We start from the raw sequence: 112705 nt of genomic DNA on the forward strand, positions 1-112705 counted from the left end.
GATGCTTTTTTCACACAAGTTCCACACATGATAACAAGGAATTTATTCAGTGGAATTTTTTTTTTTTTCTTTTTACCACCAGTAGCCTAAGTGAACTTAAACTGTAATAAAATACGCAATAAACACCAGACTTTATCCAGTTGTTGCTGAACATGGTGTTAAAAAATATTTTTTTCATCATTTTCTCATCCCAAGTTCTTGATGTTGGATGAGTGGAAAAAAACAGCACTTAGAAATAAATATCACTACACAGATACTTAGAAAGTGTTTTAGAGCTTTTGTTCACATCATATAATCTAATGACAGGAAAATGTTTCTTTTGTTGAATCTGATTTAAAGGGTTTTTATATTCTTTTCCCTCTCATGTCCACAACATTGAAGTGTCTGACACTCATTAAATAAACATTTCAGTCAAACTGATGCATGCTCTGTTGCATATCACCAGCAGGTCTTTTATTACTGAAATGGAAAACATTTTATGAAAAACTAAGTGTCTCCATGGACCATTATTAGCTTGTCGGGCTGCTGTCAGGCTGAATCAGGAGGTGCAGCTTATCATGCACTGCAGAGAAACTTTCTGCAGTGTGTGACTCAACCATGCAAATATCACAGCCATCATAAGCAAACCTTCCTGCTCTAAAAAAAGATGCCACGTTTCTATTTTTAAAAGTCCTTGGTGTGAAGGATAATGTTTTGAGAAATCTGTCAAAAGTTGTGTGTGTGCACTGTCCATTATAACTATTAAATGTTAACCTTGTTCTTTCGCTGTCTCCCATGGGGGATGTGTGTGGTGCAAGTGTGTTAACTGAATTTTCATAATTTGATTTCTGTCTTTGTAATTTAACCAGATTAACCCTGAAATTCATGAAGGGTCAAAAGCGGTGCAAACAATCAGTTATGTTTGTATTTTGATCCCCTCCATGACTGCTTGGTGCTGCAATTAAGAAGAAGAAAATGCATTTGCAAAGTAAAATAAGATTAGCTGTCTCTTGTGAGGCTGAGCTCTTTTGGTTAATGGGCTTCTCACACCTCCCATGAAGCTGCCACGCCTCGAAGCATGCACACGGCAAAATATTTAACAATACGACTAATGATACCCCTGCTGTATATGACATCATACCATATAACACACTGTATTATCTTATAGGTTTTGGAGACATTATAATGGCAATTTTGTATCTTCCATCCCATTAATGCCTGTGCATTTTACATTACAGGCCATTTTCCAGAGGAAACCAGAAGATTGTAGATTGATTTCCTATCGAGTCAGCCATTATTATCCACTCGTTTCAGTGCACTATTAAATTCAGCTCTGGGAGAATTGAAACTTATCTATGACAAGTAATCCATCACAGCCTGCCGTCTCTAATTTGGTAAGTTTCAGCTTTGCCTTATGCAGATTCTTATGAAAACTCTTTTTGGTGTGTTTAAAGGCGTACAGACATCTGATGTTTGACATGTTGGTTGTTTATCGTTACATAATTTAAGAATCACTCATCATTCAGTGAATTTCTAGTTTATAATCACTTCACAGACAAACACAGACTCTCTGATTTGTGTCCATACCTTTTAATACATAGACATCAAATGCTTCATAGAAGGTAAACATAAATATAAAAATGTAAAAATATGAGCATATGTTACTTACAACTCTTCACTTTTATTTCCTTAAAGTCTCTGCTTATAATGTTAATGAGCTCTATTTTCTTTCTCATGGAGGGAAATTTGCAATCCCATTGCATTTTGTTGTGCATGGCAGAGATAGAGGTGAGGGGTAATGCAATTACTCACTGATGTCAACCCCGTTTTCATGTTAGAGTGTCTGTATGGATTAATAATGAGAAGGACTGCCTATCTCTATCTCTAATTAGACAACCTCTTTAAAGCTCCGTCCCTGTGTGGTGCTGCTTTTCTGCAGAAACAAGTCACATTTCATTCATCTTCCCACAACTGTGGCAACAGCCATGATGACAACAAACCATTAATCTGGTGTGAGACGTGGATGGCATAGTGACCTCTTCACATCCGCAAAAACACCTGTATGTGCCTCTGCTTGGGTAGTGTCATATTGACTTGAATACCAAAAGAAACACTTGGTCTGGATTTGTTCTTCCATTCAGGGGTTTTGGTGAAAGCACTGTAAACTAAATGTGTACATCCAAATCTTATAAATCATCCCTGCTACAGGTTACAATATCTTCATTTTTATTCTACTGAGAAGAAAAACACATGAAGATTATATTAAAATGTTTTATTTTCATTGCAGTTCGCTCATTTTTGAAATATTTTGGTTTTTTTCTACTGCAACTTTATGGAGGTGGAATACAAAACCACCAAAATCACTTTAACCCATGTATTTGAATGTGGAAAAAAAGTTAAACTATGAAAATATGACTTCTCAGACTCTCCATTGTAGGCATATTTTAGATTCTGCAGAATTAATTTCCATATCTGGTCTGACCCACACCCAAGTTTGCTTTTAATGAAATGTACAATACCAGGCACTCCAGGTGTGTTCATTTTCATTTTTCGCTTCCAGGTTCTTTTGTGTGTTTAACTGTGTGAAACTGGTTTGTTTACAGTCTGTGTGATCTCTTGGCTCAGGTTTCTTGAGCCCGCCGTACTGATATTGTTGCATCCTTCTACTACTATGTTTGAGAGTAAAATGTTATTGTAACCTTTTAAGAATCACAACCAACCACAAAAATATGACCCAGGTTGTAACAAAGCCCAATCTTCTTAAATGTCATGTTACATTAACACCAATAAAAGATCTCCAGGGTGGTATCTCTGCTCTCAGGGATGGTCAGAATCCCTACGCCCCCAGGGCCTTCCGGCTCTTCTCTCACTCCAAACAAGGCGTCCTTGCGAACACAGTCCACATTCCTTGACAAGGGTGAAAGTTCAATTCCCCAGCCTTTCCTGAATCCTGACAGCCGGTACCGTCTCTAATTCAGAGAGAGACCTCTATTTCCAGAGGCCTCAGAGCAACAAAGACGTGTTTGTGTGCAAGTCCATCAAGTTTCCTGAGTAATGAATCACCATCCACCGCTTTTGCATTTATCATTTCATCACTTGTGATAAGTCCACTACAAAAACAACACATCATATCAAACTGAACACTTTTCACCCTGCAGTTAACCCCTGAGCCTGTTGAAAACACTATATTTAATTTTTCATTTCACATTTCTTTGTATCACACTTTGTTGAGATGATCTGACAGTATCTCTGTTGCAAAACCAATTAATTAAAGATCTAAATCACTCTTAACTAGATCCCTGATGCTGCCTGACAAAATATCAGCAAGCCTGATTTCACATCTAATAAGGAAATGTTTGAGGTGACACGTTCATCTTTTACTTGCTCATTTACATTTTATGACTTTATAAAAAAAAAAAAGTGTAACTTCTCAGACCTTTTAGTCGTGCAAAGCATTGGAGAATTAAAGGGCTGAGCTCAGCCTCTGCATTTTGATTCTCTGACAGAGAGACCAATTAAAAGTCACTGGTGTTGTCGAGGGCTGCAGGGCAGAGACAAGACTGACGCCCTCTGCAGAAAACAGCCCAGTCAGGTAGATGTGAACCATCAACTGCTGAAGCACAGTCACTCCCATACAATCTGTGCTGAGCATTTTGTGGTCTGCAGATTAAACTGAAGCTGTTGTTTTCTCTTTCCATCTCACCTACCTCTCATACTTCTTCAGTTCCATTTATCCATCCTTTATAGTAAATATTTTCAACAAATTTGTTCTGACTTGTTTACACTCTATAATATGTAGAGTCAGAGTGAGAACAAAACACATTGTTGTAGTGAAATCAATCGCGAGAGAACCTGTTTTTCCTGCTCCAAAAAATGAAAGTTGAACCCTGTTTTTCAAAGCACAACATGTCTTGCAGCGTATCTAGTAACACTAAACAGTGTAATTACTAGCTGTAGTTCACATGGCGTGCAAATGTACCCTTTCCAACGCAAATATGTAAGTCTGTAATGACTACATTGTGCTTGTGGGAAACAAAGAATAAAAGACTCATAATATTGTAGTGAAATTAGAAGTTTTCAGCTTTTTGCCTAAATAAAAACTGTAAAGCTGAACACTTCTAGTTAAGGTCCTGCTTTTAAAAATCCCTATGTGAAAGTATCATATCTTTATCGCTCTGAAAATAAAATATACATTAGAGTGCAAACCTCTTCTTAATAAACTAAATATACTAATGGAGTATTCATACTGATGCAAACATATGTGAACCATTTATTTTGAACTAGCTACTTTATTATTCACTGTCCAGCCAAAAAAATAGTATTTAATTGGATCACCTTTAGCATTGATTACAGGACACATTTGCTGTGGCATCATTTATCTCATACAATGTGTATTGTAATGTCACAATAAATGTCACAACATTTATATCTGTCGATACTTGCTTTAATTTTTGGCCAAGATCTTGCATTGATAATTGGAGAGTAAGACTGCTGCATAAAGTCTTATCCAGCAGTCCTGAGGATTTTCAATGAGGTTCAGGTCTGGACTCTGTGGAGGCCAATATATGTATGAAAATGATGTTTCAAGCTCCCTGAACCACTCTTTCACAATATTAGGCTGATGGATCCAGGTTCTAATTTATTATGTATAGTGTTTGTATTTGTATTTGTGCTGTTCTTTTTTACTCATGTTTGCTGTGGTACTCTATTGTTATTGTTTGCATGTCATGCTGCTGCTACACTGTAATTTCCCAGATTTCCCTTGATTCTATCTATCTATCTATCTATCTATCTATCTATCTATCTATCTATCTATCTATCTATCTATCTATCTATCTATCTATCTATCTATCTATCTATCTATCTATCTATCTATCTATCTATCTATCTATCTATCTATCTATCTATCTATCTATCTATTGTCATCTTGGAAAACGCCCGTGTCATAAGTAAAGGAAAAAAATCTAGTAATGTTTAACCCTTGTCATTTGGTACATTCAGGTAGTCAGCTGACCTCATTTTAGAATAGAATAGAATAGAATAGAATAGAATAGAATAGAATAGAATAGAATAGAATAGATCTTTATTGTCATTGTTACAGGAGTAATGAAAATCTGTTTAGCAGCTCTGTTCCTGTTTAGCAGTAAACACTTAAAGTGCAACAGACTGTACTTGTATATGGGGCGGCTGTGGCTCAGGAGGTAGAGCAGGTCATCCAATAACCGTCCTAGTAACCTGTCCTAGTCATGTGCCGTTATATCCTTGGGCAAGACACTTCACCCACTTCGTCTCCAGTGTCACTCACACTGGTGTACGAATGCTCATGAATGTTTGGGAGGGGCTGTTTGGCACGAATTGGCAGCCATGCTTCCTTCTGCCCCAGTGCAGCTGTGGTTACAAATGTACTTCACCATCACAAGAGTGTGAATGTGAGAGTGAATGAATAATGATGAATAGCGTAAAGCGCTTTGGGTGCCTTGGAAAGTGCTACAGAAATTTAATCCATTATCATAAATAAATAAATTCTACTAAAATACCACTAAAGAAATAGTACGGTTTGAGTTGGTACAGTATGCAATTTTTTGTGTTTCCATTGTAAAAGGTGCCCAAACAACCAACCTGTTCTGTGCCATTTCTTTATCTAGACCAGCATCACCTAAAACAGTCTGGTGATTGGCTGACAGAAAAACATCACTCCTTGCTGATCAATTGTTGTTAGTTGTGTTGAGTTTGTTATTCAGTTCAATTGCATTTGTAGATCCCTATATCACAACAGGGTTTCCTCACAGGGCTTTACAGAATTGGCTGGATATGAAAACAAACAACAGTCAAATAAACAGCAGATGAAGGAAATGGATTAATGTCCCGGGCATCCACCGTCCCTAGACCCTCCTTCTTGGCAAGGAAAAACTCCAAAAACCCAGTTGGAAAAGAGAAACCTTGGGGAGAACCATAGTGAAGGAGAGATCCAGTCCCATAGATGGACGGGCTATAGATGCACCAGGACTGATGGATGTGCATTTGCAGATGTAGTTATCGTTACATCGGTATGGCATTTGGCCTAAACCCTGCCTACCAAGTGAAGGTGCAGCTGGAAGTGGAAATGCTCTCGTGGCCAGGCTCTACCATTCCAAACTGTGCTGTACTGTACCCGAACGGTACCACTTGATGGAAACACATTAATAAAGTTGCTGATCCTAGATCTGACCAACTGAATCAACCCCAGATCATAACACTGCCCCCACAGGCTTGTACTGTTGGCAAAAGGCATGATGGGTAATTACTTCACCCTTTCTTCTTACCTTGATGCACCCATCATTCTGTTGCAGGGTCAATCTGAACTCATCTGACCATGTGACCTTTGTCCAGTCTTTATACTCTTTATCAAACTGATGGTTGTTTAAGAAATGACAAGCTCCTCTCTGCATCAGTTATGGTTAAAGAAATGAAATGTATTAATCACTTGCTTTTTCTTAAATTTTTTTTGACAGCGTATCTACACATATGACATATCTCCCTGGAAAAGCAGCAAAACATCAAATCAGGTAGACAATGTAAAAGTTTAACCTTTTACTTGAAAATTGATGACAAGAAACAGTAATTCAATGCTTTCAAACTGTTTGTGTCCATTAACTAATCAATTAATCATTGTAGCTTGACTGAAATGTAACTAAAGTATCAGATACGTATAATATTAAGTATTAAGCCTGAAAATAACATGAACATTTAAATATCTTAGAATTGTACCAAAATGTATTTAGTTTACAGTATGTGTGACAGTCATAATATACTTTGAATTCACACCAGTTTTAGACTCAAATAGATGTAAAACTGGTGTAAAATAAAAACACATATGGTCTTATGATGGGCATTTTCTTTAGAACCATTATAGCATATCAGACTGGCACAAGCAAAAGTGTCAAGGATTAGATAAATAATATGTCTGCCTGTAGAAAATATTTATGCTGCAATAATTGGGCTGTAATTTAAAGCAGCAATGAATTCTTGTTTATTGTAGCGGCGCGGTACTTTTTTCATTTTGAAGGACGAGCACTAAAATATCCATCATATCCCATTAAAGTGTATCACAGCTCTAGTGAATCATTTGAATGTAACATCAGCTGGCCTGCCTTCGGTCTGTTATCCAAAGCAGTCAGACAAGTAAACAACAAAACAGAGGCAGGAATGCAAGGTGCAGTCTTTAATGTATGTACAGTGTTCTGTGTTTTGCACTTTAAGGGTCATTTTATTTACCTTTTCCAAAAACTGTTTTCAAATATGCTGCTTTCTTTCAGAATATTATATTGCATTTCAGCATGTTTTTTCCACATAAAAACAGCTTGATCAAAAGTGTATATTTACCGAGTGACTTTCAGGGAAGAATCAACACATAAAAAAAGCCATAATAGTGGACTGTGAATTACAGACAGTGTTGTGCCATCCCCAATTCAAATGGTAATCGGCCGAATGGAAGCTTTCTACATTTGTTTAGAACAGAGAGTGAATGAAGTTCAGCTCCAGTCCAGTCATGCATTTACTGGACATGATACAAAGCTGAAAAATCAATACAAGTAAAAAAAAAAAAATGAAATGATTTCCCACTGTTTTAGTATGAGCATATGCAAATCCCGCTAACATTTCCATATTAAATCCATTTCTACTGCATATTTAACTAACCGAATACATTTAATGAAAACACACACCGCTCTTGCAGCTGATTCTACAAGTAGACACTGAAAAATAGTAGCAAAACAATTGAGACAGGAGCCACTCCCTCACCTTAAACAGCTCTCAGCAAAACGCAGGAGATAAGGTTTGCTAAAAATGAGAGAAAACATGTCTGAAAGGGTATAAATCTTTAATCAAACGGTGGTGATGTGCCTTGCCTCCAGCACTCACTGTGCCAAGCTGGAGAGCAGATGCTGAGATCTCAGATCTTGCTTCCCCCAAACAGGATAAATCCCCTTCTCCAGTACGAATGTGTCATGGGAGCGGCTCTCTGTGCACTGAAGCTGCTGCGTTATGGGTTCCCTCCTCAGAAACTCCCACGGGGACCCTGTACTATTTCAGCATTTTAAAAAGGGTTATGGAACAGGAGGAAGTGAAGCACATACTTAATCATTTTGCCTCCAGTTAAATATCTAAAACCGTCCCCGTATAAACATGCAAAAGTGAGATTGTTTATTAAGTTTGCAGCAGTTAGAGCATGAGATGAATAAGGAAATGACATCAAAAGTTTGTGCTGAATGATGAAATGTGAATACATTTTCACTGAGTCAAGTTTCATGTACAAATAGAAAACTGTATATCACGCTCAGCTGGTATTTAAAACTCACTTTTCACACATTTCAGTCTTCTGCATCTGAGTAGAAGTGTTTATTGATTACTTCCTGAAGTGCTTGTCTTTACATTACGGGTATCTTCACAGTGTACAGATGTTACGATAATTGTCGTTTGCTGACCATACATTACAGCCAGAGTAAAAAGAGGAAGTGATTATTTATGAATGAAACAATTAATGGGAGCAAGTGATGGATGTTTCAGCAAGATGTAGTGCATTAGCTTTGTTGACAGTGGTTTCACTCAACATCGCTGGAAAAGTGCTACTGTATGTACCATCACATTCATGTGAAGTGTACAGCAATTTATTTGTAATGGAAAACATTTTAGCAAAGATATGATTTTACTTACATTGTGGACATCTCTCATAGCTGTAAAGCACACACAAAAAAGATGAAAACCTTACAGATGCTTTCCGGATGCCATTCGAGGATCTGTCACGACTTGGAATATTTGTGAATAATTTGCCACAATCAAATGTAAACACAAACAGTACATCATGTCATAAGTTCCATCAGTGATGTGAAGGATAATTTCAAAGCAGGTACGTTCTACTCAATGTTTGCTTTTCCAAAATCGTAAGCACATGCATGAGGAGCAGGCACGTACATATAATAAAGATGAAAAGGAAAAACAGCAAACAAAGGCCGTTGGAGTCCTCTAATTATACAAACATGCATATGAATGTGCAAGCAGGCACTATAAGCACATACAAAGGGGAGCAGGAGTCATAAACACATAACAACAAAGAGAAGTTGCATCAGCATCAGTGTCCATAATTAGTTGAGAATTCGTGCCTGATGTCTGTAACTAGACAAAACAATATGAAAAAAGGAGACAATCAGATAAAAAGGAGACAGACGCTCGAGGAGTGAGAGATGGAGTCAATGAATGTTTGCACCCTTAAGTGAGAAATCACTCTTTCACACTTCATCAGAGAGAAAAATGAGAGAATATTTTAAAGAAATGCTGATGAAGACAGGAGAGACAAATGAAGAGCTTAAAAGGCAATTCATCATTCTGCTACAGCAAAGGTGGGATCAAACATTTTAATATATGACAGTTATATAGTGTGTTACTGCCGGACAAGGAAACAACATCATCCTTTTCTCAGTCTATTGATGAAAACAGCGATACACTATAAATTAAGAGGTGTTGTGTCTGGGTGAAAGCTTGTTAAAATGAGATTGATTGTGAATTCTTAACTGAGCTCAAACTTGACCTGACTGCGTCCTTTCCCTGAGCAAAGTTAACTTTAAGGTCCTGCAAAGTTTAAAACCAAGAACAGTTACACAAAGAATTATTTTAACAGTGCAATACTTCGGAAAATGATCCACTTTGCCTGTGCTGCAGCCCCAAAATGTACGACCCATTTTCATTTTTGCAATTTATGCACACAGTTCAAAAACACCCTTCAGCTGAAAAACTGTGTCCCTCTCAGGTTCTCATAGCAGATGTGATACTAGGTTTATGCAGAGGATTAAACTACTGATAAACTTCATCAGGTCATTAGTAACACAAACGCATGGGACTTTTTCAAGCTCCATGTGAACACTTTGTCCTAAAAATGAGCCGACTAAATATCTGTGTCTGTGTCACATCCCTTGTCTCAATTCAAGGCTTATCATTGACAATCTAAATGAGAGAAAAAATAATCCTTGAGGGATGAAAACCCTGTACGTAGAGACTGTATAAAAAGATAAACATGGTGAGAACACTTCAGATGTGATCCTAAAATGTGTCGACCCCCCCCGGTGGCTGGCTGTAGTGCATGTCATAAAACCCGCCCACATCATTGTAATTCAGTCCGACTTTTGCCAAATAAGAACTCGTCCAGTTGGCACAGTGGTGCAGTGTGTGGCTCCGTGGCCTCACAGCTAAAAGGTCCTGGCTTTGAATCCAGTGCCAGCCTTTCTGTTTGGAGTTTCCATGGTCTCCGTGTGTCTGGGTTGTTTTTGGGTACTCCGGCTTTGTCCTACTGTCCAAAGACATTGACTGATTAAAGAGGACCTAAAACAACACTATTACTGTGCTTTACTTTCTTTGTACCTTCAGCAGTAAAGGCACTACAATTAAACCTGTTGTTCACTTTGATTTATCAGAAAACTGGATTGTATTTTTCCATTTGGCCGCCATTTTGAAACAAGCTAACTGATGACATCGCTCCATTGGTTCATCTCAGCTGTTAGCTTGTTCACCAGTCGGAGATTACTGTATTTTTGATGACTGTTATTTGATTGTTTTGGCAATATTTGTGTATTTTTGGGCTGTGTATGTTACTAATATTTAACTTTAATTGTAATTGTAATTCTATGTTTATATAAATATTTATATAAAGGGTATGCACATGATGTCACCGCTAGTGGAAGTCACCGCGGTTCCGCCCACTGAGTGGCAGAAAGAGGGAGATTGGTGACAGCGTTAGCTTCATTACTGTCTAAAGTGAAGAACAATATTTAATAAAACATGGGGAAGAGCTGTTGTGCGACTGATTGTATGAACAGGTTTGAAAAGCAGTCGGAGCTATCGTTTTACAGGCACTGAAAGACAAAGAAAAGAGAAGTAGACGGATCCAGGAAACCAAACCTAGATTTATGGATCCCGTTTCATGTCAGGTAACATTAATTTATGCTGTACTTTTGGGTAAAATCAGACCTTAAATGATGTATTGTTTTGGCTAACTTTACTTCTCAGTAAAACTCTTGGTTTCATGATCAGATCTTTCATGGTTTTTGTATTCATTTTGTAATTCTGAACCTTGTGCTCCTATATAATTGGTAAACTAACTTAAACTGAGGCTAATCCAGTTTTTCAAATACGGGGGTACTGGAGAATAAAGCTACGACAGCGTATTAGGTTCACATAAGAAAATAAAAACGTTTGTCACTACAAGTATAGTCATAAAATATCAATATAAAACCTGTTTTATGATAAAGTCGAATACAAAAAGAATCACAATGTTATTAGAATAAAGTCGTAGTTATAAAAAAAAAAAAAACCTCATAATTTAACAAAAATGTCAGTCATTTATGAGATTAAAGTCGTCATATTCCAACAATAAAGCCATAATATGACAAGAATAAAGTCGTACCCTGCTGGTCCACAGCAGTAGTATCTGTGTTGTATAAAGTACATGATATGAACTTAGACGTAAATCTCCTCAGTACCAGTAGATCATGCATATATTCACTGGGGTCAGTACATGGTCTACTGTAAATGGACTTTGGATCAGTTGGTTCTCTGCCTAGTTTTAGCCCCTGGTCATCAGTAATGATGAAACCATGTATATTTGTTTCAGGTAAAAATAGCGATGTTCTCCTACACCCTGGATGTCCGGATACGCGATTTCTGTCCACATGTCAATGTCCGTGGACCACTTGTTCTTTGGTAGCTCGTACGGATCCATGTCCAGTCCAGTTGTCCTTAATTTAATTTTCATATTTCACATACTCCGTCATGTTGAGCAGGTTGGTTTTTGCCACTCAGTCTGACTTAGAGGGGCGTGGCCTGGGGGGGAAGTGACATATGTGCAAACCCTCTATACTACTACTACTAATGATAATATGCATAGAATTTTCTTATTTCTCTTTATATAACTTTACGTATGTTTTTTTTTCTTTATATATCTTTTTTATATATCATTTTTCATTCGTTTGTAGTTTTTTACCTCTGCCAAGGAGGTTATGTTTTGTCGGCGTTGGTTTGTTTGTCTGTCTGTTTGTGCGCAGGATAACTCAAAAAAGTTATGGACGGATTTGGATGAAAATTTCAGGAAATGTTGATACTGGCACAAGGAACAAATGGTTACATTTTGGTGGTGATCAGGGGGGTGGGGGGGCCACGGGGGCCCACTGATCTGTCTTGGCGGAGGCCTGCGCTCTCCGAGTGCTTCTAGCTCTATCTGTCTTTTTCTCTGTATTTGCTTGCTGTATGTTGCTGCTGTTAATTGTGAAAGTCTTATCTTATCTTATCTTATCTTATCTTATCTTATCTTATCTTATCTTATCATCAGATAATATAGATGAAGTTGAGGTACAAAAAAAGGTACCAAACATGGGTGTGATAAACATTTTTTTATGTGGTATATAAGGGCAAAATAAGGAGTACTGAAAACAGCTAAAATAAGATCAGACTCCTAATGGTTAAAAATAGCTGATAACCTCATAAACAGAAGATTAAACACACAATGCTACTTCTAAAGTCTTACAAAAATTAATGGTTATTTCAGTTTTTAAGTAGGAGAAAGGGACTCTACATGGCTAATTAGCATAAGCTGGTATAAATATTAAGCTAATTTGCATAAAACTGCAATTTTTATGACCTGAACATACATTATAAAATGGCTATAGTCAGCAGCATTGTAGAGGTGTGTAACTACATATTTACCAATGAAACACAGTGAACAGTTACTTTTGCTAAGCACATGAATAAAGGGAATATACCACAACATTCCTGTAGATGTTGAAGGATTTGTCAATGTCATTTGTTCTGCTTCCTGCTTTTTTTTTTTTTTTTTTTTTACATTCACATAAACAACCTAATAACAGTAATGTGATCAAACAGCATCCAGTCCCCTTAGATCAGGGGTGTCAAACTAATTTTAGTTCAGAGGCCACATTCAGCCTAATATGATATAAAGTGGGCTGGACCGTAAAATAATATAAATAATAGGATAAGAACTTTTGAGTGAAAAAAATAAAATCTGTGATGAAAATGTTTACATCTACGAACTGTACTCAAACATAACATGAACAAATATGAACAACCTGAACATTCTTAAGTAAAATAAGTGCAATATTAACAATATTACTCCTTAGTTTATTATTTATCCATATGCATCACAACTTACAGATCGCAGTGGATCTAAAAATATGCAAAACATTAAATAACAGACAGAATATTATTAAAATTCCACATACCTCTCTTAAGAGATTTCAGGTCATTCACATTTTTTAAATAAAAGGCTAGTCTGTAAATGTAAACATTTGTGTAATTTTACTTTTTTTTTACAGCAAAGAGAAAAATTTACAGTTTTCATTATTTGTAAGTTATTATGGTAGTATTTTCCTGGTCTGATCATTTTTAGATTGAACTGACCTAAAATGCTTTTAACATCCTTGATTGTTAATATCTTCAGTGTGACTTTTGCATTTCAGGGGCCAGATTGAACCCTTTGGCGGGCTGGATTTGGCCCCTGGGCCGCATGTTTGACACCTGTGCCTTAGATAATTTGAACCTGATCTGCTCTGACCTGTCACATTAACTGCAATTATATTTAATGTAGTATCATTGCAATATAATTATTATGGTATATAATAGGAGTTGTGACCTACAGCTATTTCACTACTCATGTGTTTACTTCAGTACCTCCTACTGGTGAACAAACTAAAGCCACTTTTACACAAAGATCCTGAAAAAAACATGAGATAGTGATCCCACCTTTCTCCCTCCATTGACCGATTTCCACAGCCAAGCCAAAGGAGTAACAGAGGTGAGACAGGCTGGACTTTTACACAGCAGATCCTGAATTCCTGAATCAAAAGGGCGATGACGCAGCGCAGTGTATATAGTGTGACGTATAACTTCTGCATCTGAAACATAGAGCATAGCGGAGCATAGTGATGTTGCTAACCTCTCCAGAGTCTTTCACCATTCCACAGATGTTAGCATGGATGGAGTCCTCCGCCCTAAGTGACAACATCTTGCGGATCTCGGCGACTCCCCGCGTCTCCCCAGTTGGACATCTTTCTGGTCTTGTTGATATGTTTGTTTACTGTACACAGCCCACACTAATATTTAAATCCCACCGGTGTGGGGTCGCACATGCAATACGTCATCAAAATGTCACACCTTGTTTGTGGAACAAGAGGTGTTCCTTTTACATAGTGTTCCAGAATCATGATTCCACCTTTACCACGGCTCTGTTACTACCTCAAGAGGTGTTACAAAGTCATGATAAAGATGGGACCAAATGACTCCACCATTTCGTTTACACAGATGTCATTCTGGAATAAAAGTGAAATATTCCTGTAACAGAAATACTGTGTAAAAGGGGCTTATGAGATGAACCAACCCAGACTCATTAGCCAGCTTGTTTTCAAGATGGCTACACCCTGATGGTGTCACAGTGAAAAATAAATCCACTTTAATGATAAATCCAAATGAATTATATGTTTTATTGCAGTGCCATAGTAATATAATGCAATGGTACAGTAATATCATGCAGTGTTTCAGGTCCATTTTAATAGGTTAATTGATCACTGTACTTTGAGAAGAAATCATTGTTGTTCTCTGTATGACAACCATGCGATGAACATGTCCAGGGTTTACCCCGCCTCCACCCGATGGCAGCTGGGATGGGCTTCACTCTGTCTGCAACCCCTCTGAGGATTAAGGGGCTACGGGAAATGAATGTGAGAAAAAGTTATTTGACGTTAGAAAAGCCATAATGGCAAATCACTGTTCTGTCTCCCATGCAGCCAGGAACCAATCAGTCGGAACAGCGTATGTGGTGTCTTCATGTCTCTGCATCTGTATAAACTGAAGTCCAATAAGGAATGTGGTAGCTCTCATAAACACAGAATTTTTGCTTTGTTTTTGTAACTGTAGAATGGTGTTGGGCATCATCATCATTATATAAAATCTGTAGGGCACATAAAAGGTGCCGGTTATAATAGTCATGTATTTAGAGTGACTGTTCAGAGTGGAAAACACAGATAAACTAAAGAATCGCCACAATTAACCAGTAATGTACTAACCAGCATTCTGGACTATTCTAGATATTGATATGATTGGCAACACTTTACCCTTGAAGACCTAAACAGTCACTAGACACCAATAGTATTTACTGATCTAAAATGTTTAATAACTTCTAAACCACTAATCCTATCAATGCATTTAAATAATTCAAGTAAAATACAGTGTCTCAGCTTTTCCTTGTCACCAGATGTGACCCATTTGGATGTTCAGAGCTCCGTATTGAACGTAGAAACACTGTTTTCTTCTGCAATGTTGATTCACCAATAAAACAATAGTTTGATAAATGACAGTGGGTGGAGACACTTGTTTTTATGTTCAGTTAATGGTATATTTTGCTGGAGAAAGTCGCTATTTCAGTTTTCTCTATTTTGACATAATAATCTATGAATTTACTCTGAGCTTTTATGAACATCCACTTAATGAATAAATTACGTATAGGAAAATACTTAATCTCCACTAAAATATGCAGATAATAAAATTATAGTAAATGTTGATAAATCAGTTAAGAATGATTAGATATCACAAAAGTAGCTTGAATACACAGACATATTTCATGTAATATCTTAATGTTTTTATTCAATTCTTGTGTATTTTATCTAGCCTATAACCTATAACAAATCCAGTCAAGTGAATCAGCAGCCCCATGTACACTGTTGCTTATAAAGATGGAATCATATATTTTTAGCTCTTCTCATGAAATGATCGATTCAATGTGTTTCATTTTTGATAGATAAAGCGTAACTGGAACTCAGTATGTAATCAACGAATATGATCAAGGTGATAAATGATGTGCATAAACAGGAACGAAACGAGGAATGTGTCTGAAAAAAAAAAAAAAATCCAACTTTAAGCAACTGATTGATTGATTTGATTTGTGGTAGGTACTGATTGTGCTGTTGTGTATCTACAGGTTTAACTTCTTAGTCACTCTGATAAATTTTACACTTTTTACCCTGAGTATAAAATCATCCTGAACAATGGGAAACTCCTCTTTTACACTATATGCATGTATTCACTCCATTCTTGAAGGTATATTGACATGTTATGTGGAACAGTGGAAAGACACTATTTTTAAACCATAGCATATAAACTACATTTTAAGGTGATTACTATACATAACTACATGTGAAATTTAATTTGCAGAGACCATGAAGATCTCTGCCTTCTCTGTTCAGTTCTGGTTTCGTACCACTGGCAGCTGAAATAATCAGTTATAAAGGCATTCCTGAAGAACTGCATTTATGTAGTGTTTGCGGTCTCGGTGTTGTTGAAAATGAATTTCTTTTTTCATTCCTATTGTATTTGCACAGTGACTTGAGAAATTATGTGTTTGAAAATATTTACTAGTTGTGCAGAGACTTTTGTTGTGTCCAGATTCATTGACAATCCCAGGCAGCTGAGGCAGAGGATAAAAACAGCTTAACAACATATTTCTGTTACTAAAAGTGAATGTTATGAAATGTATTTATTTGGAATTTGAGGAATTGTCATGTTGCCTTCAAGGCATCTTACATGTCTATATCAGCAAATCCATCAGTAAATCGATATATAATTGTTGAGCTCTAACTGCAAGACATGTAATAATAGAGGATCAAATCACTGAGACAAAGATGACTGAATGGAGGAGTATTAAACTGTTTGGCTCTTTAGCTTACAAATCAATACAAAGATGTTAACAGTTTAAGTACTTATGAGGAAAATCAGACAGTATTCATTCCAACAGGAGCCTGACAAAAGTCCTGGATTTACAATAACAGTACAAGTATATATACAGGGTGGGGAAGCAAAATTTACAATATTCTGAGGCAGGGATTAAAAGACAGTGTATGACCAATTAGTTTATTGAAAGTCATGAGAATTTATTTGCCACAAGAAAATGTACATAATAGAAAATGTTTTTATTCTATGTGTCCTCCTTCTTTCTCAATAACTGCCTTCACACGCTTCCTGAAACTTGCGCAAGTGTTCCTCAAATATTCGGGTGACAACTTCTCCCATTCTTCTTTAATAGTATCTTCCAGACTTTCTCCTAATAGTTTTGCTCATAGTCATTCTCTTCTTTACATTATAAACAGTCTTTATGGACACTCCAACTATTTTTTAAATCTCCTTTGGTGTGACGAGTGCATTCAGCAAATCACACACGCTTTGACGTTTGCTTTCCTGATTACTCATATGGACAAAAGTCTCTGAAAAGGCATGGATAACAGTGTTAGGTATGATTATGACATCAATATATGTTTGGTTTCAAAACAATTGACGTAGTGCCTGCTGAGAAAAAAACAACTAAATGTTCATTGTAAATTTTACTTCCCCACCCTGTAGATTCTTTTTGTCACAGTGGGGGGAAAGAGAGGACTCAAATGCGCAGTACTGAAGGGAAAAAAAACAAGTTTATTAAACACAAAAGAAAACAAAACGACGAAAAATACAGAACCAGGGTCAGAGTCCGTAAAGAAAGACGGATAAAGAAAAACACACAAAACCTGGGTCAGAGTCCGAAGAGGAGATGAACAAGTGTCCGGGTTATGGAGCAGAGTGAAGAGGAATGGACCAGCGCTGCATGGCTGCAAACCAAAGCCTTAAATAGGCTGGAAGGAAATTTGCTGCAGCCACGCAGCGCCAGCAGGTGAGTCTGATAATTATAAAATGAGGAGATGATGAGAGGGAGGAGCCGAGGGCCACACAGACACAGATCATGACAGAGGGAGGAGCTGAGAGTCACACCGGCACAGATCATGACACTTTTTACAATGATCTGTTTCTGACAAAGAAGAAAACCATATTCACTCTCCTATTGAAGACATGACTGCAATATGCTTGGCTCTAAATCCATTACCATACCTTTGATATTTTGAAATGAGTCCTTGCCATTAATAGTGTATTATTTATTATTTTTTGTGATGAATGCCACTTTTAATTGCTGATGCACCTGATTTTTCCTCCGGGTTCTTTGGTTCTACCTCAAAACTTAATTCATTATTTCGATTATGTAGTTTGTAGCAACATGGAAATTGGCAGCTCACCAAGTTCTACAAACAGACACACTGTGAAATATTGAACATTAATGCAGTATATGACAGCAGTGTTGTTATCGTGGGTTTTGTTTGAGTAATACATTGTCTCACCTTGAACATTCATCTCATCATCAGTTTGAGCGTGCATGTACAATTGTGGAGAAAGTGATTTGTCCACCCTTGTTTTCTTCAGTTTCTTGTTCCTTTTAATGCCTGGTACAACTAAAGGTAATTTGTTGGACAAATATAATGAGAACAACAAAAATTGCTCATAGGAGTTTAATCTAAGAGCTGATATCTAACTATTTCCATGGTTTTGTTGATAATAACAAAAATAACTTAAGTTCTTTCATCAATAGCTATGGCATTGTACTGCCAAAAACAGTGCTTTTAGGCATTCCATGTTTTCTTTTTTGTCTGTTTCAGTCACATGATACACACAGGAGTTAGTACTGGATTGCATAACCATTGTTTTTGATGACTTTTGATGGTCTAATAATTTTTTCCGTCACCTTGGACTTGTTTCTTTTGTGAAATTTGTCACAGAATAACTAGTAAAATGCACCTCCAACACAGTTTTTCAGTGTACAAACACAAAGTAATATTACAGTTTATAAAATATAATAATGACCAAAGGTTCAGTATCTGTGTTAAGATTATGATTATATTGTGGTGGAAACTGTCTTGGTTGTTTACATTCATGATAACATCCTTTAGAGCTCATTTCTATGTAATAATGTCTATTTGTGAACAGTGGCAGCTGTGTGCAACACGTTCTACCATTAGCTTACAAATGGATGGTTAATGCCAGGGAATGACAGGCTCCCAGCACTCCCATGTATTTATGGATACAAAAATGAGTATTTTTCCTCTCTTTCCCTCTTTTGTTTCCTGTCCATATGATCTTTGTTTTGCAAATTATCTGTGGAGTTAAATTATGGAATGACATAAATATACATTTAAAGATGTGCAATTCGTGAATGGTTTTCAAAACATTGGTTTGTAAAAATATTTTTGAGGGGTACCATCAAGAATGATTTTTGATGTATTGATTAGTTTGCCTAAAACTGATTTGATTTGAATGTAGGCGAGGCGTATACAAGCATTTAGCTTCTGCCTATGCCTATTCAGTCTCAACAGAATTCAGTCAGTTGACTTTAAATCAACCTCATTGATTGTATGTTCTGTATTATGGAAGATGACTGAATAAATTTAAACCTTAATCCTTAAACATAATGAACACAAAAATGACTTTAAACCTCAGAAAAACCACTGATCTCGTGGACTTTAAATTATAAATACTATGGATCTTCAGACAATTCTGAACATAACAGACAGAGGTGTTGGTTTGTCATGAACTTGTACAGCAGCAAGTTAAGTCACAAACTTACCGGTAAGTTACCCTGAATGCGTTGGTTCAGACTGTGTGTATTCTTAAAATTTTGCTATAACAGCAGTATGTGTCTGTCTCCCAAATGTGTCCATGCTGATCACTGCAGGTTAGGAGTAGGAGGTGACTGCAGTATTTTCTAATTTCTTTGTTTTTCACTGTCTATTGATCAGTTTCATGATGACGTAGGACGTATGCTGCTCGCGCACCTTGGAGGCAGAAAGCACACTGAGTTCATAGCAAAACACTGACTGTAATTGTGAATAATGACGTCGTCTTACTGTGCCGTGGGTTGTCAGAACAGAAAGAACACACAGAAGGATTTAAACTTCCACAGAATTCCTGCTGGCAAACATCCCTTCCAGAAAAATCAGCGAAAGTTACGGTTGCAGGCATTAAGACGCGAGAACTGATCTGAGGAGGAACTTCAGAATGCTGGTGTGTGCAGTGCACACTGCAGATCTGGAAGTACTGGACATCTACCATACAGAGGTCGAGTTAACCGGAAATATTCCGCCATTGGCAGATTTTTTTTAAATGACGGAAACTTCTGAAGGCCGTCTGTCATTTTGACAGATTAAAATACTGAGGGTAATCGTTGTTTAGCTAACTTTAGCCAAAATTAGATGCTACTTTGCTAGCGCAAACTGTGAAAACAGCCGAGTCTCCTTAGTTCTTTTAAAAGCCCAGTAACCTGGATGGCATTGATAAACATGGTGAAAAAAGAGGGACTGATGTAGTGAAGGATGACAGACAAGCAAGTTATACGCCAGTTCTGATGGCATTTGGTGTGCTATATGTACACATATGTAAATATATATGTACACATTTATATGTACACCTTTCATGTGTTATGGCACGTCAGTTTGTGTCCAGATCTGTGGTTCACAGAACCTGAACCTTAACCCTCAGTGCATTATATTTGACACTGCGGGAACATACACAAGGAAAGCTTATAATGTCTACAGATAACACACCAATTAAAAGTGGCGTATAGAATTATGCCAGTTGTGATATTGGTTTATCAGCCAGCAGCAACTACAGCTGCTGCATCATTGAAATGTTTTTGAACATTAAAAACTACTAAATATATCTCATTATAATTAAAAAATAAAAATTTGAAATGATGGATAATAATATGTTATGATGGAATTTTTACAACTATAAAAATGTCTAGTGCAACCTCTGCTGCCCACTCATCTGTGACAGTCTGCTTTTCTACTATGGGACAGCCTTTCCGATGCGGTTAAGTCAAATTATTATGAAAGAGAAGATGGGATCGGCTCTTGGGCAGAAACAGTTAATGGACAGTTTTAGAGCTAACATATTCCCTCGTTCACGAGTTCCGGGGGAGAGCCTGGAGGTGTATGTGAGCCGGCTGGTAGCTGGAACTGGTGTTTTTGCCTCCGAGGTGCGCGCGCATCACTGTTGTTAGTAAACATTGAAACTCATCTATAAGTGAACACAAAATCTTAACTTTGGAAGGCATTAAAAGCTTAAATTTGAATGACCTTAAACGATTGAAATATCTAAAAAGCCATCATTATATTATATAAATCACAGAATAGAGCAATAAAAAGGTGATTTAGGTAATTTTCCTTACAGACAAACAAGCTTAGCCTATTTCAATGTCAATATCACAGTATTGTTAAAGAACAAATAACATAAATAGCAGATGCTTCTCTTTATGCTTCATGTTTCACTCTTGAATGTTTCTGCCTGTCTTTCTCCACTGTGTTTGTTGCAAAAACTGCAGTTTCCGCATATTGGGATCAATAATTATCTTATCTTATCTTATCTTATCTTATCTTATCTTATCTTATCTTATCTTATCTTATCTTATCCTTTCTTATCTTTTTCACAGAAGAAGCCACATTCCTTGTTTATCATTATCAGATGTGATCGTGGTTAAACTGATGGAAATTGTGTATTGTGATTCCATTGAACGTACAAGCCACATCCTTCTCATTATGTAAATATTAAAGTTAAAAATGAATTTTTAAAAAAAGAGTGGGATTCAATTAATCTTATATTTGTTGTGCTCAGAGCAACCGTCTGCATGTTTCATGAACATTATGAAATGAAACCATGTTTTGGAGGCAGAAAAAGGCCAATATTGTCAGGACAACAGTTCAAAACCCAATGGGAAATGTCACATTGACACATCCATTTGTTATATAGATATATTAGATTAAATGTCTTTGTCCAGAATGATAATAAAAGCACATAGTTATAGTGAGAGAAAGCAAAACCTTTATATAAACTCGATAAAACACAGACTATGTTTTCATAAATCAGAGAGATTTGTTCACTAAGTTTTCAAGCATTACATTAAAAAAATTATAGTATAGCCTGCAATAAAACTAATAAAACTGGTGCGTCTGGTCCTTGGCTGCACTTTACCAACACAAAATATAGTAGATCAGACACATGAGCAGTGTTTTACAGAACAATCACACCACCTAACATTTAAATAATAATAATAACTCTGTCATCATGATCTTCTTAGCATTCATTAACAGTCTTACTTCATGAAAATGCAGCTCTCCTGGATTTTCCTGAGGCACGGGGCTCTTCTCTTCACTTAGGGGATTTATAAAAACCTTAAGTGCAGTCTTTGTCATCCCTTTACATCCCCAGAGTTTTCTCACTCATCCATTGTAGCTTAAACCATTGACCTATGCAAACATCAAATGAAGTCTGCTTTACGGATGATTTTGTGCTATTACTGTATATTGTGTATACCAGATCAGCCCAGGCAGTGTGACTGTGAGAGCACATGTGACTATAAGCTAATAACACACATTCACAGCCCTAAAATATCTCAGTATGTTCAGCGTTTACTTGTGAATGTTGGAGTCAGAGATCTGAAGCATTAGGATATGGGCTCGTTCATTGTGCCCCCAGCCCAGCCCAGCCCAGCCACCCCCACTCCACCCACTGAGCCCTCTGCCTGCAGTTGTCTCTTTCTGGATGTCTGGCTTCTTCTATGAATTATGAACCATGATCCTCACCGGCTCCCTGGTGGCCACAGATGGATTGGGGGAAAGCTGCCCAGCTCAGCCAGCAATGTCAAAGGGTGTTTGTATTGTATGAGAGGATGCAGTTGTTTGTGTAAGTGCTGTGTGTCCCATTACCCTTTGCACACTAAAAAGGCATTAGGTTAAAAGAAAGGCTAAATGAGACAAATTCCACCAGTGAACAGGTGTGATTTCTTTTTGCAGTTAACCAGCAATAAGAGTTGTGAGGATTTTTTTTAAATAAGGCTTTAGATGGTTCGAGATATGGTACAGGCATAAACAAGTGGTGCCAGGCACAAGCCCCGCCCCTCACATGTATTGTAGCTTATTTTGGCATCGATCCAGCTGATATCATCATATATGTGTGTGCTGATGTCAGCATAGACAATTATAAGTAAATGGAGGATTTTTTTTTTTTAATTCATAAAAAATTTAACTTTGACCTATTTTTCCCAAAATGTGATCATATCTATTCAAGGTCACTGGCAATCTATAAACCCAATTTGGTATGACAGTGTTTTTTCAATCTTGGGGTCAGGACCCTATGTAGGGTCGCCAGGAATTAAAATGGGGGCACCTGAAATGTCTAGTAATTGATAAAAAAAATAAAAAAAAAAATAAACTACTAATAAAAAAATATATGGTGAGTTGATAGAGACAATTCCAATACATAAAGGACAGGACAAACTCTGAAGCTGAAACTGAAGCACTGTGGTACTGTCTATCTTTCAAATGTTCATTGAGGTTGGTTTCAGATACTGCAACTCTTTCATAATTCGCAGTTTGAGTTATTGTTTTTTCAGTATTAATTGTCAGCCTTGTAAATCCAAGCTGGACTGACTGTACATATCCTGACTAAGGAAAATAAAATTCTCACTTTGTGCAGTAATCTCAACCTGGCTTTTCTGCCTCCATCCATGATAATATATAGTATATAGAGTAAATGTTGTCTAAAATTAATGTTTATTTGCAACATAGTACAGCAAACTATTACATGATCAAAAACAAATGGTTGCCAGAGATTTGTGATGTTAAGTGGAAACCACTGTGATATGAATTCAACTAATAGTTTTGCTGCTAAAGTGTTAACAAACAAGAAACAAACAACCAAAAACAATACCCTTTTCCTCCCCTTCTCAGGGGTGGGGTAAAAATGGGCAAATAAATGTTGTATATCTGGTTTCGGATAACAGTATAACTTTTCAAGGTTCACACCAGGTCGATTCTTAAAGACATGACCCATGTGAGACTCATCATCCACTCAGAAACAAAAAGTCAGCTATGGTATGGTCCTTGAAAAGGTAATTGCTAATTCGTTGATTGCATTCAGGACTAAAACCTTTTTGAGATGTTCCAGACTGGTTTTCTAAGAGGCTTCTGTGAAAGCACTGAACAGCCTTCCTTTAACAATTGACAGAGGAAAAACATCTGTTTTGATCCTTCTAGACCTTAATGCATCTTTGACACCGCTGATCAAGTAATTCTCTGACAGACTCAAACACAGTATCTTTAAAGCGCTTTTTTCAGATGGTGCAGGAGATTGTAGAGGCTCTCTGCAGGGTTTCTCTTTTGGTTTTTATATATTGCATTGTACTTGGGTCACTTGACTCTAAGACATAACCTCTCTTTAAATCTTCACACACAAAACTGCTGTATCTTTTGATCCAAACATGATCAAAACCATTGCACTCCCACTACTGTCTTCATGACCTTCACAGCTGAATATCATGGAGGTTTTGGAACTTAATAAAAACAAATGTAAACTCTTCATCTTTCTTATCACCACAATGTCAAATAGCTTTCTGTGAAGTCATGCTTCAGTAACATTTCTGACAGCTTTCTTGGCTTGTTAAACATTTATGCAATCATGTCAGTTCCAACTACGGGAAATAAACATCAAAGTGAAGCAATCTAATGCATCATGAAACTGTTTTTACTTTTACATAAACCATCAGTATCATTATCAGCTCTTTGCAATGTTGTCCATATATCACATACATCTAATATTTATGACTGTAACTATAGAAATACTGTACATCACCTTGTGCATCATTGGCATTGTTTGTTTGCACATACTGATTACTCATAAACCGCTTGAGTTTTTCTTCATGTTATATTATTGACCTGTTGAGTGCAAATTAAGTGCTGCTGGGCACAAACAAACCTTGCCCCTTGCACATATTTCAATTTTAAACATTTTAAAAATTCATAAATTTTTTTTTACTTTGACCTACTGTTCCCAAAATGTGATGAGATCTATTCTGGGTCACTGGCAATCTATAAAGTCAATCTGGTATGAATTCAACCAATACTTGTGCTGCTACAGACATGTGAATTTTCATCCATTACAAGTAAATGGGGGGAAAAAAAAGATTAAAAAAGTTCATAAAAAATTTAAACTTTGACCTACTTTTCCCAAAAGGTAATGGCATCTATTTTAGGTTACTGGAAATCTATAAACCAAATTTGGTATGAATTCAACCAATAGTTTTGATGCTTCAGACATTTGAATTTTCGCCAATTCTAAGTAAATGGAAAAAAAAAAAAAAAAGATTTAAAAAATTCATAAATTTTTTTTACTTTTACCTACTTTTCCATAAATGTAATGAGATCTATTCTGGGTCACTGGCAATCTATCAACCAAATTTGGTATGAATTCAACCTATAACTTTGCTGCTAGAGTGTTAACAATGAAACAAACACCCAAATAAACAAACAAACAAACAAACAAACAAACAAACAAACAAACCAAAAACAGTACCCCTATATACACTCCCCTTCTGGGGGTGGGGTAATTAAGAGCATAGTGTGTAATTTCTGCCTCTAAGTGCCTCTTAATCACAACAATCACAAAAGAAGTTGTTTGATGATGTCATGAAATACTGTGGGATCATGGGAGTTGTGGTTTTCAATTACACATTCTCACTTCTAACTCCTCACATGCTCATACTTGGACATGGCTTCACATTTTGATGTGTAGGGTAAAAAAAGCTGCAGCATAATATTTGAAAGCATTGGGTGGGTGTCATTTGCCACAGACATTTAGGCAATGCCATGATAACACTTTGGTTTAAGCATAAAAACATCTTAGTTATGGTTAGAAAAAGGATTAGGCTTAGAAAAAAATGTTTAGGGGGGATTGCAAAAATAAGACAGACAAAAACAGAGATGCAAAAATAAATATATAAATCCTGTTCTTCCTGTGTCAAGTCCACTAGCTTCACTGTTGCACTGTTTTTGCTGAGTTGACAACATCACCTGGCCTATGTCTTCAGTTTCCAGTGTCTAAGGACTTACATTGACTTCTATCAGGTACCTTGTACATTGAAGATTGATGATAGGGATACCCAAGGTTGAACGCAGAGGCTGACAAGCTACTGACCGAGTTGCAGAATGTGACGATTTGGGAGTAAGACCATGCACTTTTCACCATCATATCTAATCAAATCTATCTGATGTGACTCAAGCATACATCCTGTTTACAGTGCAAGTGATGTATAAAATTCATGTTTTAATTAGTTAATGATACGACACCACTGAAAGGCAACCATTTGGAACTAACTTATACACTGATTAACAAGCTCTGAATTTTTTTAAACAACTAAGATAATCTAAATAACCAAAATATACACTGACTGGCCCAAACAAAGTCACATGCAAAATGTTTCATTGAGGCCTTTTGCTTTGATTACACTACACATTAACATTCAGTCGTGCTATACAATGCAAATGAAATGTCACAATAGATGCTATATTTATTCACATCCATAGCAGCATCAATTTTGTACTGATGATGTGATGTGAGAGTTTGCGTAAAGTTCTCTCTAGTACATCCCAGTGATTCTCCATGGAGTTCAGGTCTGGTAGCCGATCCATGTGTGAAAATACTCCCTGAACTACTCTTTCACAGATTGAACCTGATGAATTCTGACACCATCATCCTGGAATATATCTGTGTTATCAGCAAAGAAAAAAACCACTGATGTTCAGAACTGGTCATTCAATGTATTCAGGTTCATTTTGTCGACACATGATGTTAAACCTAGATCTGACCGACTGAAACAACCTCAGATCTTAACACTGCCACCACAGGCACTAGGCATGATGGGCAATCACTTCACCCGCTTCCCTTTTTACTCTGATGTGCTCATCACTCTGAAACGTTAAAGGTTCATTCACTTTATTACCGATCCTACACACACACACACCACCTAACATTCGTATTTACTCTGGATGTCAAAAAGGTAAGGAAAATGAACAGAGAGATTAATACACAACCTTCTATCTGACAGGTGGAAGTGCAATAATGACTGATGGAAGTGTTAACCACTAAAACCCAAAATTAGATTTACCACAACCTTTTCCTATTGCTCCATGGTCCAGTGTTTATATTCTCTAGTTAATTGATGGTTGTTTATGAAATGAGAAGCTACTCACAGCATCAGTTAGTTAAATAAGTTGTTCTAGGTTAAACATATGACTAATTATTACCACTACAAATCATCCAGTGGAAGGCTCATATTATTTGCTAAACTAAATCCAGGTGGGATTTTAGGCATGCCTGTGTATATAATACAAAACCAGTTGCTGAAGTTGATTTTCTAATATGGAAATTTTATGAATTAATGCTTTGAATTGTGTCATGAGGTCCTCACATTGTGCATTTTCAATCGTCCTAATATCTGAGCTGAATAGCAAATCATGCTTTTATCTTGAATGTCATAAAGACACCTACCAACTTTCCCTCCAGGTGTTTTTTTGATATTAATGTGTACCATTTTATTTATTATTAATTAAGTGACTGCTTTGCCTATAGTGTACTGTCTGTTTGTTTTATGTCTGTCTTCAAATATCAAATCTAATACATCGTCCTGCTTCAGTCCAGCTTCTTCTGAAGGTACATTTCAGTTTTTTAAGGACTATGTGTACAAATGTATGACACAGATGATAAATCAGAAGTGAGGACATTTGTCTTATCTTCTCTCTGACATATTTTTTCAGCGCAGGGCTGCACCCTTTAGAGAAACAAAGCAGCTGAAGAGAGCTCTCAGACATCACAGTGAAGCTGCCACACAATAATAAATAAAAAGATGATACTATACACAACTCAGTGTGTACAGAAGTGGAGATAATATATCAGTCTAAAACCACTGCCTTGCCTCCCTGAAACAATGCCCTTTACAGGGCTTCTTTGCAGAGTGCCTCCTCTGCTGTACATTATTGATGGGGCTTAAATTGAATGTGCCTTTGTTCCTCTATCGATGGACACAAGGAGTGTGTCTCCACTACATAGGAAGTGGTAGGGAGTGGTGGGGGAAGGGAGTGGGTTGGGTGACTCACCCCTGTCCCATCATGCAGCAGGCAATTCATCCATCACATTAAGAGGTGCTGCATCAATCATTAACAAGTACCCCCTGTTGAAAGGATGATGGACAGCTTGACAAATAAGTTAAGATGAAGTGGGACAAGGTGATGCTGGCCTTTTTCACTTTTTCGGGCAATTTATTCAAGGCACAACAATAGAATATCTAAATGCAGGCAATGAAATGATCCTGAATAGAAACTGGCATAATTCTAAGAGGAAGAAAATAATGGATAATGGGTTCTTCCTCTGAGAGCTTTAAACTCAGCTAACTGAACACAGACTGAATTTGCTTTCAGAGCTACAGAAGTGCTCAGGCACAGATGACACTTAATACTTTACTCTTGGGTGGCCAAGTCTTCATAGAGAGATTTTTACCCAGGTATATGGGATGCAAACTCTGATAATCTTGAAGTCCTGAAAACCCCTTTGAGAGGATTTTAACTGCAGGTATATAGGACGTCTTGAGCCACTCAACCAGAATAGGATTATTCTCCCCTTTGGAGGGATTTGACATTCTAGCTGCCTTTACTCAGACTAAAGATGTTTCCAAAACCTCAGTAAACATACTGAAGACCTGCCCCCACTTGCTCTTGTACCTGGTGTGTTATCTAACCAGGTGCTGAAACTTAAATGAGATTATATTTATAGTTGCACTAGTTCAGTCAATGGGATATTTTATTAGAGTATCCCATTGTTAACATCACTTAACTAATTTACTCTTGACTATTATTACTATTATGGTTTACTGTGATTAATGTTATAAACCTCTTTTTTACCAGTTGGTCTTTAAACAAAAATATATATCAAACAGAGCTGCGAAAATGGAATCACTTGCTGAACAACACAATAGCAGTATCAATAACAGGTTTAAACATTAATGGATCAGGCAGGTGATATTGTGTATTTTTGTTATTGTCAAATAATCCCTAGGAGTGCTCACTGGTAGTGTGTGGCACTACGCCAGTCGGTTCCCATTGAAAATGTAAAGGTCACAAATACTTTCAGTTTAAAAACAGCCTATGTCATTGTCATGAAACTGCTGGGTTCTGCAGCTTTTAGCAAACAGATATAAATAGTGTAAATGGGGCAAATGAATTATGTTCCAGTACTACTTGGCAGCATTGCACAAGGAAGAACTGTATTTGTACTGGGAAGAATGTATATGTATTGACTTGAAATGAACTGGAATATATAAGTAATGAAGGACTAGGTTAGCCAGTGTGACTGTGTGACTCGTGTTTTTCAAGTAGGTTTTCAAGCAACTGTGCATTTATTTTGCATTTTGCAGAAAAAAAGCTTTAGTTGCATGGATGCCTGCCAATGGATTAATTAATTTCGTATTCCAGATTATAATTTTTGATAAACTTAATATACATACAGACTGCCACCAGGGATTTCTTTATGCACCTTTTGTAATTTATTTGTATTGATTTTCCATGAATGAGTGCAGTTATTTCTCATGTAACATATCATAGTGTGTTTTCATGGTATAAGATTTGTCCCACCTAATTTTGTTGTTGCTATTTAACTGAGCAGAACAGAAAAATAAGATGATTGGCCTCAAGTTTTCTCTCTTTCCTTTTTTTTTCTTCCAGAGTTTGAATCTCCAAGGAAACTGGCTTAATTTTGGAAACTAATGCTAAAAAGAGGCTCAAGCTCACACATCACATACAGTACTGTACAGCATGCCGATCAGGTTGGTCGGCTCTGTTTCTCTGCTTGTCTTACATTTCCCGGTGATCAGTGTTTGGAAATAATCTTCTCTTGTAAGAAATGTACGGTCAAGTGGATCACAAGCTAGTAAAGTGTGTTGTATTTGTGCCACATCATCCCCTTAAGGATCAGCAGTGTTGGTGTCCTACATTTACCCTTGTCCGCTGACACTCTCATCACTCCACATACAATGGCTGCACTTAAGCTGTGCCAACATTTGGGCATGGATTGTGTTGATAATGCGTAAACATCTCATCCATTCACTGTAATTCTCATTAGATCAGAAGGTTTGGGGCTATTTTCCGCAAGTATGTGTGTAGTACTGGCGCTGTAACAGGTCTGGTTTGATTAGTTTGTGGTAAAATTTAGAAGAGAAGGAATAATTTGAGGTGTTGTTCCATTTAGGTTTAGAAGTCTTGCCATTATCGCCATGACAACTACATCATTACCACTTGCTTGTTTTATTAACTGTAAGAAATGCTGATAAAGTGACAGTTTTTACTTCACAAAGAAAAGCAAATGTGTTTCCCTCTTTACAGTCTTCACACTAAAAGTTAGCAATTTAACCACACTCTTAAATTATGTTGTTCAACTCTAATTTAGATAATAATGCTCTGTTTCTGTTTGCTTTGTGTGTCATTTTCAACATAGTTATTGACATGATTATCACTAAAAGCTGCAGGAGCCAAAACTGGGGTGAAAAAGGCCAGAATTTGGAAATATACATCTCCTTTATACAATTCTATTCTCTCAGTCCAAATCACATCATAAATGTACAATAAATATTCTGTACGGTCTGACCAAGCAGTAACACATGGGCACATTTCGTGTTCAACAGCCTCTGTCATCTAAGCAGATTAACTTATATGCATTTACTATACATATTTGAGTAGGTATTCATAAGCCCTTTAACATTATGTATAACAAAATTTGGAGATATAAAACTTTTTGGGCGAAAAATGTCAAATTACTGCTCGGTAACACGTGGACTTGAAACGGACATAAATTTTTTAAGCTTTACGCAAAACATGCAGTTCTTGACAGAAATTGATATCGAATTGATATCAGGTAGGACAAAACCTTTTAGATATTATGTTCAACTATGCTGAAAATAAATGTTGGAGTAAAATATTGAAAAGTCTCTGTTTTATTGACATGAGAATGTGGTAACACGTGGACAGGCTGCCATAGTAACACATGAACGACTTTTTACCATTGTATGCATCAGTCAACCAAAATGTTGACTTATTTTTTAAAACAACAAGCCAGATATAATCACAATGGTTTATTTAATGTATTTAACCAATAAAGACCAAAACAACCACCGGTGACACAAACTATCTACTGATTTAAAATGTTTAATACCTGCTGATCCACTAAACCTATCAATACATGTAAATAATTGGTGTAAAATACAGTTATTCATCTTTTCATGGTAATCAGATATGACCCATTTGGATGTTCAGAGTCTCTGCAGTTACCATGGAAACACCGTCATCTTCTACAACATTGACTCACCAATAAAACCCATGGAGTTGGATCAATGACAGTGGATGGACATACTTATGTTTACTTTCAGTTAATAAAGATTTGCAAAAAAAAAAAAAAAAAGTCACTTTTTTTTGTTTTCTCTGTTTCTGATATAATTAACTTAGAATTTATTTGAGTTTTCATGAACATCTATATGATCTGTGAAGTAATTATAGGAAAATACATGATTTGCACCAAAAAATGCCAAATAAAGAGGATAATATAAAAAAAAAAAATTTGGTGATAAATTAGCTAAGAAAGGTCAAAATAGAGAAAAAAATAATTTGGGAACTGCCTCAAAAGTAGCACTGGGTCTTTATGGGTTAATACTAACACAGTGTTATTTATAACTTGTGGTGGTCCATACTGATATAGGTAAATTATAAATAAAGATTAATTTGTCGGTAATAGTTCACAGATAGTCTTTTTAAATGTGACCAGTGTATGAATTTACAAACTTCTTCATTCAGAATTTTAATTTCTCAAAGTAATTTTGCATGTCTTTTTGTTAATTTAATACAGCCCAGCAGAAGGTTCGGTACTTCTCCTGCACTGTGTGAGTGTTTTAAAAAGGATAAGAAATCCATAAATTAGAGATCTTTAGCTAAAAAATGAGCCCGCTTGATAAATGATATGTGCAAATTTCCTTTTTCATGCTGATGTTCACTTTCATTTGATCAGACCCTGTAGAGTTTCACGCCACTGTGGAAAAGAAAAGTTTCCTAACCTCTGTATTGAGCCATCAAGTATAGGGCAAACCACATCATTAACTCCTTACATGTCTGAAAACACCTGTAATTAGGCAAAGTCTGCATCATGAGGTAGATTTACAGAGGTAGAAATAGAAATGGAGCACAGTCTTAGACATGAATTTTAATACTGGAAGGTAAATACAGTTAGGTCAATACATATTTGGACACAAATTTACGGTAGTTATTTTGCCACTGTACACCACCACAGTGGACTTGAAATGAAACACCCAAGCAGGGACTTTAACTTCACAAAAACATTGCATTGACTGTTCAGAAATTACACCCATTTTAATCAAACATCTCTTGATTTTCAGAGGCTCAGAAGTAATTGCATGGACTGTACGGATCACTAAACATCAAACACTGCAGCTTGAATCATGTGTCTAGAACAGGAGTGTCAAACATATGACCAAAACCAGCCCTCCAAAGGGTTCAATCTGGCCCGTTGGATGAATTTGCAAACTGAAAAAATTACCCAGAAGACATTGACAGTTAAAAGTGTCACTGAGTCTTGACAAGTTGTTTTAAAGTTAAAAGCTGTATTTTTCAGTTCCAGGTGCCTGTTACTAAATGTTTTGTGTATTTTTCTGAAAGTTGTAAAGCACATGAAGGCTATAACTGTGAAACTGAGGCATAATGTAGTTAAAATTTTGCTTATTTTTCTGGAGAAATTTTAGGTTGTTTATGAATGTTCAGGTTATTTTGTGAGAAGATAACATTTTCATACTGTAATTACACTTTTTTTTTGGACTAAAACAAATGTTACTGTTTTACTGACCCACATGAGGTCAAACTAGGCTGCATGTGGCCCCTGAACTAAAATGAGTTTGACATCCTTGGTTTACAGCTTTAAACGTCCTGTTTCCAGATGTAATCAGGCAAATTCTGAATGCCTCTGTTGTGCCACAGTTTGATTTACTGTCCCATGATTTAATTTAATGTAAAAATTACAAGTGCGGTACCTCAAAACAAAGCAGCATTCTGTGCTTTACGCTGCTAATGTAATAGACATGACCATTTGTGTTGACTGAGGATCCTATCAGTAATATACTTGGTATAAAATCACCAAAGATGTTATATGACAGATTATTTTGTCAGTTTGCTCCCCACAGTATTCAAACATGATGAATAACAGAAAGATGATTCATTCTTGTATTCACCAAAAAAGCCAATCAAATACATAGACAAAAGAGTTATTTACAAGGCCATTTCTGAGCCTCTGCATATTATTCAACTAAATGATGATCAGTTAGTCAAAATGGTATCTAAAAGCGTGGATTCTGCAGATGTGAAATTGTCTTAATCTCAGGGTAATTAGAAATTGCTCTTGGCAGTGAAATATTTCTTGGAATCAACTATGTGGGAGTGTAGGCTGGATAGTTATGAAATGTAAGTTGGTCAATCAGAGAATTACATTTGACAGAAAATTATTATAATTGTATAGTCATTTGTTTTAATACATTTGCTGTTATGTTTTATGGAACAGTGCTTGATTAGTCAGATTGTGTTCATTTTAACAATGATGATTCTGTTTCTCTTCTGTGTGAACTTGAGTGTTAATTTGATAAGATGGGGTGTGTTGTCGGGTGTGTTAATTTGTGCGTGTGCAGGAATCCTTACAGTGATGCTAATAGGGGTTCTAATAAAAAAAAATAAAAAAATAAAAAGCTTTTGCCTCCCAGTCTTTTTCTGAACATGAGTGAAGGTTATATTTTACCCTCTGTAAGCTTTCTCCTGAAAATGTTAAGCTATTCCTAAAACACCTGCAGGACGTAGAGAAAAACCTGCTGCTTCCTTTAAAATGACATGAACATGACATTACACTTTGTCCACTGTTTCCCAGCTTCACTGTCTCATTACAAAAGGTTAATGGAACAGCTGGACCTTCCAGCGTGACTTCACCTGCTCAGCAGTCCAGCAGAGTTCCACCTTTGTAAAGTTTTTCTCAATTACCTTCCATGTAGCTCCCCATTTCAGCTTCTTTTTTTCCGCCTGCATTAGCACATCACATCATCCCATTAGCATGACTATGACACTGTTTATTTAAAGTCATCACAAGTATTTTCCTGTTCACACTCCTGCCCCAAATTAAAGTTGGTCCATCAATATTTGCTGATTATTCTGTGGACTAAACCTAATGTATAGCCTACAGACAGATTCATATGCATATTAATTAGAATGAAAATGACAGGCAATTATTCTTTCCACTGAGGATAAAAACGGCCAAAACATTTGGGCCAATAATAATCATTTAAAAAGGAAATTCAGATGATGATGTCGTTCACACAGAGATTTCATATCTCTTTTCAATTATCAATTTAAAAAATGTCATTTTAATGGTATAGTGATACAAATGATGCCTGAATAGATGTATCACAATTTGAGTGGACTTTAAATATGATAAGATACAATAAAACATATACTGTCAGAGGAGCAACATCAGCAGCAATAGAGCAATACAAATCTGCTCTTCGCTCCAGTTCTCCCAGGGCTATTAACATTTTAGAGGGTAAAGCAGCTGGATGCAAAGGTTAATGTCCACACCATTAGAGACCGACAGAGCATGCGTTTATCCCTGTTGGTTTAATTAAATTACAGAGAACTCATAAAAGGCAGATTTATACCCAACATACAGTTACTAATGGAGCACTACCTTGCAGCTCAGCTGATTTATCCCCTCCTGTTTCAAACTGGGTCGTCTCGTCATGGAGTTTGTCGTGGCCTACTTAACAATACAGGAACTGGTAATTAGATCATTTGTCAAACCAGCTGATTGCTTGCTTGTTCATTTTACGGTGTACAGGACAACCTGCTGGGTCACTCTATTGATCTTACCTTCAGATGACCACGTATTATAGATGAAGTCTGAAGGTGTCATCCCATCAATGAGCTGGATACATACCTTCTGAAGACTGTGTTGTTCATTCAGGAGGAGGAATAACACATATCTAATCTAGATTGTTTGACACTGTGCTGTAAAATATGTATTTATTCCCAGGAAGCATGTTTTATGTATGAAGTTCTGTTGTTACAAAATGTATAAAATAATAGCAGTGAGGACAGAGTAAACCTCACTGGAAATTGCCATTAAAAATGGTGATTAGACACCCTCTAGTGGAGGATCATTAGAAAAGCATCACTCATCAAACCTCAACGCCAACTTTCTTTTATGTGCCTCCAAAACAAAGCACATCAAACCTCAAACTGGAGGAAGCTCCTGAAGTATGAATGTGAAATACTGATATTCATATTAAACAGCTCCACTTTTTGTGCAATTTACATTTCTCCAGCTCTAAAACAACAGTGTGTGCCAGTTATACCGAGTGTGATAAATTAATCCTTTTCATTTCCCCTAAAATTATAAACTGAACTGAGGATAACCAGACCCCTCTTGTATTTCAAAAACTGTTTCATGTGGTCAAGGTCTAACAATTGTTCACAGAATGTAATGTATATTGTAGACTGCAGGTGAGTGACTGCTGTTAGAAAACATACCCTCTTGTTTCATATCTTGCAAGCTTTAATAGTCATTATGCATGCATGACATGAAAAAATTGGCACAAATATACACAGCAGTAATCATCCACTTTCTGGAAATATACAAACTTTCTCAGAACAGTTGCCACAGCATTACATTATTACAGCATTTAAAACTATGTAAATTCCCCTGATGTGATGCAGTCTTGAATACATCATTCAATCAAGCAATTTCTGCTCATAAATAACTAAATATACCCGCTCATCCTTGTGGTATCTTTGCATTTTATGAGACTTTTGGTTGCTCATCCCTGTAGTCTGTGTGACCGACAGAATGCAAAGTAATGATAAACCAGTTTGTAGCTATTATTTAATTAATTACACATGCTTTTCTACATATAACATGCAACATATATAATTACAGCAGCATAATCCAACTGAGTCTTCTCGAGTTTACACAAAATAATGTATGCATGTACATTTATAAAGACTATTACAGGATGTGCAGTCCACAGTCTGTGCTGTTCTTGTTCATGATTATTACACAGATGCAGATTTTCTTTATTGAGTGTATGTTTTATAAACAGGGAGTCTGAGTGCTTTAATCAAAGGGCATTTACACACTGACATATGAGACAAAAATACAGTAATTAAAATTTATTGACACATATTTTTGCTCATTTCCCAGCTGTAAATATATAAAACTTTCTTTTTGCTTGCTTTCTATGTTACTTTCTTTGCAGCATAATAGGTAGATTACCTTCACTTTACCTTTAATAACTTGTAATAGACTTTGAAGTATTGGAAACATTAAGGATTTTGATCAATAGTTTGATCTAGTATAGCAGAGCTCTGCATACATTATGTACCTCCACCAGTGAATGTGAATGTCACCCTTTCAAACACATCATGTCATTTAACCTGTGCTGACCCCTACTCATCAACATTATAGTCTGATGCTAGCTTAGCCGCTTCAGTTTTCGATAAAAAGATGCAGCCACCAAACTGGCTGTCACCCCTATGACAATGAGGACAGCCACAGCAATTCCCAGGCCAACAGACGCGCCCTTGCCATCAGACTGGGCACCAGACAGCGCTGTGCACAAAGGAGAGTGACACCAAAATTGGATGTATTATTCCAAAAGACAACACAATGATAACTTGCTGCAGATATATGCATTTTCATTTTGAAGAATCTAATGAGTAAAAACTTGATTGAATGCCTGTTCTCACGTCAATGGAATTAATAAAGACATACTTACCCTCCTCTTTGGATTCAACTACTGTATGAGAGAGAGAGAGAGAGAGAGAGAAGGAGAGAGAGAATATTATTTTCTGACAAAATGCCAAAAATACATCAAGTTGTTTTTCACACTAATGAAAAATCTGCACACATTTCCTTTTTTTTTGTCGATTCATATGATATTGTCTATGATGTGCTGATTCATGTATTACATTATTACATGAATATATCTTTTAAAATGAAGGATATGTTCCCATATTTCAGCTCTTTTCTGATTTGATGAGTAAGCATGACATAATCCTGTAAATAAATACATTATTATTTCAAGTAATGTTTGCTCCTATTTTATTGTGTATGCTCTTCTCTGTCATGCTTCCTTGAACAGATTTCATAAGACATCTTTGGTGCTATATAAATCTACTCTGAACTGTGTGCAGATCTTTCTTCTGACACATGAACTACAATTGGAAGAAAAGACACATGAAGGACATACTGTTCTCTGCTTGGGTTACTATAGGTACTGTGAGCACAGACTCCGCAGTGAGTCTGTCCGGGACAATCAGGGTTTCAGCATTCCTCTTCCTCCTGTTGTTGCATTGCTGAGGATAGAACGAGATGGAAAGACATGAGCTGAGGATCGGACCGGAATGGGAGATGTCTGTTTGAAATGCATGTGGTGCAGTCTTACCTTGAAGGAGCTGCAGGTGCTTTGCTCACAGAGCCTGGTGATGCAGTGCAGATAGTAGGTGGAGATGGTCTGATTCTGCTGCTCAATGAAGCGGAATGCCCGGAAGCTGAAACGAGCCTTTTGGCTATCCCCATTCTCCAACATGGTGGTCATCGGATCTATGGAGCACCTTTCAATAAAAGGCGAACCTCACAAGTGCCCCATTTGCACGTCACACGGATTCATACATGCAGTGTATTAATGATAGAAAAGCAGGGAGGCTAACCCTAGTCTAGGGCTCCCTTTGAATTTAGGCATAGCTGGGATGAGGAAAACCTGCAGACATATTTAAAGTTTTACATTTAAAACCAGGCTGCAGGTATCATTAAACTTCGATAGACTAGAAGAAAGTCACAAGTGGGTTACTTTACAAAAGACTTTTTCCCTGCTCTGTTTGAGGTGTCTTTTTTTCTTTTTACTTACGAGACAAACAGATTAAAGAAGGTGGAGTTGGAGGGCTGCGGGGACACTGAGGCATAGCATCGATCCAGATGAACAAAGTACCTGTGAAGAGAGAGTGAGGTCCCCAGCACCGAGTCAGAGACTCCAGGTCACAGGTGGAATCCTCAAATTTACAGTCTATCAAGATACATGTGGTTGGAGTCTAACATAGATGGAATTGGTCTTTATGATTTGGCCATACACTCAGCTTTTCATGCATTGTGTGCATGTTAATAATGTCAAAGTGTGGTTGTCAAACTGGAAAAAAACAGATATGTTGCTATGATGAATTGGCAAAGGTTCTTACTGCCTTGTCAGATTGGAGGCAAGCACTTGCACATAGACTATCGTTCTCAGTTCGATTCCCAGGGGTGGCATGATCAGCGGTTCAGTGAAATTTTCATCCTAGCAAAGTAAGACAGGATAAGAATTAAGATCAAATATTGTAGATGTTCTTATATAACATCAGTCTTGTAGAGTTCCACTTTCTGTCATCCTAGCGGAAATTGGGTTATGTATGTACTGTATGTATGTATGTCAAAGAGGTGTAAGGTGGCACCTTGTACAGTTTTATACTGAGGGTACTGATGAAGCTCCCATTGTTGTCCTTCAAAGCAATAGAGGAGGATGACCTGTGAGAAAGAAAGAAATAGGATCATATGTGACACATAAATGAAACATTACTCAAATGAACCTTTGTCTCATCCAGGTCAAGAATTTGTGTTAGCATAGTAAAAATCATGACACACTTACACATCCACTTGGGTGTTGTTGATGAGATACTCCAGTGGGTATGCACAGGAATAGTAATACTTGAGTTCTGCATTGTAGGTGATTTTCCCAATAGTTGGGTCAAATGATCGAACCACTCCACTAACATTGACGGTCTGGATATTGGAGAAGTCGGCGAATATTCCCGTCCCTGGCGCACTTGTGGTCTGAAGAATCATTGAGTGGAAACATGATTAATTAAGAAATAGTAAAACATAAATGTTAGCTAGTGTCTCACACAGAAAGGAGCAGTGATGAAACCACAGAGTGAAAGTGCAACAACTCTTTTAACTTTCTCAGAACTGAGGCTGGTGTGATTGCATGTGTCTGTTCAAGCAGAGGCAGACTGGTTCTCTTCATGTCTGTCTGAATTTATCTGTTTTCTATCCAGTAAGCACACTCTTTTTCATCCTCTCTTGGAGCATAGGTTGCCTTTCAGTTTTCTAAATGTGTTTTAACTGTCTGTTTTGTACCATGTGCTACTCACCATGAAGGTACTCCCACAGGCGTTTCCTTCTCTGATTGGGAAACGGAATCTCACCACAGGCGGTGCCACTGAGGTGTCCAGCGTCCCCTGACAGTCGTCATTGTCCCGGACACGGTTCAGGATCAGTAAGCTTTCATTGTATCCAGTGTAAACAACAGGACAGACCTGAATACGCAGCTCAATGGCAGACGTCCCACACACCACTGCAATATCAGTGTATTCTATGGGAGACAAAGACAGGATAAATAGGATAAAATGGGTTAGATCACTTTGACAAATAATGAAGTCATTAATTATTTCAATATTATTATTTAGACTGAGAATTTTTTTATTACATGAAAACACATGTGTATTTGTTTTACTTTAAAAATACAGTTCCACATAAACTCCACAACAACAGTTCATGTAATGTGTTTGTAATTATTCAAATCATGTCAGTTTCAACATTTATTCAATTTGTACCTTGCTCAACATATAAACTAATTAAATTGTGATGATTAAATTTTTAACTAAGATCAAAATATATTTCATAAAATGAAGTAAAATGAATGCAACCCTCTTTGCAAAAAAACTAAAGTGTGTGGTGCAGGTGGTGCTCATTTTACCTGGTCTTCTGGCGTATGCTCTGCAGTCATCTATGGTGAGGGCCTCTCGGCCCACAATACACAAGGAGGTCAGGATGAGGAAGCCGAATAAAGCCATCACACCACTCAGCCCTCTGTGAAAAAGCTGGATCAAACAAACAGATGTCAGTTACAAAAAATCCTGCAAATCCTGAACAATGCAGAAGAAACATCTGTAGGTCCAGTGAAGTAATTAAATCAAAAAGGTCCCAATTCAGATACATAATCCACTGCAGTCAATTAAGACTTGGATGGTGTTTGAGGGATGAGCTGTGGCCTTACCTTCTCTGTCTCTTTGCAGGTTTAGGTCAAGAGAGGATGGGGCTGTTTTATATATGGTGAACATGAGCGCTGAATGGTCACATCACTGCTGTGGGATTGGATGGAAACAGGGTCAGTGCTGCTTTGGTGGGGCTGCTTCAGTTTGGCTGAACAATTCACTTTTTGTGGCTGAGGCACTGTGGCCCTCTCCTGCAGGCAAAAGATGAAACCCAACACAGTCACCTTCAAAGTTACATACTTAAACAATGTCCATACGGCTTTGTGACTTGTTGTGAAACGCAGCCCCTTTGCCTTCCAATATGAAACCTAATAAAGTAAGGAATGTATGGTTCCTATTCAACTGTGACCTTACACACAATAGAGAAAGGAGGGCTTGTTGTTTTCATAGGTGTTTAGTGGTTTAATGTGACCTGGACGACCCTTAATTTTACAAATTAGCACAAAGGATCTTTTATATGATGAGTTTTTATTGAGTAATTGAGTGTCACGTTATTATCGTAAATAAGTAGACAGCTTGTGTGACACGTTTTTTGAATGTCATGTGTATTTTTTTGTTCCAATGTGTGGACATAGTGCTGAATTAATGACCTCCTGTATATTGTCTATGTTTATGAGTCAGTGCAAAAACTCCCACATACACCAAGAATGAGTTAAATTCTGGGTTCAGTTGGATTTTAACTTTGAAAACAACTGAAGGACAGCTAGAAACCTGATCTTGTCAGGTGAGCCACCTGGGAAGGGAAAGCTCTAATTAGGGTCAAGGATGGAAGAGAGGCGTGTCCGTCAATCGTTTGTCAAATGCACGAAACCATACTGTCAAATACAGGGCATGTTATTATTAATGACATGGCATGTGCACTTGAACATGCTAAGACTTCATGTGGTTTCTACCCAAATATATCCACACACATCCCAATATTTTCTTCTGGTCTATAGAAAAAGAAGTTTACTAAAGGTTTGGGCTCAATATTCAATATTCAAGTCAAATCCCAATCTCATTTCCATTTTGTACAGAGAATTTAATCAATTATCACAGAGAGGAGGGTGATAGCATTTGTACCTTTCATTCCAGTTATCAGTGGTCATAGCAGACCCTGAATCCACCAAATAGCTGTTGAAATAAGGGATTAGAGCGATAAAGAGCAGTGAATGCAGCAAAGCTGTGCGGGTCACGTAAACAGCCGCAGAGTCACACACGTGAAATGCAGCTGCTGCCAACAGACATTTATATAGGTCATTGAAAGAAGAAAATCAATATGGCAAAAACTCAAAGATTAATACTGGCAGTTGTCAAATGAGCTCTGGTATTTTGCTCATTTTCTTGGAGATTGGACACCCACAAAACCTTGACATTTGGAGAACTTTCATAGATGACATATGACAAAATTAAGGTAGAGTAAGTAAAGTGTGCTCAGATGAATCATAAGAGAATGACATAAAATTAATCTAAATTACTACATAATCATGACCATTTATTACTTTTGGTGATAAAATATGTTGGTCAATAGAAGAAGCTAATCTCTTGTCACATTTTATAGAAAACTTATTCAGTTACAATCACATTTTGCAGGAAATACTTGTGTATATTGAATTGTATTGATTAAATCATTTTCTGATCTACATATTTGAGCCATTCTTTACAACGTTATTTTGACAAATAACATTTGACAATATCACTTACTTGAAAAAATTACAATATGTGCTCTCCATATCAACAAACCTATAAAAAAATAAGTTAAAGGACATTTAGTTAAATTCATACTTAATAAGTCTTGAATCATTAAATTATTTATTTTAGGAATGCACAGCTTTTAACAATTCTTTTAGACCAGAAATGGTCTGGCACATGGTTTTTATCCCAAAACATATTTACAAACTCAAACATGCAGCAGTGCAATACACATTTTATTTCAAAGTAATGCTGAACTGTTTGTTAAAAATGTATAAAATGCTCATATAAAGCTGAATAATATTAAAAAGAGAAACAAAAACAATAAAAAAAAAATCAGTACGCACATCTTTTTTGACAATGACACATGTGTTTGTTTTACACACATTTTGATTTTTTTTTTTTTTTTACAAACAAAACCAATAATACAACTTGATGTCAAAGCTGAAATATTAAGTACATATGTTAAGTGTGTCATACGGTAAACAGTTTAATTACAAAACAATAGTTGTGAATAGCTAAGAAAAATGAGGTAATGAAGGCAATAAATACAGTGAATAATACAGTATAAACATTTCATAATGTGTGTACACAAATGCACATGTGTGGTGTCAATGTGTTAACATTCTGCACATAATGTCAGCACAAAGATCATTGTTCCACACACATGTAAGGTTATTTAAAGCTGGGGTTCCAAACACCTGAGGATACAACAGCGGGGAGGCGGGACTTCTGCAGAAGGTGGAGCGATAGTAGGAAAAAACCCACGCTGACCCCACCCAGGATGACCACGCCTGAGATTAAAGCACTGGTCACCGGGTTCACCGCCTGGAGGGCATCAGCAGACGCTGAGAAAGAAAGTGTAAACAAAAGCAGAAACATAAAACACACATGTTTTTTTACATGGGATTACACATGACCTGAGTTTGCACTGATTTCCTTTCCAAACAGATGGTTAACCTTTCAGTTTCTGCCATGAGTCATCTATTTCCATGGGTATCTCCTATCTGTCTAACTATCCAAACATGAGGCAAAGTCAGTTTCATAATTTAGTGTATTTTGTAATGTTTTGTATATGAGCTTACCAAGTTGGGAGTTGTTGACAGGAGTTTCATCTGAAAAATATTTCAAAGAATTATTTTTACACTTTACACAATAACTGTATATGACCGTGCTTTGCATGTTATGATGCTTTTCTCTTCATACCACTTCTGGTGATGATTGGTCCTGCTGTGATGATAGCATTCCCAGAAGTTGCTGGTGGAAAATCTAGGCTCTCCTCTCCATCCCTCCTGCGTCGTCTCCCACAGATCTACCAAGACAAGACATCATCGGCTTTTATTCCTCACTGAGGTTAGGAAATACAGAGGAGGGTCACATGCTGGCTTTAAGAACTGTTCTACTTACTGGCATGAGCATGATGCAGTCATCCGCTCTGCACAGCTTGGTGACGCAGTGCAGAAACACAGTGGACATCTTCTGGTGTCTGTGTTTGACAAAACGGAAAACCTCAAAGGAAAAACGTCCCAGCTGACTCTTCCCATTCTCGAAAACCGTTGTCTGTGGGTCTTTGTAGCAGCTGTGGAAAAAGAGCATCGCACACATACAGCATGTACACACACACAGTGAAAATGATGTTTCAAAGTATGTTAAAGTACTAGATGTGAAGAAAATTTCACAGAGGAGAGTCTGAATAGGTAATGGGTCTCTTTTGTGGCTTATCAAGTCCACATCTTGAGGGGGATAAAGCAAGATTACCCAAAGAAAAGGTCATAGCGGAGTTCATCATTAGGATTCCCTGAGGGGGTTGTGTAACAGTAGTCCATCAAGATATTCCACCTGCAAAGAGACAACATTATGAGATGGGATGAAGGATAGAAATCTAACTACACATGGGAAAGCACAGATCTGCCTTTTTCTGCTGTGGACTGGCGCCCTCACTATAATAACATAATGGCATAATGAATGTGAACCTCAGAGCAAAGGACTAAATCTGGAAAAATGAGAGTGGGAGAGATGCTGTGTCAATTAAATAGTGCAGTGAGTAATTGAAAATATTATTTCTAGTTTGCCTGAGTTCTGTGAAAGCAAAGATATCCATTACATGAGAGTAGCAAAATGTGCATATGGTAGCATGTTAAAAAAAAAATATTTTATTAGTACCGTTTATCTAAGTTTGTGGCTTTCACAGCTGCAAATACCCTGGTTTTCAAAGCGAGACCGGCCATTGGGATAGAAAGAGGTTGGCTGTATGTTGAATCCTGTGCAGAAAAGATAAAAATAAGGCTGAAAACAACAACAAATGGACGTAAAATCCTTCCTTAACTCAGATTAATTGATTCTAAATGATTAAAAGATTCACCAACACATCACAAACTATGTTCTGATGCACAAAATAAAAATATAGCTGAAGAGTATCATTCAAAGTTTATGAAGCGATACTCACATTGTACAAGATCATACTCAGTGTGCTCACAAATGTACCGTTGCTGTCCTTGATAGACACTGCAGCAGAGGAGCTGTGAAGAAATGCTTCACATTGTTTTACTGCTATTTATTTATGTTACAGTATGTGGGTGTTGAAAAATGATAAAACCACAGCATGTTTACAGTGTTCTCTAACCTTAAAGTTTAATTTTTCAGCTGACTGAAAGGCAATATATATGAAATTGCATCCGAGTCATTAAAATCTGCTTATACACAATAAATGCTCCTCTGTATAAGACCTGGAACCTACTCAAGCTTTTAACTCAAGCTACATTATGAACATAATCTTATAACGAATTAACCAAATCTTCACAAAGACGCAAAGAAGTAAAATATGTGCATTTTCTGAAAGGTCAAGGTCTCTTGGAGATAATATTGGAATGCAGGAACTTACGATGCAAGCTGTGAGTTATTGACAAGATACTCCAATGGGTAGCTGCAGCTGAATTTATACAGCAAACCAGGTAAGTAGCTGATTATTGTTGGTGGGTCAGGGGTGTCGATGTAGCCTGAGACATTCCCAATTTGCACCACAGACATGTTTCCATAAGCATTGGCCCCATAGGCAGTGGAGACCTGTACAGATAAACATCTCAGCATGTCATGTGCCCCCCCACCCCCCTACCCTGAGTCAATAAACATGATGATGAAGCTGTGTATCGATTATATCAAATCTGTGTTTGTGTGTTCTTTACCACCAGGCTGTTACCACAGGCCTCCAGAGTGCTGAGGCTGATGCTGAACAGGAGCGCAGTGGGGAACGTGTTGTTGTTGATGAAGCCACGACACTGTGCATCACTGTGACGACCGTTCAACGCCAAGTCTGCGTCTGTGTAGCCGGAGTACAGCACAGGACAGAAGTTGATCTTCAACGTGATGGTCTGAACCCCGCAGTACACATTGATATCCCGCTCCCCTGGTAGAAGAAAGAGGTTGAAAAGGTGTGAGAGAGTGACAACAAGACTAGCTGGTGGTTTTCAAGTCTGGTCCATTAAACCCAGAACACTGCTGGTTTATTACCCCACAAGCACTTTACCTGACTTCTGCTGAAAACCCAGCAACTCAGGTTATCAGCAAAAATAAAAACAATATAAACACAAGGATTTGAAAGAGCAAAAAATGGGAGTTAAATATTTGCCTTTAACCCACAAAGACCCAAACAGGAAATGGTGACCAAAATAATCTACTGATCTAAAATGTTTAATAACTTCTGAACCACTATATCTATAAATACATGTAAATAATTGGTGTAAAATACAGTTTGTCATCTTTTCATGGTCATCAGATATGACGCATTTGGACGTTCAGAGGCTTCGTAATGAGTGTGGAAACACCGTCATCTTCTACAACACTGATTCACCAGTAAAACCCATGGAGTGACAGTGGATGGAAACACTTGTTTTATGTTCAGTTAATGAAATACAGTCGCGGAAAAAATTATTACACCACCCTTGTTTTCTTCTGTTTCTTCATTTTAATGCCTGGTACAACTAAAGGTACATTTGTTTGGACAAATATAATGATAACAACAAAAATAGCTCATAAGAGTTTAATTTCAGAGCTGATATCTATCCATTTTCCATGTTTTCTTGATAATAACCAAAATCACTTGAGTTCTTACATCAAAAGCTATGTCATTGTACTGCCAAAAACAGTGCTTTTAGTCATTCCGTGTTTTCTTTTCTGTCTGTTTTAGGCACATCATGCACACAGGAGTTAGTACTTGATTGCATAACCATTGTTTTTAATGACTTTTGATGGTCTAAAATTTGTTTCCACGACTGTTACCGAAAAAGTCACTTTTTCTTCATTTTTTTCAGTTTCTGATATAGTAACTGTCAAATTTAATCTGAGTTTTTATGAACATGATCAGTAAATTAAATATAAGAAAATACTTAATTTTCACAGAAAAAAATGCAAAAGACAGAGGATAAAATTATAATAAATGGTGAAATCACTTGAGAAAAGTTAAATATGAAGAAAATGCAATGAGAAGCCAAAAGAAACCAAACTGCAAACCATTGTTTAATAGCCTTTTCTGAGCCATATTTTTATGGATAATATTTCTGTAGCACAGCTATAGCCAGAAAAGTCTCTAAATCTTTCAATATTTGTTTCTTTGCAGAAAACTTGCCAGAAAATCTAAACTAAAATATACAGTAACAATGGATCTCCTGAGAGAACTGAGAGATAAAATGCTTGAATAAAAGTCTTGCCTTTTTTTTCTCTCACTCTTTTTTTTATACCCAACAGAAATAAATAAATGCTGTTTCAAGGTCTCAGTGATCCATGTTGAGAAATACAAAATCCCTTGGTTATTAATGTAGCTATTTATTCATAATTTGTTAAATTAACAAAATAAGGTTTATGGATTTTAAAAATGTAGTATGTTAAAAATTAAACATTTTAAAACCATGCTCTGCAATACAGAAATAGAAAATAAGCAGAGAAAAATGAAAGGAGTGAGAGAAAGGGCTAAACAAACCCTCATTCTCTGTAGGATATGCAGGAAATATAATGTTTACTCATATTTGACTTCAACGCACACGCACACACACATTCAGTAATAAATAAGACAGCTGCTGTGATTCTATTGCTCAGAATAGAAAAGCAATATTTGCTGAACATACAGGTGTGGGAAGTACACTTGAGAAAATTGTTACTTTGGCAGGCAGAGATATCATCATATGTTCCATATGTAAAAACAGAAAAATGGTACTTGGAGGATTCTCACCGGGAAACCTGCTGTGGAAGTTGGCATCACAGTTGAATCCATTAAACTGTGTGGACACTGAAGCGGCGTTACTCATCAGCAGGAAGATAAAACATGCTCGTGTCATTTCGGCACCTGAGAGAGGTTTGCCCACTGTCATCTTCAGAAGGTCAACATTGCAAATAACCACATTCCTCAGGTACGGCAGGTGTGTTCAAAAAACAGCACTTATCTTTAAAATTAGATGTTCAAAGACAATGCTCCCTTCCTTTGCCTGTTTCCTCGACTACGACTGGCTCTGACCTCTATCAAAGAAGTACAACCTTCTTTCCCCAGGTCCCGTAATCCTTCTTATCCTGCTCCCTCTGCTCTACGTTAACTCAGTTGCTCATGTTGGCCCCAAACCTCTATTACCCAACTCGTTTTAAACTGAGGTCACCCCTCTTTCCAGCTCATTTCATCCCGCTCCCCTCTTCCTACCCCCTCTGTCATTTTTTCCACACCTGTTTACCTGTTTCCTGACTTATCCGGTATAATTGCTTGGAACCCCTCTTACCCCAGTTTGTGACGAGAGAAATGTTCACGTCGTTCTGGCCTAAACTCTTGATATCCAATCAGAACATGAGGCTTACATGTATCTGTTGTGTGTGCACGGATGAAAAAGATAAGAGGGGCTTATTATCCAAACACTAACAAAAAAACGCTGCAGTGCAGAACATGGGAAACTCCATCAGATCTGAATGGCCTGGACAAATCTTTTCACAGCGCCCAGAAACCTGAGCGTACTCGGAGGGTTCCCACTCGTCTCTCTTCAGTCTGATCTCCGTCTGTCAGCCTCCACAAACGGTGGGCCTCAGCAGGGGGGCCCAGCATGGGAATTAAGCTGTCATCGACTGGTGCTGCGGCCCACATTCACATGAACATAAAAGTCAACTCACGGTCTGATGCAGGGCTGTGTGTAGGTAATTGAGATGCACAAGGCATCACTTAGAGTAAAGGTATTCAGTGGTGTATACAGAATGATACATCCAATGTTGTAGAAAGCCAAAATGGGTTGCTTTTTACTCCCCTCTGCCTCGAGATAACCTGCTCACCCCTGTTTTTTTTGTTTTTTTTGCATCACTGGCTGAAGAAGTATTCACATGCTTTTCGTAACTTAAAGTACTATTACTACACTGTGAAAATAATCTGCATTCAAAACCTTGTATCAGCCTCGTAAAACGGTCCCTGTCAGTGCTTTACTACATACGAGATGTTTATGATTCACATTACATGCTGCTTTCATGTATATGTTTTATTTTTCTGCCATAGATTTTTTTGATTGAGCTCATTTTAACTGCTTTATGCCGTAGCGTTGTTTACTCCACAGTGATGTACCATTTCTTGAAAATTGCCTCATTTGTAGAATTGCCATCTTGTGAGAACTATCTCTAAAAAGTCAACATCTCTTGTGCTCAGAATCATAATGTGACAATGCATTTCCAAGAAATCCAACAGGAGTTATAAAAGAGTTTATTTATAACTACAAATTCAAGAACAAGGAGGGAATTTGAATGGAAAAACCTGACCTGTCACCTCATTACACCTGAACTGAAGAGCAAACAAAGTGGTTCCCAACATACATGTATGTGGAGAAAGAGACGCAAACTCCACACACATCTTCTGGGAGTGTCATAAACTTAACTCGTTCTTGGAGAGTGAGCATAACTTAATGAAAGACATTTTGAGATATGTGATATGGGAATGTAAAGTTATGTATCTTGGAAATTTGAATAACTACACTACCAGTCAAAAATTTGGACTCAACTTCTCATTTAAATGGAATGGACCGCAGATGGCCAACAAGTGCTCAGCATCACTGGGAACTCCTTCAAGACTTTTGGAAAACATTGCTGGTGACTACCTCACGAAGCTCATCCAGAGAATGCCAAGTATGTGCAAAGCAGTGATAAAAGCAAAAGGTGGCTATTTTGAAGAATCTAAAATATAAAACATGTTTTGAGTTATGTCACACTTTTTTTAACTACATAATTCTATATGTGTTCAGTCATAGTTTTGATGCCTTCAGTGAGAATCTGCAATGTAAATAGTCATGAAAATAAAGAAAAAAAAAACAGGTGAGTCCAAAGTTTTGACTGACAGTGTTTGTTTCAGAAAAAAGATAGATGTTTAGCCAAAATATTATTGGTCACATGGGAAAAAAAAAACAACAACGAGGAATTGGTGCAAGGCTGAACCACCCACTACAACTCAGTGGCTAGAAATCATAAGAGAAGTCTAGACCATGGGGAAAATAACCCATCGGCTTAGAATAAGAGAAAGCTTCTTTGTGACCAAGTGGCAGAAATGGACACAGTATGACACAGTGAACGATGCTTAAGGTTTGACAGATTCAAATGTGTGTATCTTATTTTGATGATAGATATCAGTAACCATGACTGTTATTTCTTCTGTTTTTGTTTCTTTACTTTACACATCTGTTTTATTTCTCTAACTCTACTATGGAATATATAATTTGAATATGTATCTTTTTGTTAAAATGTGGAAAAACCTCAATAAAAATGTGAGTATTGAAAAAAAGAGTTTATTTAAGTTAAGAAAGAGAATTCTCAGAACTCACAAAGCAACACTTTATTGTTCAGTTCTTGACAAACATTTGAAGTTTTCAAGTGGAGAAAACGAAAAATGGAAATATACCGGAGTAGAAGTGGTAGTGTGAAATGGAAATACATGACTAGAGTGTAATTCCTTCAGATTTTAAATGACTTTTGTACTTGAGTCACAGAGTTATGTTCTATTCCACTGCTTCTTCCTCTGCAAAAATATAAACAGTAATATCTTTTTCACTTTGTTCGGAGGTGGAGTTTTGTGGCCTTTGAACGTTGTTAATATTATTTCTGTTGCTATGTTAAGATTAACCTATAAAGACCCAAACAACCACCAGTGACCGAAACCATCTACTGATCTAAAATTTTTAATACTTGTTGATTCACTAATCTTATCAATACATGTAAATAATTGGTGTAAAATACACTTTATCATCTTTTCATAGTCATCAGATATGATCCATTTGGACTTTCAGAGGCTCCGCAGTTACCGTGGAAACACCGTCATCTTCTACAACTTTGATTCACCTGTAAAAACCCATGGAGTTGGATCAGTGACAGTGGATGAAGATGCTTGTTTCATTCAGTTATAAATATCTTTGCTGAAAAAGTCATTTTTTTCTTCAGTTTTCTCTGTTTGTGCTATAATAACCTTCAACTTTTATCTGAGTTTTAATGAAAATCTACATGATCAGTGAATTAAGTCCAGGAAAATACCTGATATACACTTTAAAAAATGCAAAATACAGAGGATAATATAATAATGGATGGAGATAAATCACTTCAGAAAGGTTAAATAGAGAGAAAAATTAATTTGAGAACTGACACAAAAGTAGCTCTGGGTCTTTATGGGTTAAATAACTCACATATCATTGTATTTTTTGCTCTGTCTGAACTTGAGGTTATATTATTCTGAAAGGCTCAGCACTGAGCTGATATTGAGATTAGACGTTCCATCAGACTTCATGAATTGGTCCCAGTCTGTGGCTGTGGCTCACGAGGTAGAACAGGCTGTCCTAGTAGGTTGGGCGTTTGTGAATGTGATGCATTGTAAAGTCCTTTGAGTATCATCAGTAGGTACAAAAGATTAAGTCTGTTTACCATTTTATCCTTTGTTTCTACAATATAATGTATGCACATGTCACATACAGAGCCGGGCCAAAAACATTTCCATTGTACTTATTTAACTTTGCAACATGCATTTGCCACGGCTTTATTTTGATAAGCATACAAGATGTCACATTTACTTCCATCATTTTTTGAACACATAATATTGCTGATCCTAGACCTGATACACTGAATCAACCCCAGAACATAACACTGCCCCCACAGGCTTGCATTGTTGGCACAAGGCATGATGGGTAATTACTTCATCCTCTCTTCTCACCATGATGCGTCCATCATTCTGAAACAGAGTCAGACTGGACTCATCAGACCATATGATTTATTCCATTGAAACACATGGGGATGGGATTAAATATGTTTTTCGTCTTCCCACTCCTTTTGAGCATAAATTTTGGAATTTTTGAACTTGCCTGTATTCTGTAAATGCTTGAAATAAACAATAAATGATGAGGAATGATGATGAAACACAGTCCAATCTTAATGCTTTCTATCAAACTAATGGTTGTTTATGAAATAAGAAGTTACTCACTGCATCAGTTACAGTTAACCCTCTGGTATCCCACCCAGAGAGGTCCTTCTAACCACCAAAAGCATTTGTTTTTAACTTTTTTTTTTTTTTTTTTTTTTTTACATTGACTGTATTTTAATTTGAGCCATAAACAAAAATTCCAAATACTCAATAACTGGCATGTTTTTAACCCTTTAAATACCATGTTTGTAATGTAAACAAACCATATTTTTTGATGCAAAAAACACACAAAAAACGTTTTTTTTTCAATATACTATATATAAAGTGGACTACTTATTTTTTTAAATTTTTGTGCTGAGTCAAATGTGAAATGCTAAAATGTGTCAATGCACATTTTTTACTCACTTCGGAGAAGGGTGCTAGTGCAGTCATTTTCCATTGTTTACAATGTGCAGATTTTAGTGGCTGGGTCAGAATTTTTAGAAACCGTGCAAAAATGAACAACTTTTGAATACTGACCAAATACAAACTGTGAAAAATAATATGACCTTTTATTACATGTACAAGTGCAAAGTGTGCATAATAGGCTCATACTGGAAGATTAAAATAAGATAAGATAAGATAAGATAAGATAAGATAAGATAAGATAAGATAAGATAAGATAAGATAAGATAAGATAAGATATTCCTTTATTAGTCCCACAAGGGGAAATTCCAAATTTACAGGAGGAAGAGTGGAGCACAACGAAGCACACAAGACCAAAAATAGCATTCAGTCAGCACAACGAACAGATGCACAATAGGAAATACAGAAATGTAACCAACAAATCAAAGAAGTTATGAATACTATTTACAGCTGTTGTACACATGCTGAACATGCCACAGGTTGGATAGGGGACACATATGTACACCTATACACCTATATACACACATCTACATACATAATTATATATATATATATATATATATATATATATATATATATATATATATATATATATATATATATATATATATATATATATATATATATACACACACACACACAGATAGATAGATAGATAGATAGATAGATAGATAGATAGATAGATAGATAGATAGATAGATAGATAGATAGATAGATAGATAGATAGATAGATAGATAGATAGATAGATAGATAGATAGATAGATAGATAGATAGATAGATAGATAGATAGATAGATAGATAGGTAGAGATATAGATATAGATATAGATATAGATATGAATAACTTACATATTGTAATCACTGTAGTATTTACTTATTTGATTAGTTAAATCCAGGTGGGGACTTTTTTTGCCAGGTCTTGTTATGTACACCATACAACAAACCTTTAGCAGTGCATGAAAAACAAGACATTTTCTTTTTGTTTTGGTAGACTTGTACATTTATGAACTAAAAACAGACATGGAACAGTCTGTTTCCCTGAAATTCAGTTCATTATTGTTTTATTTGACTAATGTGGAATACATTTACTAAACAAGCACATCTTTTGGAATATTATACACTCCTATGTGTCTTTCTTTCTCTTGGATTATTGTTCCTTTCTCGCTTATGATACACCTACCTTCATTAAACACATCTAATGTGCGTCATGCTGTTTTGAGTCATCCTGCACTGTGGACTCACGTGTCACATTCAGATCCGGACTGTAGCCATACAGGCTCCTGCTGGGCCCGCACAGCCCTGGGAAACACAGCTGGCTGCAGGTGTTTGCTATTCAGTGCTGCTCACCTGCCGTTCTGATGAGGTAGGGCTGAAATCAAATATGAAGCTCTTAAAAGCGGACAAGTGCCATTCAGAGCAAACAGGATCAAATGGCAACATGCACATGAAATGAATACATATAGTGAACCCATTACCATGTAGCTTATTTTACATATCCCACCCAGTACATGACCTATTTAGCCAATGTAAAGCTATTTGTTCTACTTCTTTACTTGTGTTTCAGTCACATGACTTTCTTTAAAAGTAAGGTTAAACTGGAGTTATGAGCCTGTTAAATTACCAAAGTCTATTGTTTTTTTCACGTATTCCAAACTAACTCTTGTCGCACATTGCCCTGCTCATTGTATTTCATTTGATTTTGTTCACATCTGATTATTTTTTACAGGAAGTTTTTCTTTTCCCTTCATCTGAACACAACCTCAGTGGTCATATCCTGAGCTTTGTAAACGTTTCCTACACAGGTCATTGTGCCCAGAGACTTTAATAGCTCAGGACCAACCGCCTCTCTTAGATCTGCCTGATAGAGCTGTCTCTATCTGATCAAGCTGAAACATCCAGACTCAACAAACAGACATCTGAATCACACAATCTGGGCTGCATCACAAAACCCGTGAGAGTGTGGCTGTAATCTGAAGCTCCAGTTTTAACACCGGCAGGAAAGTGAAACCCTCATCAAAGGCCGTGATGAGATTTAATCCTCACTGGCATTTGTAAAATAGTTCAGATGAAGTCTGGCACAAATATGAAAAGAGAGAAAAATAGACTCTTTCTAATAAGGTGTCGATAAAGCGTTGTCCTTGATGAAGACTGTTTCACAAAAACACTTTGCTTTTCAGGTAAAACCTTGCTAAAAACTGAAAACAAACTACAAAATGAAAATCTGTCTGCAGATGCTTGTCACTGTATCTTTTGTTCAACTCTTTCATGAAAAAGCCCAGGTGTGAGGAAAAAAAAACTGCAACTTTTTATTTACGTCACTGAGTCCTGAAGAACAACATTTCTTTTCAATACCATGACCTTATCAATGATATTATTCAGAGAAGCAGAAGCTATTTGTGTTTTTTAACACCTTGTTTTTCGACATGAATATGTGGTCTTCACTCAAGGAGAAAAAAGTTAAGGATCATCTCTGTTTTTGTTCATAAATGAACAAAAACACTTCAGTCAACATAATGTGTTTGCATTTGGGATAAAAGAACAAGGATAAGATGTTCCACAGCCTGTTTTTAAATTGATAAGATACATTCAACCATATAAAATGCTCGAGGTTGCAAAACTAATGAACGTAATGTGCAACAAAATACTGGCAGTGATTTAAGATACCTTGAAAAATAAATAGAAGGACACAATTTTCATCAAAATATAATTTAATCCCATTTTCTCAGTCCAAAGCTAACATTCTATTTGCATGAAAGATTTTAGGTTGACACCGACTCCTTAAGCATTAAAGTAGACTTTGTGAGGTTATTATAGAGCTGTGCTGCCCCCCTGTGCTCCACATGCTGAAACACACCACAGAAACATGCAGCGTCTGTCCAGACTCTGTTTCTGGATACAGTTGTTTGGTTCAAAGTAGAAATGTAGGCAAAAGCTACATGCGGAGCTAATTCGATTATTAATTATAGCTGTTTGTATTGTTAATTTTACAGAAAGAGGGTGAACTGTAGCATGAAATTCAGTCTATTCACTTGTATTTATGACACTGTAAAATCAATCCCCTTACTTAGTTTTCACTTTCTGGTCTTCTCTTCAATCCAAATCCAAAATGTACAAAACCCCTAGGGTAACATTAGATTTGTTGGGTTGTAAAGTTATAAAGACCACATATTTGCATTTTTTTTCAGTCTCTGTATTAAGATCCAATCTGTATATATGTGAAGTATGTACAGCAGTAAAAACAAAAGTGTCAGGGAAAAACCAGCTTCTATAAACCAAAATGGTAGTATTTAGTGTGACCTCCCTTCACACTTAACATGTCTTTAACCCTTTGGTTCAAAGTAACATTTATTACGTTCATTTTCTGATGTTTTATACCAGGTTGCATTCAACACATGTCAGATGTTTCTAACTGTTCATGCTGCTTCTTGCCATGTGGTCAGGGGTCAAATAAATAGTAAATAGTGACTTTAACCTTTAGAACCCATTTAGTTCAGTTTTCTGTGTCTCTTTTTAGGTTGTGCACATATTTCTTGTATTTTCTTGTTGTGTCTGAAGAAAAGAGAATGAGAAATAAATCTGTATGCTCATTTCAACCCTATATAATATAATAATGACTCATAATATAAAACCGTCTTGCTATGAAATTAAAATCATTTCATACTACCCTGTTTAACTGTAGTAACTTGAAAATAGTGTTATAACATGAATATACCTGTTGTAATGTGAAACATACAATGTAATATGAAAATGTCTTGCTATAAAATGAAAATCATCTTGATTATAATTAGAGTTATAATAAAACCTTATTGATCCCTGCAGGGGAAAATATACTTTTCCCTCACCTCAACAAAAAGAAAGAAAACGAAACAAAAACAGATCCGTCTATCAGTCATTGGACTAAGATGCTGTAGCGACTGATGTTAGTGGGAAAACTTTGATACTGCTATAGTTTAAAAATCAATCAATCATTCAGTCAAATTTTATTCCTATAGCACAAAATCATAACAAAAGTTAGCTCATGCTACTTTACACACAGAACTGGTCGAAATCAGACTCTTGAAAAGACTCTTGAAGATCTTGTTACAGTGTGAAAATCCATTGTTATAACATAAAAAAAAATATCTTACAATGTGAAAAAAATTGTTAGGCTTATGTGAACAGTGAATTGTAATATGAATATATTATACCATCATGTTATGTGTTACTCTTCTGTTTCTCTGTTTCTGTCTTTTCTTCCACACTTCAGTTGCTTATTTTCATAGTCATACATATACATATATGTTTGCCATAAATAATGGAGTCTACATTTTGGACTGAGTTTTTTTAATCACTAATTACATGGATGTAACAGGATGAGGTTGTCCTTTATTCTTTATTTAAGGATCCCCCAAAGTAGAGACTATTCTTCCTGGGGTCCATTCCCATTACCAATACATAAGTATTACAATTTATACATTTACAAAGCACATAGACAGAAAAAATACATAGTTACATTAATTTAGCATTGTTTCATTATTGATTAGAGATTTATTAAGATTTAGGTTTAGGTTGTTGCAGATTTGTACAACATCTATAAATCTCTTGCCCTGTCTTAACCCTGTCACACCTGGTCCATCCATCCATCCATCCATCCATCCATCCATCCATCCATCCATCCATCCATCCATCCATCCATCCATCAGTGCTGGTTTCATCCTCTCACCAGGCCTCTGCATCCCCTGTCACTGACTTTTTCTCCAGCTGGACTGCGGTCAGTTTTGTCACACCTGCTACTCAGAGCATCTCATGGGAACCGAGCGCTGCCGCGACCGATTCCGGGTGTGCGGGGCGGCGGTGCTGAGATCCATCCATCCGCTATGCAAGCAGATCGGTGAGAACAGACCCGCCATTTCCCGCTGTGGGCTTTTCTTTCATTGCGCTTTAAAGCCGAGCGGCGACGGAGCAGGAGGAGGAGGAGGTGAGGAGTAAAAGAGGAGGAGGAGGAGGAGGAGGAGGAGGAGCGGCGGCGGAGCGGCGGCGACGGTAGCGGCAGAAGCGGCGGCGGCGGCGACGACTGGCGGAGCGGCGGAGGCAGCAGGCAGGAGGAAGAAGCAGGGATCCGGGATGAGAGCGAGGCAGACAGCCGGGTCGGATGAGTCAGCGACAGCCAGTGGACCTTACACACACCTGCATCCCTGAAATCTGACCGATCCAGACGAGAACAGAGACTCAATTGAACATTTTTTGATGTGTTGTTGTTGTTGTCAGATTCCGCTTCTCCGTTTTCCGCCCTCCAACGGTCCGCGTCTGCCATAGCCTAGTTCTGATTTTTTAAAATTTCCATCAAGGTGGGGGAAAAAGAGGGGGGGCAAGGTTGCGGGGGAGGTGGATGGTTTATTTTATTTATTTTTTTTAACATCTCCTCTACGAACATACCGAAGCGTAAATTTTTAAAGTCTTTGTTGCATCCAGTGAGCGAAGATGTCGGGGCAGAGCATTACGGACCGGATCACCGCAGCCCAGCACAGTGTAACGGGATCCGCCGTGTCGAAAACAGTATGCAAGGCCACCACGCACGAAGTAATGGGCCCGAAAAAGAAACACTTGGATTGTGAGTATTTAACAACCGGTACATGTGTTAAATCACGGCAGGCTCTCCATAGAAAACACCGCTGAAAGTGTGTGAGTTATGGCGATGATGGAGCTACCAGGCCGCAAAGCCTCAGGACAAGCTACATGCTAACTGCCTATAACTAGCTACCAAACAGATTATACTACAGTAAAAACTAGGACAGGTCTTGGTTAAGAGGCTGTTGAGAATGTAACTGGGTTTTTAGTAATTTTTCATTGCAGTTTTGGTAATAGCTAGCTGTGGTTTTGTTCAGTCCGCAAAGCCTGTGTTAGCTTACCCATTGACTGTTAGCTTCAGTGATTAGCCTACATAGCAACAAATCAGTGCATATACACATTAAAGAGTCTAATGGATATATGATGGTGTTTACACAGACATAGAGGTAGATTAATTAGAGAGAGACAGGCCCAGATTTAACATCCACATCTTTATCCACTGGAAGGCTTGTATTCCAGTTTCTTCTCCCATCATGATGCACCTGCAGCAGCACAAGTGTCTGTTTCATCACAGTCAGAAATATGATCCATGCTCATAGTTGGGGTCATGGGATGCTTCAGACCCAGTGAGGTGACACCATAAGGGCACAAGTCAGTGTAGTTTTGTGGATGAGGTTTGTGATGGTAAGATGATGCTCAAAGGCTTTTATTTCAGGCACCAGGAGGATGGAGCATAGTATCTCCTCCAGTACTTTATGAACAAAGCTGTACAATAACACACTCTGATGCACTCCTATACATTTGGAGTTTTTCTGCATATCGATCTGCGCTTGTAAATGCATGATAACAGTAATGAAAGTGGTTTTATGAAGCTGTGGATCATCATAAGAGTGTAGTAACAGTCTGAGGGGAGGTGCATTCTGTAACTGTATTACATTTCAGGCTCCAGGCCCATTATACCTGTCTGTGTCTGTGGTGAGTTTCCTGTGAATGTTTGGCTTGGCAGTGGAGTTGCAGGTTTGACACCTGTTGTGTGGCTCAGCCTGACTCCCCTGAGGTGAGATGAGTGAAAGTTGGCAGAGTGAGGCCCTCTCTTGGCTCATCCCAGCTCAGCCAGGAGTCCAATGTGACTGATTTGTCGGTCAGCCTGCATGTGGATAGAAAGTAATAACATGCTGTACTTAAAGAAGGCTGATTGGTGGGGTGGAGACAAGCAACAACAGGTCAGTGTTTAGATGGATCATGTTATCTCTATGTCCTAGTCTGAAGCAATTCATATTAGCTACTTCATAAAATATAATTTTTGATCATGCTGGTCCTATATTAAGGATTGAAACAAAAATTTCAAGGAGAGACAAACAAGGAATCGCTGAAACAAAAGCCTCTTTTCAGAAGTTAAGAGAAAACTGTGTCATTGTGTGAAAAATATATGATTAGGACAGGGCAGCATCTGAAACTTGATATTTCAACATTAATCCACCTGACCTCCATATGAACTTATTAACAAACACTTTCCTTAACTGAAAATGACACAATAAATCCAGACTAATACAGAGAAGGCTGAGCAATAGTTACACATGTTTATTATTAATCAAATATAATCTATCAACTCAAAACATATTGACATTTTTGACATGTTGACATTGATCAGATATTGTGTTATGTCAAAGTAACACAGAAGTATAATTTATTTCAGATATTTATCACCATTTATTTTATTTTAGTATTTGATTTTGGACGATATGAGACATCTTTTCACAGGTGGCAGCGACCCATACATATAAATATATATATATATATATATATATATATATATATATATATATATATATATATATATATATATAAATAAAAGGTTTTTTCCTAAATTTATGTCTTTGTATGTTCTGTTCATTCAAAGATAATGTGATATACAGGACAATGATACAGAAAGATTTGTATTCTTTTTTTTTTGTAATGAAGATTTCTATGTTAAGGGATAAATAAGTAACAAATAAAAACAAAATAAAGTAATAGAGAGTAGGCCTAAATGTCACTTTAAATATCAGTATCACCTAATAATTTTGCAGTTGGTGAACCCATTCCTCCATTTGACTCATGGATTTATAAAATGGCAATAGCAATGATTATTATTTATATTTTATTTTTTTAAGCTCTGAACAGCAATGCGATATGGGAAAAAAAAAAAAAATTCAATGTTTTGGATCATATGTAGGCTAATTTTAATATAGACATATGGACTTTATTGATAAATTGATTATTTTGTGGCAATATGAACCAAAGATAACAATACTCTTTCTTTACTAAAACTATGAGCCATATATGACCTAATCAAAGTCATAGGTCTCTACAAGAATAATCTTAATTTCACAATTTTCAGGAAGCAAAACCACAATTAATTGAATAGATATTGATTTTGCCTATCAATCAATCAACACATATTTAATAGTATCATAAAACAGTTAAAAAACTATTTTTTGAAGCAGAACTGTTTGTTACACACAATGCAGAAACATTATGCATTTTTCTGGATATAGCATATTGCCCATTAGTAAATATTTAACAGATTTAAACGTGACAGTGCTGTTCGAGCATCCTCCTCCCCCACATTTCTCCTCCTCCTCCTCGTCTCTGCTCGTCTCCTCTCTGTCATCTTCGTCGTCTTCGGGCAGTTCAGCCACCCATGCTAACTGCTGCTTCTCTGGAAGGTTATCCTGTCCTACTTAGAGTCCCCCGCCTTTTGAAAAAGTCAAATATAGGACAGAAAGGGAGGCCCAATTACCCCATCAGTCTGATCACAGCTGTGAATGGCAGGGTCATTAGCACCACTGGCTCACATGCTGTCGTTCAACTAGCACATGGATGTAGGATGAACATATGAGCAGCGAAAGGAGTGAGGAGGAAGTGGGGCAGGACATGTGTGGTTAGCATCTTCTGAGCTGAGCAGCATATTGATCTTCACAGTGAATGTTCTGATTGCATCGACTCATTTAGCTCAGTTTTTCTGTTGTGTTTGAGAACATTGTGGGTAATCATATATTTACATCTCAGGTATTTTGTACAGACTTTTTCATTGTCAGCACAGCAGAAGATGTTTGTCTAAGCGAGAAGTGGTCATGATGCATCAATTTGTGTTCTGAGTTTTAATTAATTGAGTGACCTTGTGTCTAAAACATTTTGAAGCAGGAATGAGGTTCAACACACGTTGCTGCAGCTTTTGGGATTTGTCAATACCCTGTTACAAATTATTAGATTAAACACATTACACATATGTGACCTGCTGTGGAGGACATGAGGATGAGTCATATCAGCCTGTTTTGGCTCTAACCTAAAAACAGAATTTTGGGCATCTGTTGTAGCTTTACTTTTTGTGTCTCCACAGCAGGTGTTTGTTTGCCTACCAGCTCAACTTGAGGCAGTGTGTCAGAAACAAACCGTCAGTTCGGAAATTAAGACAGTTTAAGATCACACAGTAAGGCTGTGTCCTACATGACCAGAATCCTTTACCACAATTCAGGTCATTTCTAGAGGGGCACAATAGCTGAATCATAATCACAATAGAGAGCTGGAGTCCCGCCCCTTTGGTTGTGCCCTCTGGGATCTTATTCTAGAAAAAAAAAACATTTATTACAGTAAAAAGCCAAGTTAGACAAGTTGTTTTTTCAATCTTCTTTGAATTATGCCATCATTTACACGTGCATGTGTTAGCCATAATCATGTGACCACTGACAGATGAAGTAATAATAATGATGATCATCTCCATACATTGGCACCCTCCAGTGTGTGGTGTATATTAGGCAGCAAGTCAGCATTTAGACCTCAAGTTAATTTATTGTATCAGAGCTCTCTTTAAGTGAACTGGTGAGCCTCCTGGCTCTATTTATTCTGGGGAACTTGTTAATACATTCCTTAAGAGGATTACTGTGTTCCCATTGATACTAATCAATCAAAAGTCCTGTGAAATTTAAGTAATCAGAGGTGAGTGAGCACTTCAAAGGTTGTACGAAGTCAGATCCATGATCCGTGACTATGGACTCCTTAGACTCATATGCCCTGGCAGCTACTAATGGACTTTTTCTGGACCCAAAACAAATAAAACCGGAAGGACATTTGTATTTATTTTTACTAAGTTGCTATGATGATGTATTTACTTGTCCATTCCAAATAAATATATAATAATAATTGGGTTTTTTGGGGTTTTTTTTTGTTTTTTTTAAGTTAATTTATTGAAAGCAGCAAAATGGGCAAAGGTAAGGATCTGAGAGGCTTTAACAAGGGCCAAACTGAGATGATCACATGCTTGGGTCAATTCATATCCAGACGGCAGGTCATGTTGGATGTTCCTGGTCTAAGGAAGGATGGCTGCATCTCAGCCCAACCACACATCTGTGGGAACATAATATCATTACCACCAGTCTAGCATCCCAACATCTGGACTCCACAAGATCTCTGAAGGTGTGCTGCGGTATGTGGCACCGAGACATAAGCAGTACATCCTTTAAATCCATCGGGCATCCGTGGATCAGATTTGTTTGTCCAGTACATCCCACAGATATTCAGTTGGACTGATAATATTACAAAAACTCAAAATGGAAAACTGAATTGTTGATCATTAAAACAGTTTTAGTAGGGTACTAACCACAGCACACTGGGAACATTCAACATGACCTGCAGTCTGGAGATGCTCTGACCCAGTCATTACGACATCACCGTGACAAGTCTCTCAGATCCTGCTTCCAACCCATCAGCATCAAGGATTAAATGGTCACTTGTTGCCTAATGTACACCACCTGCTGAACGGTGCCAGTGTAAGAAGATAATCAACTTTATTCAGGTGTCACCTGTCAGAATGGTCATAATGTTATGGCTGATCAGTGCATGATGTTTTTCAGTTTAAAAGATAATTTTACAAGTCAAGGAAGTAGCAGTTTTTGGTAAAACTTAAAATACCAGACTGTGAAAATACATGAATAGAAAGATGACACACCCAGAAGTCGCAGAGGTGATGTCATTGTAACTGTCTCTGTGATCTGTTCAGAGCTGTAGAGGATGTCTCTGCAGCTTCAACATGACCAGAATGTTTTGATTTCCTTTTCTTTTAATACTTTTTAATCTCACTGTCAAATATTGAGGTAAAATGTGCCAAGGTAGCAGGTGTTTTAGTGTTGATGATGTGTATCATGTGCAGGGGGACATACAGTCCATTGAACTGTTTAACAAAGCTAGATGTTTCTTGACTATCTTTACCACAATTCATGACTTAACACTAGGGATGCACTGACACCAGTATCGGATATCAGTGCGGTACTGAGTGCATGTACTTCTATTCGTACTCATAAACATTTTCTGATACAACCACACCGATACCACTTTTTGCCAGTATGACTTTCACCTCATAGTGCGGCAGGTACATGGCCGAGGAGTAATGTCAGCAGTGTGGAGATTTTTCAAAATAAACAACGGTGACAAAAGTAACAGTGACTGCAAGTTACGTTAACGTCACAGACAGATATGGACAGAGCGTATTGTCCGTCCTCTGCGTACGTTCTGTACTTAATTCTGTCAGTTTTCCGGGAGCTAGCAGATGCGTACCCCGAGACATATAAAGATCAACAAAGATCATACAAAGATCATTATATTATTTTCTATATAAGGCTCTGTGCGTACACAGATGGAGAAGCAGTACCATTGGGAACCGTGGAGGTAGTGGATCTTTTCAAGGAGTGGCTGTGTTAGTTCGTGAAAAACTCCTGACATATTTATGGCAACTACCCTCATCAATATCAACATTAGTATCCACATTAGTATTACCTCCTCTGTCATCATCATGTTTGTTATTATGTACCTTCTACTTCTCAAAAAACTTTACACTTGTTTATGGTATTTGGTGAATATGGTTAATTGAGAGTGTTGCCCTCTGGTGGATTGATTTAGAAACACTCATTCTAACGCATTAAATGTCAGTAGCAGTGCTTTGTTGATGACAATGACAATAAAGCACATTTTCAAAAGTAACTAAGAACTGTAATGGTATTACAAGTATTATTATAAGTACTTATATTGGTACTTGGTATCGGCAAGTAATCAAATGTAAGTACTTGTACTTGGTCTGGAAAAAAGTGGTATCGGTGCATCCCTATTACAAATGTATGACTGCTTTATGTTGATCAGCTAAACCTACTGAGCAGTACCTTATGGACATTTTGCTTATGTTTTAGATTTGATCCACTGCACCAACGAGATGAACGTGAACATTCCTCAACTGGCTGATTCGCTGTTTGAAAGAACCACCAACACCAGCTGGGTGGTTGTGTTTAAGTCGCTCATCACCACACACCATCTCATGGTCTATGGCAACGAGGTGAGCACGTCTGAACTATGATTAACCCTGTGTTAAATAAACCACAGCAGATAATTGACCTAAATGAGTGTGTTGTTTTTCCTCCCGCAGCGTTTCGTCCAGTATTTGGCTTCCAGGAATACACTATTCAACCTCAGTAATTTTTTGGACAAAAGTGGGCTACAAGGTAACAGACTTTTTCCCTCTTGTTGTTAAGTCACATTAAACAAATGATGTTTATTCACGATTCTGCTGCCTTTCTTTTCCTCAGGATATGACATGTCAACATTTATCAGGAGGTATAGTCGATACCTGAATGAGAAAGCTGTTTCATACAGACAGGTTGCCTTTGACTTCACAAAAGTTAAGCGAGGGTAAGCATTTTGTTTGTATAATATCACAATGCCAGTTTTTCCTGACCATTATAAGGCTTAGAAAATCAATGTAGAGAGCATTAAAACCAGCTTAATGACTTTGCCCAGTGGCAGTTGGTTTCCCTTGGACTTATTTAGCAAGTTTTGTTTTTAAGGTTTTTTGGATGTTGCTTATTCATCATGTCTATTTTTTTCCACATTTTTTTATACACAGATGTGGTAAAAGTGCAGGGCTTTAAATCAGTTTGTGGAGGGCTTAAGTGCTGTGATGGCTTTGTTATTATTTGGCCAAATAGATGGGGTGTTTTTGCACATGTTTAAACCTATATTATCACAGTGTTTTGAAAAGAATCATGCAACAAATTTGTTTTTTGAGTAAATCCACATGCAACCCTAATTCTATGAATAATAATCCCTTACTTTCTTACCCTTCAAAAACTTATGATATACTATATATAACTATATAACTGATATAGTATTTTTTCCCTCAACACAATGGTTTAGAAATTGAAGCAGTTTGTGAGATAACAGGTTCTGCACCTAAGCCTCGTAATGACCCTGTAATCATCCTATAACTTGGGAAATTATGTATTGTTTTATTGATAAACACAGTATTTTCTTGCATAAGGAGCCCTATTCTGTTCCCTTGTGCACCTGAAGGCCTTTACATACTGGGGTTTGGACGAATAAACTTGAAAGTGCAAAATACTCACCCATAAACATTTTGCAGCAACACTTTTTACACCAATAGTGATGCAAGTTGGCAGCAGTAGTGACACTTCACCTGTGTGTGTGCTCTCTGTTGCTTTGTGTCTATGTCCAGTGTCCAGGTAAAGAGACACACAATCTAACTGGACTTGATTTTTCTGACTTGTTGCTGTTCTGATAGTCTAGTTTTTTACCAATGCTGCTGCACACATTATCCTTCATTTTCTTTATCATTTGTGTGTTTCATTGTTAGCATGTCCAGGCCCATCATTATTATTGTCAAACGATATCCATTTCACCCAAATGCATGGTTGATGCCTTTATTCACCTTGAAAAACTCGAACAAATCAGCTTTATTCTGAAAAAAACGCTTCTTTTTTCACCTCATTACATTGGTGTTCTTTGTTGTACTACTCTTGGCATTTACAGTTTTGGCAAAAAATAAATGTCAGGAAAGTGTCCCCAGTGTATAAAGACCTGAAGTCTCCCACAAACTTATGGAAAACTGTGATGATCTAATAAAAAAACTAAATATCTCTTTTTAAATCTGATTAAATGAAGAGTCTGCTTTTATATTTCAGTGTAAAAGAAATGGGCCATTTAAGGTAGTTTATCATTTTTCCGAGCTGCCCAGCTTGCTTATTTGTCTCTTCCTTTACTCCATCTTCCCCTTCTCCTCAACGCCGTCTTCTGCTCCGACTCCCCATGTGTCCATGCAGAGTGGACGGCGTAATGAGGACCATGAATACAGAGAAGCTGCTCAAGACTATCCCCATTATTCAGAACCAGATGGATGCCCTCCTCGATTTCAATGTGAGTTTAAGGTGAAACCTCCCGTAGCTTTACCGCTCGCCGCAGTAAGATTGCACTGGAGCTGCTGCATGTCGACACCAGAGTGAGATACAGGCTTTGTTGAGAGGCCGTAAGATAAATGTCAAGCATATGTGCAAACCGGACTGATTGCTTTCCCCCAGGTCAATGCCAATGAGCTGACTAATGGAGTCATCAATGCAGCTTTCATGCTCCTCTTCAAAGACTCCATCAGGCTCTTCGCTGCTTATAATGAAGGCATCATCAACCTGCTCGGTAAGACCTTCAAGGATCACTTCCCTTCCAAACCCTTGTCTTCAGTTCATTTTTGCATATTTTTCAATCCATGTCTATGTTCAATAATTTCCCCTATAAACAGAGAAATACTTTGACATGAAGAAGACTCAGTGTAAAGAGGGCCTGGATATTTATAAGAAGTTTCTTACTCGAATGACCCGGATATCAGAGTTCCTCAAAGTAGCAGAGGTGACTAAATGTTTGTCTTTTTTTTTTATGCACATATGATATTCTACAGGATTGATTGGTGTGTGTATTTTTTCGCACAAACGTTTTTTTTTTCTGCCTAACAGCAAGTGGGCATCGACCGAGGAGACATTCCTGACCTTTCGCAGGTAAGCATTGACACCTGACAGCGATGTAACACGGCAGGATATCAGCTCTCAGTATTCGTCTTTTTCTCTTACGTCTAACTGCTCTTTCTCATCAGCATCGTCTTTGTCTGATGAAAATATACAATCGTACACACCACACAGAGACCTTTAAACTCAGACACTTTGCATGGTTTCCTTCTTAAGTGCATGTAGCCAGAGGATAGTCCTCTTCTCTTGTTTCTTCCTTTTCTTCTTCCTCCTTCTCTTTCTTCCTCTTCCTTACCTCCACTTCTTCTGTGTATGCTTACCTACTTCTTCTCCTACTTCTTACAGTAAATAAAGGTGTTAATTCACATTAATTGCACTCGGTTTTCCCACACAGTGACAGTTAGATGTTGGTTTTCTTATTCACTGTTATTTGCACATGCGTGTGTTTGTGCTATCAGGCCTGTAAGGACTACAAATATCACCCCCTCAAACAGCAGCTGAAATGCATTTCCCCTCTGACTGTCACCACCTTTATATTCTGTATTTTCCCCCCTATCTTTCCACTTTAGTTCACAGTTTGTGTAAGTACTATCATTTCACTCTTCTTCTTCTATGTGTGTGACTTGCCTCAGTGTTGTCTTTTTGCATGCCTCTGCTCTGACTCTGTCTCCTAAATCGTGGTGAAAAACAGTTGAAGGAAAAAACACTGGCTGTGGTAAATTCTGTTCACTTTGGTCACATTGAGGTGTAAACCAAGTGTAGGGGTGGGGGATAGGTTGAGATTGTGTCATGGTCGATCTAACAGAAATCCAGAATCGTTGAGGTTGACTTACCCCTGCTTCTAAACTTTACGTAATAACATAAAGTTACAATAGTATTGTAAATTAGTGCTCAATAATTCAATAGAGATGCATAGATGGAAGATGATTGACAAATGTCAGATTAAAGCTTAGAAACTGAAAAGTGCATGTTGGCAAATCATTTTTTAAATCAACTTTTACAGAATATTTTTAGAATTTGTATATATATATATATTTTAAGTTACAAATTATAATTCCTAATTAAATCTTCAACCCAGGTAACCAAAAATAATGAACTATAATGGAAATAGAAGTGTTTTTTTGTCATGGACTGACCAACAGTTTTTTCAGGGCTGATAGTGATACTGATTATTAGAAGGGATGCACCAATTACAAATTGTTGGCTGATATCGATAATTAAACTGACATTTGGGCTGATATCCAATGTCACTTGCTGTTTCTTTATTCAGTTTTTGTTGTTTTTTATCCCCCTAATTAGAGAAATCTTCTTCATACATAGAATAGTAGTGACTATTTAAAAGTTGGTCTATATAGTATCAGTACTGCAAACTATTAATAGCAGGGGGAAGTCATGTACCAGAACACAAAACCAGGAACAAATCAACACTATGTATCCACAGACTGTATCATTCGCTTAATAAATTGTAAAGCTTATTGTTTATACATATCTGTAATATGGGATCATCAAGTTTTTGTTTCATAGCTGGTGATTTTCAAAATAACATAATCTTCACATGCTATGTCAGCTGATAGTTTACATTATACAGGGTTCCTGTGGGGTCTTAAAAAGTCTTAAAAGTCTTGAATTTCCAAATCTGCATTTAATGCCTTAAAAAAAGACTTTAAATGTCTTAAATTTGATATGGTAGGTCTTAAGTTATGTTGCCATAAACTTGTTGGCTGTGTTGTGTTTAAATGTGTCTGGAAAATTTCCAAGCTGCAAAGAAAGTAACATTAGTCCACTCAGTTCCACCCGTTCCAACCCAACAATTTATATTGAAATTAGGAACCAGTGATCACCTACTTTGCAAAAAATTCAGCCCAACACACGTGCAGCTGTTAGTCATTCCTGCACCATCTGAGAAAGCTGACTTTGGGAACTTTAATGGCAGCTTAAAGGCTAAAAGTAAGCATAGGGAAGTGCAAATGTAAAAATGCCAGGTTGGAGAAAAGATCATTCTGGACCTGGTTGACACAAGTTGAGTTGAACGTGTTTGAAGTTCGCTCCACCTTGTGCAAGAAATCAATTCAACTCGAAACGATAGGAATCAAGGCATTAGAGTAAATAAATACATTTTCCTAAACTCTAGAAGTCAAGAATTTTTGCCAGTATGGCTGTGAAATAAGCTGTGAAATGGGCATTACATTCTGTTCTAAGTAGTCTTAAGAAGGTCTTAAAAAGTCTTAAATTTACCTTGTAGAAACCAGTAGGAACCCTGATTATAGCTCTGTTAGGTTAGCTCTGTCTGTATATAGAAAACAGCTTCAGTAAAACCACAAGTCACCTCCATTTTTTGTACAGTTTATGTTGTCAAGAACTGCACTAAAGATCTGTTTGGAAACGTTCAAACAAGGTCAGAACTGTCACAGTTTAGTCCAAACCGTGGATCAAAAAAAAAATAAAAATAAAACAAATATAATAACATCACATAACTGAATAATATAAAACTCATCATAAATAATCAAACTCATCTGTGTAGAAGGAATGCTGCAGTTTTATTATCCAACTCCTTTCCTTTTCATTTAGAGCTGTGTTCAGTGGTGAAAACACCAACAGTGCTTCTAGTTTTTGTCACTTTGTCATTTTCTTTTGACTCAAAGTTGCTTCTTAGTTGTTCTTAACCCATCCCTTTATTTTCTCATGCTTTGGTCAAATGAATCTTGTTTAGTTATTATTATTTCAGACCTCATAGTGGTGACTATAAAAGAGAACATAGCTTTTTTTTTAAAATTTAATTCATTGGATAAAAATGTGAATATCAGATGCAAACAAATGGGTTGTGATTATGATTAAATCCATCATGATATGATCTTCTGACCATGTCGCCCACCCCTAAACCAGTGTAGCTCATCTACTGTCAGATAGCTGCCTGCCCCGTTGTGCTTAGACACAGTCAGTTCAACAATGGCCAGGTTGTTGAAAGTGCTGTGGTGCGGTATGTCATTCCACACAGATGTTACTCTCATCCAAAGTAGCTTTTTTTGGCTGAAATGAGCTCAGTGGTCAGTGGTGGGTAACTAATAGTCCAAAACTGATGTGCAGCGCATTTGGAGCAAAATTAAACCTCCCAATTTGAGTAATAAATTGGCTTTCTACACCTGGAGTTTTATGGTGTGTAGTGTTTTCTGTCCGAGCTTGGTTACCCACCGCTGTTCTTTATAGTCTCCATGTCCATGCAGATTTCATTTTCTATGTACCAACAGCATGCTGACACTGTCTTCTGTCACCACAGGCTCCCAGTAGCCTTCTTGAAGCTCTGGAGCAGCACTTGGCCTCTTTAGAGGGCAAAAAGGTTAAAGACTCCACCGCAGCGAGCAGGTACATTGGTCCTCACATCACCTGAATTTCAGATCTGAATTCCTCTCAGTTTTTCCTCGAATCCTTTCTGTTGTTTCACCAAGAGTTATTAGATTGGTAATAGCTTCATCCGGGCTTCAGTTTGAATTTTTCTGTCCTCCAGGGCCAGCACTCTGTCAAACGCTGTTTCATCACTGGCGAGTACGGGAATGTCTTTCACTAAAGTGGATGAGCGAGAGAAGCAGGCAGCTCTCGAAGAGGAGCAGGCCCGACTCAAAGCTCTGAAGGTTGCTTTGTTGTTCAAAACAAACACTCAGCATGCATCAGACAGACATCTTTGCAGAGTTTTTGTCACTTGTTTGTTGTAATTGGGCTGGCCTGTTCACTCAGGAACAAAGGCTGAAGGAACTTTCCAAGAGGCCCTCATTTGCCACCACTGATACATCACCGATCTCCACCACTGGGGGCACTATCAGCACAGCACCGGCCATCGACCTTTTCTCTACACCCAGCTGCTCTAATGGGTACTGCATAAATCTACAATGTGCTACTCGTTAGAGATATTGGAACAAAAGATACAGATTACACTCTTTTGTCACATTTTCAATCCCTTCACAGCTAAAAGTATTAATCAGCTGAACTTTTGAATTTTCTTTAAAGCAGAAATGCCAAGTATTTGCATCTTATGTATGGATGTTTCAGTTTTTGAATATTGTTTGATGAAGCAAAATGTAAAAGAAAGGAAAGTTGCCTCCCACTTCATTATTTTACTTGTAGATTTCTGACATGTTAAAGACAAAACAGTTATAATTAGTTGCAACTAGCACTGATAAGTTGATGAAAATATTGTCACAATTGCAAAATTGTCAATTAAGTGGAACATTTAGATCAGGGATGCCAAACATGGGGCTCGTGGGCCTAAACTAGACCACCAAAGGGTCCAATGTGGCCCATGGGATAAATTTGCAAGGTGCAAAAATTATACTGAGGATATTAACAACCAAGGGTGTCGAACCTGTTTTAGTTCAGGGGTCACATACAGCCCAGTGTGATCACAAGTGGAACAGGCAAGTAAAATAATAACATAACTTAAAATGATGAAACTCCAAATATGTCTTTTTTTTGTTTGTTTTATTGTGAAAGAAGTAAAATTACATAATGAAAATGTTTAAATTTGCAAATGTTCCTTTCACAAAAAATAAGAATAAGAAAAATAGGTGCAATTTCAGCAATTTTATGCCTGTTATTAAATGTTTTGTGCTTTTGTAGATCCACTGTTATTTTTAAGTTGTGATGCACATGTATAAATAAAAAGCAGAGGCAGAACATTGTAAAAAGTTGCACTTTTACTTTTTTTGCGCTAAAACATAGAGAACAATGTAGTTATTACTTATAGGTTATTCTGCTATTATTTTACTGGTCCTGCCCGATTGAGATCAAATTGGCTCCTGAACAAAAATGAGTTTGACAGCCCTGATGTAGATCAACAGAGCTGCTATTTTATTTGGTAAAGCTATTTTTGTACAGACCCTAGCAAAAGTCCCACCATTTTTTTCTTTAAATGACTATGAAAAAAGAGCATTCCCACTCCGATTGTGACTCGTATAACAATTGCAGTATCTGTTAAAATAATTACAACAGGTATTTTTGTTGTCATACATTCACCCCAGTTTTTGTTGAAATGCTTCTGTGCGTCTTTTCCATTTGCAGTGCAGTGAAGATGGAGAGTGACCTCTTTGACCTACAGTCAACTTTCCAGCCTTCCGTCCAGTCGGGCTCCACGGGGCTTCCGGTGGCCACAGCTTGGGCAGGTACAATGCTTCCCACTCGATACCTTCAACCAGTCTCTCTGTGTTTTCTGGACTATGGTGACTTGTTCTGCATGCTCTCCTTCTCTTTGTTGTTGTCTGACTCTGATGCCCACCTCTTCCTCTCCACTCTCTCTGTCTTTCTGTCTTTTCTCTGCCTGCGTAGATCCTTTCACCTCTACTGAAGCTGGAGATGATTCCATGCCAAACCTTAACCCTTTCCTCTCAAAACTCGTTGTCGATGCCACTCACTTACCTGTCGTGTCTTCAGACGGTGTTAGCTTTTCCTCTAGGACATCTGGTCATGAAATGTTTGGTGGTAATGACTCATTTTGTTTCTCCTCTAAAGTCCTGTCACTCATTTCTCCGTAGTCACTTGTTAGCATGACTAGCTGCATGTTAAATGTGCTGCTGTAGTTTGACTGTTGATAAAATGTCTGTGCTAATGCATTTATTATCTTTCTCCCTTTATCTGTCTATACTATTCTCATACCAAGCTTGATTTACATTGTTTTTTAAGTAAGAACAGCAGCTTAATTTATTCTCGCACATCAGCCAAAATCCTCCATGTCGCTCTACACAGGCCATCCACTCTTTTGTTTTATGGTTACCTTCCATCCTCTCTTATAATGAACAGTTTGGTGATATGTTATAGACTCTTTTGATTTGAAATACTTTTGTTCTTCTTTTACCAACACTATTTTTGATTCTCCAGATCGTTACAATCCCTTTATTGACACAAACTCAACAGTTTCAGCCAATTACAAACGCACAGTGCGGATAGAGCACTCCATCTCAGGTACTATGATGGCTCACCATCTCCGCCTATGTTTCTGGCAAACATAGGCTCCTATTCAATACCCATGGACCCTTATTTTGATATTAATGGTATGACTATGGACGTAAACTAATTTTAAACCCTTCTTCTGGGTCACTTTTCTGCTTTTATCCCTCTAAAACTCTTAAACTGAAGTGTTATACATGATAGCTGTCTACTTTCTGCCTGTATTACTGTCATTTCCCACCTGGCTCTCTCTGATCTGGCCTTGAAATGCCTTTTCCTTTTGGTCTCTTTCTTGCTCTCTCTTCCTGTCTCTTTTTGTCTTGCACTTCCTGCTTCCTGTGGCGTATCAGACTCCTTCTGTGGTCCAGTGTCCATTGCCCAGCATCTCCCACACCAGGCTCCTTTCCCCACTGAGCCCTCTACTGTAGCAGGTCTATTCAGAGGTAGAGTACTGAAGGCACTCTCAGGCATATTCAGCTGTAGATAAATGATAGTTTCCATCCTGTAGAAGAAGCAGTGCCATTCAGGTTTCCAGTGATCAGTCAAAACATCTGACCAGTGCACTGTTTTCATGAGCAATACCTTTCCTTCTTCATCTTTCTAAAGGATACTCAACGCCACAGCCTCCACCCCAACAGTCGGCAGGGGGACTCCAAGTGGACTTTGAGTCTGTGTTTGGAGCCAAAGCCTCAGGCAGCAACAGCCTCAATTCTGACGGTGAGAGTCCTTTGCATTTCTGCTGCACATGCAAAACCTCCATTCTTAATTTCTGTGTTTAAAGTGTAACTTTTCTCATGTTCTACATCTAACTCCATCCACTGTATGATTCTGAAACATGAGAAAGAGGCTGAAATTGTGCATAACAGTGTCTCAATGTCCAGGTTTAGATGTGAGACAAGAGTAGTTCAGGGACATCTGTTTGATGTCAAATCATAAGACACTCCTGCAGAATCATTTGAGGGTCTGACAGACTTATTTTTGTACTGGATTTACCACCTAATAAAGGCCCATCTAAAAATCAGTATCCATTTACACTGAACAAAAATATAAATGTGACACTTGTGTTTTTGCTCCCATTTTTCATGAGCTGAACTCAAAGATCTAAAACTTTTTCTGTGTACACACAAGGTTTATTTCTCTCAAATATTGTTCACAAATCTGTCTAAATTTGTGTGAGTGAACACTTCTTTGCTGAGATAATCCATCCACCTCACAGGTGTGGCATATCAAGATGCTGATTAGACAGCATGATTTTTGCACAGGTGTGCCTTAGGCTGGTCACAATAAAAGACCACTCCAAAATGTGCAGTTTTATCACACAACACAATGCCACAGGTGTCACAAGTTTTGAGGGAATATGCAATTGGCATGTTAACTTCAGGAATGTCCACCAGAGCTTTTGCCTGTGAATTGAATGTTCATTTCTCTACCATAAGCCATCTCCAAAGGTGTTTCAGAGAATTCATGAAGAAGACTGCGTGAGGAAAATGGTGGTCACACCAAATACTGACTGGTTTTCTGACCCCCCTGGACCACCCAATACAGAAAAAGTGCACATTTTAGAGTGGCCTTTTACTGTGGCCAGCCTAAGTCACACCTGTGCAATAATCCTGCTGTCTAATCAGCATCTTGATATGCCACACCTGTGAGCTGGACAGATTATCTCATCAAAGGACAAAGGACAAGTGCTCACTAACACAGATTTAGACAAATTTATGAACAGTATTTGAGAGAAATAGGCCTTTTGTGTTTATAGAAAAAGTTTTAGATTGTTGAGTTCAGCTCATGAAAAATGGGAGGAAAAACAAGTGTTGCATTTATATTTTTGTTCAGTGTACATTGTACACTTGTGTTTTTGCCCTATTTTCTTGTCATCATATCTTGGGGAGCTGAAGCCCTGAAGTGCTCTTACACCTAACAGAGTTCCCTGACAGAAAGACCAATTCTGCTGCATGTGTTGTTATGTCACTACAGTGTTTTATACATAATTTAGGATTTAAATTGACTAACATATTAGCCAGTAAAAGCAGATGTTTTACACCATGACATGGGTGGGAAGTTGAGCCATTTTCACCTCCAGTACAGTTGAACCATGGGATTCTGTTTACAGCTCAAAAACATGTTCTTTATTATCACGTTAATGAAAATACCGGGCTGTAGTTTGCACATGACTTGCAAAACTGTTTTCCATATTTGGTATAAAACTGAAATGAACAGAAGTTGTTCAGCTGAGAAAATAAGTTGTGCATGAACGATTTAAGAAAAGAGAATATAATATCTGAAATCATTCCTCAGATGCTCAAAACACTCTGGAACCTAGTGTGGCATTTACCTCGTAGACAGACGTAATAGATGAGATGCTGAGGACATGCCCCAAAGTCATGATGTTAGGTGCATGCTAAGTATGTTGTTTGTGTCCATTATCTGTGTTGAGACTTACACAGCTAAAACACCTGCACCAGTGGGCCCTAACATAGAAGTCGCCAGTGCTTATGAGCAGACTGTTGTCGTCTCTGCCCTATTTTTACTACAGACTCAGTAGTCGCCAGTGGCCCGAAAGTGCAGAATGTCATTTTCTCCTTGTGTCTGACCACAGCTGATAGGAAACACAGCTCAAATCATGTTTTTTTGTTGTTTTTTAAAACAAGCAGTAAACAAACAAATAAATAAATGAATTAATGTTATCTAGTCTTGTAACTTATGTTATTGAATCCCAAGTTCTATGACACAGTGATATCCAACTAAAATTCCCATGTGAGAATGGATTTGCTTGAGCAGCAGTGTGCATTGTTTTGCCCTTTTATAATATTTGTGGAAATTTTTTGCATTATCTCACCCTGCCAGCAGAAATTGACCATAACTAAATAAGAGACTGTCTATTTTAACATGTGAATACAGATTGCAGCAGTGACCATCAGAGCAGCTTTGTATTTTTTAGCTGTTGTTGTACAGTACAGCAAATACTTAAAAATTCATGCAATCGCAGATGCTTTTATTATTATCTCTTGTGAGTCACACTCGCGTTCTGTGTCTTGTTAGATATTACTGGGGGCATCCTGAAACCGACTCTTGCCGGCTCCAACCAGCCGTCCAATCAGCTGCCAGAGAAGCTGGTGTCAGACGACCTTGACTCCTCCCTGGCTAACCTTGTCGGCAGTAAGTTTTACACCACATGTGACCTGAGCTACTTTAAACACATACACATAAATGCACGGGGTGATTTTTGTGCTATCTGCTTTCCTTTCAGATCTTGGTATTGGAAATGGCACAATGAAAAAGTAAGTGATGGCTGAGCTGAGCGCCGTTCTGTAGTACACGAGCAGCCGCAGCTTTGTGCTTTCAGGGCAGTTACAAGCTGGTGCTAACATCAACTGTCTTAATCTGCAGTGACATCCACTGGAGCCAGCCGGGGGAGAAGAGGATGACCGGCGGCACCAACTGGCAGCCCAAAGCAGCGCCGACCACAACCTGGAACCCCGTTTCCATGGTGATCCACACAGAGCTTATACTGTAGTGCTCATTATAGGCACTGCTATTGCTGTGCTGTCTGTTAACTTGTACTGTCAAATACCTGTGGCTAATGTGTCTTACTGTTGTTGGTGTTATAAATTGCAACCGGTTTATTTTTGTCTCTGCAGCCACCATCAATCATGGCCTTCCCTGCCACCACACCCACAGGCATGATGGGATATGGCATGGTCAGTATTACAGCAAATATAGTTCATACGTGGATTCCAATTTAACATAAAAATAGTGTATGAGGAGGTTTATATTCACACAGAAAGAGCTGTGTAGGAGAGAGAAGGCCAGATACATATATAGGTTGAATTACATTTCTCTTCCTTTAAAGTATGTTTTAACATGGCATGTGTTTCTAGATAAAAAAAAATAGGCCAGAGTTGTACGTGAATCAATCATTAAGAAGAAAACACTTGGTTTTTTTTTTTTTTTTTTTACCAACTCGTGTCATTTAGAGAGTTAGTTAAATACTGTAAAACTAGATCAGTTTTTCTGTTTCAAATATGATTAGTTTGTTTATAAAAATAACATTATTGTATGTTTTCACTTAATTATTTGTTTTAGAAATGAAAAAGAGAAAATACAAATATTTTTTCATAGCAACAGGTACTGGTACACAGTTAGATTATTATGTAGTGCATCAGATTACCATAACAAACTGGAAGCACTCGGAGAGCGCAGACCTCCGCCAAGGCTGATCAGTGGCCCCCCCCCCCCCCCCCCCGTGGGCCCCCCCACCCCCAATCACCACCAAAATTTAATCATTTCTTCCTTATCCCATTTCCAACAAACCCTGAAAATTTCATCCAAATCTGTCCATAACTTTTTGAGTTATGTTGCACATTAACGGACAGACAAACAAACAGACAGACAAACAAACAAACAAACCCTGGCAAAAACATAACCTCCTTGGCGGAGGTAATAAAAGGCTGTATGTGTAAAATACAGACAGTTTTCTTGGAGTTCGTTGCCCATGATGGGCATATAACAACATTCCTTATATATAATCTAAAGAATAAAATATCTAAAAGTTGTAGTTTAAGTATCCATATCAAAACAATTAAAAGTCTAAATCACTAAAATCACCATTATCTGACACAACAAGGAGGCAAAGAACAAGTTATTAATCAGACAGATGTGTTGCTGTGACTTGCTTTTTTTCACGTTGTTCACTCTCAGGAAAGAAATAAATTGAAATTTGCTGAATGCCGATGCTTTAAAGAGTCGGCAAAAAATGAACAGCGTGAACTTTTTCTATTGGGTCTGTGCACTGTCGCTAGGCAGGTTGAGTGAGGGCCGACCAATCAGAAGTCAGCCAGTATAGACCGTTTGAGACAGAGGCTGAGCTGTAAGCTTTGACGCAGAAACTAGAATGAGAACAATAACAAAAGTAAATAGTGAGTCATGCAAATTATGGGAAATGAAAACGTCCTTTTTTAATAAGCGAGTAGTGAGGTCAGAAGCTCAATGCCAAGTGTTTCTACTCATATCATCTTTGGGTTTGTCACTGTTTTCTGAGGTTTTACAGGGAAAATTATAGCTGTATAACTGTAACTCTATATCTTTGTCTTTTTTCGGCGCGTCATGCTGCAGCCTCCACAAATGGGCTCCATGGGGATGATGAATCCACCCACCATGATGTACACCCAACCTGTGATGCGGCCACCCAACCCCTTTGGCTCTGTGTCTAGTGCTCAGGTGGGTGCACAGCAGAGTGACTACTGCACATTGTCAGTAACTATTTACGTAATTATCAGGTTGAGTAAACAGGTATATCCATTGTGCCGTGATGTGTACCATAGTTAGTCACTGTGTAAGCTTTGTTGTAAGTGTGAATACTGTGATGATGACAGTTTAAACAATGGACCCTTCACTCTCTGAGCAGAAAGGGACGAACTGTGAATCATCTTCCTCGTTATGACTCCCTGTTTCTCCCAAACAGCTCCTCTTATTAACCCTTCTCTCATACATCACAGCTGCTTCAGACTAATCTCATACCTCCTCCAGTGTTTGTGCTGACTCTTAGTTCTCCTCTGGTCCTCCTTCCTGTATTTCTTCCTGAAATAGCCTTCCGCAGCCTCTAGTCCTTCCAGCCAGAGTCCTCTCCGAGCCCCTGGACAGGACCCGTTTGCACACCTCTCTCTCAAGGATTTCTTGTAGAGCATCTCTTTAGGTACAGCATGCTCTTTGCTTGCAGATGCACCTGTTGCATCACATGCCCACTGCTAATGCCCTGTTGTTTCTTCATGATCTCTTGCCATATGCATACTCGGTGTCTTCTCCATTTGATTAAATGCTATATGCATTGTTCTCATTTTTTTCATCTTGGTCTTCATTGTTTCAATTTTATTTTTTGCTCGCTTTGAAGGATTTCCATTGCTCATGACTCATGCTTCTATTTTATTCTTCTGCTTCGTCATGCCATTTTACTCAAGCTGAATTAACTATTTATTGAAATGATATTTATTATAAATGTGTATTACGTTTCCTCATTATTCCTGTTGCCCCTCTTGCAGATGCAGTTCATGTAATTTGAAGGAAGTGTCTCTCAGAAGATGAAGCACTTAGCAGCAAAGCTTTGTCCTCGTTGCAGTCTAACTCTTCAGAGAAACATTCACACACACCCAAATACAGACATGTCAAGAACACAATGGTGCAACGACTGTCAGAAACCATGGTAACCATGTCCAAATGACGTTTGGCGATAGCTCACACCCATTATTCTGTAACTTGTCCGAGACGTCGAGTGATGCTGCTGTCTAACCCCCCTAAGAGGATTCCTTATCCATTTTACAGTGTAATCTGTAAAGATAGTTATGGGTGCTGAGAAACTTTGATGTTATGTATTTGGAAATACTGTGGCTGGATGTAAGGTCTTGATGTTCAGCTGGGAGGGGGAGGTGGACGTGGGCAGAGGAAAATGAGAGCGTGGTCCTTCCCTTTCTTGATCCGATCATCAGTCATCTATTCCCTACAGTTATTTAACTGTCACTAAGTAGTGATGCTAATGACGTTTACACCTGTTTAGTTTATGTCTTTTTTACCGTGTTTACAGTAGACATTCCTTGTGTGTTGTTTGTATTTATTTATGATTATTGGTTTAAGATTGGGGAAAAAATATTGTAAAATCTACAGTACATTGAACACCTGTGGGAGTGCTTCAGCATTAAACAAGGATCTCAGACTATCATTGAGAGGTAGAGTAAAAATAGCTATTATATAATTAAAGTACACCTATTAAGCGGAATGATAGAGCACTAAATATTCTCCGAGTTTTGTGTTAAGAAAATTTTTTACTAGATGAAAGATTTCACAATCTCCGTTGTACTTACAGTGCAGGGGTTAGAGTTTGAGTCAGTTAACAGTATATAGTCAATTCTGTGCCTAGGGTTTTTGCAATGGAACAGTTTTCTGTCTAGTTGAACAACACTTCATCCACAAATCGGAGGCATCGCACTGGGTGGTGGGCTCCATTTGCTTTAAGCTTGGCATGCCATTGACTCACTGACCGTATTCAAGGCTGCCTTTACTCTGAATGTGAAAGAGTTGTCTTCATGTTGCACACATCTTTCCACACTGCAGTTGGGGGTGAGAGGACAGAGTGTGTCTGCTTGCAGGTTAGCTGTTGCTGTGCTATCAAGAAAGGGTCACAGATTTGGTGTAAATTAATTGTATAAAAGATCCAGAGGACCAGGGTGGAGCTGAGGAGCACTGTTGATCGGTGCTCTGTGTATATAAAAACTGACTGTTCTTTGAGTGCAAAAAGTGAAAGATGTATGAAATATGAAAGCAATTCAATCAAATTTGACTCTACCTAAGTTTGATTCAGGATATTCTCTGCGTTTGTCTCCGCAGATATGTTCTTTATGTAATTAGAACGTGTAGCAGACAATGACTGAAGTCTTTTCTTTCTTTTACAAATAAAGAGCAGCTTCCACAAACTGTTGTGCAGTTGTGTTTTTTCTGTCAAGTTAACTATTACAATATTTGGACGGCCATGATTCAGGAGGTAGAGCAGGTCATCCAATAACCAAAAGGTTGGTGGTTTGAATCCCACTCTGTCCTAGTCAGTCTGTTGTGTCCTTGGGCAAGACACTTCACCCTCTACCTCCAGTGTTACACTGGTGTACGGTGGTGGTTGGAGAGGCCATTTGTTATAAATTGGCAGCCACACTTCCGTCAGCCATCCCCAGGGCAGCTGTGGATGCAAACGTAGTTGACCACCACCAGAGTGTCGATGTGAAATGAATAATGGATCAATAATGTAAAGCGCTTTGGGTGCCTTGAAAAACGCTATAGGAATCTAATCCATTATTATTAATAAAACAGATGAAATAACTATTAACACTAATATACAATGAAAGTAGATTATGTAATATAATCCTAAGGGTAATGTTTCATTTAACTTTGAATTTTTAGTTGACCTCAGGTCAGATTTATTTCATATTCAGGTTAACACACAGTCAACGCAGTGTAATGTTATGGACAAGAAGAACCAATCAACTCACTATTCACCATGTTAGAAAAGTATAAAAATACAGTATTTGAGGGAAAAAAGGTAGAAATGTAAAGAGCAATATCACTAGATTTACTGTGACTGGAGCTGAAAAGGAGAGTTACTTATCTCCAAAAAAACAAAAGCCAAGAACTCATGGTCAAGGGTCACAAATTGGGAAAGCAGCAAAACAAACTGCACAAAAACCACAGAAAGAGGTAAAGCCAAAAAAGGGCCCTTTGAGGGGTTCAAAAAGGTCCACTGAGTCTATCATGAGTGTGAATATCAACAAGATCAGTGTAAGTGAATAATAAAGTGACATTAGAGGTGATAAAGTTGTAAGACAGTATGAGGTTTAGTGCAGTGTCAGCTATGGACAGTTTTATTATGTTTATGTAACAATAATAATACTCATGTAAGCAGTGTTTTTCTGCTATAGCTCAGTAAAAAAAAAAAAAGGAGAGAAACTGCTTTAGTGACACATTCTTCTTCTCAAACACAGATAATCTCATTTAATTCTCTAATAAAACCAATTTAACAGCTCACACAACTGAGACCAGAACTAGTCCCTGTTGAAAGGGATCACAAATCAGGACCTGAGAACTGGGATATGATCCAGTCACACCGGTGTATCCTGTAACTGGTATCAACACAAACAGTTAGAATTAGTTACAGATAGCTTTTATCTGGATATAGAGATGAGTTTCACACAATGGAAATATTACTTTACAAAAAAGACACCAGGGTCATTCACAAATACTTCCCTTTTATGTTGTCTCTTATTTTATGGGTCAATATAACTGAGGGACTTTTTGAGTTACCTTTACAATGTCACACAGTTGGCAGGTATAGTTGACATTTTTGCTGTTTTCAGGCCTAAAATCAACATAATTGTACACCAAATGGCATTTTTACAGAAAGATTCTCCTAAATATCATATATAGGATTGAGTAAAATTGAAACTGAAAGTTATTTATAAAGATATTGTAGTAACAGTGTTGGCATAAAAGTGTGATAAATACGCACTTGACTCACACACTACATGATATTAAATAACTAAGAAAAAGGAGAGAACATATCTTGGAGTCTTTCCAGTGTTTTCTTCAGGATGAAATGACATCATGTGGAGCAGGTCATGTGATTTGGAATTAACACACTTCCTTGAGAGGTGTTTTTGTAATGAGTAACTTAGTTGAAAGTGACACAGATATAATTTGTTATTTTCCATATAAAATTTGATATATTGCCAAAAAATAAATATCTGTCATGATTATCTCAAAAAAGAACACAATCAAAACAAGTTTTGAATAAGCTCATTTTATTATTGTTTTAGCTAATTAGAAGGTGATTGTTATTAAATTCGGACGGTTAGCTGACATTTTAGTACATCTAGTCTTTTTTTTTTTTCTTTTTTTTTTTTTAATTAATAAGTGATTGTTTCCATAATTAAATAATTTTGGAATTTTCAAAGACATGATCATAGTGAACATAAAAAACATTGTTTTTTTTGTTTTGTTTTGTTTTTTTCAACTTTTAATAAAGATGTATGCAAGATACTGTATATCCCATGGACTTCAAAAGTCCCTCAACTATATACTGACCCTTATTTTATCTGTTTCTAACACTAGTCTATGAGTAAAATGGCTCCAGAATAAAAGCAGAGAAACTTTACCAAGTCTGAGTCGCTAAAAGAGAACAATTAAGTTCAAAATGTTAGTTGGTGGTAGTTTACAAGATACAGTCCCTGAACAAAATGTTAAATTAGGAGAATTAATGGGTTTTACTCTAATATAATGTTTGTCTGAGAGTTACTTTAAAACACTGTCTGCACTTTACAGTACATTACAGTGCGTTACATTAAAGTACATTACCTTACATTCACTTTACAGGTTCTTTCTAGTGGAAGGGTAGAATAGAATAGAATAGAATAGAATAGAATAGAATAGAATAGAATAGAATAGAATAGAATAGAACTTTATCGTCATTGTTATGCTATATTATTATGACACACACACACACACACACAGACACATTATGTGTGAAATATCACTTTATCACATTGAAAACATCAGCTAACCTGCACTTTTGTCATTTGTTTTGCAAGTTATCTTATTAAAGTATGTAAAATTTTGCGCATTTAATCTCTGAGGCAGATAATTTCTCACAAAAATTGCAGACCAGAGTAATTTAGAGGCATCCGAGCCTGTGAAACAGAAAGGAAACACCATTTTAACTCCTGTTTGGTCCTGTTCACACCCTTTTCTCAAACACAGATATGAACCTGTGGGAACTGGGGACACCTGCTGGTCACTACATGTTACTGCATCCCAGATGGCTCAACACGCCCTGTCATTAATTTCACAGACTAAACGCTGCATTTCCTGTCATAAGGGTGCGTGAAATCCTCAAATAAGAATACATTAACAGCATGGCGAAGACACACTTTAAATGCTCGGCTCCCTGCAGCCTGGTGTGGATGCATGTTAGTGCAGATCCTTCAGGTCCTTCCCATCCTCACACTGGTCCGCCCTCCTCCTCCTGTCAGAGGAGTCCAGAGCCTGCAGCACATCCTCAGCCACGAAAAAGCTCCGACTGTGTCAACCTCTGCCGAGTTGGCCTCACACTGCCACAGCTGGATGGAGGTTTTAGGTGTTCTTTAAGGTAGGAAACATCTCACATTCTTCAAAATCAACCAAAAGGTGCCTTAAGTTGTCTGCAGCTACAAGTCTGAGCAATATAAAGTCATTAAAAGTTGGGTTTACGTTTTTATATTCAGCCTTTTCTATCAAAATGTTGTAGAAATGCTTCAAAATTTTAAAGAAAAAACTTAAATATGGCATGTATCCAACTATATTTCAATTCTGTTTTGTTCCACTACAGTTTAACAGAACTCTGATCATGGTTTTATGGTTTATTTACTCGTATTAAAAGACAAAAGTGCATCCAAGGTACTACCATATGCTTCACTTTTATCTTCTGAAGCTGCAAAATACTTAAATACTGTAAAGCTCCTACTTATTTTTTTTGCTCCAGTGTTTGACAAATGTAGGATTTTGGCTTAAAAACAATCTGTCTTGTATGTTAAATGCTGTCCTTTGTGCACTTATCTTTATTTGAGACCAGAGCCTGAGATGAACTCTTGCCTCTTATGCAAACATTTACAATCAGAAGCCACTTGTATGGAAGACACTGTTTTGTTTCATTCATTCATTTCACTCAATTTAACAGCGGCTCACCTAAAAAAAAAAATAAAAAAAAAACTATATGATTGTGAGGGTGTGTTTTGGTGGAAAAGCACAGTTTTGGCTCCACTTTTCTCAGCAAAGCAAAAGACATCAAGTTCAATTCAATCCACATGATGTGCCTGATACTGATAGACACAGCTGGTGTTTTTTTTTGTTTTGTTTTGTTTTTTTCTTGTCATTGAGTGTTTCCACACCTGCCCACTGAGAGGAAAAGGAACCATGATTGATCTGAGCCACCTGACCGAGGAGGAGCACGGGGTCATCATGACGGTGATGAGGAGGGATGCTAAGCTGAAGAAGTGTGAGGAGGAGAGAATCAGGTACGAACACACGTCTCTGATTTCAAAAACGTCACTTTCTGATATTTTTTTATGCTTTACAAAAGATTTTCATGTTGTAAACACTAACTGTCCAGCTCTACATATGTTTTGTGCAACATTAAAGCTAATGTTATGTTATTAAACTAATGCCATTTTAGAATTCCCAAGTCCTCCAAAGCTTATTTTATGAGAAGAGGCCTTTGTGGGATGGTAAACATGCTGGTCAAAATGATACTTGTCTGGTCATAATAGAATAACACAATAACAGCTTGGCCGGATACAGACGTTGCCTCTATTGCTAAGAAACCTCAATGTGAGATGAGCAATTAGATTAGAGCCAAGTTGAACTCCACACATGAGAGAGGCTCATGCTGGTCGGACAGACAGGAATAGAAACCCTCAGAGGCACAAAGATGAGAGACGCCTCACCTGAGCGCCATGACAACACACTCCATCTACACATGCTGACTCTGTACAGTAAAAGTCAAACTAAGAGTCCCTAAACTTAACTTGAAATCAACTCTTCCCAGCATCTCTTTTGAACAAACAGGAGGGGTGAGACATTCCTTACAGTGTATGTTCAGGGCACGTTTAGATAAACAAGCGCTATCTGAGCCGCAGCACCTCTCCCATGTTCTGCAATTCAGGCCGGAACAATAGAAGACGCTTCAGGTTTCCCAACTGAACGCCAACTCCATGCAAAATAATAAAAGTCCCTAAATAAAAGCATTTGGAATGTGCCCCCTTTCATTTTCAAAACTCAAGAATTCCCTGAAACAATGTTCTTTTTATTGTGCGTTTAATGAAATTGGCCGTCCGGCGTTTTCATCTGCAGGAGTCTGAATGCGTGCAGTGTCTGGAGCAGTCTAGTGTAAAAGGATTAAGCCAACAGCCTGTAATGATGTGCTACCCTTTTTTCACATGACCACTGTAGCTCTGCATCAAGAGGGAAGATGAGTTGGAATGGTCTTTTTTTGTCCTGTTTTTTTTCTTTTTATTTGATTCAGTTTTAACTTGACAGAAATGTTTTCCACATTCTTTGCTTTCAATAGATCGTGTGCAGCCCTTGTATAAACTTGTTATTAAGGAAGAGAAATAAAGCAGGACAAAAAGATGTGGAGCAATAATAATCACATTCTTTTTGTCTAAACACATAAACACCCAGTGCTACTTTTGTGGCAATTACTTAAATGAATTTTTCCATTTAACCTTTCTTAAAACAGCATATGACTTTCATTACTTTTTTTTTTTTTTTTTTTTTCAAATTGTAAAACCCTAGTGATAGCCTTATTATTATCATTAATCCATTAGTCTTTCCATGCTTAATACGCATCTGAATCACTTCCCTCATGGTGAACAACTTCGAAGATGACTCCATCATAAACACAGTTTACATAACAAACCAAAATGTCACTCCAGCCTTTTCAGAAATTTTGTCTCGAAGTGCATTATGGGAATGGAAATTCCATGCAGCAGCAATCTCGTTGTCTCTTGATGAGTGCTGAACCCAAATGTGGCCTTTACCTCCATCCACCAACTATACTCATTCTTTAAAACAACACTGGTGGACTGTATAATTTTGCATTGTAGCGATCTGGCTTGTTTTCTTTCTGAATCTGTGAGAAACCTCTTTCTCTTCCCACAATGCACTTTTTAAAAAAATTTCCAAAAAGTGATGGTTTCAGAAATCTGAGATGCCGTGCTTTATAGGCTGTATTAGGTCATTAAAGGAGTGATATTTTACATTTTTAAATGGAATAATCCATTTTAAAACATTTCCCTATGGTCTACATAAACTGTAAATGCTATGCTTGTTCCTGAATTCTTAATTAATTCAACTTCACAGGTCCATCTTCAACCCTATTTTTGAGTAATGACACGAAAAAGGTCATTTTGAGCATTGGCCTTTTAAATGCATGTGACCCCACCCCCTTCCGTGTTGTTGCCTGTGCTGTTGTGTCCTGTTTAGCTACTTATGTTCATTAATACAACCAATAACTGAACATTTTAGGTAATCGGCTCCAAGTTTGGACATATTTTCAGTATGGACTACAACCGCTGCTGCTGACAAACAATTATGTCGTACTCGGAGAAATGTTCGTCGAAAGTCTTGACCTTATATCTGCAAATGTCATCACGTAACTAGTTATAGACGTAACAAATTAAGAAGGAATTGAAACAAATTCAAACTTTTGAACTATTAGGGTCCCCAAATACACAAATAAATGTACTAAAGACTAATAAAAGTGGGTTTAGCAAAATATGACCCTTTTAAGGTAATTTCACTCACACCTGTACTAGAAGCCTGACAAGAAGCTGGTTTATCAGCATTATAACATACATTAAATTGCAAATGACTGCTACATTTTGAAAGATCTGTGGAAAAAAAAACTGTTCTGGAAAAATGGGCAAACGGACTCACTCACAACATATTTTCTAATCTTTTAGTTTGTTAAAGTAAGGAAAAAAGTCCAGATGGACCATTTTAGGCTTTGGTTTAAAGGGTTCAGTGTTTAATCACCATTAATTATAATATTATCCTCTGCATGTTGCATTTTTAAATGAAAATCATGTATTTTCCTTCATTTAATTCACTGATCATGTCGGTGTTCATAAAAGACCAGATTAAAGTTGAGGGATATTATATCAGAAAACTGAAGAAAACGTGACTTTATCAGCAAAAATATCATTAACTGAACATAAACCAAGTGTCTCCATCCACTGTCATTTATCCAACTAAATAAAATTAAATAAATAAATAAATAAATAAATAAATAAATAAAAGATGACAGGTTTTTTTTTTACTGGTGAATCAATGTTGTAGAAGATGATGGTGTTTCCACGTTCCCTACAGAGCCTCTGAACGTCCAAATGGGTCATATCTGATGACCATGAAAAGACCACAAACTGCATTTTACACCAGTTATTTACATGTACTGATAGGATTAGTGAGTATTTATGGGTTAATCTGACTTGAGATGAAACAAAATGCTATACAGGGCTAAAAAACAAACAGATGTTTACTTTAAATGTGTAGTTAAATAGAAACCCAACAACTTGCAAACGCTCCGTGGTTTGTCCCTGTATTGTCCGCCCTCAGCTTCACATTTTACATCACATTTGGAGATTAGTGCAGCTCAAACTGAATTAAAATGGTGTCAGATTCTCTTTTCAGCGCAGCTTAAAGCGAGTGCATTGTTCATTAACAGGAGAGTGTCTTTTTGTCTGTCTCTATAGTCATCGGGCTGGAGAGGCACTATATCCACAGGGAAGTACTTTCCAAACCCTTTATTCTGTACTCAGCCAGGATTAGTGTGGTTTATAAAAGAATGATGATTTGTGACCATTTGTAAGATTTAAGGACATCTATTGTAAATAAACAGCTCATAGTCAGTGTTCCGCATTAGTCGACTGTTCAGTGTCTGATACTGGTGCCAATGCGAATTATTTAGAGACGGGAAGTCAATGGATGATTCATGAGGACAATATCAGGTAGATGTTTTTGTCAGTTTAATTCTAATAACAAAGGAGACAGAATTGCTGAACTTATTTAACACTTATCTCTGCTAATTCTGTATACCCAAGTAGCCTCTTCTCATACTGAACTCCAGTTAACCCTGTAATGCCAAACGTATCCTATTTGATATATGAGTTTTGAAGTCCTCTACATGGTCAGTGTGATATTTTTTTCTTGAAAAACCTGATGTATACGATTAGATACGTGCAATACACTGATAATTATCATGGAATAATCCCCCAGGGGGGAGGAATTTGTTCATCTGAGGCCTTTCCAGTGACACTACAAGATTGACATTAATGAGGAAGGAAGTAGAACTTTGACTATTTTGAAAAGGAATTACCCATTTGTAAGACATGTTTGTGTACTATTATGTTTTTGTTTGTTCAAAAATAATAATTTTTGACCATTGAGACCCGATGTATCAAATATGATACAAAATTGAAATTCATACATGGAAATTGATATTTGAAAAAAAAATTGTGCCATTCAGAAGGACCAATAAAGGCTTCACTTTCAAAGAACTGGAATTTTCTGTCAGTGATTTAATGCAGTGTTTTTCAACTTTTGGGTTGGGACCCCATGTGGGGTAATTGATAAAAAAAAATGTAAATAAATTACTAATAAATTTCTTTGAATGATTTTTTAATGATTCAATATATGATTCAATATATATTTCATTATGATTAAAACACCACACATGTTTCCTAATAAAAATCAAGTTCAAATAAAATAGGATATAACATCTGAGAGGGCATATCTTGATTGACCCGATCATGTAACTGCATGCATTACTACGCTTCAACCTGCCCGGACAATGTCAAAACCGGACCGAACACAGAATTGAAAGATTTCTTCACCTGTCTGACCCCACTAAGACATCTCCAAGAGAAAAATGTCTGTTTTGAATGTCTGGGGTCACCAGAAATGTAATGTTAAAATGAGGTCATGAGCCAAAAAAGGTTGGGAACCATTGATTTGATGGTTGAGGCTTTACAGGCTTAAACAGATGAGCCTCTGGTCTCCCCTCAAAGACCCCAAGGCCGTGACGTGGTTACACCTGAAGACTGGAATCTTGTATCTTTAGCCAGAATATCATTGAGTACCTGTGCTGCCTTACATCATATGAATTCCACGCTGAATGAAACCTATGTATGTTATAAATCAGGGGTGTCAAACATACGGCCCACAGGCCAAAACCAGCCCACCAAAGGGTCTAATCTGGCAAAATCATTTTATTTCAGTGATGATATACAGCACAATATCATAATCAGGAGGACTGAACCATGATCTTATCATAATAACCTGTAAATAATGACAACTCCAAACTTTCCTGTAAAAAATTTTAATTACATGAAAAATCACCAAAATGTGAACAACCTGAAGAGATATGAATAACTTTAAATGTCTTAAGAGAAGTAAGTGTAATTTTAACAATATTATGCCTGTTATTAAATGTTTTGTGTCTTTGTAGAGCCACTGTGATATGTATGTTGTAATGTACAGGTCATATTGTTAAAATTGCACTTGTTTCTCAAAAGAAATTCAAGTTGTTGTTGTAATTCAATTTTTTTGTTTGTAGATGTAAACATTTTCATAATGTAATTTTACATTTTTCACATGAAAACATAAGTCAGACTTGTGATGAAGTGATGACCTGTTTACGCCCCCACTCCACCTCTCCAACTTTACAAAGAATTAAGAGGCCGTGGAAAATGAATGTATTAATGACTTAACCCATAAAGACCCGGTGCAACTTTTGTGGCAGTTCACAAATTAATTTTTCTCTATATTTACCCTTTCTTAAGTGATTTATCACTGTTTATTGTAATATCATCCTCTTTATTTTGCACATCTTCAGTAAAAATCTGGTATGTTTCTATATTTAATCTACTGATCATGTAGATGTTCATAAAATCTCAGAGTAAATTCAAAGGTTATTTGATCAGAAACAGAGAAAACTGCAGAAGAAGTGACTTTTTCAGTAAAATCTATCATTAACTGAACATACATGAAGCATTTCCATCCACTGTCATTGATCAAATTTCATGGGTTTTACTGGTAAATCAATGTTGTAGAAGAGGATTGTGTTTCCATGGTAACTACGGAGCCTCTGAATGTCCGAATGGGTCATATCTGATGACCATGAAAAGATGACAAACTGCATCTTACACCAATTATTTACATGTATTGATAAGATTAGTAGATCAACAGTTTTTCAACATTTTAGATCAGTAGATGGTTTTGGATGACGGTGGATGTTTAGGTTTTTAGGGGTTAAACCTGAGGCAGGAATACCAGTCAAATATGGCACATTAAAGAATGAAATGAAAATATTCTGTCTGTTCTGGACTGTTTTTGGATCATGTTGATAGATTCTTTCGGACTTGACAAAAATGTCAGTGTCAAAATTGTTGCCATTTCCCGGTGATGCACAGTCTTTTAAAAATCCATTACCAATAAGTACCAAGATATGATAGAAGCCAACCTTGTGTAAAAATTTCAAGCTGAAATGTGCTGTAGATTTTATGGTACAGTCACTATCAGATGGATCGACCCTGTGTTGACATTGTTCCACAGCAGACACACTGATAAGGTCTCTGTCAGGTTTTGCTGCTGCACTGCAGATGAATCTGAAAATAAATGCCAGCAACTGATGACATTTAATCTGAATACTCTACTATAATTATGCATGCTTTCTGTGTTTTCATCCACCAGGAAACTGGAGAAACTACTGAACACTGATTCCGAGTCAGACAGTAAGCTGAAATACTTGACTGGAGAGTGGTTTTATGAAGCCAAGTCTCTGCGACACATGGACACAATCCATGGTTCAGAAATCATCCTGGCCTCCATGAAGCAGAGGAAACCTGGTTTAGGTACAAAATGTCATAACATTCATGAAACAGAATATTTTAATGTCACAACACTGTGTTTTTTGTTCTAACACATCCTGCTGACCTTTCTACTATATGCAGATGGATCTCTCAGAATTGAAAGATCAAAGTCACCCAGTACAGCAGGATCAGACATCGTCCCTCCACCAAAACCTGCTCGATGTTGGGACTCACTACAACCAGAGGAGATAAAGTACACAATCCTATCTTACTCATATCTGTCTGAAACTCTGTCATGTGATTGATTAGCCTCACTGAGCCCTTCTGCTGTTTCCTACTGAATTCCTCTGTCCTCATACTCCAGCCTCTTGCATAAATCTGACATTGTGTTCTCACATCTCTTGTTATCTCCACTTTCTTGCTTGTGTCAGTTAAAGACACTGCCTTGTCCTCTGTCTTGCTCTGTCATGCTAATGTTATGTAATGTTGTGTGTGCTGTAAGTGTGTGGCCCCTTGTGACTCAGCTTGTGTAAACAAAGGTGGTGCTACCCCTGATTTTATAGCCCAGCAGCAGCTACCTGTACCCACCCCTGCAGGATGTGGTCTTAAGAGGCCGCTCACTGGTGCAAAGTGTTTAACTCAATCGAGCTTTTAGCATAATTACAGTAAACGTCAAGTGACTGCTTATGTCAGTGTTGTGGGTATTTCTGGTATGAAATCCCATCAAATGGATCAGGGTGTACAAGTCTTGTGGCACTGATTGTGATGCCTTTTTTAGAGCAATTATTGACACATTCTGAAGGGGTTTGTGCTGTGTGGTTCTTATTCCAGTAGAAGATAAAACTCAACAAACGTCCTGTTCGGATGGGATTAGTATGACCTGTGAACATCTGGTAATTTGTATTGATAGTGGAGGTCATCTGTAACCATAATCCTCTGCGAATCAGCCATGTCTGTAATTTATGAAGTAATAATTCCATTGCAAAGTACTTACCCTTTTTCAGCAAATGAAGAAATTATGTAATAATATGAACTCAATGCTAATCAACATCTCTATATTTTGCTGGGATATGCAACAGTTTTGTTTCCTCCATGGATTTATTCAGCCTATTTCTTAGTCAAGGATGATGGAGGGCTGTGCTGGTGATGATAAAGCAAAGTTTCAAAAGTGTTTTGGGTGGAAATTCAGGAGGCTCAAACGTAAATCTCAGCAGAGTGACATCTGAAAAGAGCATGAGATGGATGACATGCATGACAGCTACAGTACCGAATATTTTTCTGTCTTTCAACAGTTATCTGTTAGCACTAAACTTTCCATTGACAACTGAAGAATAATGTCAGTAAATCTGAGTAAAAAAGTTTCCTTATCCGATGTGAATGCACCACATAACAAACACACAGGAATTAATTTTCAAATCAGCAGAGGTCTACAGGTTACACTAGTTCCCATGCAAACAGAGCTAAAGTAAACAAAATGTAACGTTAAGTATATTTGTGCTTCTGCTGAGAAACTCTTAATATATGTCTATTACAGTAGACTTGATTTAAGCCTTTGGAAATATTTGCTAATAAGTGCCTATTCTGTTTTTTATACCATTTATGAAGACTGTCATTATTCATTCACCTCTATGTTATTTTCCTCTTAGTTTATAAAGTATATCTGCTATCTTCAGTTTGTTGAACCTATTTTCGTCAGGGTTTCCTTCATTAATGTGGTCTGTGTCACTATGTAAACACCTTAGTCTTTGATATATGTATGGGTCAGTAAGCTCCAGTCATGCACATCACAGTATACACCAGTCCAGCTGCTGAGGTGTTTCCAACTGGCTTGATACAGTGAAATGTACTGAATCTGTGAGATCTCATCATCATTTAACCCTATGTGCTCTTTTAAAGCTACCTTTGCTTACTAACTTTGTTACTTTCATTGTTTTTCTTCAGTGATGCAGAAAAAGAAAATCTGAATTCAGCAGTCCGCTCTCCCAGAACGGTAGGTGTACATGTTGGAAAACATATATTTTTCTTTCTTTAACTCATAAAGACCCAAACAGCCACTGGCAACCAAAATCATCTACTAATTTGAAATGTTTGATAACTTCTGTACCACGAAATCTATTGATATGTTGAAATAATTGGTGTAAAATACAATTTGTCGTCTTTTCATGGTCATCAGATATGACCCATTTGGATGTTCAGAGGCTCTGTAGTGAGCGTGGAAACACTGTCATCGTCTACAACATTGATTCACCAGTAAAACCCATGGAGTTTAATAAACGACCGTGTATGGAGACACTTATTTTTATGCTGAGTTATTGATAAATTTGCTGAAAAAGTCACTTTTTTTCTTCAGTTTTCTGCATTTCTGATTTAATAACCCTCAAATTTAATCTGAGTTTTTATGAATATCTAGATGATCAGTGGATTACATATTGGAAAATACCTGATTTTCACAGAAAAAACACGAGATGCAGAGGAAAATATTATAATAAATGATAAGAATCACCTAAAATGATTAAATAGACAGAAACATTCATTTGGAAACTGCCTCAGATGTGGCACTGAGTCTTTATGGGGTAATGTTTTCAAGCATATTGAAGTTGGTTTGATTTTTTTTATACTTTTCATATTATCCGTGTTTCTTCAAGCCGAGACACAACCCTTTCAACCGTGCTTCTCTTATTGTTGTTGAACCACCTGAACATGCTGAGGACCAGTCAACCATCAGGGACCAGGAGGCATCTGCAACAGGTTTGTGTCACTGCTTCAATCGACAAACACACTTTTTAAGGCAGCGACACAACAGTGATTGTCTTACACACAGGTGTTAAACAAAGGTTCCACTTTAGCCGTGGGATGAATTTGTGAAATGCAAAATTTACACTGATGTCCACAGTCCAGTTTCAAAATCATTTTAGTTCAGCTTTCATATACAGACCAATATGATCTCAAGTGGATCAGACCGGTAAGATACTGTCCAATAAGCTATAAATAATGACAATATGGCTTGGAAATGTCTGCATGTACAAACTATCCTTTCACAAAAATTGTAAATAACCTGAACACATGTGGACAACCTGAAATGTCTCCTAATAACTCCTGTTCTACCAATATCCTGCCTGTTACTGAGTGTTTTGTGTATTTGTCGACTGTGATTTGTAAGTTGTAATGCACACGTGTAGATGATAAACTGAGGCATAATATTGTTAAAATTGCAATTATTTTCATTTATTATTTTCAAGACATTTCAGGCTCTTCATGTTATTCACATTTTAAAGAAACTTTGTAGAAGTAAACATTTTGATAATGTAATTGTACTTTTTCACTATACTATTTTACTGGTCCACTTCAGATTACATTGGGCTGAATGCGGCCCCTGAACACCCAAGGTCTAATATAAACCCTGTGGTCTTCTTAAAGGCTCAGAGCCTGTATCTCCAATGAAGAATCAACCACCTGGGGACACTAGTCAGACTTCAGGTTCAGACTCTGTGGGCTTCAGGCCTGTGCCCAAGAAGAGGACGTTTGTCTCGAGACGATCCAGCGCTCAGACAGAGAGTGACAGCCAAGCGTCGGACTCTCAGGGAAGATCAGCGGGGATTGTTCCAGCCCCGAGACGGAGCCTCCAGCAGGGATCGAGTGGAAGCTCTATCCATTCCTGCCTGAAGGCTCAAGACGAATCACCCGCTACAGTGTCTGGTCAAGTATCCCAATCCGCTCAGCCGTACAGCTCTGCAGATGAAACCCTGCAGCAGCCGCTCCATGATGCACCTCAAGTTTTGTCGAAGTCCACTGCAGGAAACCCACCTCCTGTAACAATAAACCGGTTAGTAAAAAACACCTCATGATTAAAATGTTTTAACTACTATCATAATTCTCCACTGTAACTCATTATCTGTGCAATTTCAGAGCAGCCACAAACATCGACTCATCCACTGATGGAAAAGACAATCAGACACAAAAGCAGCCTGCAGCCGTGGACATGGCAACCGCACACAGCAACCGCTTTCAAGATTCAGAAAAGATTAGCAGTTTGGGAACAGCAACCCAAGGCATTGTGGGTAGGTTTTGCAACATTAGATCTCTCTTGAAATGTTTTACAGATAGAGCGTGGAGAGACAGACATGTAATAATGTACTGATTGACTCTGCTGTACATCTTATACCCATCAATAACTCTACTTAGTTACACATAACATTAAATACTTAGTTACACATAACATTAAATACTTTGTTACACATAACTTTACACATACTTATAAGCACATTTTTCAAAGTCAGTTAACACAGTGGATTTATTTGACCGTAAAATTAATGTATTAGCTACTTGTGACCCTGCAAATTGACAACCGGTTCACAGATGGACATTGGATTCGTATGCCTCTAAACATATTAATTCCAGTCAGTAATGTTGGCATGTTCTTCTGAAAGTTACACAACAGTGACATCAAAGACATGCTTCTATGCCTCAGGAAACTGGAAACCTTCTTGGGAAATTATTCAGGAAGTAAACTGATCCATTGTCATCCATTGGTTTGTTTGTCATCCTCTGTGAGGATTACATTAAAAGCACCAGGCCAGTTTTCATAAGATTTGACAAAAGAATAATATATCATATTTTAGCTTAACATTAGCTGGTCTACACTAGCTCTAAATGTAAAGTGTCATGAGATAATTTTTGTTATGATTTGATGCTATATAAATACAATTTGATTGATTGATTTAAAAAGGGATGACTTTGGATTATTTTTTTCCCCCTTAAATCAGGAGACCATATATTTATTGAATTAGAGGACAGTGAGCTCTACCAAATGTACTTGCAGTTAATAGATAATTGACAAGAAACCGTTTGTTAATTCCCTTTTCATTCCTGTGTTTGCAGTTGCAGACCCTCCAGAATCATATGATCTCAACATCATTGATAAGTCTGACCAGCAAATTCAGCCAAAATCAAACCACAAGAATATATTCAAACTATCCACCCAGACCTCCAGTCCCACCGGTGAAGAGGAAGACTCCATTGCGAAGGTGTTGGACTGGTTCAGCCGCAGCACTGACAGTAGTGATTTGCTAAATGATGATGACAACCCTGACAGACAAGGTTCACTGATGAAAGATACGGAGGATATTATAAGTGATCGAACGAGGGAAACACTGGAAGTGAAGAGAAGTCACTTACAACGACAGACTAATGAAGCCAAAGAGTTAAGAGCCGCAGATAGGCCAGGAAACAAAGACACAGCTCAAACCCAAGCAGAGGCGAAGAAGGATACCCGAGAGAGAATACGGCCACAGGAGTTGAAAGATAATGACAACGAAGGCCAACCCGCCAAAATTTCTCACCTGAAGTCGTTCTGGGAAAAAAGCAATGCGGGTCCTAAAATTCTTATCAGCAAATCAAACACGCCCAGTGACAAAGCGCAGAAGCTCATTCAACCCTCAGTGGAGAAAGACGAGGAGATAGCGAGTAAACCCCAGAGAGTGTCTGACGTGCAACCTGCTCTGGGAGTAAACAATGAAGTTGGGATGCACAAGTATGCCTCAAATAATGACAATCTAATAGAGCAACAGCTGCGAAGTAGTCCACAGAAAGTTACCAAAGACACTTATGGTATTCATTTAAACAATAACCAACAAGTAGATGCTGCGATTGCACCAGGTCACTGGAGCAAACAGCAGATGTCTGTAGCGCAGGGTAGCGACAAATCCTACAGTTCAGATTCTTTAAAATTAGCAGCCAGTCCACAAGTCGTTTTAGGCTCAAACTCTGAGATTTTATGTATAACAGGTCTGCAGTCAGAGACCTCTGTCCAGTCCAGAACCAGCACCGAGTCTGACAGCATATCTGTGAGTAAATCAAACCTGCAACCTGATGTTATTTTCCAATCTAAAGAAACCACACCACAAGATGAGCTGAGTAAGATGATGCCTGGATCCCAGCTCAGTGTGGACAGCACAGAGTCTGAGAAGCCCTACCTGTCTAGAAATAGAGACCACAAGCAAGGTGGAAGTGAGCCAATGAGCCCTAAGATACAAGTACAAAGAGGTGAAGACATTAAGAGGAGGAACAGTGAGGACAGAGGTGTTCATACATGTATGTCTCCGAAAAGAAAAGAGGACAGACAGGCCATCGCACACCAAGACAGTCTTACAGAAAGGATGAAGCAGCTCAAGTCTTTCTGGGAGCAGGAAAAGAACAAGCCTGTGTTTTACACTGGAAAGCCAAAAGGCGATGGGAAACTCACTCCTGGGGCGAGCCAAGCAAAACTACATAAAAGATTTACCAAGTCTGAATTCGACCTGCAAACAATGGGAAAAGATTCTGAGAGTGATGATGAAATCACAGGTAGAAATCATCAACATTTCACCGTTCTTCCTTTGAATCAGAGAATAGAAAAGATGTCTCCGAGTCTTGGCCGAGCACAGTTCAACACTCTGCGTGAGTTCTGGGGCGAGGCCGCTTCAGATTCAAAGGCATCTTTTGACAAAAATAAAAGCCCGAAAAGGAAGGAGCCAGTATGTCTGCAGCCTCAGGAGTTAAAGAACAGCGACCCAGATTTTTGTCGCATGTCCTCGCCTGTCGAGAAAACAAGTGGTAAAGTAGCCGTAATGAAATCATCTCCCCCTGTTCGCAATCGATCAAAGTCCCCCCACGAGAGGCAGACGGGGCCAAGAGCAGGGGCAGACAGCAAAACCAACTTCTCCAATAATAATAATAATAATTACATAACAGGTGAGTCTGGCCAGCAAAGAGAATCCAGAAAGAGTTCAAAGGATTCTGGTCGAGAAGAGAAACTGACAAAATCACAAAGCAATCAGGGAAAGGAGATCCGATCTCCTAAGAGCAAGAAGGACAGCTTCAGCAATTCAAGCAGCCGAGTCCACTCATTTCGTCGAGCAACTAGCATGTTTTCTCTGAATATTCCTGATGAAAAAGATCAAATCCAACGTCAAATAGATGTCAGCCCTGTCCGCTCACAGAGCAGGAAGCAGAGGCAGAACTCTGAAAAGGGTCTGCCAAGGAGAACCGCTGATGAAACTGAAACTCTGACGCCACGTGCGCGTGCGTTCGTTCCCAGAGACTACAGGCATTACTTAGGAATGACAGATAAGATGAGCGTCCACACCTCCCTCGCCCCAACTGTACAGGACCAAGGGTCAGAGGGCAAGTCAGGATATGAGTACGACCTGAGTGGGCCGGTGAGAGCCAGCACCCCTGTGAGTTCAGAGGACTCCTACACCAGGAAAGGCAACAAGACGTGTCAGCGCCCGATGTGGGCAAACTACAGCAGCTCAGACACCGGCCAAGAGTCATCCGTGAGCAGCACATCTGAAATCTGGTCCAACACTAGACACAGTTCAACCCGTAAGTTATGTGAATGGGATTTTATACCAACTGTAGCTGTTTACTGTCATTTAACCCATAAAGACTTAGTGCTACTTTTGTGGCAGTTCTCAAATGATTTTTTTCTCCATTTAACCTTTTTTAAGTAATTTATCACCATTTATTTCAATATTATCTTCTTTATTCTGCATTTTTTTTCAGTGTAAATCATGTATTTTCCTATATTTCAATTCACTGATCATGTAGATTTTCATAAAAGCTCTAACGTTGAGGGTTATTTTATCAGAAACAGAGAAAACTGATGAAAAAGTGGCTTTTTTAGCAACAATATCAATAACTGAACATTTAAACAAGCATCTCCAACCACTGTCATTTCTCAAACTCCATGGGTTTTACTGGTGAGTGAAAGATGATGGTGTTTCCACAGGAACTACGGAGCCTCTGAACACCCAAATGGGTCAAAATAAAAAGACGATAAATTGCATTTACACCAATTACATACATGCATTGATAGCAGTGGATCAACAGATATTAAACATCTTAGATCAATAGACAATTTTGGTCGACAGTGGACGTTTGGATCTTTACGGGTTAAAGTAATAAATAGAAATGTCCTTCTCCAAATCAGTTTCAACATGCTCCTCCTAATCTCTATAACAGTTAAATGACTTGATATAAATTAATTTCCATCCAAAGATGTGATAGTCATGCTGTCATGTGGCAGAAAATCCTGGAGTTGTTCTGCATGAAACAAGTTACAGCATCTGAGCGTGGAAGTCCAAGTTCAAAGCTGTGTGTTGTTTTCTTTGTTCGTTAAGTTGACGTCTGATGTCACATCACAAAGTCTTGCATCATTTATCCCTCAAAGACCTAAAACTTCCCCAGCATCCAACAGCGTTCACTGATCTAAAAGGATTACCCATGTGAATCACAAATCCTGTTAATGCATATCAAAAATTCAGGTAAAATGCAGTTTGATTCACCAGTAAATCCCATGTAGTTTGACAGTTGTCAGTGGTTGTAGACAGTTTTTTTTGTTTTTATGTTTGTTTATTTTTTTGTTTTGTTTTTTAGGTTTCTTTTTAAATTATCTTTTTATGAATAGTTTATGTTTTGCTGGAAATGTCACTTTAGCTTCAGTTTTCTCTGCTCTGATGTAATAACTTTTTAATTTATTTTCACCTTCTATGAACATCTACATGATCAGTTAATTAACCCTTAAAGACCTAGTCATTGTTGATTTATTTGGAAGTTATTTTAGTTACAACTTCCAAATAAATCGTTCTCTACATATGACATCTCCTAAGTTATTTATCGTCATTTATTATAATATTATCATCTGTATTTTGCATTTTTCAGTGAAAAGCAGGTATTTCTTATATACAATTTACTGACCATGTAGATGTTCAGAAAAGCTCAGAGTAAATTTAAAGATTATTGTATAAAAACAGAGAAAACTTAAGAAATAGTTACTTTTTCAGGATAGATTTTATTAATGAACACAAACAGAAGTGTCAACAACTACATGGGTTTTATTGGTTAATCAGCGTTGCAGAAGATGACTGTTTCTGAACATCTAAATAAGACACATTTGATCACACTGAAAAGTTGAGAAATTTTGCCTAAATTATTTAAGTGTACCGATAGGATTCTAAGGTTTTAAGTTATTTAACATTTTATATCAGTAGATGCTTTTGGTTGCTAGCGGCTGTTAAAGTCTTTGAGTTTTAAAAATAGGAAAATGTCCTTTTTTCACTGACAGCTGAAAAATGCAGAGGATTATGTCATAATACATGGTGATAAATCACTTAGAAAAGGTTAAATGTAGAGAAAAAATAATTTGTAAGTCCACAAAAGTAGCTCTAGGATCTTTAAGGGTTAATGACATTAAAATAAAAAGCAAAAATATCACAGAACTAGGCTGTAGAAAAGTTTTATTCAGTAATAACAACATAATAACAGCAGCAATAGCATTTACATTTTATCTGTGTGGGTCACAGTTAGTCTAGGCAAGTCATAACAAAAGGACCAGACACTCCCTTTACTCATAAATTCTGTACATTCAGTATTGCAATGTATAAACAATTTCTCAGTATAAGCAGAAAAGTTAGTCTGTCTCATGAATGTCTTAAATCATATCATGTCGGCCTGTGACCATTTATGAGTAACTACTTTATTTGCTGCTGAAATGAATACTTTCAGATAGTATCACTTCCTGTTATTTCCTTTTACAGGTCACTCAGATAAACTGTGCATGCCACTGGAATCTGCAATGATTTTCAAAATGTTTGCCCAAAAATTCGTGCAATGAAAAAAATTAGTTTTTCCAACCAAATTCACACCAGTAAACTGAACATGATTTTGAAAAAACAGTTTCATGGATATTCTATGGTACAGTTTTTTCTTTTTCCTATCTTTCTGTGATATAATCTGTGAGGTCACACTTCTGTAGTTTCCTACAAATGACAAAAAGACAAATGTTTTCACATATTTTGATAAAGAATGAGTGGATTGCTACAGGTCTGGGTACACATTAAACTGTAACAGATTAAAAATCCAGTTAACAGATAACTAAGATACATTTCGTACACATTCCATTCCAAATTTTTTTTTTAAGAAACCTATGCTGCCACCGTTAGCATGGACAGTTATCGCCACAGTATGCAGCAGTATCCGTCATATCATGTCCGTGTCAGGTTATGTGTATTGGCAGAGGCAAATCTCTGTAAACACTCTGAGCACCAGGAGTCAGCTGCCTGTGTTTAATTTGTGGGCTTGGTGGTGCACACTCCCAACTTCACTGACACACTGCACTGTGCTAAAATAAATTATGACCAACCTGTCAATGTGAACAGTTTCACCTTGGCTTTATATCACTGTAGTTTTTAATTGCGCTGTTAAAAACACTGTATTTTAGATGTGTGAATGTGGATACGTGATTGAAATGTCAATCAAAATTTTCCCTCTCACTTCATTTCTGCCTTTATTTCATATTATAGATGAAAATACCTTCTTTTTGCTGCCTTTCTATTCAGTGTCATTGTCTATTGCAGGGGTGTCAAGCTCATTTTAGTTCAGGGGCCCCATACAGCCCAATTTGATCTCAAGTGGACCAGTAAAATAATAACAGAACAACCTATAAATCAGTGGTTCCCAACCTTTTTTGGCTCGTGACCCCATTTTAACATCACAAATTTTTGGCGACCCCAGACATTCAAAACTGAGACTTTTTTTGCTAAAATTTATTTTTTTTTGATCATCTATTAGTTTGCTATACTATGTTGCAAATAAACATTAATTTTTGATGACATTTAGGCTATATAATGTATATAATGCACCTTTTGGGTGTCTGCTTCTCAGTTTCTCTTGGAGATGTCTTAGCGGGGCCAGGCGGGTGAAGAAATCTTTCCATTCTCTGTTCGGTCCAGTTTTCTGACTGCGACTGTGTCCAGGCGGGTTGAAGCGTAGTAACGCATGTAGTCACATGATCGGGTCAATGAAGATATGCCCTCTCAGATATTGTATCCTGCATTTTATTTGAACTGGATTTTTATTAGGAAAAATGTGTGGTGTTTTAATCATAATGAAATATATATTGAATCATTAAAAATATTTTTTATTAGTATTTTTATTATTATTATTATTATTTTTTAGCAATTACTAGACATTTCAGGCCCCATTTGAATTCCAGGTGACCCCACGTGGAGTCACAACCCCAAGGCTGAAAAACACTGTCATATATAATGTCAAATCTAAACTGTTCTCTGTGTTTTAGAGTGAAAAAAAATTCTATTACGTCATGACAGTATTTACACCCACAAACTATTCTTTAAAAAAATGTGAATAACATAACCATGAACACCAACCTGAAATTTCTTAAGAAAAATAAGAGCAATTTCAACAATATTATGCCTCAGCTTCTCATTTATACATGTGCATTACAGTTTACAGATCACAGTGGATCCACAAATGTACAAAACATTTAGTAACAGGCAGAATATTGTTAAAATTGCATTTAGTTCTCTTAAGACATCTCAGGTTGTTCATATTTGTTCAGGTTATGTACTTTTTTGTGAAAGAATAGTTTGTAAAATGAAACATTTTCATGTAATTTTACATTTTTAAAGAGAAAAATTGGGAGTCAACATTATTTCTAGGTTCTTTTTCTATTATTTTACTGATCTGACCCACATGAGATCAAAGTGGGCTGAATGTGGGTACCGCTTTTGGCCCACGAGCCATATGTTTGACAGCCCTGGTCTACTGTGATGCCAGTAACCACAACCAATTCATGTATAAACTAGTAAATAAATCCTGTTATTTTATCCATGTTTCAATGCACAGGTGAAATTGATGACAACCAAAGCCCTGTAAGGAGAGCACTGAGGCGAGCAGAAGCACGACCTAAAAACCTGGCTAAAAGTATGGAGGACATCACAGCTACATCAGCACCACGTAAGCAAGTTTCAAGTTTCATAGTGTCAACTCACTTATTAGCTACATTTACAGAGAGTTTGGGGTAATTGTATTCCACCGGGGTTCTTTCCACAGGGCAAGAAAGAAGACCAGACCTGACGACAGACCTCAGATGCACAAGTGATGGTAGGAATTTCCTGGAACCCAATTTTGGGTATTTTTACAAACATACTGGCAAATTAGATTAAGCATCCTGTGATTCCTCCACTCTTTAGAGTCCTCCATCCTGTCGCCCTGCCCACCTCTGTATTTGGATCCAGACCACCTGAAGAAGATGAGTAAATCAGTGCCTTCGTTTCTAGAAAAGGAGGTAACCCCCCCCACCCCCCCCAATTAGTCCAAGGTCCGATCAAGTGGTAACACGTGGACACATTTCATGTTCAAGAGTCTTTGTCATGTAAACAGAGTAACTTATATGCATGTTTTATACATATTTGAGTAGTTATTTATACGCACTTGAGCATTATATATAACAAAATTTGGGGAGTTAAAATTTTTAGGTGAAAATGTCAAATTACTGCTCGGTAACACGTGGACTTGAAATGGACATCAGTTTTTTAAAATTCAAAATATGCGGTTCTCAACAGAAATTTATATCAAGTAGGACAAAACCTTTCAGATATTATATTCAACTATGCTGAAAATAAATTTTGGAATAAAATATTGAAAAGTCTCAGTTTTATTGACATGAGAATGTGGTAACACGTGGACAGGTTGCCATAGTAACACATGGACGACTCTTTACCATTGTATGCATCACCCAAAATGTATCAAAAGATCAATACATTCTGAAAGTTTCACTCAAATATCTGAATTATAAGTAACTTGAAAATTAAAATTTGGTATTTTTGTGATAACACGTGGACAGGGCCTTTTAATCAACTCACAAATGTTCAAACTCATAAATATCAATAATATTCACAAAGTAATGAAAATGTAATACTTGAAACTTAACAATCATCTATATAACCAAAAGATTGTATACATTTTCAAATTATTTAGATATAATTTTTAGCGTCAAATTCAAGCTATGGCTATGATGTAACACGTACAATCGATAAAAGGGGTTGTAACTTTTTTTCTACAAGTGGTATTTTATAAAGGATAACAGTTCCATAAATTAGAGATCTTTAGCTAAAAAATGAGCCCACTTGATAAATGATGTGTGCAAATTTGCTTTTTCATGTTGATGTTCACTTTCACTTGATCGGACCCTCCAGTAAGTCGAAGCTTGTTGTCCATCACACAGTTGTCTGTCCCTGTTGTGTGTGTTGTAGGACGCTGACGACTCCACCTGTGAGGACAGTTACCATAAAGGCAGACTGATCATGGGCAGCTCTATGACCAACCTCACCGGTTCCTCCGGCATGGCCTCTGCATCCTCTGTATGTTCAGCTTTTACCCCTAAAAACAGACCTACAACTGTTTTTGCGGCAACTTCCAAATGAATTTTCTTTATTTTTCACCATTTATTATAATATTGTCCTCTGCAGCGTTTTCCTACATTTAATATAAAATGTTTAATAACTTCTTAACCACTAATCCCATCAATACAGATCAATATTTCAGGTAAAATGCAGTTTCTCTGCTTTTGATTTGTCTTATCTAGACATCCAGAGGCTCCGTAGTGAACATGGAAACATTGTCATCTTAATATTGATTCACCCATACATCCCATGTAGTTTGACAAATGATAGTATTTGTAGACACTTCAATGTTCATTATGTTCATTAATAATAGATTTTGCTGAAAAGGTCTCTCTTTCACTTCTCCCTTAGTTTTCTCTGTCCTGATATAATAACCTTTAAGTTTACTCTTAGTTTTTAGGAACATCAACATCAGTGGTTCTCAAACTTTTTACAGTGGAGTACCCCCTGAAATATACCTTTTGAGCCAAATACCTCCAAGTCTCGCTTCAGTATTTCTGATGGAAAAAAATTAAGCAAAATTCGGTCCTGTGCCAAAGGCATCCATCTCATTTTCAAAACTTTGTAAACAAATAACATATGTTTAACTGTAATATATAAAAAATAACACATTTTTTAAAGTAAATTTTGTGGTCAAAATATTAACTGAAAAGTGCCCTCTTTCATTGATAAGAAAAAATAAATAAATTGGTCGCTAATTAATAAATGAACCCTTCATCAACAAAACATTATTACTTAGCTACTCAAATAAACTCATTTTGAATGATATACCATACCATATATATAACATGTTACCAAAGCTTGAATAAGATGATCGACGATAAAACTATTATATGAATCTATTTATTGTGTTTTATATTTCAGCATTAATTCTCATTATTTTTTATTTTGTATTCGGTTCATGATGACTTATTTAATGTATTTTTCCAAAAAAAATTTCAAGTACCCCCTGGGCTTCTTCCAAGTACCCCTGGGGGTATGTGTACCCCACTTTGGGAACCTCTGATCTACATGATCAGTAAATTAATCCTTAAAGGTCCAGAAATGTTGTGGCTTCAACTCCTAAATAAATTACTCACTACATTTAATTTCCTAAGTGATTTACCACCGTTTATTATAACAACTGTTCAGTAATAAGATATTTTGCTGAAAAAACACTTTTTCTTAGGTTTTCTCTGTTTTTATATAATAGCCTTTGGATTTACTCTGAGCTTTTAGAAACATCATGGCCAGTAAATTATATCCTGTATATAAAAAAGGAAATACAGAGATTCAAAATACAGAGGATAATGTTATAATTTTGAAGAAAAAGTGATTTTCTCAGCAAAAAGTATCACTATAACTGAAGATAAATGTGTCTACAACCACCATTGTTTGTCAAACGACATGGGTTTTACTGGTGAATCAGTATTCTAGAAGATGACAATGTTTCCATGATCATTACAGAACCTCTGAATGTCCAAATAAGGCACGTCTGATGCTGCTGAAAATCTGAGAAAGTACATTTTACCTGAATTATTTAACTCTATCAGTACAGTTAAATTAAACTTAGTAAACATGTTAGATCAGTAGCTGCTTTTTGTCACTGCCTGCTTTTTAGGAAATAAGGAAAATACCCTTTATTCACTGAAAGATGGACAATGCAGAGGATAATTTTATAATAAATGCTGATAAATCACTCAGAAAAGATCAAAGGTAGAGAGAAATTTACTTGGACGTTGCCACAAAAGTAGTTATAGATCTCTAAAAGTTAATAACATCAATTTATGAAGCAATAATGTAATATATTTCAATATGTTGATGGGATTAGTATTTCAAAAGTTATCAGATATTTTAGGTTCAGTCACCAGTAACTATTTAGGTCTTTGAGGGTTAACAAAAATCCATCCTGACTGATGAAATCTCAGTGAATTGATGTACTGTATATTTGTGTGCTTTTAGCTGAGTGGAAGTGTGATGACCATGTACAGCGCAGACTTGGAGGTTCAAGGAAACATCCACTTCTCCATCCACTACGTGCAGAAGCTCAGAGAGTTTCACATTTTTGTGGCTCAGTGCCAAGACTTGGCTGCAGTCGACCCAAAAAGGGGCCGCTCCGATCCGTGAGTAGTGAAACTGAAATCCACAGCAGACATTCTTTCAGCCTGTACTCATAACTCGAGAAATTACTGAGGTGGATGCCCTCATTTTTAAAGATATAGAGAAAACAGAATAAACAGTTAAAACAATATCATTAAAAAATAGTTACATTATTGCAAAAAATGATTTATTTTATGTATGATTTTATTTCTTCTGCCAAGCACTTTTTGGTAAAATTCTAGCATTTTTGTCTAGTTTTATGGCACATTATGGTTTTTTAGTTAATGGATTTTTTTGCTTGTTTAAATAATTCTAGCCAAGAATTTTTTTCTTACCTCATTGGCAGATTTCTTTGCTCAATATAAGGTAATTTGACCAGATTTAGGAATATTAGGCTTATTTCTAGCATGGCATTTTTTGCAGTGTATTAGTTTATTTAAGTACATACGTTATACAGTACTGTACAAAAGTCTGTAGGCTTTGTTGATTTAGTAAAATTATAATGTACACACATATGCATTTCTCAGTTTGTGTACTGAGATACAATCTGAATAAATGTAAAGTATGTGCAGCAGTAAAAACAAATGTTTCAGGTTAAAAACAGCTGTTATAAACCAGTGTTTTTAATTTTGTTCATCATTTTCTTATCTTTATTTACATTTCTTACCCTTAATGCTAGGTCATTTTCATCTTTTTTTTTAATATATATATTTTTTATTATATTTTGCAGCTGCTTTTGATTGTTTAGTTTGGTTTTTTTGAGGTTTCTTTCCAATCTGTTACCGTGGTACATTGGAAAACAAGCAAACAGGTGCTTATGCAAAGAGTCACACACATTGTCTCTGTTTATGTTAATGTATAACTAGGTGTAATGGATAAAGCATTTAGATACAAGACTTTCTTACTACGGGTCTATGACATGGGATTTTTTTTTTTCCTACAGGATATTTTAACAGTCATCAATGTACTTTCTATAGGGATGTTGTTGTTTTTTTTGTAATTCTACTGTCTACTCCTTTTCACTTTTTTCTTTTCATTGTTATGCAACAAAAGTAGAATATTTTGATGTAATATGTAAGGCTGTATATCTATATGTGATCCAAGTTAATACTTAAATAATAGAGAAACAGTGACATTTAGAATTAGAGTAGTTTGTGATCATAGTTTTAATTGATCTAATAATTGTATAATAATTGTATTTATTTGTTTAATCTATGTTGTGAAGTGTTTACATTACAGTATAATCAGCAAAATTCCAGGATGAACAGTTTCATTCAGTATGTAGTAAAATGGAAAGTGTTAATATGTCCACTAGTTGATTTTATCACATTGAAGATCTGACTGTACCTAGATGAGCTACTGTATCCTCTATAAACATGATTCTACAAATATACAGACAGACCTTGATAGGATTTTTTGGGGGTTTTTTTGGTCTTGTTAAGTTATATAAATGCATTATTTGAGTTTGTGTCCCTGGCAGCCTGGTGATGTCTTCACAAAATATGATTCCCATGGGCTTTGTTTTCATCTTTCTCAGTGGTTACATAATTACCTCATTTATCATAGTTTTTCTGATGAAACTCGATATAAGCAGCGTCTGATAGTGATCAGAAGCCTGGATTTTTTTTTTTTTTTTTTCATGCTACAGGAGCTTCTGTTTCCAAGACTACAGTTACCACATTTGGGTATTGTAAGACGAAAAATATGGGTTTCTGTGTTTCTGAAACGATGAAATCATATGTATGTAACAAAATTCATCCAAAGACTCAGAAAAGTCATATCAACATTGTTTTTTTTTGTTGTTTCAGGTATGTAAAAACTTACCTGGTTCCTGATAAAGCTAATCTAGGAAAGAGGAAAACATCCGTAAAAAAGAAGACACTAAACCCAATTTTCAATGAAATTCTCAGAGTAAGAATGTACCAAACCTGCACATTTTCCCACACTGTAATACTTAATACTGGCTGTTCCTGTCGATCAGCAAACAAAAGCAGCTTAGCTCTTGTCTGTCTCTACAGTATCGGGTTCGCATGGAGTACCTCAGAACCCAGACTCTCATTCTCTCTGTTTGGCATCATGACACCTTTGGCAGGAATAGTTTTCTAGGAGAAGTAGATGTAGACCTCTCCAAGTGGGACTTTGACCACACCCAGATGAACTACTTAGCTCTAAAAGCCAGGGTAAGGAACACACACACACACACACACACACACCAACCTCTCTGCTTTATTTGCGGGAGTTATTTTCTCATCAAATAACAGATAACAGAAAGATTGTGAGTGAAGAGTCTACTTGATCCGGAAATATCCCATGCACTTTAATTACTGCATAACCTGGATACACAGGAATTGAGGGGATTAATGAAGGATTTTGTATGTATTGTCAATGTAACACATTTTCTTGCCCCCTTTTCAGACAACACCCGCTCTGGTGCCCTCAAATGGTCAAGGAGAGATGAGACTAGCCATACGATTTTTGCCTCAAATCAGCCACAGTGACGGTCTGCATTAAGATTTACTTTGTTCTTTGAAAACCATTTTACTTACCACATTAACAGCAATTCAAAGTACATTTTAATTTATTTTTTGTGTCATTTCTTGTTTAAAGGATTAGCTAAGGACAATGCAAACAGCGGAGAGATTCACATTTGGGTGAAAGAATGCAAGAACCTGCCTTTAATCAGAGCCACCATTGACCCATATGTGAAGTGGTATGTCAGTTAAAGTAATAAATATTTAAAGAAAAGTGCTTTTTCATTTTGATGAAAAATGTAAAAGCACCCCCCCCCCCCCAAAAAAAAAAAAAAGACTAAAACATTTTATGTACGGCTGAAATGGTGTTTGTGAAATTGTCAAATGCTCTTTAGATAAGATTATTTGACTTTCCTAAGATATATTTTTTTACATTTTTATTTTAGTGAGAGCAAAAAGTGATAACAAGTTCAAAAAAACAGTGTAAAAAGAAAAACAATGACATAAATCAAAGGAATAAAAACAATTAAAACATTGAAAAAAATATCACAATGAAAATATCAGAAGTATTATAGTAACAGTTATAAATAATGATAATAAAAAGAGGAGGAAAAAGAAGAAGATGACATTTTAAGGCATAAAAGTGCATTGTTTCAGGAGTTTTTCTAGTTCAAGTCTTTCAACTTAGACACTGGCTACACTTATAACAGTCAGATGTGTGAGTGGATTCATCATAAGACTCTAATTAGCATGAATCATTGAAAAAGGGTTTATAAACATATTAACCAACAGATGTGTTCTTATCTCAGCTTTGTCCTCCCAGACACAAGCAGAAAGAGTCGCCAGAAGACTCGTGTCCTGCGGCGGACGGTGGACCCGGTGTTTAACCACACGATGGTGTACGACGGCATCAGAGAGGCTGACCTAACAGAGGCCTGCGTCGAGCTCACAGTCCTGGACCGAGACAGACTGGGCAGTAACCTGCTGGGGGGCCTGAGGCTCGGAACTGGGACAGGTACAACTAGAAGCACTGGTAGAGCGCTGACCTCTGCCAAGGCCGATCAAGCTCCCCCCCCGATCACTACCAAAATTTGTTCCTTCTGCCAGTATCAGCATTTCCTGAAATTTTCATCCAAATCCGTCCATAACTTTTTGAGTTATCTTGCACACGGACAGACAAACAGACAGACAAACCAACGCCGGCAAAAAAATAACCTCCTTGGTGGAGGTAACAAGGATCTGTTGTCACAAAATACAGGGTATGTTAACAGATCTCACTCCAGTAGATGTAGTTGTCATCAGCTGATCAGCTGGGAGTGTTAAGACTGTGTGATGTAGAAACTCATTTAGAAGATTTAGAGCATTTAAAATTATTATTAGTTGTAGTTGTAGTAGTAGTAGTAGTAGTAGTAGTAGTAGTAGTAGTAGTAGTAGTAGCAGAGGTAGAAGAGGTAAAAAAAATACTTTATTCAAAGTTTTTGGTCAACAGTGTACTTAATCACTTGTCCTATTTATTGATTACCTGCGCTCTCCGAGTGCTTTTCTAGAACAGACAGCGCAGACTTCGGCCAAGGCAGATCAGTGGGGCCCCCCGTGGGCCCCCCCACTCCCCACCCCCTACCCCCGATCACCACCAAAATTTAATAATTTCTTCTTTGTGCCAGTATCAGCATTTCCTGAAAATTTCTTGAAAATCCGTCCATAACTTTTTCAGTTATCTTGCTAACAAACAAACAAACAAACCCGGGGGGGGGGGGGGGGGGGGGGGGGGGCTCGCAGATCTGTCTTGGTGGGGGTCTGCGCTCTCCGAGTGCTTCTCTTGTTTACTTGTGTGATCACTATATATTATATTATTTTATATTCTGGATTTCTGGATTTGTAACACTGTTTGGTTTGAGCCTCCTTGGCAGGGTTTAATATAAAACTACATTTATAAAAACTGAATTTCCAGATTAAAATAAGCGATAGTGAGTCCTTTGCACTGAAATGTTTTCAGTGTTTGTATTTGCTTCTATGTTTCTTTATAGGTAGAAGTTATGGAGCCATGGTCGACTGGATGGATTCAACTCCATATGAAGTGGCTCTGTGGGAACGCATGATAGCCTCCCCAAATGAATGGGTAGAGGATGTGCTCCCCTTACGAAAACTGAACTCCAAAGCTGCGTTGAAATAAGCACGCTTCAACCAAAGACAGTTTATATGGAAGAAGTAAAAACAGTCGTTGATATTTTGCATTTGAGTGAATTGGTAGTAATTGTTGGAAAAAGCTGACTGTGAACGTCTTATAAAAGAAAAAAAAACACAAAGGAATGAAGAATTCAGCAAAATCGTGTTGTTGTAATTGTACAACACCCTGCAGTGCCACTTTACAAAGCAATTTGTCAAAAAAGTGGCCTTGTTGGGACTCCATAGGAGTTCAAGAAAAGGGGGATAATTAATGTTAAAAAATAAAAACTGATGTACACCTCCAGAGATACTGAGGTGGGTATAAATCAAGTAGCTGAGCATGAAATAGTGACAGAGGAGAGAAATGTTTTGGCCTTGCACAAACAAGAACAAATGTCACTTAGCAGAGATGTATGTTTTAACCATCTGTATTTTTTGCAAGAGTCACACTATGAAGAGTAACCTTTAAAAAGGCTAATATTAACTCGTATCAGCAATAAAATAACAAGTGTCTCCAGAGATAATCAAGATGTCTGCACAGTTAGAGCTGACTTAGTTTATCTTACTGTGTTTTATTTTATTCACATGGAAGGAATGCTTTGGTTTTACAGCTGTACATATATGAAAAATTTAACTTTTCACCCTTCGCCTTCATTTTTGTTTAGGAGCACTAAGGTAACATTCAGGACACTAAAATCATGCACACTTTACAGCTTTTCAACTCCTTTATCTTCTCAAAACCTCTCCTGACTTCCAGCACTTACTTTGACAGTATTGTTATAACACCAAGTGAATTTAACTGCATATCTGTTGCACTTAAATGTATCAATCACAAGTGATATTAAAGAAATTAAATACCAAAAGAGTTTATGAAGCTTCATTTGGAATCATGCAATAAGGGTTTATGGTTTGAATTTGCAAAAAAAAAAAAAAAAAGACAGGATTAGAGGTCTGTCTATATTTACCACGCCCCCGAGAAGGTCAGGCAAGGGGTATTGTTTTTGGTTTGGTTTGTTTGTTAACACTAGCAGCAAAACTATTGGGTGAATTCATTCCATATTGGGTTTATAGATTGCCAGTGACCCAGAATAGAACTCATCAGATTTTGGGAACAGTCAAAGTTCCAATTTTTTATGAATTTTCAAATCTTTTTTTTTTCCCTATTTACTTATAATGGGTGAAATTTCACATGTCTGTAGCAGCAAAACTATTGGTTGAATTCTTACCAAATTTGGTTTATAGATTGCCAGTGACCCAGAATAGATGCCATTACATTTTGGGGGAAAGTAGGTCAAAGTTTACATTTTTTATGAATTTTTTAACTCTTTTTTTCTTCCATTTACTTATAATGGGCGAAATTTCAAATGTCTATAAATACATCAATTTTGTTGCACAAACTTGCCACATATATAGAGGCAATTCATATGCTGTCATCAGCGCACACACATAGACATGATGACATCAGCTGGATTGATGCCAAAATAAGCTATATTATGTGTGAGGGGTGGGGTTTGTCGTGCCTGGCACCACTTATTTGTCTTTGTTCAGAATAAATGTTCCAGATTATTTGTTGTTGCCTTAAGTTACCTCACCGTCATATTTGAGAAAAGGCACTAATAAATAAAAAAAAAAACTATTATTATTTGTAGTGTATTTGCTAGTGCTGTTAAGTTCCAAACACCAGAAATTTTTATACATTTGGATTCAGTTATTATTGTGGAAAACCACTTGAGAAACATAATCAGCTTCTCAATTAATAGCAACTGATAAATTAATCATATTAATTTGAAAACTGATAAAGGCTATGGTTCATTGAACACTTAATTATAATAATGATCCTACTGTTCACCTTCATCGCCACATTATGTTCTTTGTAATAAAAACCAATTAAGTTATATTGAAATGAAGGGCTATTTCCATATAATCCAGTGACTTTCAGGTCATTGTCCTTGAGCACAGAGGCTGATAGAAATGTCTTTAGCTTTGCAGGTGAACCACATCAAATTATACCAGTTGAATACTGTACCTGATGATGGGGCTACAGGGAAAAAAAAAAGTCAGACCAAAGTCATAAATTCACCTCCAGAGGGAAACGAGTGTTTGACACATTTAATGGCGTCCATCTGGTCCATGTTGAGATATTTCAATTGAAACCATAGATGTGAGCCTCAGGGTGGTGCTAGAGGGAAAGTCAGGGGATCACTAAGCATCTGAGGTGTGACCAGTGGTTGTTTTATTAAAAGTTGGTGCATTTACTCCACAGTTCATCTACAGCAGTGCCTGACTACATAACATTTCAACAGATGTACATCTAAAAACATGCATGGATTGGGCCAAACAGACATGAATGTTTACAAGAGAGTGAATTATGACTGAAGTGATCATTTAGCATCACTATGAGGTTTACGTTGGTTGTTTTAATTGAAATGTGATGAAAATGTAAATGTGATCTGTGCTAACTCATCTTTCAATTCTTTCAAATAGGTGTTAATACTTTGGGTAAAGGTAGGGTAGGAGATGTTTTCCTGGAGCATTTTTTACTATATTGCTTAAAATCCCCTTCACACCCCGATTGCAACCAATTAATTAAATGCTCTAATACAAAAATTTAAAAAAAAAATTGTCACTTGTGGAACGGATAGGACTGAAAAAACACTATCCAATCATTTTAACCGGCCCATTGAAATGATTGAATGGTGACATGTCTATCAAACTCAACTGCACTTTGTCCCTCCCCCTCCTCCCTCTGCCAGTACAATCCTGTACTCTGGAGGCGTGACTTCGGGGGAAGTCTGAAGAATGGGGTTTGGACTTTTGAATTGTGTATTTTCAAAATGTAGCGCGCTCGAACCATTTTTCCAGGATCTCCTTACCCTACCTTTAAGAAAAAAAATGAATGAAATACACAGAAAATTATGTGTCAGCCACGGTAAACATTACACACGCTGTCTTTGTACTGTAATGGAAATAGCTGCAAAATATCTATCTTTTTTTTGTTGTTTTTTCCAAGCCATCTTTTCAGATTTAAAAGAAATGAAATACAACTGCAAGTTTATTGGTTTGTTGTATCAAAGAACACAATGTAATTATTGACAGAACACTTCTTTTTTGATC

At 37.2% G+C, this 112705-nt stretch overlaps 4 protein-coding genes across 13 annotated transcripts; 2 read left to right on the top strand and 2 right to left on the bottom strand.

The window, feature by feature from the left end:
• Window positions 1-35120: 35120 nt before the first annotated feature.
• Window positions 35121-39733, bottom strand: LOC115431731 (zona pellucida-like domain-containing protein 1). Its single transcript, XM_030152361.1, has 10 exons — window positions 39617-39733; window positions 39012-39232; window positions 38507-38691; window positions 38313-38385; window positions 38061-38158; window positions 37736-37816; window positions 37274-37442; window positions 37079-37184; window positions 36605-36625; window positions 35121-36438 (listed from the first exon to the last, which is right to left on the bottom strand). Exons 1-10 carry the CDS (start codon window positions 39711-39713, stop codon window positions 36302-36304), a joined length of 1188 nt encoding a protein of 395 aa, XP_030008221.1. The 5' UTR covers window positions 39714-39733; the 3' UTR covers window positions 35121-36301.
• A 2527-nt stretch (window positions 39734-42260) lies between these two features.
• Window positions 42261-46930, bottom strand: zpld1b (zona pellucida-like domain containing 1b). The gene is made up of 10 exons (XM_030152759.1): window positions 46807-46930; window positions 44768-44988; window positions 44467-44648; window positions 44032-44104; window positions 43749-43846; window positions 43344-43424; window positions 42993-43164; window positions 42792-42897; window positions 42671-42700; window positions 42261-42433 (listed from the first exon to the last, which is right to left on the bottom strand). Exons 1-10 carry the CDS (start codon window positions 46910-46912, stop codon window positions 42261-42263), a joined length of 1242 nt encoding a protein of 413 aa, XP_030008619.1. The 5' UTR covers window positions 46913-46930.
• Window positions 46931-56426: 9496 nt separating this feature from the next.
• On the top strand, window positions 56427-79158 carry picalmb (phosphatidylinositol binding clathrin assembly protein b). Of its 10 annotated transcripts, none has more exons than XM_030151659.1 (24): window positions 56428-56979; window positions 63155-63297; window positions 63388-63463; window positions 63548-63650; window positions 65078-65171; window positions 65333-65444; window positions 65548-65654; window positions 65759-65800; window positions 66337-66348; window positions 69042-69127; window positions 69270-69393; window positions 69497-69630; window positions 70817-70917; window positions 71081-71233; window positions 71630-71713; window positions 72049-72141; window positions 72305-72415; window positions 74738-74854; window positions 74946-74976; window positions 75086-75185; window positions 75337-75396; window positions 76811-76915; window positions 77285-77390; window positions 77734-79158. In XM_030151659.1, exons 1-23 carry the CDS (start codon window positions 56850-56852, stop codon window positions 77375-77377), a joined length of 2211 nt encoding a protein of 736 aa, XP_030007519.1. In that variant the 5' UTR covers window positions 56428-56849; the 3' UTR covers window positions 77378-77390; window positions 77734-79158. The 10 variants fall into 10 exon arrangements, with proteins under 10 accessions (XP_030007523.1, XP_030007519.1, XP_030007518.1 ...); XM_030151658.1 differs by lacking the exon at window positions 66337-66348 and adding an exon at window positions 66459-66482; XM_030151663.1 differs by lacking the exons at window positions 66337-66348; window positions 72049-72141 and adding an exon at window positions 66459-66482 and having other exon boundaries at window positions 56427-56979.
• Window positions 79159-82245: 3087 nt separating this feature from the next.
• Window positions 82246-110459, top strand: sytl2b (synaptotagmin-like 2b). The gene is made up of 20 exons (XM_030153004.1): window positions 82246-82373; window positions 83096-83277; window positions 89513-89673; window positions 89773-89884; window positions 91573-91621; window positions 92277-92379; window positions 93049-93454; window positions 93538-93689; window positions 94510-96993; window positions 101317-101427; window positions 101524-101574; window positions 101664-101758; window positions 102726-102833; window positions 104817-104977; window positions 106763-106865; window positions 106973-107134; window positions 107370-107454; window positions 107562-107664; window positions 108235-108440; window positions 109453-110459. Exons 2-20 carry the CDS (start codon window positions 83177-83179, stop codon window positions 109596-109598), a joined length of 4899 nt encoding a protein of 1632 aa, XP_030008864.1. The 5' UTR covers window positions 82246-82373; window positions 83096-83176; the 3' UTR covers window positions 109599-110459.
• The last annotated feature ends 2246 nt before the right edge of the window (window positions 110460-112705 follow it).

This window comes from Sphaeramia orbicularis, chromosome 13 (assembly GCF_902148855.1).
Source record: "Sphaeramia orbicularis chromosome 13, fSphaOr1.1, whole genome shotgun sequence".
NCBI lineage: Eukaryota > Metazoa > Chordata > Actinopteri > Kurtiformes > Apogonidae > Sphaeramia > Sphaeramia orbicularis.

Excerpts from the sequence above, each read along its gene's own strand:
- LOC115431731 (XM_030152361.1), bottom strand. The coding sequence starts at position 39,713 with ATGGCTTTATTCGGCTTCCTCATCCTGACCTCCTTGTGTATTGTGGGC. Across the intron at positions 37,817-38,060 it reads GCCTCCAATCTGACAAGGCA|GTACTTTGTTCATCTGGATC; the intron begins GTAAGAACCTTT and ends CTCTCTTCACAG. Across the intron at positions 37,185-37,273 it reads GCACCTGCAGCTCCTTCAAG|CAATGCAACAACAGGAGGAA; the intron begins GTAAGACTGCAC and ends TTCTATCCTCAG.
- picalmb (XM_030151658.1), top strand. The coding sequence starts at position 56,850 with ATGTCGGGGCAGAGCATTACGGACCGGATCACCGCAGCCCAGCACAGT. Across the intron at positions 63,298-63,387 it reads TCATGGTCTATGGCAACGAG|CGTTTCGTCCAGTATTTGGC; the intron begins GTGAGCACGTCT and ends TTCCTCCCGCAG. Across the intron at positions 63,651-65,077 it reads TTCACAAAAGTTAAGCGAGG|AGTGGACGGCGTAATGAGGA; the intron begins GTAAGCATTTTG and ends GTGTCCATGCAG.
- zpld1b (XM_030152759.1), bottom strand. The coding sequence starts at position 46,912 with ATGACACGAGCATGTTTTATCTTCCTGCTGATGAGTAACGCCGCTTCA. Across the intron at positions 44,989-46,806 it reads CTTCCACAGCAGGTTTCCCG|GGGAGCGGGATATCAATGTG; the intron begins GTGAGAATCCTC and ends TTCTTCTACCAG. Across the intron at positions 44,105-44,466 it reads AATAACTCACAGCTTGCATC|CTCCTCTGCTGCAGTGTCTA; the intron begins GTAAGTTCCTGC and ends ATTTCTTCACAG.
- sytl2b (XM_030153004.1), top strand. The coding sequence starts at position 83,177 with ATGATTGATCTGAGCCACCTGACCGAGGAGGAGCACGGGGTCATCATG. Across the intron at positions 106,866-106,972 it reads TTTTCAATGAAATTCTCAGA|TATCGGGTTCGCATGGAGTA; the intron begins GTAAGAATGTAC and ends CTGTCTCTACAG. Across the intron at positions 107,665-108,234 it reads ATTGACCCATATGTGAAGTG|CTTTGTCCTCCCAGACACAA; the intron begins GTATGTCAGTTA and ends TTCTTATCTCAG.